The sequence below is a fragment of the Siniperca chuatsi genome, linkage group LG5 (genome assembly GCF_020085105.1).
Source record: "Siniperca chuatsi isolate FFG_IHB_CAS linkage group LG5, ASM2008510v1, whole genome shotgun sequence".
Lineage (NCBI taxonomy): Eukaryota > Metazoa > Chordata > Actinopteri > Centrarchiformes > Sinipercidae > Siniperca > Siniperca chuatsi.
In genome coordinates, this window is record NC_058046.1 from 30392922 (window position 1) to 30537100 (window position 144179).

At 40.3% G+C, this 144179-nt stretch overlaps 4 protein-coding genes and 2 long non-coding RNA genes across 10 annotated transcripts; 4 read left to right on the plus strand and 2 right to left on the minus strand.

The window, feature by feature from the left end:
- Window positions 1–2073: 2073 nt before the first annotated feature.
- LOC122876728 (fucosyltransferase 7) lies at window positions 2074–8239 on the plus strand. Of its 2 annotated transcripts, XM_044197375.1 has the most exons (3): window positions 2074–2207; window positions 2506–2642; window positions 3502–8239. In XM_044197375.1, exon 3 carries the CDS (start codon window positions 3555–3557, stop codon window positions 4593–4595), a length of 1041 nt encoding a protein of 346 aa, XP_044053310.1. In that variant the 5' UTR covers window positions 2074–2207; window positions 2506–2642; window positions 3502–3554; the 3' UTR covers window positions 4596–8239. The 2 variants fall into 2 exon arrangements, with proteins under 2 accessions (XP_044053310.1, XP_044053312.1); XM_044197377.1 differs by lacking the exon at window positions 2506–2642.
- Window positions 8240–9744: 1505 nt separating this feature from the next.
- Window positions 9745–19930, plus strand: LOC122876745. 4 transcript variants are annotated; one of them, XM_044197403.1, is made up of 6 exons: window positions 9745–9958; window positions 10070–10138; window positions 10801–10910; window positions 15674–16039; window positions 17754–17960; window positions 19337–19930. In XM_044197403.1, the coding sequence occupies exons 3-6, from the start codon at window positions 10847–10849 to the stop codon at window positions 19747–19749; spliced, it is 1050 nt and encodes a 349-aa protein (XP_044053338.1). In that variant the 5' UTR covers window positions 9745–9958; window positions 10070–10138; window positions 10801–10846; the 3' UTR covers window positions 19750–19930. The 4 variants fall into 4 exon arrangements, with proteins under 4 accessions (XP_044053338.1, XP_044053339.1, XP_044053341.1 ...); XM_044197404.1 differs by lacking the exon at window positions 10070–10138; XM_044197406.1 differs by lacking the exon at window positions 17754–17960 and having other exon boundaries at window positions 9748–9958.
- Window positions 19931–37891: 17961 nt separating this feature from the next.
- LOC122876222 lies at window positions 37892–41869 on the minus strand. The gene is made up of 3 exons (XR_006378036.1): window positions 40220–41869; window positions 39675–40119; window positions 37892–39101 (listed from the first exon to the last, which is right to left on the minus strand). It is a non-coding gene; the product is annotated as an uncharacterized LOC122876222 (long non-coding RNA).
- Window positions 41870–46233: 4364 nt separating this feature from the next.
- Window positions 46234–52312, plus strand: LOC122876217. The gene is made up of 2 exons (XM_044196252.1): window positions 46234–46628; window positions 46785–52312. The coding sequence occupies exons 1-2, from the start codon at window positions 46234–46236 to the stop codon at window positions 47605–47607; spliced, it is 1218 nt and encodes a 405-aa protein (XP_044052187.1). The 3' UTR covers window positions 47608–52312.
- Window positions 52313–52807: 495 nt separating this feature from the next.
- On the minus strand, window positions 52808–83893 carry LOC122876223. Its single transcript, XR_006378037.1, has 3 exons — window positions 81989–83893; window positions 58954–59139; window positions 52808–55077 (listed from the first exon to the last, which is right to left on the minus strand). It is a non-coding gene; the product is annotated as an uncharacterized LOC122876223 (long non-coding RNA).
- sdf2l1 (stromal cell-derived factor 2-like 1) lies at window positions 64092–67712 on the plus strand. Its single transcript, XM_044196262.1, has 3 exons — window positions 64092–64614; window positions 65711–65907; window positions 66211–67712. The coding sequence occupies exons 1-3, from the start codon at window positions 64437–64439 to the stop codon at window positions 66487–66489; spliced, it is 654 nt and encodes a 217-aa protein (XP_044052197.1). The 5' UTR covers window positions 64092–64436; the 3' UTR covers window positions 66490–67712.
- Window positions 83894–144179: the final 60286 nt, after the last annotated feature.

Consider the following 144179-nt stretch of genomic DNA (forward strand, 5'->3'; position numbering starts at 1 on the left):
TGTTTCTCCAGGATCCTCTGTGAAGAAATACGAGATTAATCCCTATAGACTGAAAATACAATAATCTCATCGAATAAAGTTGAACATCTGCTGTCAGAAGACCAATTCATGTTGTCCATCATACAAATCTAGTATTTAAAGTTTCTAAGAGGCCCTGTGAACCAAAAACAGCTTCATTTTGAAAGAAAACTTACATCATGGAAAAAAGTTCTAACTGAACAACTACTGTGTGGAGACAAAGTCCAAACTCATATTAAACCATTTTCTCATGTTATTCATATATTTGTTAATATATCCAATGTAGAAATATAATTCCAAGAGGCTTCGGGGTGGAATGACATCTTTGACCCAGTCGAATTGAGACAATAAACATATCGCATAGAAAAAAGTTGAACATCTGCTGTCAGGAGACAAACTCAAATCAAACCATTTTGTCTGTCATATAAATCTAGTTTTGAATGTTTGTAAGAGGCCCTGGGAAGCAATAACAGCTTCATTTTGAATGTCAACTTATATCATTGTATGAAGCTCTATCTAACTGTCCTGTATGAAATAGGAAGTTGTTGTTACTTGAGTGTAAATTGTCTAATCTACCCCAAACTTCACATGTTTAATAACTCCCTGGCCTGAGAACATCTACTTGCCATTTAAGTGTTGTAGTCATTGCACCACCTACTTGCAACAGTAAGTAAGCGTTACGTGCCAGTCATTTAATTTACATGAAATTTTCAGGGTAGCATTCTAGTGGGGTTATAAGGTCCTATTAGTTCTTTAAGTGCCTGACTATTCACCTTTATAGGTGAGGAGAATTCTATTCAATTCAATTTTATTTATATAGTGCCAATTCATAACAGAAGGATTTTAAATTCTATTTTGGATTTTACAGAGAGCCAGTGCAGAGAATCTCATATTGGAGAAATATGATCTCTTTTCCTAGTTTTTGTCAGTACACGTGCCGCAGCATTCTGGATCAACTGGAGAGTCTTAAGGGATTTATTCGGGCAGCCTAATAAAAAGGATTTGCTATGATCCATTGCTGGAGGCCAGGGCAATGCCATCTAGAGTAACTAAAGCTTTAGATATCGTGTCTCGGAGGTATTTGGTAATAATAAAAAATGGTGGTAAATGGTGTTGAATCTAACAAGTACATTGCCTGATGCAATTAGAAGAATTAGGGAAAATAGGGATTCTGGGACACTGGAATACACTGTTGAGCCTTCTCTGAGATCAGGGTGCCCACCTGATGACCTTGTAGACGTGCCTGCACTCTAAGGGTTCTATTTTGGTGTCGGCGCACAGTGAGGAACATTGCATTAGTGAACTGGCATTTAGCTCATTTCCTCGACTGTGCTGGTTTGGTATGTTGGTTACCCCATGTGTGCCGCAGTGGGATGAGAGGTATGGTAGAAGTTGTGGTGATGCCATTCCAGCAGCATACTGCAATCTTGGTGTCAAGAATGAATGCATCTTGCGTGGTTCGATGCCCACCTGCTCAGAGCAGGGTCTCTAGTTTTGTGAACCCAGCGGCACGGTGCAGATTGTGGTCAAGGTAATTATGGCTTGACAGTGTGCAACATAACTCCGGTTAGAGACTGCAGATGGAACAGATATCTGCTGCCTTCAGATGGCTATATACAGAGTCATCCGAGTAAAGGAAAGGCCTTCAGTGTAGGCTTGTGGATTGCACAACAGCCTCTCCTTCCACTGGGGCACATGGCAAGTCACCAAGATACCAAACCAGCACAGTCGAGGAAATAACCTTAGTGAGAAAATATCAGTTCACACAGCGTTCTGGGCTCTGCGCCAGAACAAAAATAGAGCTTCAAGTCACATCTCAGCTTGGTTGTGTTCCATAATATTTTAGTGGTTGCATAACTCAGTTAAAATTGAGTTAATGCATTGCAGAAAGCAACCGGAAAAGTGTGAGTATGGAGAGGGAGCAGGTTTTGCATAAGTCTATGCATTAAAAGCCAAATGTGAACTGGGAGGGCTGAGGGCTCTGCTCGTTGAAACGGTTATGATGTGGTCTGTGCCTACAGAAGCTGTGTAACCCTGTGCCCCTTTCCTCTGCAGAGCTGCAAGAACAGGAAGGGGAAGACCAGCTTGTGGTTTACAAAACTAAAATCAGCAATGTTAATGTTTTTGATTGCCACCAGCTGCTGGCTGTGCTAATTCTGCAAACAACAGATGCATGAGCAGTTTAACAGGTAAGTAAATGAGTATGAAACAGAGTGGCACGGTGACAGGTGTCTGTGGTGATGGGTGAGGGTTTTAACGCATCTAACCCTTACCTTAACCCAACTAAACATGAGCGTAAACACACCCAAACTTAATCTTAATAATATTAATTCATAGTTCAGTTTGTATGAAAAAAAATTTAAGAACTTATTAATTTGAAATTTCTGCATGATAAATAACAAATTTTCCTTTTTGTTGCTGCTCATTTCTTTCTCCTGATGACTGATTGATATCGTACATCAACTATCACACCCTACCACCGAGAAGCTGGGTGTGTGTGTATGAAGTGTCAATCAAGAGATGAGTCAAAAATTTGAGGGGGTAGGATTTCCTTTATATTCTTGGATGTGTTGAGTAGAACAAAGCTCTACGGGCAGCAGACAGCCTGGTATCGTGTCACGTAGGTAAGTGCCAACATCTCTGCCAGCCTAATTTTTTTATCAATCAAATCCACCCACTAAGCTGATATCAAAGTTTTTTACTACAGATTCATAGTGTACAGAATGCTTTTAATTTATTTTTTTTAATGTTCTGTTCTTAAAATGATGTTGAGTTTGTGGTGTACCCAGCTATCAGGGTGCGCCATCTTTAGAAAACCTCTTTCTGCCAGTTTCATTTCACAAGATGTCTCATCAACCCACACAAAAACGTTAGTAGAATATGCTTATCAGAAAGTTATCAAATGTATGTTTTATAAAAAAACATACAGATAAATATTTGTGATTTGCTATAGTCATAAATGACTTTGATAAGTCACCTGTTTTAATTATTTTGATAATTTGCAAACTGTTCAATTCTTAGTTTTTTTTTTATAGTATAAACCTTTAACATAATTTTTTGAGCAGTTACGAGTGTGCAATACTGATGATGTAATCCTAAATAGAAGAAGAAGCAGAACCTACTTTTCTTACTGAAAACTCTGAACATAGAGGAAGACACAAGACAGCAGTGCAGATTTCATCAAATGGCAAAGCTTTACTCCTTTGTAAAAAAACAAAACAAAAACTGATTACTGCACCTTTCTTAAAGTATTTTATTTGTGTCTGTTACATCTCTGATGCAAGCTCACTTATAATTAAACTGTAACTGTTATCTGAAGAAAATAATGATTAATAATAATTTGTGGGAGTTAAAACAGAATTAAATGTCTTCTGCATTATGAGATGTTTTTGTTTTTAACACCTTGCTCTCTGCAGTTCCTGCACTGATGAGAACATATGAAAGCAAAATAACATCTCTGATCTATCCTCCCTTTCTTTCTAGAAGTTCCATACCAGTGATCTGTGCCCTTTTGGCCTGGAAAACGCCAGGCAGCCATGACAACATCTGGATCCCGAGCCCTCATCTTCCTCCTCCTCATCCTCAGCTCTCTCTCATCCCTGCTTTATTACAGCTTCTTGGACGAGAAGCTCTATCTGCAGAAATATCATCCAGATGTTCCTCAGAGAAACATCAGCATCCTGCTGTGGCACTGGCCGTTCGGCCGCTCATACAGGCTCAACGGGAACAAATGCCTCGAGATGTACAACATCAGCCGATGTTTCCTCACTGATAACACCTCCGCCTTCTCCGCTGCTGATGTGGTTGTCTTCCACCACCAGGAACTGAGCAAAGGTCTGTCCTCGCTGCCCCTGCACCAGGATCGCCCGGCTTCCCAGCATTGGGTGTGGCTGTCAATGGAGCCTCCTGTCAACAATGCAAACCTCACACAGCTTAATGGCCTCTTCAACTGGACGATGAGCTACAGACGTGATGCAGACATATCTATCCCTTATGGAAAGACCATACTAGGAGGTGATGAGCAAGGCTTCCAGGGTGCTCCAAATCGCTCCTGCCTTGTCAGCTGGGTGGTCAGTAGATACCGGCCTCACCAGGCTCGGGCTGGTGTTTACCAAAGTCTAAAGAAGTATATCCCCATAGAGATGTACGGCAAGTGGAACAAGAAACCCCTGTCAGACAAGAAGCTGTTGCCCACCATTGCAAACTGTCTTTTTTACCTGTCTTTTGAGAACTCTGAGACGAAAGACTACATCAGTGAGAAGCTCTGGAGGAACGCTTTCCAAGCAGGCGCCGTACCGGTGGTTCTTGGCCCCAGCAGGGCCACATACGAGGCCCTGGCTCCCCCTGGTTCCTTTATCCATGTCGCTGATTTCAAGAGCACAGCAGATCTGGCTGCCTATCTGAAGCATGTGGCAGCAGACCGGCAGGCCTATGAGAAGTACTTCCAGTGGCACCGCACTCACAGAATAAAAACCTACACTGACTGGAGAGAACGGCTGTGTCAAATCTGTGTTAAGTACCCCAGTTTACCAGGAAATAGAGTCTATCAGGACCTGGAGAGCTGGGTTAACAGCTAAGAGTTTATCTCTCCATGCTTTCAGGTCACTGAGGTGTTTTGTTTGGGACTGCTGAAACTGCTGGATTACCACATACAAATGTAAAATACCATACAGTGACAGTTTGAAGTAGGATTTAATGTGTCTCAGTCAGCCATGCAGTGAGGAACTGCAAAACACAGAAACAAATCTCAAGTGGTTATTTGGGTTGGCAGTGCGCTGTACGAAAAAGCGGAAGTGGGAGCTTGTGTGTAACCATAAATAAGCATGTTCCATTTGTTCTAACCACGGAGGAAAGTTTCTCTTTGCAACAAGCTACTGATTACTATAAACAATGAGGGATATTTCATTATTCTTCACTTGAAATGTCTGCTCATCAAAAAACAACAAGAAAGACATTTTGTTTTCTTTATTTGAATTATGTTTGTCTGCTCAGGGCCCCGATAAGTACTTCAAACTAAGTACTTGTGAGATCATCTCCTATTCTTTTGACCAATTGCAGATGATTTAGTGCTTTAAAAACAAACTAAAATCTATGGTGTTAAAGACAGGCATTGTATACACTTAACCATCTTCCTTATAGGCCTCAGCATGCTTCAAACAAAGTGTTTGAGATTGTCTAACAGTGTCTGAAACCTCCCTTTCTAATGTTTGAATAAGCGGAGCTGCATCTGACAATTTTTGTAACTTTGAAACCTACCTGGAGTTTTTGATTAACACCCACGTTATGCAACAATTGTCGAGGTGTGTGAAAGTGGGAATATAGACAGGGTTTGAACTTCTCTCTCATACAGTCTTTTTTCTTTCTTCACACAACTACTCCTGTCACTTTTTGTGTGAACAACTGAGTGTAACACTATGAATGCTTTCTAGGAGAGACTGAAGGTGTGTGCTGTTATCCCCATTTGTATGATTCATCACATTAAGACTACGAAGACAAGCAAAACACCCCACAAAAGGGCCCTGTTCTTCTTATGTGGATAACTGAGTTATCCAGATGTTGATGTGAGTCTGGAGTTTTTGGTTCTTGAAAGCTGGTCTAAAATTAATCTGTAACTGTTAGAGCAACTAGTCCTTAAGCCCAAACCTGCAAAAGTACAAGCTTATTGACAGTTAGTAGGATCATGACGAAGACATTTTAGGGTTCAGATAGAAATGGAATTTGTTTGAAAGTTATTGAGAAATTGTTGGTGTAATTATCACATTTTAATTATCATAATGAAGAATACTTATACACAATAAAATATACAAAAAATTGTACACTAAAAAAGAATCAAACCAAGTGTAGATTGAGATACTCAAAAAGACATTTACTCAGTTAAATGAACAATGGAGCCAGAACATATGGCATTTAATTTGACATTAAAATGTGAATTTGTCATGTAAATTAAATTATTAACTGCTCTAACTAAGAACTCACTTTGCTGAAAATTGTTCATGCAATTAAAGCTGCTTTTTACGAGATTTTAGTGAGGTTTAATTTTCAAAGCAGGCTTATGATTATCACTGAAACATATATTGCACGTCTAGTGGGAAACCACACCAATCACACACCTAATATCACTAGTAGCCTAACCACATTCACTGGTAATATCCAATGTTTAACAGTGATCAAGTATGGAAACAGTGGAAACATTGTGAAGCACAATGTAGAACAAATGATACCAGTAACAATGCAGTTGTTAAAATGAGACTTGTCATGAAGGGTTCCCAACACACCTACCTCATGTAACTACGATCACATGATCAGCACTCAGCCAGTCATATGAATGCTGATCATGGTTTCAACTCTCTACTCATTTTGCCTTTATTTCAAAATAAGAGTGCAGTGTTAACCAAAATAACTTCATCCATGATTAACAAATCAGTCCTCAAACTGCTTTAAGAAAACCAAATTAGCTGGATGAGAATTATTTTAGCCTGATAACAGCTTGCTAGTCTGAATTAGTTAAGAACAGGGCAATGGAGTTCTTGGGGAGAGACTGGGAAGACAGTGGGATTTGAAAGTTTAAAACCATTATCATCACGTTTGCCGTTAGACGAGGTTGGTAGATAAGCTGTGCGAACTAGTTGGTTTGAAGCTTACTTAACTGTAGACATGCTAAAACCTTTCCAGTTGCACCTCAAAAAGGAAGAAAAACAGGTTTGTGCCACAAATCATATAAAAATACTGGATTGGTTGCTGCAGTATATCTTTTATTTTATTCATTTTGTAAGGGACCATGTACAATATCAAACATAAATGTTGCCAATTTGCTTAAAGCAAATTTACAGTTTTTATGTAGGTGTACAGAAAAGTAAAAACAGGTGTGGTTTATGATATTGTATTAGTATGGAGTTTAGTCCACAATGACAGTGCTCATAAACACTGACAACATGTATTGACACTGGCAATAGTGCAGTATACTATGACTGGAAAGATTTCAAGTTAAGCCTGACTTTGACAGAGTCATAACTTTAACTTCATACTCATGTCACACACATGGGGATTACCTGAAAAGTCAATGTTCTTCCATTCAGTGGTGGAAGAAGTATACAGATTTTTTTTTTTGAGTAAAATACGTAATACTACTTTGTAAAAATACTCCCAAATGTCCCCAGAAAAGCACCCCTCAACACTACCACCAGGTCTATCAAATGTTTAAATCACCTGCATATTTTTATGATGTTTCAAAGATTTGCCCACACTGCCAGGAACAAAATTTGGGGGGAGAAATGCTGAAACCTACTTTTTAGGACATAACTTCAATGTTAGCCATGGCCCTGGTTATAAGTAATGTCCTTATCCAATGGATCATAAAAATATGATGATGATATCAGCTAGACAGCTACCATATTAAAATGCTGCTTACATACTAATGCATTAATAATAACAATCCAATAGTATATTTAGTCAAGTACTGTACTTTACTAGTTCCTTTTTCTGCTACTTTATACTTTATACTCCACTACATTTCAGAGGGAAATATTGTACTTTTTACTACACTACATTTATCTGGCAGTTATAGTTAATAGTTACTTTGCACAACAAAACATATGCACTTACACAAATGATAAAATATGAGGCATTGTTACAAATTAAACTACCCAAAAGCAGATATAGTAAGTATCTTAACTATTTATAGAAATTAAATAAAAATGTGTCTTACACATTTACTCACTATCTTAGGTGGTCAGTTGACCAGATTTTATGAATCTTTTATTTCTGTCAGTATTATTGACACCATGTAATATGAGCCCTCTAAAACAATCATATTGGTTTCTTTCTTGTGACAACCTTGCCCTTTCACTTAACATAGAGGCTCTAAATTAGGGGCCCTCTGTCCCCTGTAGGCCTGTGTCCAGTGTCATGTATCTAATAGTATACAACACTGAAAGGGGCCATTCTGCATAATAAGTACTTTTGATTCTTTTACATTTTGCTTTAGTAAAATTTGGACTGCAAGACCTTAACTTGTAACAGTGTTTTTCCATTGTATTGCAACTTTAAAGTATCTGAATACTTCCTCAACGACTGATAAAGATGCCATGAATTAATTACTGTAAATTTACTGTGCATTTACAACAGTATCTTTCTAAAATAATAATATTCATCCAACAACTATTTATCATGCTAAGGATCATCTTATTTCTTTGTCTTTTTCTTCCTTTTTTGTGTAACCTATAAAAATAAAACACTTGCATTGCAGTGTTATGACTTAAATGATTTTCATCAAGATAAAATTGCCTCGTTTTGCCTTTTTTGGTACACAAACACATTAGTCGACATTCTAGCTTTAACATCATCAAACTTCAGTTTTCTATCATTAAAAACTAACAGTTGTGTGGGGTTAAAGTTACAGCAGTGGTACTCGCTCAATGCTGGTTTAGGATACAGATCATTGTAATGAATGTCTTTGGAAAACAAGATGAACTTTTTTTGAGAATTTAATTTTTATTTTGGGCTATGACCAGCAGGGGGCACATTAACACTAATAATGGCGCTTTTTGTTCAGAGATTAGGCAATCAGACATAATTAGGTACACAGGTGATATTACCCATTTTGATGGAATTTACAGCCTTCCAATGAGTTTCAGGATTAGAATGAGATCTTGTAATTAGGTTAACAAGTAATCTGATTTGGCTTTCCTTTCCAGGTCCTAGGCCACCTTGAAAATTCTTATTTGGAGTTTAGCCAATTAGTTAAAACACTTTTAACATTTAAGTGAACACAAAGATACAAAGAAATGTAGTGTTTCTTTCTAGAACCACATACTGAAAGTATGAAAAGGCTAGGGCTGAAGACGGGACTGATGTGATTCCAGTGCAAACTGTGCAAGACTCAACGACTATAAACAAATCACAGACAGTTGAATATTATAAATGAATGAATATTATGAATCAAGGAATGAATATTATTGTATGTTACAATAATAATAATAATAATAATAATAATAATAATAATATATCTGGTTGAGGTTGAGGTACTGGTGCTGGATAATTATAGACTTGAAAAAGGCTATGCAGATTATGCGGGACATTCATTAGGCCTATTTTGTATTTTATGCACATATAGGCTACAGCACGTTGTATTAAAATGTATTAATATTGTTCACCAGTTGTAATTGCACCCTGGCCCAAGATCATGCAAACGGTCTGATGGCTCCTTGTTAATAGCAGCAGACTTCTCTCATTATTTGACAATAAAATCATGGGTCAATCTGTTAACTTCAAGTTAACTTAAACGAACTTAAGTTAATACTTAAGTTTGTGAACTTGCTGTAAATGACCGATGCGAAGAACTACAAAGCCTATTATGAGTGTAGAGATGACATGTAAACGACTTTGCTTATGGGATTAATTTCCTATCTTGCCTGTTCTTTTAATTTGAGAGCATGATTTTCCGATTTTGTAATGCTTTCTCACAAAACCTCAATATTTTATATCTATTGTTGCTTGCACAGATTTCCTGCACTCCAGCTTCAGCCCTACTCCTTGCGCTCAGACTACTTCTGTGCGCTCGCAAAACTTCTGCTCTTAGATTTCTCCTCTGCTCTTGGATTTTTTGTGCAATAACCCTGTCAAAATCCCCCAACCAATAGAATGCCAGGTGTCGTGTTGAGCAATGACATGTCCCCGCCTCGTTGCGGGTGCATTCGCTTTACTTCTGATAGCGTCCCGTACGGGCGGTTACTCTTTAACCGGGTTCATCCACTCTCGCCCTCCACATCTTTATTATATCCCCTTGCTTTCTTTACAACTTTTGGGATAAAATGACAGTTATTAAATATACCAGTGCCCATACTTTTTATTATAATCGCTAAATACTATATAGGGAATGTTAAGATGACATCACGCCGTGTTAAATTTTGGGTGACATTTACGCAGCTGGCGTTTTTCTCAGGTAAATACTGCTGACATTATTTACTGTATGTCTCTTACATAATGTTTAGTTAGTTAGTATTTATGCCTAAACTCCAAAAACATATGCACTGTTTTACGTTTGTCTTTACAGGTGCATTTTTAAGAAGTGACGTACAGAGCCCAGTAAAGTAGAAAGTATTTGTTGTGAGGAGATACAGAGGTAACGTGTAAACACTTAAAGTAATTACCGGGTTGTGGAGGTGGAAAGTACGATATGAAACAATAGATTATACATTAGTGTTACCACTCGGGGCAGTGGCTACAGTAGTGGCTACTTTAGTGGGTTTATTTGTTGTCTTTAACCAGAAATAATTGCGTTAACCTGACTACACATTAGTTTAATCACACCAGTGACACCATAATGAGGCAGCAACCTGCCTGGATTAAACTTTATCCTGTGTCAACATTACTCAAAGAATTACTGATCTTATAAAGTAACTTGCTTATTTAGTTGAAAAACTGCTAAGTAACCAAAGTGGTAAAGGATTACTAGAAAAACTCTTTCACATCATCATAGTCAGGATGTTGAATGAACCAGGTTTTTTTATATCACCTATTTAAACAGTGAAATTACATAAAACCTTTGTGAAAACTCTCCTTAAAAATAAAGCACTTTATTCATAGTCAAGCAATTAATGCACAAAGTAGCAAAGCCATAACTTTTATTTAAACTATCCAGGTCATGTCTCAATTGAGGTAAAGGGTTACTGGTATACAGAAGTGTCAGCTGGTATTGGAGCTCTCAGGTCACAGTGTTCATCTTGATGCGTCTTCCTGTGGATAAGACTTTCCTGATGTCGCTGGCCGCTGTGTTGTCTTCAGGTCGTCACTTGACTGAGGCATGATACCTGCCAAACAATAACTTCTGATGGGTCCAGGAACACCTAAGCTTCATCAGGATCTATATCCTACATTAGACCCTCCATCACACAGTGAGTATCAGTATCAGTATAAGAGCAAGGAATTATTCAAAATGATCAAATAATAAAAGTATTTACACAATTGTAATGAACTAAATTATACATAGCAACAAATATATAACCTGGTTATAATAGAAAATGTAAACATTAAATTATTTACAAATCAAATAATATTAGTCAGGTTTTAATAAACCAGATAGGCCTACCAACCATAATAATAATAATAATAATAATAATAATAATAATAATAATAATAAACAATTAACAATTATTAAATATAAGCCTTGCGTGACAATCATCATTTGATTTACATGAAAATTTCAGGGTTTGGTTTACACTTGATATACTGGAAAATTACATGTAATTTGTGGGTGTTCTCTAGGGAGTGGACAGGAGGTGACATTTAACTCTTTCGTGCAACGTCCAGAACACGTGAAAATTTAGAGCCATCGTCCAACGTCTGGCAGCATCGCAACCTGCCGTGTGGTCAGGTGTAATACTGTTCATCGCTGCTTGCAGCTGTAATTATTCTTTTTCTTTGCCATTTACAGGGTCCGTACTTTAACAAACTCCTCCTAAAGAATTAATCGGATCGACTTCAAGTTTTCGCAGTGCAATCTAAAGACCTTCGCGATGAAAATTTGTGCTAAATGTGAGTTTTTGTTGAAGGGTGTGTCTGTGGCGTGGTGGCGAATTTTGATGTTTCGCAAAGAAACAGGAAGTTGTTGTAGTGTACATGGTCAAATCTGCTCCAAATGTCACATGTTTGATAAGAGTCCCGCTCTGAAGACATCCACATGCCAATATTCTGTCATAGTGCCACCTACTGGCAACAGGAAATGACAAGTTTTATACTTTGACCTACCCCTCCGTTATGGGACTGCGAATTTTGATATTTTGCCATGAAACAGGAAGTGGTTTGTAACATAACGGTACACGGTCCAATCTCAACCAAACTTCACATGAATGATAAGGATCCCACCCTGAACACATTCAGTCATAGTCATAGCGCTACCTACTGGCAACAGGAAATAACACATTTTATACTTTGATGTACTCCTCCTAGCAATTTGACCAGATCAACCTCAAATTTGGCCAGAAAAGTCTTAAGACATTGATTGCTATATTGTGAGTTGTTGCTGTGGTGATGCATTGTTTACCATGAAGCTGTACAAATTTCATATGTTTAATAAGAGACCCGGTCTGAGGACATCTAAATGCCAATTAGGAGTTAAAGTCATTGCACCACCTACTGGCAACCTGTATGCCAAATCCTAGCATGAGCACCAAACCATCTTCATATATGGACAATTTTGTCTTTTATGCCAAATTATTATTCTTACATTGTAAAACTTTTTCACGTACAAACTGCTTTGACAATAGTGCACTTAATTATGGTCATGCCAGTAAAGTGAATTTTAATTTAAAATTTGTGGTGCTAGTCTTCTTTCAGAAAGTCACTCTATTTTTGTCATATTGCATAATGGTGAGAGTGTAGCAGCAGTTTGTGCTTCAGTAAGTGTTTTATGGGAGGGTTTTTATCAAACTGATATGAGCGCTGCTGGCCTTTAAAAGCATGGAACAGCAGATGGTGAGAAGCAAGGTACCAAGACTACAGGTAAGACTTTCACATCTAATCTTCTAGTTCTGGCCAGTCAAGTTTTTTCATTTTTCCTATTCTTCAAACTTATCCATGCTCTTAGGCCATTGCTGCTCTGAATGTTCCCATTCATTAGTTATGCCAGTTAATATTTATGTCAGTCAATATTCAACTAATACTTCAACCTGTCCAAACAGTGCTGCATGGCTGATAATGGAGCTTTGATAGACTTGAATATGTAAGTGAACCAAATGACCAAATCAAACAGAAATAGTCTGAAAACAATTCCCTTTTTAAAGCAACATTCTGCAGAATTAATCCATGAATTTAGCTTAAATACTACTGTATATTGCTAATCTTATTTGCACATTCTAATACTGCTGTTATTTTCAAAACAACAAACTCCATATTGTTACTACATTATATCTCCAGTAGGAACCAATCGACTGAGTGCACTCAGGCTGAGTGCTACAGAAGTCAGAAAGTATTGAGAGATGGACTAGCACATCATAGGTTTAGGTATTTTCATGGGATTTGCTGACAATAACAAAAATATAGAATAACACCAGCCTTATCCTTTAATGAATATACTGGTATTAGCACTGTGTGCAAACACAAATTCAATCGTGTTGCCGTTCCTACTTTGGTCACTCAATGGCAGTGAAAGCTCGTGATTCTACATACAAACGGCATGATTCTACATACAAACAGCAACTGTCAACTCCACCTGCAGTTAAGGCAGACACAATGCTGAACTGAGACTTCTGGTGAAATCTTTCAAAATAAAATAATCAAAACAGACAACTATGGTTCTATTAGTTCATTTCTAACTTCTTCATTTTGGTCACTTTATTTTGAAAGTAGACACCGGAAATGAGGAAGAGAAATGTAGTGTAATGGTATCCTTTAAGCTATTTTTTTTTTATTCACTTCTCTGTATTTAAGTTATCAACCAATAACATCTCTTTATTAAGTTAAGTTAACAGAAATTTAATCAGGATGAGCTGCAGGTGGGTTCACCAGGCTAGTAAATGTCCATATTGTTGCTACATTATATCTACATTTTCTGTTTAGATCATTAGCTTCACTTTCATACAGAGTAACCAACTGTATACTAAGTGCTACAGCAAAGTAAACTTAAATTCTTACATTTGCAGAAACTAACAGTAAAGAAATCGAAGGTTGAAGGACAGGCACCCAGACTATACTTGTCTCAAATATCTGTGACATATTGTGAATGTAGGTAGAACGGTGAAAGGAGAACAGTCCAAAGAAATCCAGCTGTTATGGAGTCAAATTTTCACACTCGCCTTCAGTGAGGATGGTGCAACATCTTGTCAATGTCTAACTCAACAAGTTGTGTGTGAAAAGATGACAACCACATAGGTTTTTATTTTCTTTAAGGGGAGGAGCTGTTATTTTAAGGTAACATCAGCAAGTGTAAACATGGCCTTTCTGCAGGTGCGGGCACTGTTTATAGTGTCTATAAATACACTTATTTCCTTTTCCTATTTAAACTACATGATCTCAATATCAGCAAACCTTATCAGCAATTCTTTTTTATAAGGTTTTAGTTACAGTTAGTTATATTAAATAATGGCCTTTAATTAAAATAGTACTCCAGAGATCTAATGTTACACTTCCAAAAGGTTCACAAGAGACCAATTAAAAAAGAATGGTCAAAATGGAAGCAGTAGATGCCAAGATATCCTGACTTTTAGTCCCTAGTATAAATCAAGCTCCAAAACACCGGATCCTACAATTCCCATAATGCAACTTGGTGGCGTCTTTCATTAGATGATGATGCCCACGTCTTTCAAACACCCCCACCCACAGTTTGTAATACAGGCTTTATTTTATAAATTGGTAGTTTCCCAAGCTGACATAACCCTGATGACATCACATTATTTTCTCTTACTTGACAAAGCTCCCCAAAGCCACAAAAGACATTATACAACTGTTTTCAGAGGCTATATAGTACTCTTCGTGACTAGAAAATAGACTGTTACAAGTAAAAAAAAAAAAGCAAATTGTCATTGTGTGTTTTCAGTGCTCATGGCTTGATCTGAAAGACTTGATCTGTACATTAAAGTGATACTTTCATACTTTCAACACAATCCCACATCATCGTCCTGCTGCCTGAAATACTCACTAGAACAAATGCATATTAATCCACAGCTGAAGATAGTCCCCAACAAATGCACTATTTCCTCCTATTTGAATAATAATTGAATTAAATAATTTGATAAAAACTACAGTGACCAGCTGTTTTAGGAAATTACTGAACTTAAAAAAAAAAAACTATAACCGCCTTTTAACATTTGAATCTCCAGTAGGAACCAATCGGCTTCAGGCTGAGTGCTACAGACAGGCTAGAGAAGTCAGAAAGTATTGAGAGACGGACTAGCACATCATAGGTTTAGGTATTTTCATGGCATTTGTTGACAATAACAAAAATATAGAATAACACCAGCCTTATCCTTTAATGAATATACTGGTATTAGCAACGTGTGCAACCACAAATTCAATCGTGTTGCCGTTCCTACTGTGGTCACTCAATGGCAGTAAAAGCTCATACAAACGGCAACTGTCAACTCCACCTCCACGGCAACTGTCAACTCCACCTAGCGTTAAGGGAGACAGAACTGAGACTTCTGGTGAAATCAGAATTATTTTTTTATTCACTTCTCTGTATTTAAGATATCAACCAATAACATCTCTTTATTAAGTTAAAGAGAAGTTAACAGAAATTTGTTCAGGATGAGCTGCAGGTTGGTTCATCAGGCTAGTCAGGCTAGTAAATGAGCAAGTATAGAACTGTTCTGTCTGGTGGAAAAGCAGGAGGAGGGCACTCAAAAGTGCACAAGTGTAGTGGTGTGGAGATGTGGTCATGTAAGACTAGATGTGTGACAACTGAGTGGTGACTATTGTCTAAAAAGGAATGACACCTCCTGCCACTTCGTCGTCCACCAATCGGAAGGTTGGTTCGATCCTGGCTTCACCCAGCCCACATGTCGAAGTGTCCTTAGGCAAGACACCGAACCCCAAGCTCCTGAGACTGTGCAACTCTAATGTGACACTAACGTGACACTAAGTTTAAATAGGCAAAAATTAGATATGAGAAAACATTTTGGAATGCTAGCTACAATCTAAATTTGTTGTTCCCCCTCCATAGCATCCTGTGAAGCCATGGCCTCCAGTCTTCCTCTTTTCCTGTTAGTCCTGTGCAGTCTGAGTGTGGCTCAGTCCCAGCTGAAGCTGTTTAACCTGCGGGCCAGCAATCTTCCCTCTGACTTGTTGGGAACCACAGACGGCTATGTCAAGGTGTTCTGTGGCTCAGCCACTCTGGGTACAACATCCATCCGTAACAACAATGTGAACCCCTGGTGGGAGGAGGAGTTCGCCTACTTCAAGGCCCAGCAGAACGATGTACTGAGGCTTGAGGTTTACGACAGTGATGTCATCTTTGATGACCTGCTGGGAGTCTGCCAGCGTCAGATCAAGCTGGGAACCCATGAGCATGACTGCTTCCTGGAGAAAGGTGGCACCCTCCATTATACCTTCACCCTCAGCTGAGACAGTCATTAGGCATGTATAGATGTATCTGACCTTTAATCTTTACATGCAGCCTGCACAGCTCTCAGACTGGCTCATTCTGACATCCTAATGTATGATGATGAACAGACAAGCTGTGAGTGCATAGGTTCTCTGTCCCAAATCTATGATTACCATTTAGGATTAGACCAGAAAAATAGTCATTCAAACTCATTAACTTAATCAATAAATATTATTCTGGTGCCGTTGTCACTAGTGTGGCTATTTTACCATGTTTCCAAGGTTGTCAATAAGAAATAAACTGGTTGCTGCAACAACCAAATTGTGTGCTCATTTAGCATAATATTGTGGGAGTGAAACACAGAAATAATCAGTTTACCTATTCTATTTGACAAGAGTTTACTACCTTCTAAGGCTGACACAGAGATGTGTCAGATTTGTCAGAGATAATAAATTCCTTGTGAACATCACGCAAGTTCTTTGAAACCAAAAGACATTCATGAGAATAGGGTAACCTACATCTATGAGAGAGCTGCAGCTAAAATTTTATTTATTCATGCACACACAGTCAGTCCTCTCAGGCTTTCTTTTACCCATAAAACTCCAAAAGGCAGAGGAAGCCTTACACATCAACAGATAAAACAGTATCCTTTGGAATTATGTCCATATTGGACTTTTCCCCACCTCATGATTTATGTCCAACACCAACATGCAGGTTGCATGTTAATGCAGAAAGTAATGTTTTTCAGTACACTGACAATGTAATTATCACTTATTGTACCATTGGTTTTGGCCTTGGTGCCCCACATTTTGGCTGTGAAGCCCCAATAAATTTGTATTTATCCAAGGCCAAAGTGGCCTTGCCCTAAAAATGACTTCATCCCAGGCCTCCCAGAATCTAGAAATTAATTTGGATAGTGTGAGTGGATATTCTTATTCAGGATAAAATCTGATGACTTATATACACATAATATACATATAAGCACAAATCTTTTGAGCAAATATACCCACTCAAATGATCCGAACTGAAGGCACTGTTGATCTGGGAGCCCAATATGATTCATTGTTACAGTAGGCCTACTTAACATCTGTGTACAATAGAATGTTCTTTCATGTTGTTGATGTATATACTCATTCACACTTCAAATCAACAGTATTCATTTTTCTATGAGATGACGCAGCAATGCCGTAGGCCAAGCAATCGTCCCATTTCAAACAGGCACGTTTTGAATGGACAATGCAGTAGTCTAACTATAAAAGAAGGAATCTTTGTCTCTCTTTTTGTCTGTCTGTATGTCTGTCCTTCGATTTTCTTTTGAACCATTCATCTGATCAACTTCACACTTGGCGGGTGTATTCCTGAGGACCCAAGGGAGGCAGAGTTGAATTTGGTGTAATTTGGCTAGATGGTGGCGCTATAACAACAATTCGTTTGTAAATTTTGAACCAAGTCTCAGAAACAAAGTTTGCTCAAATGCTGTGGGTTTGGGCTTCTATTACAAAAAAAAAGTCATATCTCCAGAACGCTTTGTGCTATTGCAACCACATTTGGTGTATGTGTAGATATAATGTCTGAGTGACCATGACAAATTTGGTGCCATTTGGCCAGTAGGTGGCTCTGTAGCAGCATCATATAACTATAAAGGAAGAAATCTCTGTCTGTATGTATGTGTGTATGACTATCCTTCTTATATCTCGAGAACCATTCATCCGATTGATATTGCTGAGGATTCAATGGAGTGCGGTTCTCGAGGACACTGCAAGCAGCCATACCGCTGTTCTCGACAACACTGAAAGCATCAATACTGGGAACCAAGCAATCGGCCCATTCCGAACAGCCACGTCCCAATTGGGCAATGCACTAGTACAGCTAAAAACATGGACAACAAAGCTGAACAAAGATAAAAGTAAACATTGAACTATTATGTACATGCATGTATTATGTCTGCCACTAATCCTGCATGCACAATATCAGAGCCTTGGTTCCTGAAACACCTAAATGAATTAAGCCATACTGTGACACCTTGTGTTTGACAAGTGAACATGTCTGCTGTGACAAGAATTTACTACCTATGCAGAAACAAAAGGTTTTTACAAAGGATTCATAGGGTAGAGAAGCCACTCAGCAGGCTTGTAAGATCATCAGGCAAAACGCACTGCATTTTGGTGAGAAATATGAAACGTAAACAAAACGTAAACTGCTGCTTTTTGTTCATCTAAAGTGAACAGAAAAAAACAATGCTGGCTGTTTTGCTTACCTCACAGAAGCCCTGAGAAAGTGAAATCTGCCATCCCTATTAGGTTAACAAGATTAATATGCTCTCAGTAGTAGCCTTTTTAATTGAAAAATATCATAATGTAAAAAGTAAAAAAGAAAATATCTTCAGGAAAATTGTGAAATATTTAGTCTGGAATACAGTATTTGTGTCTTTGCTCTTTGAGACTGTAAGAATTTGATCTGATTTGATGATTGTGGTGCTATAGTCCCCTCATCAGATATTGGATAAGGTGAGTTTTTATTAGACTTTTATTATTTGTAACCCACAGAAGACAATCCACAAATGTGTAGCATAATACAAAAATATTTCACTATCCACAAACATGCATTTTTTAATTTGTGTTGTGTAAAGTTATATCCACAAAAATACGGATTGATTTGCAAATATGCATAACTTACTCTGTAAAAACGTATTTTAATTTCACATAAAAATGTTATAGATTTTACAAATGTAAATAGTTTCACCACAACAAATAAAGTGATATATACGCATTTGTGGATCCATTTTTACACACAAAATGGGTATGTTGTGTACAAGCTAGTTCATGTTCGATCATTTAGTTCAGGGCCCTGGGGGGGCGCTGGCCTTTAAAAACATATGAAACAACAGACAGAGTGGTTAGAGACAAGGCATCAAGACTACAGGTAAGACTACATCTGTGACTGTAATTTTGCTCAGTATAGGGTTTGTGTTTTCCCTTTTAATTTCTTGAAACTAATCTGTGCCCCTAGGCCAGATCTGCCTTGCCTTTTTGGCAAGTGGCATGTACACTCCTCATCCCCTTTCATAAACTGGCATATGTACTCAATGTGTTGCTAATGTTCTGATGTTTTGTTGCTGTATTGTGATAGCATGTTGCACATGACAGGCACAAAGCTTCATTAATTGCATTGCAAAGATTTGTAATTATATATATACAGTAGGTACTCCCTGTACACTAATCAGGGAATTGAATTGAATGTAACTAGATTAAAATGCAAACATCTATTGTTCCCTTTCCACAGCCTCCTGTGACGCCATGGTCTCCAGTCTTCTGCTCTTCCTGTTGGTCCTATGCAGTCTGACTGTGGCTCAAGCCCAGCTGAAGCTGTTTAACCTGCAGGCCAGCAATCTCCCCTCCAGCATCCTGGGAACCACAGACGGTTATGTCAAGGTGTTCTGTGGCTCCGTCCCTCTGGGTGAAACGTCTGTTCGCAACAACAACCCAAACCCATGGTGGGAGGAGGAGTTTACCCACTTCAAGGCCCAGAAGAATGACATACTGCAGCTTGAGGTTCATGACAGTGACTTCATCATCGATGACCTGCTGGGAGTCTGCCAGAGACAGATCAAGCTGGGAACCCATGAGCATGACTGCTTCCTGGAGAAAGGCGGAATCCTCCATTACTCCTATACCCTTGGTAGAAAAAGTCATTAGGCTTGTATAAATGTATCTGACCTTTGGCCTTTGCAGGCAGCCTGTATTTACTACAGCATCACTACACCTTGATGTATGGTTTTAAGAGACTAGTGTGTAGGTTCTCCTAGTCCTCATTCCATTATTCAGGTCTTTGATCTGACATTACTCAGAAAGATGGAAATTGCTTTATTCAATAAACCCTGTGAACATTTATTCCAATCGTATTTATCATTGACTTTTTCCCCTGCTGCCCTGTTTGTCAATTGTTTGTCATTGAATATAATAATAATGGACAATAATTTTGTGGATGTTAAAGAGCAACCTGCAAGTTGCTCTTTAACATCCACAAAATTATTGTCCATAACGAAATGATGTAGAAATTTTCAAAACAATATACACTACAGTAACTTCAGGAATCATTTTTGTAAGAGAGCTTTACTTCAAAAAACAAATTGGATATGATGTAACAAAAGGGTGAGAGGCCAAGGTAGTTCCAGTTTATCATTAAGAAGAATGGATCCCAACGATGGTTTTGACACTGAAGAAGTTGAAAATATATAATATATAGTATATTCATACGCATATGACGGAACACAGCCTCATAATTTTGAGCCCGAGGCACTTGAAGACCATCAAGTGCCTTGATTTGTTTTTGCGTCACCTCATTTCATTTTTAATCCTGGACAGGAGAGAGAATGACTGCTGCTCATCCTCACCCACCAATAGTAGGACAGGTGTCCAGCAGACTGTTTATGTTATCACTACAGCTAGCAGGATTTTGCGTGCCACTGTCGGTACCACTTCCTGCACCTGCCTTATAGTATAGGTAGCCTATTGACAGTTTTGGGACCATGTTCCAATAACCAGTGGGCCGCGGCTGGCAGGTCAAATTTTGTTCACATACCACATTGCCGGTGGTAGGCTTGGTTCGATTGTCAGTTTAATTGAGAATTGACGATGGATTGAATCAATTGGTAATGCCTATCTAGCTGCAAATGCTTGACGATTTTTTATATATATTTTATTTTGGGCCAGAAAAACAGTTTTCTAAGGTCTGTGTTCATGTATATTATTAAATAAACCATTATTTGTCTCTTGCATGCTGTGCTTTATTTTAATTCATTATCTCTGTAGCCTACATGCATTTACAGTTTGATGCACCTTCTACCTAGCAGTACTACGGCTGCACAATTTACCGGGCTCATGCAGAACAGATCATGTTAAGACAGAGCTCAGAAGTGCAGTAAAAGCTTGTCTCTTTGTTGTAGACTAATAAACAACGACATATGTGCGTAGCGAGAGTGTGATTGAGAACAAGTGAGAGAGAGCGAGGAGTGAGTGAGAGAGAGAGAGAGCGAGCAACAGAAAAGTGACAGTGAATGGAGCAACGCAGAGGAAAAGGTTAGCAGTAAGTTGTCAATGTGGCTGTAAATGTACAGTTTAGGTTACAGTGTGTCAGTTAAAAAATGCTGCAACTTCTCAAAACCAAGAAAAGTCTCGTCTGTTGTTTCCCAACTGCTGGAAAAGTAAAGAGGTTTAGCTCTGAAGCCCTGATAATAACCCCGCCTACATTGTAAGAGTTAGTGGTGCAAGGTAGTTACGACGGACACCAGTGCATGCTATTATGATGGGCCCTAGTGCACGCTTGTTACTAGTTATGAAGCGTGCACACACACACACCATGAGGCGTCAATATATTTTACTAACGATGTGTTGGATTTTACAGTTGAATAAATTACTTAGGCTATTGTATTGGGAAAGTAGAGAGGTCAAAGAGAAAGCTATCAGAACCATGGATAGCGCCTAAACTAGCTACTGTATATCGTATCGTCTAGTCACATGATCAAAAAGAGACTTGGACATTGGACAACATCGACAAACATATTACACAGCAAACATCATTGCATATTTGTATATGACAAAAATACCGAAGAAAAGAAATTATTCATAGTTTTTTATAGTTTATTTAAAGTTTTTATAGTTTATGTAGAATAAGCATATTGTTATAGATTGCTACTGACTATTTTACCAAAAAATTAAAATGAAAACCATGACAGAAATGGGTTTGCCTTTCGAGGGGATATAGAGTGGTGTGCAAAAGTGTTTGCCCCCTTCCTGATTCCTTATGTTTTTGCATGTAGTGAGGTTGACAGACGAAGAAGAAGAACAAAATGAAGACTTTGGAGTGGCCTAGTCAAAGTCCTGACCTGAATCCTATTGAGATGCTGTGGCATGATCTTAAAAAGGCAGTTCATGCCTGAAAACCCTCCAATGTGGCTGAATTACAACAATTCTGCAAAGATGAGTGGCAAGGCAAACCCATTTCATGCTCGAAAACCCTCCAATGTGGCTGAATTACAACAATTCTGCAAAGATAAGTGGGCCAAAATTCCTCCACAGAGCTGTAAAAGACTCATTGCAAGTTATCGCAAACACTTGATTGCAGTTGTTGCTGCTAAGGGTTGCCCAACCAGTTATTAGGTTTAGGGGGCAATCACTTTTTCACATAGGGCCATGTAGGTTTGGATCCCCCCCCCCCCCTTAAAAATAACAACCTTCATTTAAAAACTGCATTTTGTGTTTACTTGTGTTATCTTTGACTAATATTTAAATTTGTTTGATGATCTGAAACATTTAAGTGTGACAAACATGCATAAAAATAAGAAATCAGGAAGGGAGCAAACACTTTTGCACACCACTGTATAGCAAATGGCCCCATTTTTTTTTCTGTCTACAAACCATGATGGGTGACATCATGGTGGCTATGTCAACTTATTCCATAAAGTCTATAGATACTTTGTTGCTCAAGGACATCAAAGTTGGATGGCTTGTACTCCAGTTAAACAAGGATCAGTTTGAGATTTCTCTCAGATAAAACCTGATCATATTTCTGAGGTGGCAATCTGAATCACTCCTAAGGGCCATTCTCAACACATTGTTGGAGGGCCTGCTCCCTCTATAGTTCTTTCATGGTCACAGATCGGACCTTTTAGTTTTGGTAGTGGAATGTTATCGCATTTTAATTCGGCCATATTGAGTATTCAGCCAAGGCCAAGCCGTTGTATAATCCCATTATAACACACATATCCCCTGCAGCCCCCACCGCCACAGCCTAAACTGACTACCCCCACTCAAATGAATGGGGGGGACTGGTATTTTCGCCACAGTGCCTGATTTGGTCTGGGAGGAAAGCCTACCTGATGCTGGCCTGGCCATGATTTTTTTATATGTATTTTTAATTCTTATGAATGTGTTTGCAAATGAATAGTTTAAATAATTTATCAAGATATAATTACCATATTTAATGTTTATTATAATATAATGATTGTCGAGAATTTTGAGGGGGGGCACAAAAGCTCATTTGGACAGGCATTGCCCCCCCGTGCCACCAGCACCAGGAATAGACCAGGATTAGAAGAAATAACACGGTCCTGCCTTAGACATTCCATCCTGAACTCTGTCATATCACTGGGACTATAATCCTCTGTGTGTGAACAGTGATGATCCGTAACATTTTTTTTTTTTTAAAAGGGTATCGGAATCCAACTAAGGCTCAGTTCAGACAGATGTCCAGGGGAAGGGTACAATAGGTAGGCACCACAGAGTAGTGCACAAGGGGTTAAGGTCATGCCTCTCCATCCGCTTCCACACAGTTCACATTGGCCTCAGTTCAAAATCAGAGGGAGTAGTTCATTGTACTGCACGCAACAGATCATAAAACATATTCTTCTTCTCTGTTATATCTTGACAGTTCTTCCCATAATTCATCATTTACATTTATGGTGTTGCACATTTATTTGTTACAAATTGATCCATATAAAGTTTCAAGGAGAAAGTCAAACTTTCAATATTGTAAATTTCCTTTACAATGCCTATCCGCTCTAATTTTGTTGGTGGTTCTTTAATCATTTATTTCTTTGAAAAAGAAAAAAACTTGTTTTCTGAGATCTCAGGTTCTTTTTATCAGTTTTTTGGTGATCCTACAATTACCTGGGTTTAAAAGGAAAAGACATTTAGTGTGTGGAAGGACATTTGTAAGTTCAGTTGGTCACTAGTCATACATTTATAATTTTTTTTATTGATTTTAACATAAGCATAGTGACTTTCGTACTGACTTCGTATTGTGACTTTGTATTTTATTGATTGTAATACATTATCTCTATCCATTGCCAGTCTGTTGTCAGGTGCGTTATTTGGGGTGGATGCTTTATGTCTACACGAGCAGTCAGACATGTAATTTACAACCAATGCCCTCATCGAATCTAGATTAGAGACCACACCAATGGGGTTACACAAGCTTTTGCCCTTCTGCTCCACGGGGAGGTTTCTGTCCTCCCTGAGCTCGCCTAAATTACCTGAATTACCATTTGACAGGTGTACTGCCCCAGTCAAACTCCCCACCTGCCACTGTCCCTTGACCCCAGAAGTGAGAGCCCACTTGGGGCTTGCCTCCCTGCCAGCAAACTCTCTTGAGTGTCACAGCTGAAGACTGATCTTTTTTCTAAATGTGTTTGTGCTTGACTCGTATAATATTTTGATGTGTTTTTTCATTTTAACCTTTTATCCTGTTGTAAAGCACTTTGTAACCTAGGTTTTGAAAGTTGCTATATAAATACCTTACTTTTTACTTACTTACTCACTGGATGAAAATGATAAGAGTAATGGTATTTCATCAGCGGCTGAAGCCTCCTACTTTTTCTACACCAATCATGTCTCTTCACAGTACCACACTAAGTCTGATTCTGCCAAGCCCGTTCCTCTGGCTGTGGTTTCGCTAGAGAGTAGGAAGGGACAGTGGGAATCTCGTTCATTCATTCATGGGCATCACTAATTAGATGATGAGGCATTTGGCTACTTTTGGTGATTATGCGTTTCTGGATTTACCTACCCATCAGGCGCCATCATAGTGCTGCACCATGAATCGGACTGCACAGGCTTAGCTTGCACCTCTGCCATTGGGCAGCCAGCCCGCCATCAGTAATCATTATGCAACTCCCACCACCCCCTGTTTAACGGTTGATCGCCAACCAGAGGGTGGAGGAACCTTATGCGACCGGCTAGCACAGAAAGTCCCTTAACAGGAAGTTGTTGTAACTTGAGTGTACATTGTCCAGTCTTCCCCAAATTTCACGTTTGATGAGAATCCTGGCCTAAGCACATCTTCTTGCCAATTAGGAGTTGTAGTCATTGCACCACCAACTAGCAACAGGAGAATACACTGGAACTTAACGTGTAATTAGTGGGTGTTCTTGAGCACCACATAGCGGACACAGGAAGTGACATTTATCTCCACAGTGCAACATCCAAAACACATGAAAATTCAGAGCCACATCCACCGGACCTCTGGCAATCATGATGCGACTGCGGCACCCCCCCCCACGTGCGGTCAGGTGTGAGGCCCAGTTTATCGCTGCTTGCAATTTTATTTATTATCTCTCTTCTTTTTTTCCGCTAAACATGTTCATGCAGCAAAAACAGTAAGTCAAAAAGTCACCAGAAATGGCAGGTGGATTGCAAATTCCACCAACTACTCGGGCAAAAAAAACGACGCGCTGTAACAATCAAGTTTTTGCAATTATCTCAAACAGCTTAGAGTCAAAATTCTTTCACCATTGTAATCTCTCAATTGATCTGTGTCTTTGATCCAATGGTCTTCTGCTCTAAAAATCAATTCTCAATTTTCTCAAAATCCTATTTTTGCAACCTATTCAGAAACCTTTGGTCCAATCGTCCCGAAACATTGGCAGGATCGACTATGGACTTTGTTGATCTAAAGTTATCAAGGAAATTTCTATACGTCATTCCATGTTGATTTTACAATCCAATCTATTTTTTTATTAAAATTTTCAAACATTTGCAATAACTCATGAACGCGTTGAGATATCAACCTGAAATTTGACACACATGTTCAGGACTTTTTACTTAGCTTACTTTTTAAAGCACGTTGTGCTGCACATCTAGGGGGCACCATTAATGCAAAAAGTTTATATCTCGTAATCGGCTACATCAATTCGTACAAAATTCGGTTGCACATACAAGGTTCATGACTCAGTTAACGCTTAAAATTTGGTAATGATTGCTTAAAGTGGGCGTGACAGCCATAAATACCCCTTTCTGGCACATGTGATGTTATTGCCTCAAGTTGTGAGAAGGTGTGTAGAAACCACATCTCCCCACCGTCTCTTCTCTGGGGATCCAAAGGGTTCGAATCCCTGGGCGGTCTAGTCCTACTTACCAACAATGTGGCAGTACATGCATGTGGAGTGTTTTCAAGTGCTCGCTGACGTCATATGAATTCCATATATGAAGCCCATTGTAAAACTTCTTCTAATTATTTTCCTTTGCTAAAAAGTGTTTGCGCAGCAAAAAACGTAAGACCTAGAAACACAAAAATTGGATGTATTGCAAATTCCACCGACTAATCAGGCACATATAATGACACTCAAGGTGACGCTGTAATAATCAAGTTTACATTTTCACAATTATCTCAAATGGCTTGGCCTACAGTCAAAATTCAAAAAGTCATCTGCAGCTGGTCTTCTGCTCTGAAAATGTCAAATTTTGCAATTTTTCGCAATCTGCTTGGACCCCGATCATTGCCGCTTAAGGCTATATTTAGAAAGATTTTTCTTTTCATGACCTGTTATTTCCCCCATTAATTTTTATTATGGATACAATTAAAGTCAGTGAGAGTAGGAGAGTCTGTCAGCAAGAAACACTTTTTACATAATTTATCGTTTTCCATTCAGTCACGTAAGGCTGATAATTCCTGAGCGTCAGGTTTGATATGAGTTACTTCATCTCAATTTTCCCTGAAACATTTAGCCTAAAAACACATTCTGCCAGTAGAAATGATTCCTGTGCCTCTGAGCAGGACACAGTACACAGTATAAATACAGAATGCAGGTTGTTATTCACGTTCAGGTTTTTGTTAAACAGACAACAGGCTACAGAGAGAAAACACTGCTGCTCTGGCAGCGATAACTGTGCCAGAGCCAGAACTGTGCCTGTCACAATAACTACTTTGGTTGGATGATATATTGTCACAGCAATAATTGCGATAAACAACATTATTGTCATTTAAAGGGCATTCATTTGCATAAAGCATTGGTGTTGTCGGTTGCAGCAAGGGAGAGATAAGGTAGATAGAGAAATTATTAGCGAACAATCACAAAATCAATACAGGGCCATTGTATATTTGAAGTAAACATGTTTTTAAAAATCTATAAAGGGAGGGAGAAGATCAGACTAACTATTTAAATATTTACAAGATCAAAATAACTATTTCCATACTTACAAGCTATAGGAACATTAATCCAGAGATCTGGAGAGAAAGAGTGAGAGAGAAGTTCAAACCTGGATGCCCCACACGCCACACCTACTGTCTAAGAGGAGAGGGAGAGATGAGACCCTGGTGCTGTTGGCAGAAGAGCCAAGGACTGCAATTACTCGAGCAGCATGCATGGGAATGAATTACAATATATTTGAATATATTTCTCGCCTTTATGATGGTCTGAATAGGTTGCTAAATTAGCTACCTAGTCGCTTTATAGAAATAAAGTCTGAAAAGTTATCAAGCTCCTCTCCTGTGGAATCACATCCCAATGTGGGTTCAGGAGACAGACACCATCTCCACATTTAAGAGTAGGCTTAAGACTTTCCTCTTTGATAAAGCTTATAGTTAGGGTTGGCTTGGGTGAGCCCTGAACCATCCCTTAGTTATGCTGCTATAGGCCTAGACTGCCGGGAGACTTCCCATGATGCACCTCTTTCCTCTCCCCTTCTCTCCCTCTCCATCTGTATGCATTTTTATCCCATTATTGCATGTTACTAACTCGACATCTTCTCTCTCCCGTAGTTCTGTGCTTTCTCGTTTTTCTCCTCTCTCCTTCTGTCGCTTTCAGCAGGTATTTCTGCCTTTGGAGCTGCAGAGACTGGATCTGTGGTTGTGGGCCACCTGCTGCCCCTGTGTTCCTGCTCGACAACTGCTACTACGGTTGTTGTTAATGGCTCTGTTACTAATACTGACATTATTTTTCCTATAGCTGTCATTCCTGTTATTATTGATTTATTAATATTAACATTACAATTACAATTCTATTTAAAAACATTTTTTTGGTGTTATTTACATTGTGCCTCCCTCTCCACTACCCTCACCCCCCTCCACCAAAACCTCTCTCTCTCTCTCTAAACCTCTCTCTCTCTCTCTATCTAAACCTCTCTCAAAACCTAACATGGCAGCATCGGATGGCCACTCACCACTGACTCTGGTTCTGTCCAAGGTTTCTGCCTCTTAAAGGAAGTTTTTTCTTGCCACTGTCGCCAAATGCTTGCTCATGGTGGGAGGTGTTGAGTCTCTGTAAATAATATTATAAAGAGTACAGTCTAGACCTGCGCTATAGGAAAAGTGCAATGAGATAACTTCTGTTATGAATTGAATTGAAAAGTCGCTAAATCTAGCGAGAAAGTCGGCAAGTTGGCAAGACTGTGTGTGTGTGTGTGTGTGTGTGTGTGTTTGCCACATGTGAGCTGGCTGCCTATCTCAATTCTGACTCAAAAACAAATGTGTACAAAAATTATATACAGTAGATTAGTGAATATATAATAATTCATAGAAATAAAAGTTATTTTACATGGTGGAGTGCTGAGGATGAATTAAGTAGTCTCAACCTGAGGGACTGCTCTGTAGTCTGGTGGTACGACAGTGTATACTTCTGTATCTCTTTCCAGATGGCAGCAGGGTGAACAGGCTGTGGCTGGGGTGGGTACTGTCTTTCAGTATCCTTGCACCTCACCGATATCACTGATGCTTGGTAGGTTGATACCAATGATCTTCTAAGCGGTTTTAATCACCCGACCCACTCGCCCTTTGGTCCTGGGCTGCGCACATCCCATACCAGTTTGTGATGTTTCCAGTCAGGATGTTTTCTATTGCTCCTCTGTAAACATTAATAAGAACTTGGCACGGGAAATTTGCCTTCTTAAGAAATACAGACGTTTCTGGCAGTGGAGATGGCATCCTCTATGGATCTGTTGGTTCTAAATGCAAACTGGTGAGGGTCCAGGCTGGCTGGGATGTTGTTCTTTATGTGCTGTAAACCCAGTTTCTCAAAGCACTTCATCAGAATGGGGGTGACAGCCACAGTGCGGTAGTCATTTAGACTAGACACTGCAGACTTTTTAGGTACAGGCGACGATGGTGGCTGTCTTGATGCAGGTGGGAATAATCTCCTGTGACAGTGATGTGTTACAAATGTCAGTAATGACATCCACTAGCTGATTGGCACATGTCCTTAGTACATGGCCAGGGATGTTATCAGGCCCAGCAGCTTTACTCATATTCACTCTCAGCAGTATTCCTCTCACATCCACTGTGAATACTGACAGTGGCCGGTCCTCCGGAGGCAGAGTAGACGACTTGTGAATGAGAACGGGTAAGGCTTTTCAGCCCTAACCCAAGCCCTTCAGGCCTTCCCCATGCCTGCAAATGCTCTAGATTGTCTGCAGTAGCCTGTAATCTTTGTGCTTGTATAGCACCTTTCTAATCTTCGGACCACTCAAAGCGTCTTAAACAGAAGTTGCTACAGAGTTCTTGTCTTGGGACAGTGATTGGAATATTTCATACACACAAAAACACAATAACTAATGTTTTATAAATGTTTATTTAACTACTAACTACACACACAGGAAATTAACTACTAGACGACACAAACAACTATACTACTAGACACACAAATGAACGGATAAATGAAACCATGAATGAATGATATGAACACAACAATGAATAATAAAAAAGTGAATGAATGACCATTTGACACAGAGGATGCAGTGAATGATTGTTTGGTTAGCGGTATTAACTTATTAACCTGTGTAAACACAGGAAACCACTATGTGGGCAACTTTAATAGTTACCAATTAAATAAACAATACCACTGCTTAGCAATTGAGAAGTAATTGAGAAATTATTATTAGGGATTATTAATCACCTGAAGTAATTTAGCTATCAGCAGGGCAACGCTTGTCTGAAGGGAAGAGGAGAGGAGAAGCAGTGCCATTTCTCTGGGCACTCGGCGGCAATCGGTTCCGGATTAAACTCCCTTGAGTTCCATGTCTCAGGACGTGCTGTCGGCCCCACGGGGGAACTCTGTCCTGAGTCAGATCTCTTCCTCCATAAGCAGGCTGATGAAGTTCGGTTGTGATGGCAACGCGTTGTGAGCGTCTGCCAGCTGATGGTTGAGTTTAAAGTTTGTTACGGTCCTCGTTAGGACTCCGGTGCTGCAAATGGATGTAGCAACTTCTTTAATCTGGTATCAGCAATTTAAGTTCACTAATAGAGTTTCTTTCTTTAAGAGTTAAGTCTTTGAATCTACTTCACTCCGTCTTGCCATCTCTCTGTATTTCTCCTTCTCTGCACCACTTATACGTGGTGTATAAGACCAGGGTTTCTTCTTTTCTAACCTTGGTTAGATCTCAGAAATGGCACAGTGTCCTTTTAGCTGGCGTTTTTCTTTCAGAGTTGTTGGATATCTGCATCCAACATGTTCGGTGTGCCTTTGGTCACACATACACATACACATATTTCTGTAACAATAAATGAAATAGTAAAATAAAATCACAAATTAGATGTCCACATATTTAAGCAATCTTTATATCTCACGAGAGTCTTTTGTCTGTCTGTCTGTCTCTTATCTCAGACGAGTGAGAGGAGGAGGGGGATCATCAGACACACACAGGTGCTCTCAGAGCCTGTGTAATTCAGCCTTTCACTTACATTTCCTCTTATTACCAGCCATGATAAATTAATTGTTGCATAGATACATATTTACATTTCCTGTTTCATTAGCTATTCAGCACATCATAATAAGCGAATATGTACCACCCAATAACCTAAGGCATGTTCATTTGATTAATATCAAGGTTAAGACAACAGGAGATCAGTTGAAAATATTCTTGTCAATATGTCATTAGAGAGGTAAGCACGGACTTACACTACTGAAACTTTATCCCAAATTGTCACACATGCTGTCCCAAATTATTATGGATGTCCTGAAAGAATAGTTTAATGCAGAAGATGGTGATCCATACTTTGTATGACATCATATTAATTTCTTTACATATGGAACAGTTCTTGTTGACAGGGTCTAGTGGCATCAGCATGCCTACATCAAGTTCCACACTCTTCTTATATTGTTACTCAATGTAGCACATTGATTAATACATTTCATTCTGCATTGCAAAGTCACTTTCTCTATTCCTTCAGTCTCAAGGTTTGACAAGTCCTGGTTTTCACTTGATGAAGACCAGAGATCACGAGATGTTCCTGGGGTGGTGTCGGGTTGTGTTATGCACGATCAGGGAGCGTAAGTTTTAATTTACTAAACTGGCTTAGGTTGTTCACGCTTTGTGAGTTTTTGCAGGCCAGAGTAGGTTGCTGGGAAAGGCTTATCAGTCTCTGGACAGGCCTGGTTTATGACGTAGTGGCCAGCTTTCAGAAAAGTCTAACTCTTTTCATTAACAAAGATCCAAATCAGTATCAGGGTTGATCATGCTACATAATATTAGTGAAGATTATAGAATGGTGGTAAACTTAACATTCATATATTTATATATATATTGGAATCTCACATACAGATTCTATAAGGGTCATATTTGGCGATTGAAAATGTATGGCTTATGTTAGGGTCATGCTAATCTAAGCATTTTATGAATAGGGACAATCAAATAGGAGAATTATCATTCTGAAAAACTGGGCCAAAATCATATATGTCACTCCTGTCACTTTCCATTCTCTTTGGCTCCTGTTGACAAACATCAGGGGCATTTCATGACGACAAGAGGCTCCAAACACTCCTGTAACATCAAGCTTCTTTTCTTGCTTTTGTGACCTCAGCACGTTGTCAGCTTTGAAGTTACTACTTAGTTAATACTAGTCCTAAAGATTTAAGAAACATTTAGATAATTATGGGAGTAATAATGGTCTTTTTTATGTAACAGCTCAACCATACTTCTTGTCACTGAGCTTTGCTTCCTAAGGCCAAAGTTGGCATCCCATGTCACTATCATATCTCCATCCGCCTGGGAAACAAGCAGAGTAATCCTGGTTTTGCATCTGGTGCTACAAAAAAAGAGTTTAGGTCAGCAACAACCAGGGAATACATAATTTACTTTCAAACTTAAAACAAATGTTGAAAGATACACGTCCCACATTCATACTTATACAGCCTTGATTTTGCAGATATCAATTCAGTTCCATCATTTCATGGAAACTGCAATTATGAGTAATCAAATAAGAACCAGGCTGGAACTAGAACCAACTTTTGGACATGCTGGATATATGGTCCTATCATCTAACTGTGGGCAAACATCTTCTAAACTTCTTTGTCAGAAGTGGTGAGGCTAAAACTTTATTTATAGAGCACTTATCAAAACAAAGTACAAAGTGCTTCACAGAGAGAGAAATAAAATACCACAGTTAATGATAAAATACATTACTTTTTTTAAAACAAAAAAACAATAAAATAAACAGACAGCTCAGGTAAAATCAGGATGTGCTTTCCGAAAAAAAAAGAAGCGTTTTGAGAGACTTAAAAGAAGAAACTGACTCAGACAACCTAATTTCCTGGACTCCTGGACCCCTGCCCGAAGATCTCAAACTGTGTAAAGGTTCATAAGGGATTAAAAGATCTAAAATATAATCTGGAGGCAAGCCATGAAGAGCCTTAAAAGTAATCAATAAGATCTTAAAATCAATCCTAAAACAAATGGGGAGCCAATGTAAAGAGGCTAAAACAGGTGTGATGTGATCATACCTCTTATTCCTGGTTAAAAGTCTACCAGATGAGTTCTGTACAGTCTGCAGTCGTTTCAAAGTTTTTTGATTAAGACAAGTGTACAGACTGTTACAATAATCAAGGGGGGAGGAGATAAAAGCTGTTTCTGCATCACTAAAATTTAAAATAGATCGTATTTTTGCAATATTTCTGAGGTGAAAAAAACCTAAATGATAGGACAAGCTTAGTGATATGTAGCTCAATCATAAATTGCTATCAAAAAGGACACCAAGATTTCTTGTAACAGGTTTGATATGTTGTGACAGGTAGCCAGTAGATGGCAGTATTTGTTTAGTGATGTGTTGGGGCCAACAACAAGGATTTCAGTTTTATTAGAGTTGAGCTGAAGAAAATGTATCGACATCCCAATTTTTTATGTCAGACGGGCAGTCCTGCAGAGAACTCAGCGTACTAAGGTCAGTGGGCTTGACAGGTAGGTACAACTGTGAAACAAAAGAAATGCCATGTCTGCGGATGACATCACCCAAGGGGAGCATATATAAGGAGAACAGTATTGGTCCCAGAATTTTCTACACCGCAGTTGATATAGGAAATGGATGACATGAAGTTATTAATGGCGACACAGAATTTCCTATTGGACAAATAAGATGAGAAACAGTCTAATGCAGCGCCAGATATGCCCACCCAGTGCCTCAATCTATCTAATAGAATGCAATGATCAATTGTGTCAAAGGCAGCACTTAAGTCCAGCAGCCCAACAATTGAACACATGCCTGTGTCTGAAATCATTAAAAGGTCATTAGTGACTTTGAGAAGGGCTGTCTCAGTGCTTTGGTGCCAGATTGGAACTTTTCAAAGGTATTATTGTTTTCCACAGCAGCAAGAAGCTGCTTAGAAACAATTTTCTCAAGAACGTTGGAAATAAAAGGCAGTTTGGAGATTGGACGATAGTTATCCAGGAGGGTGGGATCAAGCCCAGTTTTTAATGACTGACTGGACACAAACTGTTTTAAAGTAGTCTGGGACACAGCCAGTAGATATCGAGCTGTTAAATTAAAAATAATTAGCAAATGGGGCGCAATACAATCCATAACTTCCAATAAAAACCTAGTTGGGATTTTGTCCTGAGGGCTGGAGGATACTCTCATAGGAGACATGATGTTTGTTAGTTTAGGCAGAGTAACTCAAAGAATCCCTGAGTTGGTGATCCACATCTAAAAAGGCAGGGTTGGGGGTGATACCAGATCTTAATAACTCCACCTTTCCAGCAAAGTGCAAAAAAAACTTTTCACAATCAGCATCACAATCACCATGGGCACAAGGAGAGGCTAGGTTAACTAACTGATCCACAGTCTTAAATAGGAATCTGGGGAAAGAAAGTGGACCTGAAGACCTGAATTTCTTCCGTCTGCGTTCTGCTCTTCTGCATTTCATTTTACAGCTTTTGGCTTTTACAGCTGTTTTCTAGTCTTTGAGTTTGGTCTATTTTTCAGAGGAGCTGTGAGATCTAAGGTTGAAGAACAGAGGTAGTTAAAAGAATCAACCAAATCGTTGATGTTGGAGGAGTCAGGAAACACATTGCCAGGAGAATTGAACAGTGTACAGTGGGATATAGATTCTCCCACCAGGGCACTGTAGAATGTGTACTACAAAAAGCAGTCACTGAAAACACTACTGCTTCATATACTTAGATCTCCCACATGCAGGGTTTTCCACAAGGATATGGAGTAGCCAGCCAGTGGGAAAATGTAGCCAGCTAAGGGGGTCCAAAGAAAGACTTTGGCCGTAAAAGCCCAAATTTAGTGGCCTCTGGCACATTTTCATGCCACTATTTCATCATATACACTGATCTTAATTATTACATATTTTAATGAGTTTGCCTACCCGATTGTAAACATGTAGTGAATTATTATAAAGGAGAATTAGGCTTCTTGTGCGTTTTAGCCCACACAGTCTAATAGCTATTAATATTTAAAATCACACTTATTCTGACTGATCAGAACTTTTGTAATTAGACCTTATTTAATATTTTTTTCTATTTATTGACACATTCACTGTAAGGTTTAAGACATGCCACAATGATGGTTACTGTATTGTTTTATGTTCTAGGACATGTTAAACTGTAAAATTACAATATGAGCCTGGGGCCTATATTTTCCTCTTATTATGCCTATTACTTTGACAACATTGCCTGTTTTAGTGTGTGTTTGCAATGAGTCTTAGAGATGTCTCTGCTGTAAAAAGCACAATGTAAATAAAGATAATTCCTTCAATCGTTTTTAATGCTTACTGCGCAATCGTCAAGTCACTGCCACCAGTGTTTTCAGGTGTTTTTCAAAGTAGCCAGTCTAATGAGGATGTCCCCTGTCTTTCCCCAGTCTTTGCATTTACATTTACATGTCACCATACTCTTTTGGGATCAACATGAAAATGAAAATTAAATCTGTCAGTGCTCTCATGAAGGCGGGTCTTCAGTTAGGATGCCACTTCCTTGAATATCTGCTGCTTCGCTCGTGTGTATTTCACTTGTGGCAGAAAGGCGAGAAGGCAGCCAGGCCTCACTGACTACTAGATTACTGTACAAAAACACAACTTTATAACTGTTTTCACTGATTTTGGTGAAACAAGTGATATGGGGCACTAAATTTGATGAATTTACTGGTTATCAGACCACAAATGAGACAAGACTAAGGTTTGAAAAACGATAGACATTGCAGCGTTTATGGGGGCTGAGCCTCACAGATTACTGTACAAAAACACACAACTTTTACAACTTTATTCACTGATTTTGGTGAAACTACATGATGATGATGATGATAATGACTTTTAGTTGTGATAATTAATGATGTGGCACAATCAAGGAAGGAGTATACTCATATGCACTTATTAAATAACTGAAATGTTTGCTTCACAGACAGGACTTCAAACTGACCTCTGCAGCGCAGATTGTGGCAAAAACCCTCAACAGAAACCTGACAGACAAACAAAAACCTCTAGCAGAGGGATGGAAAAGGCTGTCTAAAAAAATCAGCAGCAAGGGGATTAGAGGAGTTATCAACATGAATATTAAAATCACCACAAAGAAGAATTCTATCATAATTTAACACAAGACTGGATAAAAACTCAGTGAGTTCCAACAAGAAGGAGCCAGCTGGTTTAGGGGGGCGATAAATAATAGCAAATATGACCGGGAGGGGGCCACCAAGTTTAAACATGAGCACTTCAAAAGAGGAAAAATCATTGCGAGCTATGAGGTCACACTTAAAATGCTTCCTATAGACAGTAACAAGGCCCCCACCTCGACCACAGACCCTAGGGCGGATAAAGCAGTCATAATCAGGAGGGCACAATTCAGCCAGCTGACTGTGATCACCAAGATGTAACCAGGATTCAGTTAAAAACAGAAAATCTAACTCAGTAGAAGAAATAAAATCATTTAAAATAAACGTTTTGTTAGAGAGGGATCTTACATGCCGAAGAGCCATCTTAAAAAGTCTGTGCTGCTTCAGATTTGAGGCTGAGACTGGAGGTAGGGTTCTGGCCCGGATCTTTATTAAGTTATTATTATTGCTGTGTCGGCTGTGTCTGTTTCGCATTAACGACCTATCCGAAATTACCACAGAAATGTTAAAAGTGGCACTAGAGGGATCCGGGCTCCAGATAGCAGCACTATGATCAGTTCACACAGTTTTTGGTGGGCAGAGAAGAGGAAGAAGAGGGAGGGGAGACAGGTGATGTAAATTGTCAACTACGTGAGGAGGACAGCACAGCGTGCTGCAAGTTAGCCGCCAGCATGCGACTACCTGACTTGTTTGGGTGAAGACCATCTCGTGCAAACAAGGAAGAACGATCCCAGAATAAGTTAAAATTGTGAATAAAACCAACGGCATGGGTGCTGCAGACAGACTGGAGCCAGGTGTGAAGGCTGAAACTGCTAAAACGGCCAATTCCCCGACCCAGTGTAGGAATTGGACCCGAAATGAAAGCACGCTTTCCGGTGCTGTAGAGCAGGTCAAAGAGGCGGATGAAGTCTGCTTTCGTCAGCTCCGATTGCTGACGGGCGGTGTCGTTGGTGCCGACATGGACCATGATTTTCGTGATAGTCGTCGGGAGTGCAGCCAGAAGTCCGGGGAGCTTTTCGAGGATGTCAGGGGTCGTAGCTCCGGGAAAGCAGCGTGTGACCGCATTAGCGAAGCGGATATTCCTCACTATGGAGTCTCCAACAATCAGCGTAGTTGGGGGGATGAGAGGAGGCAGAGTTGGTGATTGTGGAGACCGCCAAGTTCCATCAGCCATCCCTGGGATAGCTGTGGCCCGGGACTGCTGCGGCGAGGGGGCGGCGTCCTCCTTAGCAGAGGGGTTCTCTGCCGTCTCAGGACGAATGAGACCCCCAGAGCTTCTCCTAATCACGGCCTCTTTCAGTAACTTGCGGCGAGAGGACGAGGAAGACTTGACCGCTGGAAAAAGGGAGCGTCCCTCCAGTGGAGGAAAGTCCTGCATATCCAGGATGTCAAACCTGTTGGCCAGCGGGAGGTCCCGATGTGAAGGAGGAGGCAGCGGGCGAAGCTCAAAGTCCACAGTTAAGTCCATAAAAGTGCTACAAGCTTAAAATCCTTGGTAATAGCGACCGGCTAGCCAAGCCACCGGGCTAAAAACAAACCTAGCTAAGCTAGCAGCAGTGGAGGCACTCTGGTAAACCACGTCGAGTTGCAGCCAGCTTAAAATCACTTAAGATCCACACGTCCAATGACTGAAAACTTTTTCCAAGTTAAAACATATAGGTAAAGCAGTGGCCAGGAAAGCAGTGTAGCATAGAAAATTTGGCTAATAGGAGTTAAAGTTATTAAATAATGGTCTGATAATGAAGGATTCTGTGGAAAGACTATTAAATGTTCATTTTCAATGGCATATACCAGAACAAGGTCGAGGGTGTGGTTAAAACAGTGATTGGGTTTATGCACACTCTGACAAAAGCCAATCAAATCTAATGAGATAAACGCAGTACTAAAAACTAATCATTTTCAACATCCACATGAATATTTAAATCACCTACAATAAGAACTTCATCTGTGTGAAGGATTAAACTTGATAAAAACTCTGAGGATTCAGGTAGAAATTCAGAATAAGGACCAGGAGTTATACCCTGGAGTTATAGGTACACTATAACAAATATATAATAATAATATAGTCAGGTAGACTCCTTCCTGAGGGCAGGGCTTATGTAACACAGAGTAGCTTAAATTTCTGAGTTCCCGGTCCATTTTTCACAATTGAGAATGACTTCCGGATGGGAGCCGAAACGTCTTGATTCTGAAAACAGTGTCCAGATGACTACGACTGAAACCTTTTCTACAATAGAACACTCCTGGACGAATGAGGGACTACACCGTCGTACTATAACAAATAGAATTGGCTGTCGTGTTTTCCAGGTTGGGTGTGAAAGACTAAGAACAAGGCTTTTAAGTGAGCTATAATTTAGATTAGGTTTGATTGGGTTGATTAATAGGCTAGAGTAATGTCCTTATGGCCTCTCCCTTTATGTGGTGTGTGGTTGGGGTCAGGAGGCTTGGGCTTCCAACTGGCTACTGGGGATGCTGCAACAGTCTCAGCTTCCTTCTCCTCGGTTCCCTCCCTGTTCACAGCAGCACGGGGCCTACGTTCAGTTATGCTGCATGCCCCTGAGTGCATGAGGCTGGTGACATATGACACCGTCCGCTTGGTGATTTCTTGGCGGCGGGTGATGTCATAAGCTTGGGCTAGTGTGCAGTGTGGCTGTTCTAACATTTTCTGTATAATTTCTGCATCCCAACAACATTAGTGAAAACTTCAACGCCTATGGCATCCTGCTCAGTCTCAGTCCAGTCACTGTAAGCTACTGACAGTTTCCCATATATGTCGTCTCTTAAAACATGAAGAGCCTCACCCAGTTTGCGGACGTGCTGTCTCAGTTCAATAGGCACCACAGTTGCATGCTCTGAAGAAGGGCTGTGTGCAGTTTCCATCTCCTCCATCACGCGGCTGTAATCCCACTGTGAAGACTGAGGGTTTCGGTGAATGATCGCCCCTGCAGCACCCACCAGGCAGAACTTTAACTGGACAGTCATAGTCTTTTCTGACCAGTAATTAGCTCTAGCACCCACCATCCTGCTTTCTTTTTTCACTCCCTCACTCTCACTCATCCACACACCCACTATACTCACACATCATGCAATGCCCTATTCGTTAAAGAAGCTGCACCACTCGTACAACAATTTATTTAATTACATTTGGGTGTTGTGTACCAAAACAGTTGTAGTTTTGTCCTTTCAAAGTTCAAACAGCCATTATGAAATTAGCTGTCAGTGACTTTAAGCCAGACCAAAAATGGTAGCTTGAATAATGCCCTCACACATAAACTTGGTGAATTGTACATAAGTGTCATGGATAGGAAGTTTCTAATTTACTTGGCTTCAGGGTACTTCCGCCCTATCTCATGAATGAAATTCAGTGTTGGATGAGGGTAAAAACCAAGTGCTGGTACTCGGTCAGCTCCAGAAGCAAACACCAAAAAGTGTTCCAGTGTGATCTCAAACACACCATCTGTAAAATAGTAAAATAATAAAATCATTAACATCTATGATGATATGCAGGATTGTGTCAGCAAAAGTCAGAGTAGCTCAAATGAAATCTAAAAATACTCTGCACAACTGTCACATAGTGAATCATTCATTTAAGGAAGTCTCTCCAGTACCCTTCCACTCTCTTTTTTGTCTTGAAATGTATTCAAGACAAAAAACATGAATTTATTTGGTCCTTATTACTTTTGGAGGCATGCCATCTACAACATGGTTTCTCATTGTAATCCACAATTTTCATTTGTTGTAACTAAACATGCTAAAATAAAGGCTTCTTAACTAAAACCTAGTTTCTTTTTCTGCTCCATGCAAGAGTGCCTGAAGTTTGTCTCCGTTCATGTGATTATCTCAAATTATTTTTCTTCAAGAGCATCTGCGTTTTGCTCCTTGATCCTCAATGGTCAAGATCAGTCCTCAAGCACACCACTACTACTTCTTACAGTGTACATTGACAATGTTGACATATAATTGCATTTTTTGTAAATTAGCAATAATGCACCATGAGGTGTTGTGATATCTGAACCCAATTTCCGAGTACCTGAATTGGCTGCATGAGGTGAAATCTCCTTACAACATGGCCATTTGGATATTACACTTTCAGTGGGACGCCATTCTGTGGCTCACCCTGGCTGCTCAAATTAAGCCGTCTTATTTCCAAAGCCTGTCAAAAGAGCACAAGAAATAAAATAAATCAGACTATGCTTGGTTCAATTAAAAACAGCAAATGAGTCACACCATGCCCCTTTGCGTCTGTTGTGAACGTCTACTTCTCTGCACCGTGCCTGGTCCTGTGGGGGAAGTAAGAAAAACGAAAAAGAAATGCCTAAATTCTCATGTAAATACCTGAATTCACATATAAACAGACAGAAAAATAAATAAACATATAAACATGCTGCGTGTGCTTACTTTTTCCTAGTCAGTTTGCAGACTTTCAATGTATCATCATCTTGTCTTGCACAAAGTGCATGCCACTCATGTAAATCCTATAGGCAACATTAAGAATGAACATTCAATCTATTCATGATTAACATTAATCTTTTTGAAAGTCCCTAGTATAAAGCTCGTAAAAAGAAAAAAGCTTACATCAGCAACATCATCTGCTACTTCCACTATCTCCGTGTCATGAGATTAATGTATGACCTGAAAAAAATCCTTAATAAATGTTATATTGCAATGCCAACAATTAATCGTCTTTAGGAAACTTTGATCTTTTTTTTCTGAGAGGCTCTACCAAAACCTGTGCTCTACACCTACATCACCACCCACTCTCGAAGAAATAGCAGATCCAGATTTGCAGTGTAAACTCAAAAAGGTATGTAAATTTTGTCAACGAGTTCCTTATTGGCTTTCTGTCATTTTTTTAAAAGCCAATGTCTCAAAAGTATCACAAAGGCCTGCTTCTACTAATAAAACTGTACATGATGTCATAAAGATCAGTGAGGCGGGTGATATTACAGCATCTAGCATTCATTAAATAATGATAGAGTGCTGATAACTATACTTACATCCCTCTCCATTGTTTGAGGCCTCTCCAGGGTGTTATGCGAGGTATGGACCACCTATACCAAAATACCTGTTCAATACACCATTTGTTGGCAAATGATGCAATATGCTATTATGTATGAGGTATAAAATAAACCTAGAAACAGCTTCAAAAGGAGCAGTGTGTAGGATTTAGTGGCATCTAGCGATGAAATTGCAGATTGCAACCAAGTGACTACCACTCACCTCACCCTCAGGAGAAACTACCCTGGCCACGAAACTTGCTAAAAACATGAAAGGCCCTATTTAGAGCCAGTTTGTTCGTTCTGGACTACTGTAGATATAAAGGGCACATTCTAAAGTAATGAAAACACAACAATTCTTATTTTCAGGTAATTATACACAAATGAAAACATACTTATGAATATTATCACGATTTGGGAGTACTGTATATATAGAGCTGATCGATTAAGCTCTCTGCTAGCTTTCAGCACAAATGTTTGTATGAGACGCACAGGGCTGCCAGGAAGCCTTAAGGAAGTCAGGTGAAATAGTATAACGAGCAACATAAACAGTGAGAAAGTCTGGATGGGTCAAACAAACACAGGACTTTCACCCAGGAGACCTGGGTTTGTGTCCCATGTGAAACCACAAGTTAACGTTGAGTTATTTAAAGTTTTACGTTACTTACATCACATGACTTCTTACTACCTAACCAAGTAGTTTTGTTGTCTAAACCTAACCAACACGTGACTTACCTCACTGTTACGGTACAGACAGGCAGGGGACACAGAGATGAACAAGAGTGCACTTTATTGGGATACAGCCGGAGAGAGTGGGTATGGAAAGAGAGAAGCGTTGAGGAAGGGAACCGCTGGAGAATGAAGATCGCTTGCTTATACTGGCTGTGATTGGGGCTAATGGAGAGCAGGAGTGTAACTGGGAGCAGGTGTGGGTGATTACAGGCTGGTGAGGCCGTGACAGGCTGTGACACTCACCAGTGTTGGGACTCCACAGATTAATTCATTAATTTGTGTGATTTTTAACTGAACTTTATTAGGAGACTACATTCTCTTTTGTCCCACAATCCTGGAAGACATTGAACGCAGCATCCCAGCCACTACTGGCCAGCCTGACCTGTGACCCGTGATGTCACCAGGTCAATAAAATGGGCTCAGCTGTGTCAAATATGAAAACTTGGGCTGTGTTATTAGGATTGATAGCTTGTGCTACGTACACCCTGTATGTAAGATGTTTGCCTCTGTACAAGTCTAACTAATGTAACGTCTCAGGTCAGCAGCTGTTCTGCACCATAGACTGCAATCTAATTAACAGTTAGATACGAGAAAGTGGGGGAAGGTACAGTGGATATGATAATCCCATTGTGACATACAGAGGTGATTTGGGTTGACAAAGAGTGGGAAGAAATGTATGCACATGTGTTGGCAGGCCAGAGCCAGCACCCTGTTGAGATGGGTTGCTTGATCAATGCATGGGGGTGACTCGCATTTCCTTACTGACCAGCCGCTCTGATCACACCTGAGAATGGAATGCAGCGGCCGGTGAAGATCAAGAGGAATGGGAAGTGTGAACTTAGGCATTTACATAGCATTGTGTACCAAGAGGAGCTCAGGACATATAACCAACCACTTTTGTATTGCTGCTTCAGACATAGCGGGGAGATCGCCTGGAGAGGTCTCTGTGCTGTGTCTCCAGATATATCTGTATTTATCTGTATTTGTCTGTATTTGTCTGTATTTGTTTTTATTGTTAGATTGTTTGTAATGTTTGTAATAATTGTGAGGATATAAATACTAGTTAAAAGACAATTGTAGGTCTCGTGTGGATCCCTCCTCATCAACCAACTCGGAGAGAGGCTTTTCTGACCTCGACAGTGGTCATTTGTTATCTCTCTTTCCTCCTGGCTTTGCCTCCAGCACGCAGCAGACAGCTGTCTGCTACCACCACCGTGTAATCTGCTCGGAAGAGAAACACACAGCAGCACCAAACTCTTTGATCATGCAGTAGCGATGCAAGGGCCTACTAGATCTCTGCAACGGGGTTTAGCATCAATGGCTATTTCACAAAGCCTGTCAGCTGAACTTTAAAAGCAACTACGGAAGTTAGCGCCAAGATAACTGTAAGGAGGACAACAGACAACAGACCAGGTTCCACCCATCTGCATAAATGGACACTGCACAGAAAAGGACTGCATCGGACCGCAATTCTTCCCCACCTGGCCCGTACACAACAGACGGACCGCCGGCTAACAGAGCAGCATGTCCAAAGCAACCTCTTTTTCCCTTCATTATTATTGTTGTGATCTTCTCCATGGTTAACATGAGGTTATTGCAACCGAAGTTCTCAGCCACTGCCAAGTTGATGTTATGCTCCACACAGACAGAGTCTTGACATTCTAACTAACTCCTTTTAACCTGGCACTGTTATCCTAAACAGATCATACGCATACACCTTTAGTTTGGCCCTTAAAGACAACAACACCCGGCAGAGTGAAACTTTAAAGCTCCCGCTGCATATGCTTTCTTGTTCTGACCACGTGCGCTCGGACATGCAAGACACACGGAGGCAGAACAAAAGGGGAAACGCTGGAGACAGGGAGATATAGGCGTTATGCAGAGTGGCAAGGCCACAGGTGACGCCGGATTTAGCATTCATCCTTGTTTATAATAATCTGCACAATAAAAACCGTCACATTCATCTAGCCGTTTCTGAGAGTTCCTGCATTTGGGTTCTGGTAAATAGCCCGCTTACGACGTTCTCATTCTGGATGTACTGTGTCAAACTTCACTTCTTCATCACTGTGTATTACAACCAAACTGAAAGGAACCAGTTTCTGGTGAATACAAAAGCATTTTAATTACATGTAAAGCATCTCCAATAAATCTGATTCATATTTGGAGAGTCCATCTCCTTTCCACACATATGTCTGCCTGACAAAAGGCAACTAAACCTGACACAACTCCTGATTTGGTCTGAATTCAGCCGAAGTCTGACAATTGACATCTAAACTTGATACAACTCCACCTAAATTTGACAGAGTAGATCTACAAATGAGGGGTGACAAAGGACTGGGCCCACCCTTACATAGATTCCAAGTCCTATTCCTGCATTACAAAGTAGATACTGCCAGACTGTAATTTCACTGCTGTCAATAAACATTTTAAAGTGAGGCGCTATTGCTTAAACATTCGGTGCTAGCACAGGACTCTTTTTATAAAACTTTTAATGGCAGAATTTTTCCTAGCCAATGTGTCATCTCCAAGCATGGCAGTTTTGAGTTAACTTGCTAAATAATGTTAATGTTAGCCAACACTACAGCACACACTTCAACCTGTCTCCCCAGTGAAATGTGCAATTTCACTGAGACATTTTATTAACATTACTTAAAAATCAAAATTACAAAAAAACTCAGAAATGTAAGCTACTCTGTGTTACTTAAGCCCTGCCCTCAGGAAGGAGTCTTCCTGAGTATCGATACTCTTCAAATTTCTGAGTTCCTGGGCCATTTTTCACAATTGAGAATGACTTCCGGATGGGAGCCAAAACGTTTTGATTGTGTTCCATCGTGGAAAAGGTTTCAGTCATAGTCATCTGGACACTGTTTTCAGAATCAAGATGTTTCGGCTCCCATCTGGAAGTCATTCTCCCATCCGGAAGTCATTCTCAACTGACTACGACTGAAACCTTTTCTACGATGGAACATTCCTGGACGAATGAGGGACTACACCGTCTTGTTTTGTAGAATTTTGGGCAGAAAACCTTGGGTCTGGTTCGGGAACTCGAAAACAGAAATGGTGGTCTGAGATTCAACTTGCCAACCGTTTACCACAGTGTATTAACACCATGGTCAAGCCAAGCATATGCTAATCAGGTACTTAACAGTGATGAGGGAGGTGCAGCCAGAAAATAATAGGCCTGATTACTGGGCTATCATGGAAACAAAAGAAGCTCATTTTCAGGTGAAACTAGGCAGGGTAAACAGCAGAATAGGGGGTCGATCGGACAACAGGGCTCAAGAAGGATCCGGAGGTATGATGGTTTTAGCCAGAAGACTGAGGAAGAGACCTCCCGGGCTGCGAGTAAAAGAGCGTAGGTCAAAAAAGAGAAAATCAGTAGGGAGAAGTATGTCCAAAGGAAAGCACGCTGTTGCGAGCTCCGGAGATATATTTTAGAAAACAAATATGCCGCTTTTGCATCACAAACCGACCAAATGCACTACGAGTGACTTGGATTTATTTTCAGCACCCATGATGGTACTGTCTATCAATGAAAAGCTCTACACAGAAGTCCTGCCTTTGTCAGCCATTACTGACGGAGGTCCTATTGAATTTTTTATCCAGTTTAAGACTGGAAATGAGATTCAGAGATTCAACTGTTGCCCCATACTACCAATCTCATCGTTTATGCTTGTTACGAGTCTATTTTGGAGATTAATTCCAAATGACAGGTGCTTGTGGACTATTACTGAGACAATATGAACAATCATTAATTGGACTGATTACTATGTCATTTACTAGGAGATGCTTTTTGCGGAGTGTGTGCTGCGGATCAGTTACCTTTACTGCGTCAGTCCTTTAGACTTCCAGCCTTTTTTATTGTCAACGCACACCCTGCACACGAACCAGGAGAGCACTGGTTGGCCCTCACTCTCGATGAAGGCAAAAAAGGCAGCTTTTTTGATTCTTTCGGATTCTCCCCGGATTTTTCACATTACTCTAAAAGCATCTTGCAATTTTTAGAAAAACGTTGTGAATCTATTTTATACAACAACCGTCAGCTTCAACACGTGTTATCTACGGTGTGCGGTCAGCATTGTGTTTATTGTTTATGCCACAGAGCCTGCGGTCTATCTTTTGAAAATGTGCTGTCTTTGTATCAAGATGATGTGTTGGAAAATTATGCTATGGTATCAAAATTTGTGAAAAAATATGAAAGTTGTATGAGGTTGCAAAGAGCCGGATCTTTTCACCACACGTCTGTTCTTTACAAATGTTTAAAGATTGTTACAACTTATAAATAAAGATGGATCTGGGGACGGTTAAATTCGTTTGATTCATTTTTTATTCAAATAAAGCCAGCTAGGGGAATAAGGTATATGTTTCTTTCGTTTTCCTGATCTTAATGGCGGGTGTGATGTTTCCATCTCATCGTCCCAAAGCGATGCTAAGGGTGTCTGTTTTTTCCCCTTCTTGGAAATCTATATAGATTTTTTCAGGGTGTCCGAGAGGATAGGGGAAGTTAGTGTTACAGTAAGGATAGAGAGATGTCATATCTACATAAGAGATTGTCTCGTTCGACGCAGCGGTGTGTCTCAACTTTATAGCAGAGGTATGCCCTCCGTACAAAGCTTTGCGGGGTGACAACGGCTGTGGAGCATTATATTGTTTGAGAAACTCCTTCAACCCTGATGAGATTTCTTCACGTATGCTCACGCATGATGATGAGTTTTACCTTGCACGGCTTCTAACTCACATAATTTCTCCTCACAGATTGCCTGCAACTCACCACTCACCAGATCCCTGGTGAGTGCCATCATTCCTACCATTAAGAATTTGAAACCACTTTCCACCTTGATAACCTTGATTACTCCCGACATGTCCCTACCAGTACAAGCCCTCATCGACTCCAGGTCAACCGGCAACTTTATCTCCGATGCCCTCTGCCGCCAGCTCAACCTCAAGACCACATCCACGCCCTCAATTTACCAAATCCACGCAGTAAACGGAACACCCCTCAGCCACACCCATGTCCATAGGGCCGCTGGTCCTGTCACCATCCGAGTGGGAGTGCTACATGAGGAGCAACAATATCTGCTGGTTCTGGAGGGCTCGACCGCGGAGGTAATCTTAGGGCGCCCCTGGCTTGAACAACACAACCCCATCATTCCGTGGACCACCGGCGAAGTGTTGCAGTGGGGTCGTTTCTGCTACCCAGACTGTTTCCCTCGCCTGCCTTCACCATCCCACCCGTCCGAAGGAACTTCCGGTCTGTACCACCTCCATTGAGAGCCCACGAGAGAAACAGTCTGTGGACATCCCAGCCTGCTACGCCGCCTGCAGGGATGTCTTCTGCCCTAGGAGAGCCTCCAGATTACCACCACACCGACCATGGGACTGTGCCATCGACCTCATACCGGGTGAACCAGTGCCCCGTGGAAAAATCTACCCTCTGTCTATTTCCGAGCAAAGAGCCATGGAGGAGTACATAGAGGAGGCCTTAGCCCAGGGATACATCCGACCTTCTACCTCCCCTGCGGCATTCAGTTTCTTTTTTGTGGCCAAAAAGGATGGAGACTTGCGGCCTTGTGTGGATTACCGGTGACTCAACCACATTACCGTCAAATTCTGGTATCCTCTTCCCCTTGTCCTGGCAGCTCTGGAACAGCTTCGCGGGGCCACTGTCTTTACCTCCGCAGCGCGTATAACCTCATCCGGATACGCGAGGGGGACGAGTGGAAGACCGCCTTGGTGACACCCACTGGCCACTACGAATACCTAGTCATGCTATATGGCTTGGCCAACGCCCCCTCCATATTCCAGGACTTCATCCACGAGGTGCTCCGGGAGTTTCTCCACAAGTCGGTCCTAGTCTACATCAATGACATCTTGATCTACTCCCGGAGTCTGGCCAAACATCGCCACCACGTTGCGGAGGTCCTGGAATGCCTGAGGGAATTCCAACTCTTCCTCAAAACAGAGAAGTGCACGTTTCATCAAACCTCAGTGCAGTTCCTAGGCTATAACTTCAGTAGCAGTGGCATCCAGATGGAGGAAAGTTGGGGGAAAGTCAAAGCCATTCGGACCTGGCCAACACCTACCACCATTAAAGAACTACAGAGATTCCTGGGTTTTGCCAACTTTTACTGTCGCTTCATACAGGGTTACAGTATCATAGTCCAACCTCTGACCGATCTCCTCCACAACAAGCCCAAGTCTCTGTCCTGGCTACCCGGGAAGCCAAACGATTGAACACCCGTCAAGCTCGTTGGGCCCTCTTCTTCACTCATTTCAACTTTAACATCTCCTATCACCCCGGCTCCCGTAACGGGAAAGCAGATGCCCTATACCGGTTATATGCCCCAGACAAACTCACTGAAGAACCCGAAACCATTCTTCCCAAACAGATCATCGTGAACCCCATCCAGTGGTCCGAGACTTCCATGCCTTCCTCCTATGCCTCTGCCTGGCTGCCCCCCAAATCTACAGTATATCCCTAGAACTCAATGCATCACCCTGGTCCATTCTTCCCACACATCTCTGGGCAGTGGTCACCCAGGGGCCAATGAAATCCTCTCTCTGGTATGAGAACGCTTCTGGCCAAATATGGCCAGGGATGTGAGAATTGCAAAAAGCCCACGCCATCTTCCATCCAGTAAACTCTGTCCACTGCCCACTCCCAACTGACCATGGTCACACCTAGGAGTAGACTTCATCACCGACCTACCCGCCTCCGACAACAAGGGAGGGGAGGGGTATGGTCCCGAGGAAAGATCATGGGTCTCCAGACACGACATCCTCGACCCCTCTCTACTTGACGCCTTCCACACGAACCATCCAAACCGACCTGCCCCTCGTGGAAGAGGATGGCCACCACAACGTCGGGGTCCTCGGCCCTCAGGTGCGGGCCATGGAGGGGGGGGATACTGTCACGGACACGCCAGGCTCCACAATCACACAAACACAACGCACTCCCTCACCAAAATTCTAATTACACACCTGTTTTATATCACACACCTGACCTTCATCTGCACCACATCAACTCTTTGGAGGAGATCCACACATCTGTCGGATGCCATGACTGCTAGGTGTCCTTTGCTGCTCAGAAAAAAGGTGTAGAAATGCACATGTGACCATTACTTATATATACACACTGATAAATCCGCTCCCCAGGAGGGGCATAAGCAAGCCCTACAGACATACACAAACATATTCTAGGGTTAGGGAGTGCACATAGGCGTGGAGCTCGTATGCTACTGGTGTGGCCTCAGGGGAACAACATTCTGCCTTCTGATGATAACCATCGTGGTTGTTGTCCCCATCATATGGTTTTTTGAATCCCCAAAAGGTGACAATGCTGTCACTGCCTGAGCTCTTTCTCTGATACCGTGGAATACGTTTTCTGTATTATTCATTTAAGTCAAGCATGAAATGCTGAAAGGGGGGTAGTGTGGTGGAAAAATACAGAAAGCAGACTGACACGGTCACAACATACTGACATTGTACAAAGGTACATGACTTATGTGTTAGACTTCCATGAGGGTGATTATTCTGACAGTAATAAAGCAAAAAACAGATGTTTCTTAAGTTTTAAAACATGTCCTAACACGTTAGTGAGTGATAGTGACATATCCAACTGTAATTAATATTATAAAGAGTACGGTCTAGACCTGCTATAGGAAAAGTGCAATGAGATAACTTCTGTTATGAATTGGCGCTATTTAAATAAAATTGAATTGAATTATTTGAAAGATCTTGCTTGCAATTCATGTATTTAAACATAAACAAGCATGGTTGAAAAACATTTACCTTATATAGCAGTGAATATTTTCTTAAAAAGAGGTGCAGACGGATCTTATCTGATAGAATTCTTTTGAATCACAAGTAATTTGGCAAGATATGATGGATATGCAGCAGCCAAAACAATATTGCAGTAGCCTAGTTGATATAGGGAAAATTAGACTATAATAAAGAGTTAAATGAGAATGCACTGGACCAAAGAACAAACTCAATACACATCAAGCATCTTCATGGACCTTTTGCATACGTGCTCAATATGGCTTTTCCAATTTAATCTTTCATCTACAATAAATCCTAAGAATTTGTATATGGCACTTGAAGAAGTCCTGTTTCATTTATATATATTTTAGATTCATTTTTGGAGCAGGATTTGTTTTTGTTACAAAAGATCATGAAGCTACATTTAATAATATTGAGAGTCAACTTGTTCATCTGAAACCATTTATATAAAATAAATTAAATTAAAATGAGTATTTTCTACAAAATCCAGTATAGGAGGTAGATGTCACATTTAATTAGACATGAACTTGTTTTTGGGTGCTGTCTGTGTTTTCGTCTAAGAACTTTGACCCTTTCACAGTGTGTTTTCAGTTCATGAAAGTTAATTTAACATTTTGGTCACCTAAAAATGTCTTCTTTGGTGTTCGGTTGTACTAAAAGACACTCTAAGGAGTCAGCTGTTCATTTTTTTCTGGTAAAGAAAGCCAGAAAGCCAAACTGCCTATGATGAAAAGGTGGTGCAGGACAGTTCATGACGTTAGATAATAAACAGGAAAAACCGGGGAATAGGCTGTGCTTGTCTGCTATCCTCTGCAGTTGTCCACTATTTTCAGGCAGGACAAAAGTAACGAGTAACAAGCCCATTTAAATATAAACAATATCTATACACACAAAACACACAAGCAAAAATAGACAGTAGTAAAAGAAAAGAAAAGAAAGTAAAAAAGAGACGTAGAAGTAGATATGTACAACAACAGAAGCATCTTACCATAAGGGTCAAGATGAAATAAGACATTTTTTTTACTGTGTCCTAAAAGATGGCAAGGAAGGTAATGGTTTCAGCGTCATATTCAATGAATTCCATAAATGTGGACTTCTAAATTTGATAAAATTGATGTCTTGATGTATCACAATAAGGTAAATGGAAATTATTTTTCACCTAGTTGAATATGAGTGAATGTCAGATGATAAATGTCGATGATGCCACTTTCTACTTCACTACATCTCAGAGGGAAATATTGTACTTATTACTTTACTACATTTATCTGATAGCTGTAGTTACTAGTTACTTTACAAATTAAGATTTTTACACACAAAACATATGAAGAGTTTATAAAATATTGGGTAGTTTAATTTTGTTATAAATTAATTAATGCAGCAGCCAAAACAATATTGCAGTAGCCTAGTTGATATAGGGAAAATTAGACTATAATAAAGAGTTAAATGAGAATACACTGTATGTTAATTTTGTTTAATTTTGTTATAAATTAAACTACCCAACAGTTTCTACAAGTAGAGCTGAAACAATTAGTCGATTAATGAATTAGTTGATTGACATTAAATGAATTATAAACTATTTTGATAATTGTTTAACTCATGTGCTTCCCTGCCTCCAAAAGTTACACTGCGTTAGAGGACAAAAATGTCCATGTCAAATAATAAAAATATTGCTAAATATTATTATTATTTTCCACTTTGAGTTAGTTAATTTTTTAACCAACATCGATCCTGATCATAACTACCAAATATTCATTCATTTTCAGGATTTTAACCCTTTAAATGCCAGGTTGTTTACATAATGCTTTTTAATGAAAAAAAAACAAAAAAAAGAATAATTTTCTATATACTAAATACAAACTGGATTTTTTTCTGTGTGTGTACACAAATATATCATTCATTCTTTATAAATAAATGCAAGATATGCTGAATAATAAAAGCAATAAATATATCTCAGACAAGCACACACATTCAGTAAGAATAAGTTAGTGTATGAGTAACTGAACTATAATGGTACATACTGTTCTCCTCTCCTCTGTGTCTTGTTGTCTTTGTTTTCTTTTCCCTCCACTTGTGATTGTTTGCCTTGACTTAATGAGTTGCACCTGTGTCTCATTGTCTCCCCTACCTAGTGTATATAGTCTGAGTTTTTCCTTTGTTCAGTGTCAGTTCGTCAGTTGTACATTGTATCCATGTCGAGTGTCTTGATCTTCGTTGCCTGTGTTCCCGCCTATGTGTTTGGATTACTTCTCTGTTTCGTTTGGAGATTGCCTTTATTATTGCACTCTTTTGTTTACTCCAATCGGACTGGTTTGCCTTTGTTGGACTGTGTTCCCGTTTTTTTGACTACTGCCTGCCTCTCCTTACTGTAAGCCTTTTGTCTCTGTTAAATGGTTTAAACTGCACCTGTTCTGCTTGTACGTCTGCATTTGGGTCCTACTCCTGCCTTCCTGGTTCTCCAAGTTTACATTAAATACAACAGTCATGGAAGTATTAATAAAGCATTTCATTAATTAATAACTAATTGTATGATAAAAATAGGCATTAATGTCTATAAATTAATGTATTAATCTATGAATAAATTACAAAGTAATTCCTTATTTGATATTTTAATGGGCAATAAGGGGAATTATAAATTGAATTTACAAATGAAATATTAATCCAACAATAAATAGTTCAAATTAAAAGGGATTTATAACAACATTAAAACAGTCAATAAGTACATCATTTTAAGATACATAATTGAATTCACAAATAAATAATAGAATTTCAAAATCTTTAAAAATGCAGTTTAAAAAGAGAAATAACTGGAATCAAATTGAATTAAGAATACAGATTTTAATAAGGCCCTTAAAAGGGCCATTTCCTTACCCATTTGCATTTCCATTTCCCCGCTGCTTTTCCTTATTAAATTTTTATTTATATAGCGCCAATTCATAACAGAAGTTATCTCATTGCACTTTTCCTATAGAGCAGGCCTAGACCGTACTCTTTATAATATTAATTACAGAGACCCAACAAATCCCACCATGAGCAAGCTTATCCTCTTTGATATGCTTAGTTCAATTCAGTTCAATTTTATTTATTTAGCACCAATTCCTAACAGAAGTTATGTCATTGCACCTTTCCTATAGAGCAGGTCTAGACTGCATTCTTAATAATATTATTTACAGAGACCCTAATAATAATAATACTAATAATTGTAGTAGCAGTTGTTGAGCAGGAACAGAAGGTGCCTTGCATTCATAGATCCAGACTCTGCAGCTCTGGAGGAAGAAATACCTGCTGAAAGTGACAGAAGGAGAGAGGACAGAGACGAGAAAGCACAAATCTACTGGAGAGAGAAGATGTCGAGTTAGTTACATGCATTCATGGGATAAGAATGCATACAGATGGAGAGGGAGAGGAGGAGAGAGGTGCATCATGGGAAGTCTCCTATCTATCAAAGAGGAAAGACTTAAGCCTGCTCTTAAATGTGGAGATGCTGTCTGCCTCCCGAACCCAAACTGGGATCTGATTCCACAGGAGAGGAGCTTGATAGCTGAAGGCTCCGGCTCCCATTCTACTTTTGGAGACTCTAGGAACCACAAGTAACCCTGCATCCTGGGAGTGCTAATAGGGTACTGTGAGCTCTTTAAGATAAGATGGTTATTTTGTCATTTTGACCAAAATAACACTAAAAGTTTAATTATACATTTATCAATATGAATTTGATTAGGAAAAATGTTGTTTTAACATCTATAACACATTTAGAACACAGAAAATAATTGAAGAAGCTGGAAACGAGCTGATCTTAAATAAAAAAATAAAAAAGCCAAGAACGAAGTTTAGGCTATAGAACCATAAAATAATTAGGCTACTAATTTTATATTAACTAATTAATAGCGTGCTTGGCTATTTAAGCTTTACAGTAAATGCAAGTTACATGTCACTTGGTGTCATGGGTTTTATTTTGTTTGCAGCTTCTCCGAACCTCGCACTGCCTCCGTTTTGGTGTCTGCTACGGTGTTTGCTTCTGCTGCTGACTGGGACCCTGTGGCAACTGCCATGCTGCCCTTTTCTCCTCCACGAACTCCCTCTGGGATATCTTTCTGCTGGTGCAATCCTTGAAGAGGATGTGGGCACTGATTCCAGCCAGGTCGAGGATGTTGTAGAATACAGAGTATACCCTTGCCATCTGATCTAGGACGTCCACACCATACTTGGTGTTGTTGTAGTATGTCACCAACTCTGACTTTGCCCTCAGCCCATCGGTGATGCCCACGCTTGTGTGCACAGAGCTCAGAATGCACACATTCTTTCTTGGCTTTCCCTGGTAGATGGTGAGCATTGCATCAGCACATTTTAGCACCTTTGTGCTGGACAGCTCCACTTGCTCTTTTGCGGAGGGGGGCAACTCACGCTTAGTTTTCGTCATGGTGCCAACAAGGCTTGTCTTCTTGGCCTGTAAGGTGGTGGCCAGTTTGAGAGACATGAAGAAATGATCTGTAGTAATATTTCTTCACTTCCCCAGGAATGGCTCTCCCAGTTTCAGCCCCACACTCTCTCCCACAAGCTGACCTCTGCTCTGTGTCTCCTCATTTCCCAGAAACCGAGCTCCATTCAGAAGCCAGCCAAAATTTTATTTCAAATTTATCAGGCTTATTTCCGATGTACTGAATAAATCTGCACCGGGCCTTGGTGGGGAACAGCTGCTCCTCTATTGTTATGTTGGCACTGGGCTTGCAGCAGGCTATGCTGTTCTGAACAAACTTGTTCCAAGTGGCCGATACCAGGGCAAACTTGTCATACTGCAGACGCACACGTTGGGTCTCTTTTTTTAATCGAACCACAGGAATCTCATTGTCTTCCTGAAGTGATGTCTGGCCATGGTTTCCTTGAAAAACGGAAAAGGCCATTTTTCCAACCAAAGGCTGTCCAACTCCATGTTTTTTGCACCCTGTGCTCCACTTTCAGGGCTTTCAGTTCAGCCACTGTCAGGTCCCATGTGCTGTCACCACGGTGCTGATGTGCCTCAGCCACAAATTTTCTGTTTCCCTATTACAAGTATCCATATTTACATCATCACTACTTATATCATACTGTTTGATAATGTTATAAATAAGATTGTCAGGTTTAACTGTAGAAATTGTGTCTCTATCCCCAGGTAGTATGGCAATACAGCTTACATACAGTTTGTCCGCTGGGCTAAAGGCATTGTGAATAGGCACATTAGGAAGCTCTTACCCTCATGTGAGGTGTCCAGAAGAACGGGTATTTACGAAGCTTTAAATCAATCACAATCACCAATAGTCATACTATATAACATTTTATACAGTTAAGATCATATATATATTGAACAGATACTGCATGCTGCAGGCCTGCATGCTGCAGCAGCAAAACTAATAAACATGTCCTATATAAATAATAAACTATTAATGTACTCTTATATTTAGTGATTGCAGTTAAGACAATAAGGCACATTCAATACAAACGTAAACTGAGGGTTAGAACTAAGATCCCACCACCAAACACAGTCACTCAATCCTTGGCCAGTGGCCTAATTGTTCACCAGATTTCATCAAAATCTCTCTTACCAGGTTTTTGAGATATCTCACAAATAAGCAAATGTGACTGAGTATGTCTCTGGCCGAGGATAATATGATTATGAATTGTGGGACTGATCTGACTTTGCCTTGATTTATAGTAATGTCAACCTGTAAACTGGGAACCAACACATCTGTGCTGGTTTCACATTAATGTCCTGTGTCAAACCGTGAATGCCGTGCGAGATACAGGCCAACTGCCTCATCCTTGGTTATCTTCTGGCAGGATCTGGAAAGGGGTCAGGTGCAGTGGAGAACAAGACGGCACTTCTCTCTCGTAGAGCCTTTTGTGACCTGAAGCAGCCATCAGTCAGAGACTCCATGAGAGCCGATGCATATGCTGGGGAAGGAAAAAAAAATTTCTATAATATAACACATCTCACCATCACAGCAACCTCTCAGCTGCCACTATGGTTGAAATGCAGAGCTGCTGATGTGTTGTATAATGCCTTGTTCATGTGTTCATGCATTTTCTTTCTTGAAAATGGCTGTTGGGCTGAAGCAGTAGATTAAAAACATTTTACTTTTTACTACAGAATTACCTGTGATTTACTTCAATACAATGTCATAGTTAGCCACATCTCTCTCCCTATCCTTGTGTGTTCTAGTGTGATCTCTCCCTGTGTTCCTTGTCTGTCCTCTGTTCGTCGTGACGTTCATCATCCAATCAGTCTCCACAGTATACCTACCTGGATCTACCGCACAACCAGCGCCAGATCGTCTCCATACTCCCATATGACACCTTCGCCACGGCTCTCTTCTCGACTCACTTAAGTTTATTGTTACTTGTTGTTGTCGTGAAAACTGATTGGATCGTGCTCATGTTCTGCTGCGGACTCAATGGCGGGATGTACCTTGAGTGGACTTAACGGCAGGTTCCTGACTTCCATATTATAGAGAAAAGGTCTGTGTTACTTTTGTTCTGGCCCTCCCCTACTCTGCTCATGAGTTATTAGCCAAAAATAGTAAAAACTTTATAACTTGCCACACAGTTTTTGTACAGCGCCATTGTGTTTTTTGTATTTTATGTCGTTCAGCAAAATGTGAAAATCTCTTAATGTTTTTAACCACAGACCTTATTTCAGGCATAAAACCAAAAACCTATTTAAAACCGGAAGTCCTCAAATGCTAACTCATTTCCGGGTTTTAGGACTCATTCCTGCAGGCATACTAGAGGGTTATGGAGATGATGGAAGGAGCATTTTTTTCTCCTTTGATAGAGATCAAGTTGCAGTTTAATTTATAATACTGATAGTGTTCTCATCTGACTGGGTTCAATGGTAAATAAGCAACTTACTAAAATTCTGGACACTTTCTTTTCCTGTATATACAGACCCAATTTATGTGGCAACTACAGTACATTTTGTTCTCTACCTGTTTTGCCTCTTTGCATTTGAACCCCTGCAATCATGGTCTGATGCTATAGTTATTCATGTGAATATACAAAAAACTATTAAGTACTTTCACATTGTTTCCAGCTTTCTCTCTGAACACAGTTCATTGTGGAGGGCCAGAACTGCCCAAATCAAAAATAAATAAAGGACTCAATAAATAAATTAATATGCCATTAAATGCACCAAAAATACAATTAATGTAGGCATTAAATAATTCATAAAATGTGACACAAATTGATATTTCTGTTTTAATTTGCTTCTGTATTTATTTACATTTGTATTTGATATATTCATTCATATATTTTATAATGATTTTTTATAATACTTTTTTGTGTTATTATTATTGTCTTATTTCTGTATTTTCTTCTTACATTTCTTCATGCATTTCTGCTTCATTATTCAACTGTCAACTTTTCACCTATTGGTTGATCTACATCAGAGTGTATAGATCAACGCTACACCAGTGACCACTGGCAACTGAGGGACAGTCGGCAGATAACCTGTGGTTATATACCTTGTTGTCCTGTGGGGTGTTTTGGTGTATTGTTATTGTGACTGGCCAGTTTGTGGAGCTTCTCTTTGCTGCTTCAGTGCTGCAGGAACAAAAACTTGAGCTGCTGTGGCTGAGTCGAAGGAATACTGAGTAGGCTCGCCCAGTGAGCCCCGGGCTAACATGGGTCTTCAGCTAAGAAACTAGTTTGCTAATCTCAGTACGCATCTATCATGTTTCCAACTCACTCTGTGCTCACGTGGGTCCCACAAAATATGACAACTACAGTAGCTTGGAAAATAGTGATTTGGGGCACTGAAAATGATGAATGTACTGTTTATCAGACCACAAATGAGACAAGAATTAGGTTGGAGCTCACAACTTTTATAATTTTATTCACTGATTTTGGTGAAACTGGATCATATTTTATGGAGGAAATATTTTCTGGTTTCCCCTCTGATGTACTCGGCTGCTCTGCTTAAACTTTCGGTGATTTACAGAGTCTGCTGATGGAGAGATATATTTAACTACTTGTTGTTAGCGGTTAGCTACATTCATTTTGCTGCTAGCTGTCCCATTAGCTGACTGCCCGGACTGGGAGCTCGAAGCACCGGGGGAGTGTCATTGTTTACTCCTGTAGTACAGGTGCTTTGGACCGCCATTGCTCTGAGCTCCCACTCCGGGCAGAGTCAGTTAATCGGACCTCAGCTGCATGGCTAGAGGGCAGCTAACATTACAGTTAGCAGCAGTTAGCGGTTAGCTACTTTAGCATCAAGTGAAGCTATCTGTTCATCAGTAAACAAAGCATGTATAATCAATCTATACACTCTGATTTCGATCACCCAATAGGTGAAAAGTTGACCCCATGACACACAGCCCCCCCTCATTTGCATAATGAAGCAGAAATTGTTGTATGATGTGTGTAGTGGTATATGGACCCAAAGGGTTCCCAAACTTTTGAGACCGCGACCCCCAATATTGGACTGCTGACGACCCACGACGATGCGCACCTCATCCCGCAGCTCGTACAGGCGTCTCAGCACATTTCCTCGAGACAGCCACCTGACTTCTGTATGCAGGAGCAGGCCTTTGTGCTCTGATCCCATTTCATTACAGAGAGTGGAAAACAGTCGTGTGTTCAGTGGATGTGATTTTCTGCAATTAACAATCTTCACAGCAGTGTCAAGAACATGTTTAAACCCTGCATTCAGGGTTTTGCACGGAAGGGCTTCTCTGTGTATGATGCAGTGCGTGAAACTGAGGTGAGGTGCAACTTGGAGGACTTGTGCCTTTAGTCCTTTCTTTTTTCCCAGCATTGCCCCAGCTCTGTCTGTCCACACTGATATGCACTCGCCCCAAGATAGTCCTTCATCTTTAAGTTTGCTGTCCAGTTTATTGAAAATGTCCTCACCTGTGCATGATCCCTCCAGTTACGTACAAAATAACATTTCCACATTTAGTTTCCCCTCAAAAATATATCTCACAAATACAAGGAGTTGAGCGGTGCTGGACACGTCTGTGGATTCATCCAGTTATAAGGCGTACCTCCCACTCTTCTTCACTCTGTCAATCAGTTGACACTTGATATCCTGAGTCGTTTCTGTAATGCAGCGGGATACAGTCCCATCAGAGAGCGGCACTTGTTCCAGCTCAGCGGCCAGTTTATCTCCATGCATGATGCAACTCATAACTATTGCTGCTGGTTTGATTAAAGTTTCTCCAATGGTGTGTGGCTTTTTGGTCTGTGCAATTAAATATGCCACCTCATATGAAGCCCTCTGAGCTTTAGTGGGTATAGTTTGTTTAATAAGGACTTTCTTTTGTCCCTGTAACTCTTTCTCCTTTCTGCGGAAAAAGTCAGTGGGTTTATCTGTGAGGCTGGGGTGTTTGGTGTTCAGGTGTCTTTGCATTTTCACGGGCTTCAGACTCTCATGTGCGAGGACTTCGGAGCACACAACGCATTGAGGGTGTTGTACCTGATTTATAACAATGCACGTGAAACCATAGTTCATGTATTCCTCTCTGTATTTTCTGGCTTTCGAGGAGGGATGGTCCGTTTGCGGGGCATGAGTTTGCCAGGCTGCCCTTCCAGAGGTGGAGGGTAGTCCTGGCAGCTCATCCTCTTCTCTGCCCTCTGCATTTTTCGCTGATCTCGCTATCTCATCAGCAGGCATCTTTGCTCCCTTCTCTTTTTCGTTTGATGTTAATAACCACCGTTTCATATTTGTTCAAGTTTAGATTTCAAAATAGACGATATCTGTTTAGCAAAACACTAAATGTGCATCTAGCTAGCGCATGTTGTTGTAAATTGTGATTGATGCCGTCACTTAACTGTCGTAATGATGGCTGCTGTGATGTGATGGGACAGGGAGCTGCTGCGATCCAGCAGAGACAGGAGGCTGTGGAGTAGGCGGGCAGCTGGGCAGCGGAGCAGGCGAGCAGCTGGGCAGCGGAGCCGCTGTGGGAGCCACGCTTTCTCCTGGAGGGTTTCCCAGAAGGCGCCAAGACCGCAAACAGCCTGACCGGTAGGCAGACAGGTGAACAAACAGGCAAATTACAGATAGGTTACCGGCTTGCAGTGGTGGACGAAGATTAGTGAGTCCGAGGTGGCAAAACAGTTCAATCGGGAGCATGCAAATTACAAAATCCAGGATCCAGCCAAGGTCCAGGGGAGACAAAGAATCCAGAACAGAACTCACGGTAAAAATGCCAGGGAACTGGGCACTGGAACCAGGTACAACAAAAAGTGCACCAAATGGCTACACACACAAAGGTCAGGAACACTCACAAGACAGGAACAAAACTCAAGGCAGGAAATCACATCATGCAGGAATAACACCATACATAACAACAATGGACCAACACTGAACAAAGACTAAATACCCTAGGGGAGGTGAAACAACGAGACACAGGTGCAAACAATCAAGGAAGGGCCAACAATCAAAACTGGAGGGAAAACAAAGACAGGAAGTAAAACCACAAGACACACAAGGGAAGGAACACACTACAAAATAAAACAGGAAATGAAAAACCTTAAACTACCACAGAAATGAATAAAACGGAAAATTAATGGGAAAGTAAATAAATTGGGGAATTAATACGAATGTAAATAAATACAGAAGCAAAATAAACAGAAATATCCATTTGTGTCACATTTTATAAATTATTTAATGCCTCCATTCATTTTAAAATTATTTTTGGTGCATTTAATGGCATACTAATATTTTTGAGTCATTTATTTATTTTTGATTTTGGCAGTCCCTGTGTCATTTAATATTCTTATACATAACTTAATTTATGGACATCTATGGTTAGATTTCTTTGCATGTGTGGATTGCATGTTTGCATGATTGCACATCTGGTGAAAATTTCATGTCAGTTGCACTTTTAGAAATATATTTACTAAGAAAAATGGTTCAATACTTATTTTACCTGCTATAAACAAAAGCCTATCTGGGTAGGGTCTCACCCACATGGTACCACCTAAATGTTACAACTATAATAGTCTGATCAGTGTTACTGAGCACTGGTGGCTTGTCATGATGTGTTAGAAACTTTCTAATAACATTATTTTGTTGTTGGTTTTTCACTACTGCAATGTCCCAAGGATATAGTGCTCCCCGAACTACAGGACAGGCTGGACAGCCACTTTGTTTCATAACAAAGAGAAACTCCAGTTTTTGTCTTTTTAATTTCACTGAACAGCAAATTGCAGACATACTGAGTGTCTCAAGACGCACTGTAACACAATGTCTCAGGTAATTAGTGACACATGGTAGCCAAATTGTCTTTGCCCTTCACAGTTCAGTACTTAGGTGGAGAGTTAATTCATACATGGTCTCTGTGGTTGGTTCTATCTTATGCATGCTGCCTGTTGCCGTATTACTTACTACTTGTATTATTTACTTACTACTTGTATTATTACATTGTATTATTATACCGTACATACTTATCATCAACCAGTAAATCCACTTTGTACTTTACACTTGTTTTATTTTTATACTTATACTTATACCCACTTGGTACTTAATTTATCTGACCTGTATTATAGTGTATTATATTTTTTGCTTAGTACTTCTATTCCTGTGTGCACTGATGTGATAGTGAGCTGCTGTAACAAAAGAGTTTCCCCTCGGGGATCAATAAAGTATTTCTGATTCTGATTCTGAATTGCCATTCAAAAACTTGAGAGACTGATGACCATTAGAACACAAATTGTATAATGTCATAAAATTTACAGGGAATTGAAGACAGCTGTAGTGTACAGATGCATGTCGCATGAATGAAAGAGGAGTGCAAAACGGTCCATCCAAACATAGACATGAAGGAGAAAATGAAGAGTGACATTCTTCAGGAGTTTCCAGCTTTCCAGCATATTAGCATTGTGAGTTCAAACCCTGCATGGAGTTAATGAACAAAAGTTTCACTTTTAATAGATTACTCTTCCAGACAAGTGGTAGGGCTCTTGTATGCCTTGCCATATTTTGTTTTAATGGAACTCTGGAGTATATTACTCCTTTTGGTGTGGTTCATTTGGATAGGTGAGTACAGAAATACATTAGTCCCACTCCCATCATGCCTACTGGAAATAGTGGGATTTTCTTTTGATTATGAACGTATTCCTCCTTCTCCTTTTATTGCATATAATTGTGAGAATAATATATTTTACTGCCAGAAAAGCAGCTCAAGTGGTAAACATGATCAGGTAACTTCCGAATCAGATGTGCTGATTCTTATGAGCTGAGATTTGAGCTTTTGATAGTCAGTGCACATCTAGGATAGATAGGGCATGCTCACCTATCAGAATGAACCACATCAAAGAAGTAATACACTCCAGAGTTCCATTAAACTAAACAAAACACAGCAGGAATGCAAGAGCTCAGAATATGCAAAACTGTTGTAAGCAAAAGAGAATCAATTTCCAATAGCTACAATGGTACTAATGTATTTCTGTTGACCCTCCAAATGCTTGATCAATGAATGAAATACATCCACAAGCATTTGGCATTAGGTATACAATGTATAGTCTGTTTTGTTTTTAAGGAACGAGCAAATCAAAACAAGTTTAAAAAAAAGTAATGTATCAAATCTTGTGGTGGGTTGAAGTGCCCAAATTTCCCTGTATTAAAAGGGAAAATGAACAAAGGGTAGACATATCTAATAGCATTATGTGAAAAATGGTGAGTGGCACACAAAAGATTTCCGCGTCTGCAACAACCCTCAAACCTTACGCTTACCAACGCTTTACAACTTAACTGCAAAATGTCATTGTTTAGAACTTGGTATCTAATTAATGCCTACTTAACCTACACAAGATTAATATACGATAGAAACAGCATTTAAGCTGCCACTGCAGACAGTTAAAGCACAGTGAGAGTGCTTGAACATCACATTGTAAATATCATAGATTTATGTCAGATACTGTATATGTGCTTTTCATAGGTGGTGAAGGCTCCAACACCTGTGCTGCTGGTGAGCAGGAAGCCCTTGAGTGCCAGAGGTAAAATCTCTCTTCACATAGATGGAGTTGACATTGCGTAGCCAGATGACATCTTAGTGGGAGTTGGTGCCCTACTGGGGATCTATTTCATCTTTGGAGTTATGCAGAGAATACAATACAAGGAAGACTCTAATTTTTAACATTGAATGGTTGGTATGAAGTCAAATGATAGTTCCAATAGGTATAAGTAAGTTAAAAAAAAAGTGAGCCTCATACACACACACACACACACACACACACACACACACATACTAGTTCTGAGTCAAGTCTGTTGTACTGAATTGCTGAATTAATGGATTTATTGACATTAAAGGAACTCAGCCTATTACTTAGCTACTGAGATGTCTAACCCAGGAGTGACCTGGTTGATGAGCTTAACTTTAGCTTGATGTTACTGTACGTTGTGTGTTGCGTTCAGTACAGAATCCACAGGGCGTTGTTTGGTTGCAGAATAATCTCTTTATTTCCTCAGTCCATTTTCCAGTTTCCATCGAAAAAAGAACCTTTTCCGGAAGGTTCCTCAAAACACCTTAGGAGGTTCCTCCACAGTTTCCAACTGAAGAACCTCAAAGCTCTCAAGGATCTAGGTTTTAACAGTATACATGCAGTGGCCATACAGCAGTTTTTCAAGACATATAGATCAAAATGTCTTCGCTATATGTGGTGGGTGCCACTAATAGCAGAATAAAATGAGCAAAACTATACATGTCCCAAAACTTATTTGGTGCAACCTTTCTAAAAGAAATATTTGATTGTAAACATAGTGTGTGTGTGTGTGTGTGTGTGTGTGTGTGTGTGAGAAGCTATCCCAATTCATCACAATGGCCATTTCACCTGATGACACATTTGAAGAATTCTGAATTAAATGTTCAGAATCCCTGATAAAGTAAGAGCCTAAATATTGGGTCAGAGTCATTACTTCTGCTTCTAATGTTTATATTCCAATGTGCCATAAATGTTGTCTTTCAATGTGTGATCCTCCCCTCTACTAGCCACTGACAGATTTCACCCCTCCATATCAGTCGCTGGATTGAAACTTGTGCGTATCTCGGAGAAAGTAAGTGAAAGAAGTGAGCCACCTTAACAACCTCCATGTCCACTCCTCAAGACTCACGATTGCCATCTATAGCCCACTACTAGCCACTACTTCTATATACATTGAGAGTATTTCAGACAAAATCCCTGCATAACATTGTTCACTACAGCAGTGCTCTGCCTGTCATGTACAGTATACTCATACTGTAAGCTTTTGCACATTCCCATGTAAATATTTTGCACATTGCACAAACTGTAATTTAAATAAGTCATATTGTACATATTCTTTATTATTTTCCTATTATATATTTTTTAATATTCTTTAATATCTTAGTGGATTTTGTATTTAATATTTATGATTCTTAACTTGCAGTACTTGCTTTATATTTCTACTATGTTTATTGTTTTGAACCAAAATACCAAATTCCTTGTATGTGTAAACCTACTTGGTAATAAAGCTAAGTCTGATTCTGGTCATTTATTTAATCTATAAACCCCAGGAAATAGGGGATTGTATAATCCCAAAAAAATCTAAGTTTCTTTTCCTTTGAAGAAATATTGTGATACATATGTAGCCCACTGATGAGTACATACCAAAACATTACAGGGTCGTTAATATAAAGCGGAATTCCATGTTAAAGATAAGGTATACAGCATTATACCTGGTTGCTCATACTTGGCTGGTAACTCATCTTTCTTCATTAATGGCACAAACATGTGAATGTGCATAGTGACGCCTAGTGGTAGGACTCGTAACATTACAAGCAGATAGATTTAGGGATGATTGTAACATAGTTGAAACGAATGGGACAAATAATGGATCATCATGATAAAGTTAACTGCAGGCACACAATGTGAGCCATAGCGTAGCCTAATATTTGGTTTGTGCTCCACGAACTACTCAGACTTCCTTTCTAACACCCCTATTAGACAAGAATGGAATAACCCGTTGGCTGTGACAGGTATTTGCTGTTAAGACGACAAACCATGAAGTTTTAAGGCATAGAAAATCTACCCGACGTGTTAAAGCGCCAAATGTTTAACATGCATTTTAATTAAGTCTAAACAAGAAATATCTAAGACGTTACTTGCGCAAATAGCCTTCCATAAGAAGGAACCGCGCAAACACGTAATTTGACCAATCGCATGTCGACATTTAGTTCCGTATTTTGGGACTTGTCAAGCTGTGATTGGTTGAAACCAGCAGCAACCATTGAAGGTGACTGAATTTGTTGTTCATCCTCTTAGTGTTCGCCGTTTATGAAAACAGAGCCACAAAGATGGAGTTAATTCACGCTCTCCGCTTTTTTGTCAAATCACTGCTGTTTCTGCTGCTGTGGTCAAACTGTGAAGGAAGAGAGTCGGAGCTCAACTATGTGACCTGCGGCTCACTTGTCAAACTGCTCAACACTAGACACAACGTCCGCTTGCATTCCCATGATGTCAAATATGGCTCAGGTAACTTCACTCAAATAGCCCGTGTATCTTTACTTACAATCTAACACATTTAACTTTTAAACCCGCGACAACAAGTAAGATTAAATGGGTTTGGTGTTTGGCTCTCCAGCTGCAGCATATGTTGTTTTATAATGTTAAATTTCGTTGTTTTTACCAGTCAATTTCAAATCAGACAATTTAAAGTTATCTTGCTCATCTGCAGACATACATAAACCACAATACATACCAAACGCAAGGCCTCTTGTGTTTTGACTCTGTGGTAGATTCGGTATGTCGAAGATTTAGCAAGTAGCCCTTTTCTGTAAAACGTCAACCTGTATATATGACACCCACTCACGCCATCCAGCATCATCTGCTGAGATGGAATAGCACTGTGTGAATAACAGGTGAACAAATACTTTAAATTGAATCGAAACAAATATTCTTGTCCTACGCCGAAATTAAGAAGAGTTGCTATTCATTTGTTAAGTAATCTCTTAGGGGGGGTTATTTAAATGTTAAATTGTCATTTCTGTCAATGTAATTTTGCGTTATGTTTTCCCCATACGTGATAGCAGCATGCAGGATGTCAGTTAATATTTGAGTACAGAGGATCAAATGTGTCAACTACATGCCTGTTTAAATTGTGCTCACATGATGTGTAAATAAAATTGAATTCAATCAAATAGCCTCAAACTAATTGACACACAAAATCTGAGGCTAGGTAGTTTTATTCCAGCATAGGGACCATGAAGCCAGCTATCACTCAGCACAGTTTGTGCTTTATTAATGGTCTACTTGTTAATGGAGTGTGTGTGTGTGTGTGTGTGTGTGTGTGGACATGCATTACTCATGCTGTGGGGACATAAATCTATTTACACAGTCACGTTGTGGGGACTCGCCTTCCTTTTGGGGATAAAACGCAAGTCCCCATAATGTAAATCGTTAACTTTTATAATGAAGACTTGGTTTGCGGTTTGATGAAGGGTAAGGGTTAGGCAAGTAGTGGTTATGGTTAGGGTAAGTCTCCAGGAAATTAATGTAAGTCAATGTAATGTCCTCTAAAATGTTGGAAACACGACTGTGAGTGTGTGTGTGTGTGTGTGTGTGTGTGTAGGCAGTGGACAGCAGTCTGTCACTGGAGTGGAGAACGCAGATGATGCCAACAGTTATTGGCAGATTCGTGGGAAACCCAACCGTCCGTGTCAGCGCGGGGCGGCCATCAGGTGTGGTCAGGCCATCCGCATCACACACATGAAGACTGGCCGAAACCTCCATACACACCACTTCAGCTCCCCCCTGTCTAATAACCAGGTCAGACACACACTCCCTGTTCTACTTGTATGTGTGTTTATAACAGTTTTTAGACATCAATGGAGCTCTATGGCACAGAGGAATAAGATATCAGGCTTTGGATATGTACATAATACTTGTTAGGAGGATACATTAATTGTTGGTTTGGGTCTGCATGTGAGATTTGTTGACAAATCATTGCAGCAAAGGGGGCAGCAGAGTATATTTTTAGCCCAGGGACCCCTAGCAGATCTATCTGTTTGCCACTACTGTCACCACTGTACAAATCTTTTTCTTTTCTTCTACCTATCATGTCGTCTGCAGGAGGTCAGCGCCTTTGGAGAGAATGGCGAGGGTGATGATCTGGACTTGTGGACGGTGCAGTGTGACGGTGTCTACTGGGAGCGTGATGAGGCCGTGCGCTTCAAACACATGGGCACTGACGTCTTCCTGAGCGTGACAGGCGAGCAGTACGGCCACCCTATCCGCAGCCAGCGTGAGGTGCACGGCATGAGTTCTCCCAACCAGCACAACTGGTGGCGCTCCATGGAGGGTGTCTTCATCCAGCCCAGCCAGGAGCCGCTGCGCCACGATGAGCTCTGACATCATCACTAGGAGACACAAAGCATGTGGATTCCTGTTCCTGTGGTGGTTTTATAGTTTGCCTGGACCAAATGATGTCATGTGTGAATGATGTAGAATATTTGACTGAGGACTCTGTAGATGTGAAGAACTCCTGAAGACCTTGTTACTAAGTAGACTGTATTTAACCAACAAATGTCAAGTTGTGCCATATAAGTTGTTAGGTGAGAGAGTAAGGTATGACACATGAACAGCAGGACAGACAGACAAAACAGGAAATGGAGTAAGAGTGAAAATATCAGTTTAGACACATGCAGACCTGACTATTTAGAACTGGGTATAATATTTACATACTAACGTCATCATATTAAAAGTTAACTTGCAGATTTTTTCAATATGGGGAATACAAGATTTTTCTAAAAGTACTCAGTAGTGTCCACATACCTTTGGTCATATAGTGTAACATGAGCACCTGTAATGCAATCCAATAGAACAGCCCAGTAATAAAATCTGTCTTTGTGAAGCTGCTAACATTCTTTAAAAGCTTTACACATTTAAGATTAATTATAGCACTAGATTGCATTATACTTTAAAATGTTTTTTTAGCTTTTATTATTATTATCATTATTATGGAAGTTATTCCATGTCATGTTGCATTGTGGCATCACTGTATTCATTTTTGCATACACTGCCATCTACCAGTATAATTATGGCCAGATAATGTTGATGGGAACATATAATAATGCTCATAAGTCAGTTTTGTAGTTCCTCCATATGGAGCTTTTGATAAAATCAACAAATAGCATTGTACTTAGTATAGTACTTTTTCATCTACATCCATCTACATCATCTCTATTTTTTTCCAATAAACATTTTCTCATGTAGACACCTACAGTAGCTATACATTAGTGTTACTTAAAGTTTGTGCATGATGGGTGCAGACAAAACTCTTTTAGAGGATATGCAATATTTTATTAGCATAGTTCTATTTTTAAAGATTTTAAAGAGTTTAATAGATTTTCCAGTCGCTGTTTGCAGTCTTCTGGATTTTGCATCAGTAAAAAAATGTTTTGAGTTTAAATTAGCTGATTTAAAGCACGAGATAGAAAACAGTAAAAACTTCCCGCAGTAGTAACCCTTTCAGCTGCCAGCTGCGCACTTTTTTGGTCCAGCAGTTGGTGACATATCACCAAGATACAAATAAATTTTTGGCGCAATCCCCTTGTTATTTGGGGGTTACAAAAGCTTGTGTCATACAATTGTCTTATTGTTTTATTGTCTGTTTTCATGTACTTAGGACTCCACGGAAAGCAGTATTGATACTGAATGGATTATCCTGGTGAAATAAAGTAAACTAATCAACAGATATCAATAAACTACACATAGATGTAGGTGGAAAATGTAGTTATACTAATTTAGTTTAGTGAACTCTGAATATAAGACTTGAATGATCTTCAGAGTGGAAATTCACATGTTGCACCAGCACAACAGACGGGCTAAAGAAGTAGGAACCTGATAAAGATCCAATAAAACAAATCAAGACAAGAAATTTAAAAAATCATTATTATCATTACATTATTATTGTAATCAAAACGATTACAATACCTTAGACCATCTGTGCAAATATAAATGTGTAGAAATATTGAGTCTAGTAGTGCAGCTCTGAAAGCCTTGTAGAGGTGGAATTGTTACTAAGCTAAGAGTCATACTGAAGAAGAGATAGGTATCAGTATCTTTACTTTGTTAAATACATAATATAAATAGTTAATTTATAGTATGTGATAGAATATATTGTAATATAGTAAAGTGTTATGAAATATGGAACTACTACTAATCATAATAAATAATGAACACAATACAGTACAATACACCTGCTTTAGCAGAAGGTATGAAGTTTTGTTGTTTTTTTACAAAACCTCATACCTTCTGCTGTTCATTTAATACAATGCAATACTAACCTAAATATTGTGTTTGAGATGTCTATTATAATTTCCCCAAAGCTTCAAACATTAGACCACAACCTCTTTAATTTGTCTTTGTATCAGTCATCTCTCTGGGATTAATACCCTGAGTTTTTGTATTAGGACTGTCCTTATCGCTGCCTGTGAAGTTTACATTCTTGATTAATGTGCGCTGAAAACCTAAATTTGAACTGAATTAAACCACACGATAAATTTAGTGTGATTACTAAAAACAGGATAAAAACGTCTCTCCTCTGCCTCCTGCTGCTCACTTTTTCGTTCAGCAGGTGGAGACAAATTGCCACAAAAAACACAGCGTAGAAGGGAGGACGATTATTACCATATTCATCATCATCATCGTTATCATCATCAGCATTATTTTCTTCAGCATCCTGCATCTCTTGCATCCCTGCTGGCTGCCACTTGTATATGAATTCCGTTGATATTAAAGCTCAAACAGCTGATGGGAAGAAGGATTGGATCTGGATACTGTGGTTATGTATTTGAATTAAACTATACTTTACAGGAGCTGTGAGATGGTAAGAAACCTGCAGGGCTGCGTACCATGGTTTTATACCATCGTGTAGGCTAATACTGTATATGAGGCTGCCTGCTGCTGTTCTATTCTGCATCAGCTCAGACAAGGAAAGTTGACAAATAACTACTACCTACCATTAAAACCTATATTATCTATTTAATAGCAATGTCATAAGCAGCTGAAGGACTTTGAGTTTTTAGTCTTTTTCCGATAAGAAACTTTTAACGAGAAAATATAATAATATTGTGCCAACTTAAACAAAAAAACAGTAGATTAATCTTCCATCCTATTAAATAACGAGCTCAACAATATTTTTTTTTTATTGTTTTATCTATTCATGTATAGGCTATCGTATTATTTATCCAGAAGCCTTTTACCTTAGTGTAGGTAAACCTGACAAATATTCTGTCATGTGGAAAGCTAGTATAATTTAATTACAAGGAGAGACACAATTGTCGAAACAAGTCTTACATTTTCCTTAGTTCTAGCCATTAATTTTAACCATCTCTTGAATTTAAGTTTAAATTTAAGAGATTAAACTTTTCATACAAGGTGAAAAGTGCCAACAATAAGTAGAGCATTAAGTTCTAAAACAATTGAGTTTGAATCTTAATTCTTAAATGCTGATTATGCTTCACAGTCTGCCTTTAAATTAATTATTAAAGCTTGAAAGGTAAAGATATTCAGAGGCCAGTCCTCTGAGTCCAGAAAGACTAAACTGAGGTATTAAATTCAGCACTTTAATTGATATTAGTTTATCTCAAGAGATGTGTGTAGATTGAGAAATAAGCATGAGCATTTTTTGACTTTTTAAGGGATGTTATTCACATACAAACACACCTAAAATCATTCTATTTTAATTTACAAATTTAATATGTTACCTCTCTATATGATTTTTCTTACAAGCAAATTCATAAAGTATATCATAAAATAGTACAAGTAACCTAGAGGAAAATATGGTCTGTTTAGAAGCAGAGAAAAAATGTCTCTGAGAACATATGTTTTTGAATTATTGCTGGTGTCTCTCCTAAAGGACGTTTTCCCTCCTTTTTACTCTAGTGAAAGGTGCACTGGCAGTGACCTTTAACAGGGCTTTAGTAGTGTGGGGATGGGGGTGGAGTCCAGGGGGGTGGGGGTGCAGAGGGAGGTTCCCAGGCTCTCCTAGCATGAGTCCCAGCAGGCAGAGAGGAAATGTAAATGTGACCACCCACCTCTGAGGAGGAAATGCTGTGTTGTTCTATTACCTTGTCTATGTTTCTACTGTTTCTAAAGAACTGGGTCTATTTCTACACAGCCTCACTGTTTCACTGGAGACTAAAAGCAACTCCTAATGTTTGACAAAAACTGTTTAAATGGTACTAAAAAAAATACTAGACCATGGAAACAAAAGTAATTATAATGTAATCCACATAAGGTTTAAGCTACTTTCTATGATGAAGATTTAGAATGTATTTATGTAGTGCTACATTAAGTTTTAGGTGGTTATAATCTCTATTATTTATGAATGAATCATGTTTTTCAGCAGCATATTTAAGATCATGTCAGTCAGATATTAAAAGCCCATGTATAACCACAGACAGTGAACAGAAATATAAACACATTTTTCTTCCAAAACAATTTTTTTTCATTTAACAAAAGAAGTCAAAGCTGTCAAATGTTACATGTTGTCTAACAAGCAGCTGAACAAGAACTTAACAGAACCTAAATAAAACGGGCAAAATGAGGATTTAAATCAGGATCTATCTAATAAAAGAATAAGACATTTGATGCCAGGTACTTGACAGTTTTTAATTCTCTACCGCTACGGACATATTGTTGTTGGTAATGTACCAAGAAATGATTGCAGTTCAAACCCAGCCCTGCTTGGGATGCATGCTCTAATATCATCAGGAAGACGGACATAACTCTCAGAAGATGGTAAACAGAAATGTTATTTGTAGGTGTGTTATCAGTGGCCCCACACCACTAATGGCCTCACAAATTCAATGAATTATTTTTGCTGTAAATTTGCACCCTCTTGCACTACATTTCAGTGTGCCTAGGCAAACCTATATGAAGAGTCAAAATACAAATGTACAGGCTAGATCGTGTACTTAATGTCTGTGTCTGCTCATAGGTGGATGATGTTTGAAACAAACATTTGACATCTTGTTGATGTAGCAAAAGAAGACAGCTCTGCAGCTTCTTTGTAGATAATATTTTTTATATTATAATATTTAATAACACACCTTTTCTATGAAAACAGGGACACTGTTTCTGGAAAGACAAGTTGCTGTTGAATTTTTAAATCCACACACTAAATTCCATTCACCTCCATTGTATTAGATGCAGGCAGAATTCTCAAGAGACAGACAACTAAAACAAAAACTACACATCTACATGGCTAAATACCAATAGAGGTAAGGGAGAAAAAGGTCCTACTGCTGTACTTCACATTAACACTTTGTTCTTTTCTTTTCATCCATATGTTTTAGGATTGTCACTGTAACTTCATTTTCTCCACAGGGATCAAAAGAATGTCACTTTATCTAATCAGGGACTTTTATTGCAGTAGTATAACCAGAGGAATCCAACACATCCATGGTGTCAACTTTTTCCACTGCACATAATGCAAAGAGGCTTAACATTCTTCTTGTCACCACCCTAAAATCTCATCATCATCATCACCACAGCCAAGCTCAGAATAAAACACCAATACCACTTCTTCATTTAACATTTCCTTTATTGAAGTAATCATTCTGATGACAAGATGAAGGTAGGTAAGGGGTAGTGAAACATGTGAGTAACTGTTGGATTGTGGTGCCTTGCTCAGAGGCATGGTAGGGCAGGATGAAGGGTGTGGGGAGGAGGCTTGGCCCAGCTGACCGATGCCCTTTCATTATTGCACTGCTTGCTGCAGCTCCCACAGTAGTGCAACAGGGAAAGAGTGTCAAGCAGAGAGCGTCCTGTAGCTGTCGTCGCTGCTGACAAAGTGCAACCTGAACAGCAGGATTCACTCTTCAACCTACTAAATCCTTTCTACTCAATCCCCAGAGTTTTTCACTATTTCTGCTCAATTCAGTATTTGGTGAATCTGAGAATACTGCAATTGTACAAATCATGGGGCCACATTTGGACTAATTTTAGGTTTAAGAGACAACAACTTATAAATTAGACAAAATTGTGACATGAACAGAGTATAACAAGGTTTCATGATTTTGTTCTGTGGCTACTGCATTTTATGCATATGTTTAATTCAAACATTCAGTTTTTCAACACTTTGTTGAGTAATGACTGCGCTATAGGAGCAGACTGAGTTGATCTGTATTACACAAATAGCTGGGTGACGACAGGCATTAGAGGAGAAAACAACTTTTAGATGGTATTGAAGGTCAAAAAGGTTTATAACTGTATACTTAATTAATAGTATAATTAATAGTATAACGATTAACACCACTGCTTCCAAATCCAGAAAGTAACACCTATCAAGAGGCAGTTTAGAGGCAGCCTTTATAATCTGTTTATAAAGGCCTTGTGTTGGTGACGTCAGTGCAGGAAAACAAAATCCTAAATAAACAGCAGCTCTTTGCCATGCATAGAGTGTATCAGCAAGCCTTAGAATTTGAAATAAGCCTCCCACCGTTGGTCAGGGCAGACTTTAAAAGTGCTATAGACATGTACAGGTTCATGGTTTCATTTTTAGGCAGTTTTAAATGAAACAGTGAACAGTAGTCTCAACTCCAATGAACAGTAAAGCATTTTAAATCCTATAAAAGTAAAGCTACAGCTATATATTTCATTCATAACATTAGGACTTTTATTGCCCTAGTATTTAAAGGGTCACTTCACCCAAACGACAAAAGAAATAATAATAATAATTCACCTAACTGTAGTGGCCATGCAGATACTGTAGCTTTGTTTTATTTGTCCAGGTTTTCAAATATCTGCCTCTGAGGTTTCTGCTTCTACGCCAACTAAATGGAGGTGAATGGAATTTCGCTTGTGGTGCTACAGGCATTGAAAAATGACATTTAAAAAAATCGAAAGTAAGACCTCTTTCCAAACCTTGTTACTCTGGATAATCAACAGTCCTCATTGTGAACATTTTTCATTGGAGCTATTGAAGAAATAGTAACTATTAGAACTTCATTAAAAATGAAATTATCCAGTTATACGGACACTGTTTCTGGAAAGAGATGTTGCTATTGAATTGTTTAAACGTATTTTCTCTGTGAGCACCAAAAACTTAATTCCATTCAACTCCATTGTATTGGGGTGAAGGCAGAAATCTAACAGACAGATACCTCAAACCTTCACCCATGGATATCCAAACCCATGGATAGATACTACTTGAGTTAAGGGAGAAAATATGTTTTATAATTTCGGTGAACCAACCCTTTAAGTATTTTTATTGTGTCAGCACTGTTTTCTTAATTGTGTAAACGCAAATTCACTCAGTTTATTTGAACTATTTTTCTTCATGCAGTCATGAATGTTTTCAGAAAGAAAACTAATAAAGTCATTAAGGTACCATTAACCTCCTGAAAATGCAGTTTTCAAACTCCTGACATATTTTTAGAGATAATATTAGATAGATAGAGATAATTATTATTTTTCGTACAGAATCAGAAACAGGCTCACTTTGATCATAACTATGTTAAAATTATTGTAGGTGTATTCAGGCCTACACTAACAAACTTTTGAAATTACTTCATGAAGATACAATTAGCTGAGGGTTTACTGAACAAGAGAATGACGATGATGATGTTAAACAAGCAGTTATTTCATTATACAGCAGGCAAACAGCTCTTTAACCTAAGAGGGTTTAAACAACTTCATTAACAATAATTTATCTTTATTGAATGAACAATAAAGACTCAGCATTTCACTCACAACAAGGCTACAATGTTCTCCCACAGCTTGTATCACACTGTATATTTAACATCAGTGAGATCTGCAGCCAGCAGTTGAGGTTCATACCTCAACATAATATAATGGTATGAGCAGGAGCACCAGCTGGGCAGAATAATGTCTGTGACATCAGCTGCATAACACACCAGAGGAGGAAGATCATCCCTCAGAGTCAAGACCCTATAAGCAATATTGCACTACTCTGTTAACTCTAGTGAAAGCAGAGGCAATATTGATAGGGTCTCATCTGCAAGGTGACGTAGATGAGACAGACTTCTTCTCAGAGAGGGAGAGTCTCAGTCTGAGGGCACAGGTGACCAGAGGAGACAGATGAGGGAGGGGGTAAACAACTACAAACCCATAAACACAAGGAGAGGACTGAAACATCAGCATCTGTAAGTCAAGTTTCCCTTCATTCTTCAGACTTACCATAGTCATCATCAATCTAATGGTGATGTTATTAAGAAACTTCTTTAATGCAAATTTGTTCCAGTAGCTTTTCCACTGAACAGAGATGCTGCTATTACCATAGAAACATTAACGTTTCCAAATTTGCACATTTGGTAGCCACACCAAAACCATGTAGCCAAAGGTACTAGAGCATTAACTGAAGAAATAAATAAAACATCATTAGAAACCACTCATGTTTTATTTATACTACTTAAATTATATTAGCTAAAAATGAGACACCATGTAAAATATGTCATTTTAACTTCCATTTAATTGGGATTTTTTTTAAACAGTCAATAAAGAGAAACAAATGGGAAATTTGTGATATTAAATTTTATATTTTCAGACTTTGGTTGGAACTTAACAAGTGATCTGAAGGCATCACCTTGCGCTTTAGGAAATTGCGATAGGTATTTTAGACTGGCCATATCTGACTCTAATTAAGACACAATTTGATATTTTCAATTTGAGAGTAGATAAACAGGCTGTATTTTATTTTGACACAATACCTGAGTCTAGCTGATAGTTTGGTCTACTTTTGACTTTAAATGTTGGACTTCAGTGAAAGAAAAAAAGTAAAAATCCTTCAGACTCAAACATAATTAAAGTTATCTATCACATTTTTTATGACTAAAAATGCTCTCAAGTTATTCACTATTCACTCACTTATTCTTGTTTGCATATATCAACACTAACAACTGGTTTTGATTTTGTTTGCAACCACTTTTCATATATTTTCATTGTCTGTACTTGTTATTAAATTATCCTTATTATATAATTTCTCCGATGTACTTCGTCTACCAGCTGCAGAATTTCTTTCCTGCTTCAGTTTAGTTTTCTTTTTCTTTCCATTTCAGACAATTTCTCAATATTTCATCCCTATATATATTTTCATGTTATATTTGTAAAAATATGTTAAATAAAAATATGCTATAAAGACTTGTTAAATTTACATGTAAATTGTTATTGGGGATATTAAAGATTTCACACAAATACAATTAACTTTTATAAAAAATTAAATCATGTGTTTTTGCAGAATAATCACTGAGAAAAATGAAAGGATTTTTTAATGATCAATATGGCAGATGTATGGTAAATCCTTGTTGCTGATTGGATATTACTGCTCTGAGCATACATGTGAAACAGTTGGGTCATATTAAACAGAAAGAGCTTCTGAGGAGCCTCTATTATGTTCAGTGGAAATGCTGCACTCTGACCCTCATTAAAACCAAAGACTTTGGAGACAACAGATGTGATAAATTTCACTTACCACCCCCCCGTTCTTTTAGAAATGGTCAGGGGCCTCAGCATATGTCTTTGATGTCGTAACTACACAAACAGATCACTTTAGAGGTGAAAAATTATTATTTATGGCTTATGCTGTGAGTCAGAATTTTTTATTTTTTTATTTTAGAAATCTACATCTAATTTGTCATACACATTCATTCAACAATAAATTCAGCTTTCATGCAATGTTATATCAAACCTGTATCCTCACAACTTTCAAACTGACAAAGCACATTACAGTGGAGAAAGCTTTATTTTCTTTTTCTAAGTCACCATGATAGACTCTTACTTAATGGAATTCATTCAATTAGAAGAATCATGTGCAAAGCTCTGAATTATGAGCTACGCATTTTGAAATTTAGTTCAGTTGTGACCTTACAATATACCCACCTCAACATTTTGTACCAAGAGTGTGACTTTACAATGTTCTATATGTTAGTGTTACAGCTATTAGCTCATGTAAGGTCTATAGAAGCCTCAGGATAGTTCATGGAGGATGCTTTACCCTGTTTATATTTGGCATTATCATGCCACTTGTATCCAGATAGTATACAGATTAAGGCTGCAACTAACTATTGTTTTCATTATTGATTAATCCACCAATTATTTTCTCAATTAATCAATTAATTGTTTAGTCAATAGAATCTCAGAAAAATTGCAATAACTGTCCACTAAAAGTTCCCAGAGCCCATGGTGATGTCTTCAAATGTCTTGTTTTGTCTATCAACAGTCCAAAACCCAAAGATATTCCATTTACTACCCAGAAAATATTCAGATTTGAGAACCTGGAACAAGTGAATTTTTGCCATTTTTGCAATTAACAATGAATTGATTATGAAAATACTTGCTGATTAATTTTCTGTCGATCAGCTAATCAAGTGATCAACTAATTGTTCCAGCTCTAATACATGTAATCACACTGCATTTACACTACGAATTCCTTAGCAATAACATGACCAGATTGTCTTCTTTCTCTGAAAATGCAAACTGACCCTATCAAACTCTTTCTGCTTCATTTGTTCATCATGGTAAGTGCTTCATTACTTGTGATTTATATTGGCAACTAATAAAAGTTGGAGGAAGACAAGGTGTACAGCACTATGTATGTAAGAGATAGCAACATAAACAGAGGATGTTGTGTACAGCTAGTTATTGTGGCCATCACTAAAGCAGCAAATATGACAAGGTCTATGAATGATGTTCTGAGAGCTGACATACTGGTCAATAAAGATGCATTTACACTTGACAGACCTCTGAACGTGATGTGTCTCACACAGCTTCTGAAGGTAGTTCGAGCAAGAGGATCACAGTTTTAACGTGGTTCAGCTGCGTTTACGCTTGGATCTACATACTTCTAAGCATGATGGGTTCGCTATAGCTGATCACTAAGGAGACACGTTAATGGCAGCTGTAATTGCAGTTTTAGTCACTCTCCATGGACCTTCCTTATTAGCTACACTTCATATAGACCCAGTCTGCTCTGGTATTTGCCTGCCAGCACAATGAGAAAGACAAGCTTCTATATGCTGCTAATCCAAACTCTACCATCCGGTCCATACTTTAGCATTTTTTAGTCATTCTCATTTGATAACATGCCACTATCACCTGATTTGATTGTTTATATGTGGAGCAGTGGTTAAAATAACAGGGCCTGCTATTCACAGTATGGCTACACTGCAAATGTAAGGTTCAATAAAAAGGGAGGGAAACTTTGACATCCTACATATAAAAAATACTGGATTCAAAAAAGCATGAATTCATGTATTGTTTGGACTTAAATTACCTAGTCTCATGTACAAGTTTAATACTGTTTGTTACAGGTTGTGGATTAATCTTCATTATTAAACTTTTTACTAATATGGAAAGGTGGCTGAATCTAATATTTCAAATAAAAAATGTAAGTGATCATCATGAGACAAACCAGTAGTACAATAAAAGCTAAATCAATTTAACAATTTTTTGACAAAAGAATTTCCTCAAATAGCACAATCTTCACATTATGTGATTAAAGACATTACTGAAAAAAAGAAGATCCTCTCACTTTCGGGTGGTTTTACCCTCCACTCCATCTCACTACAACACTTTTCATCCTAAAGACACACAACAGCAAATTCCACAGTCGCTTGCAAAACAGTGGCTAAATATGACGCTACAGGCTCCAATGCTCCCAAACGTGCACACACACAGAGCAAAGGCAGTAACCGAGGACGACCCCCCCGCCCCCCCAAGCGGGGCTGCCTTCCACATTCCTCACACAGAGCCCCATCCCCCCTACGACCTGCCCCACAACTTACCCCATTTTTCCCACCCACACCGTGACTTCTTCAAGCCTGCACACTCAAATTATGCTTTCAAAAGCCGACTCAAAGACAGAAAAAAAGAGCTCTGTGCTCCACACGCATACTGCACGGCCATAACAAAATGACTGCAGTGTTACCCTATAGGCTCACGCATGTTCTTTCCAGAAGGTTTTATACAAACGCAACCAAATTGTATTCCTAAGTGGATATTTTCAATAGATGGTTGTGTTTTTTAGTTTTTAGTTTTCACACATTAAAACACATAAAAAAATTATTTTGACCAAGGCTAATTTATGTTTTAAAAGACCTGGTTTGTATGTTCTGATACGGTTAGTGATTAATAGTAGTAAAAATCTTTTTAGAGATTAATTATTTTTTGTCCTTTTATTATTTCCTGTACCTAAAATACAAACTATTTCCATGTAACTTAAATGAATCTGACTGGCTTCCACACACTGATTTTACACTATAAATTATGTCATTAAGATTTATTTAAAATTAAAATAAATCACTTTGCAAATTTAAAAAAAGATATTACAGTCAAGTTGTGGCTCCACTTATTCCCTGATTCGAATCAGTATCATGGTAAAATCAGACAACTTAAAAGCCTTGTCCAGTAGGAGAATTTAAGATAAACATGATCCAGCATTTACTATAAATGATTTCACATTGTGGGCACATTACACTATCTAACAAAATGTGTAACGAGTTTGGAAAGTTGATCTCAAAGCATGTTACTTAATCTGACACGTGGTCTGCAATGCAAACCAAGACAGCCTCTGAAGTTCTGTGAACAAAATGTTCTTTTTTTTTTTTAGGAGGCGTGGTCCAGGAGGCCTATATCTCCCAGGGTAAAATACAGCCTAATAATGCAGCATGGTTGAATAGAAAAGCCACAAACTCGTCCTGTCATAAGGACCTCTGGGTTTAGCCACAGGTTCCCAACCTGCGGACTGGGGACCTCCAGCGGTCCTTGAGGGAGTTTCCAAAATAAAGGATACGTTTTGATTCCACTAAATAAAATTGCAAATTTAAATAAATTGTTTAAGCCAGAGGTTTAACTGAGCTTTATAGACAATTATTGAGATATCAGAACAACACTTAAAAACTAAAATGGGCTACCTTTGGATTGTCTTCAAAATTAATGTCACGTTAAATTGTGTCTATGTGGATCTTTGAAATGAAGTTCAAGAACTTATTATTTAAGAACAGCCTCCCAATATAAGCCCCAAATGGGTGTCAATGTCTATGTCCAACCTGAATACAATTTCCTCATTAGGATATAAAGCAAAAATCACGGCAGAGATTTTAGAGAAACAAAAATTTGAAAGTCATATTACAAAAATCAGCAAAGCTCTCAGGGTCAATTCTCCCTCTGAAATGGTTAGTGTACCAATTAGCCTATTGGACTATTAGACTGACAAAATAAAATATAACATAATATCTTGTGTCAACAGTTATTGCTTACACTTGTCCCTAGAAATTCACTCTATTCATAAGGTAGGTTTTGATGTTAACTGACAATTGGAATTGGATTAAGGGATTTTCCCCATGTAGGCCTATTACCGTGAACTTACACTTGGCCAGCTGTGGTAAAAATGGCTCCAATCTACTTTAAACCTAGGGCCTGTGTCATATGATTGGTGTTGGAAGTGTGTGTCTGTGTAAATTTGGAGGATGGGGTAGGGGCTGCCTTCCAATAAGAACCTACAGAGGCTCCTCCATGGTTTCTATTTTCTCGTCCATTTTTCTCTATTTAGCAGCATCCATCCTTCCGCTGTACTGCTGCTGTAGTATAGGGCGAAGGCCGGATGCTATGACAATACTATTGCACTGCTTTAGCGGATGGTACAGTAGTGCAACATCGTCAAAGCAGCTGACCTCTGCACACTGGGACACACACACACACACACAAACACTCAATATGAACAGCACTTCCATGGCAGCGATACCACACACATACACCACACTAGACATGTACCACAACTAAACTGACATGTCGAAATATATTAAAGCTATGACACAGCCGTAGCTTTACATACTGTGGCTAGCTAGGCATCCAGTCCATTTAAGGCTAACAGAGACCCAATTCTATATTTTAATGTCATGTTTAAATAAGATGTGTAAGTAGAGGCAGTGGGAGGTGAGGAGGGAGGCTTGGTGTGTGTGTGGGGGGGTTGTCAGCCAATGCCCTTTTAATATTGCACTGCTCATCTGATTTCACAGTAGTACAACAGAAAAAGGGCTTTGGACAACAAAGTCGCTCCTCAAATCCGTTTCTTTTCTATTCAAAAACCAGCATGCAAGCCGTCAGCTCCAACGTTACTAAACTATGTAGACAGTAGGCTACGGGGCCTATATATGTGAGCCTAACGCCAAACAACCATTAACATGTTGGAAGCCATATGCAAACCAGCAGCCGTGAAACAACCGAATAGGCTTATTATGTTTACAATACAATGTAGCCTATACTGCGTAAAATGCATAACTAGGAAAGCCTATAATCTATGCAAATTGGAAAGGAATTGATAAGCTATGCAACCATAAACATGTGAAAACAAAACTCGAATGTTTGTCGATAGTGGTTTCATATGGTGGTATGGTGACTCCCCTCTTTAGGTCTGTCGCTTTCCTGTAATTTGTTCCGGTCAGCATTAGGCTGACCTTGGGAGGAAACATATTTACTAAAATCAAAACCAAAGCTATTCCAATAGGCTACTGCCTCACTGAAAACAGGCAGTGAACAGGACTTCGCCTGGAGGAAACGAGGGTGGAGAAAACATATATAGGGCAAAGAGCACATTCCGCGATACAATACCAGAAACCTTCATTTAATACCTAGCCTACTATTCCTGTCCCTTTAGCCAAACTGGCAATTTGAAACCCTCCTCATTTAGGAAACCGAGGGGTGGGGGCGTATGAGGGGCTTTGTTATTTCCAGGGTTCAGAGAAGTTTACAATCAGCCAAAGTGCTCATTTTCCTTGCCAAAACTCTGATAAATCACACATGCACGCGGATCAAAAACAAACCGCCATGCCGTCTCAAACTCCATCACATTTAAACCAAACAAATGCCACAAGAACACCAGCTAATTAAAACAACTTTTTTCGTTTTACTATGCTGGTTTAAATTTTAAAAAAGGCTTAAGTAACCCTAAAGAAATCGCGCAATGTGTGAAATGTGCTGTCTAACAGAATAATGAGGTTACACATTTGTTTGAACATCGAAACGCTTTTTTTCCTCTTATTTTCTCCATATGTTCCTTTTAAAGCACAGTGCAAAATATTAGGATATTTTGAAAACACTGCAGCCATACCAAGCACACATTCCTACGTTAAGGAGAACAGCTTCAGCCGCAACTCTTTCAAAGATAAGGACATGTGGCTTTGTGCAGAAAGTGCCATATAGCTACCTAATTCTTTGTGAAGCCCTGTAAAATTGTACATTTTGAAAGGAGGCTTTTTCCAGATAAAAGCACATATTTCACACACTATAGTTAAGACTGATGTATGGCTATATTATAACTCACAGTGATTTAGCTCTGGGCCTACATGTTTCTTAAATATTTTATGCAAAATAAAACCACAAATCAATAATCCACGCTCCTTTGAGTTTCGGGAAATTATAGTTGATTATAAAACTGTCTTCTGTAGCCTATGGAGGGGTTCCAGAATAGTAACCTATTGAAAAAAACCTGCGACTGTAGGTCTATAACATTAACTAATAGGCTTAATAACTGGTATTGTATCGTAATTACATATCATAACTCATATCTCGTTTTGCTGGGACCCACTGGCAGCCCTGGCGTACCCATGGGTGTCCCTGAACCCCACTTTAAAGCCTACAAATTAGCTCATATGATAGTAGCCTACTTAGTTTTGATGGGCTATCTCAGTTTGCGGCCAGGAATAATCACTTGCATGGGCACACACCTGTCAATCACTCCCTTTATCACGCGTGCCCTCTCGTGTACGCGTGCTCGCCTTGCCTCCACTTCTGTCTCTCTCTCACACACACACTCACACACACTAGGTGTTATACAGTTTTAAGCTACGAGAGCTCGCGGAACCTCTCCACGGCCAATTAGACCCACCGACATCCACGTCTGTCTGCGAACTCCAAGCCATCTCCGACCCGCAACAGCAGCGCACTCCTCCCGCAGCCAGAGTTTCTGGTGAACGGTAGGCTACTTGGCCGAGGCAGGGCCGGTCCGTACAGCTCAACACAGAAAAGGAACAACGGAGCCAAGTTGTCCACTTTAGCGGGGGGAAACGTCCTCGCCGATACCATCTATCTTCCACACATAGGTCTACGTCCGTTTCAACCACAGTAATGGTTCACGAGGCGTAACGGCTCCTCGGTTAGAAAAACGGTATTTCGTCCATTGGCAACCTCACGGCCTCCCAGCTCTGGACTCCATCTTTGACTAGTTGACATTCAGCTCTTGCCGAGACAAATTCCTTATTTGCATGCCAGCCTGCCATTGGTCCGTTTCTGCTCTTGTCCCTTCCCTCATTGGTGGAAAATTTATCTCATCACATTCGGGATTGGTCATATACCAAGGGGACGTCATTGTATAGTTTAATTTTAACAATGAACACAAATTCTCTCTTCCATTCACAAATTTCTCATTACCCGCCTTTGACTGGTGCGACATCGTGTTATTGTGCTTCAAAGGAACGAGAAAAAACTCCACAAGCACTTTATCACCTGCAGGAGTCCTTTCAGAAAAACAGAAAATGGCAACTGATGATGGACTAGTCTATCCTGTCTACACTGAAGACCACCCAGATTTTAAACAGGCTGGATACAATACTGTTGCTTTTTGTAGGCGAAGTATAGGCCTATGTGTAGCCTACATCTTGCACAGGACACGTTTTTTCACAGTTATCCTACTTCATGGACACAAATACTTTCCAAAATGCAGGAAAGAATAATTATTATATTTTATACATTTTATAATTATTATTGAAAAGCCACTCCTGAGAAAAAAGGTGGTCCTTAGGTTGCAGTAGCAGTGTTGGGGTGGTGTAGTGCGGGCAACGAACGCCGGGGTGGGAAAAGTTTAAAGGCGACAGGGCTCACTGGAAGTTCTGCAGTCGACGCATGGAGGAGGACAGCGGCCTGTGAAATCTGGCATTCCTGATCAATGGAGCTGAAATAATTGCATTGTCCAGGAGAAAAGACCCGCCTCTACACAAGCCACTCTCTTCCTCTCCTCTCCGGTGCGGGGACCGATGGTATGATGCGCGTTTGGTGTTGGTTAGAAAGAATGTGTCCAAGATGATTTCTCGTGTTCTAAGAATAGATAAGTAATAAAACTCTATGTTAACCTAGTTTCAATAATTTTGTTTCTTCCAATTTAAGCCCATAGCCTGTGGTTTAGGGTATCTATTTTTCTAATGTGCTAAAAGGTCAAAAATACTAGACAAATTCATTGCCAGTGGAGTCCAATGAGATGCATATGAAACACTGGCTTTTTTCTAATTCATGTCAACAAAGCCTGCTAGATTTTTGTTGAGGAGAGCAACTCAAATCTCCACCCCACCTCTCTGCCCCCTCCCCCAGCTCAATCCAGTGCAGTACATTTTATTGTCAAGCAGGGGCGGATTTAGAGAATTATTCATGGGGTGCCACTCCTTAAAGAGACTTTAAGGAGTGGCAGAAATATACATGCTGATTTAATCGCAAACAATCATATCAATATTTTCTTGGAAAAGCCCCCAAATGAAGATATTTTTAACTCAAAAACATTACATTATTGTGGCACATGAGTAAAGCATTGAATAGAAATATGTGGTGGCATTAGAAATCAATGAATTATTTTATTTCCAAATCATTTTTCCAAATACATATCTTTTTTCATTAAACATAAGCCCATAACTTAGCATAAAATGTGCCCAGAACAGATCATTAAATTATATGAATATAATATATATATACAGTATATACATACAATTACAATATACAGTTTCAACCTCCTACATGCCCCTCAATGTTTCCCAACAGATTAGAATTAAGATTCAAAGTGATCAGTAATTATGTTCAAGCAAGCTTTCTTTAAGAGTTTAAATGAACTCCTAGGTAGAGCCCTACATATAAACACGATATTCACCAATTGTCTCAGTTGTACTGTTAAGCCACAGATTTAGTGTTGCCAACGATCCAAGATATCCAGTGTTTATATAGTAATTCTGATTAAAAGGCAATTTGAGCTTCAATTTGAAAATCTGGTGAAAGTGCAAACTCACAGGTAGGCTACTAAGCTTTGAATGAACTCTCACTGCATTGCTGTCTAATGTGGCTTTTTGTTTGGGGCTTGGAGCGAGTGATTTTAATGCTTTTTAAACTGGGTGCTTTTGTATGTTGCACTTGCATGACCGATCTGAAATTTGGACGTTTGTCTGCAGAATGAGCAGTTTCAGAGATGTTAGTAGCTGCAGACACTCGTAAGCACCGGTGAATATTTGGGTTTAGTCAGGTTTAATGTGTCCCTCACACAATCAAACACAAGTTACTATTACTAAACAAAATATGCTTCAACAAAACAACCCCACCACCATCCATCTACAGCCGTTCTGTATTTCTACTAGTGGAAGTTGGCAATCCTACACACACATTTAGCAGGAAATATAGCCATCAGCAGTTGTTGTGTGAGGTCGAGCGGGACCGAGAGAGGCTGCACAGAAAGCTGTCGTGGCCGGGAGAAAACAGAGCTGCTGCCTGCTGCAGGGACGGCTGGCAGCAGCTGGGTGAAATCGGTCTGCAGGCACTGCAGATGATCTGCGAAAAGGGCGGCCCGGGTCATAAAAATGAACATTCTGATTAATAGCGGATAGGTTGCGAGAGACGCTGTTGCACATTTACGCACGAGGCACAGCAGTGTAACTTCAATGATTATTTAAGTCTATTATTATTCTTCTGTGTTGCATTTTTGGGGAGCAAATGCGAAGACACATGCTTTGTATGCTTGCATTGGCTAATAAAACAGATTCTGATTGAATGGGTTATGGCATGCTGACATAAAAGGAATTGGTCTTTTCAGCCATAACCCAAGCACTTCAGGCCTTCCTCCAAGCCTGTAGTAATGCCCTAGATTGTCAGCAATATTGTACAATAATCTCTGACGGTGACTCATTTTGGTCACAAGTTCCACTAAAAAAGAAAGAAACAAACAAACAAAAAGCTTCATTTTATATATTGGGTCTTCTGAAACTACGCCTGCGATGACTTGTGTCCATGAAATTAGAAAATTAAAACTTTTGGCGTAGAGCTTGGAAAGGTCACGACCTGGAGAGTAAGAGATGTCCTTATGGAGATTCTTCATGGCTCCTGTTTTGAGATATTGACCTTTGAACCTTGACCTTGGTGCATGTTTGAAGGCTTATAATCCAGCAACAAAAGTGGCTACAGACATGTGACCAACTGTCAGTGGTGGGCTAGCTACTTGGAAGTTGTAGTTCAATTCAATTCAGTTTTATTTATATAGCGCCAATTCAGAACAGAAGTTATCTCATTGCACTTTTTCTATAGAGCAGGTCTAGGCCGTACTCTTTATAATATTAATTACAGGGACCCAACAAATCCCACCATGAGTAAGTATTTAGTTACCAGTTACTCTACATTAAATTAAGCTTTACTACACTGAAGCTACCCCCAGCGAAATGTAGCAAGCTAAGCTACAGGAACATGGCAAAAGTAGCTTACTACATAGAAGCTCTTTTTTCCACATATATCAGAAAAAGTTTACTTGAAATGCTTGAGGAGATGTAACGTTTAGCTTGTGTGGTCGCTACCACACTACTTGATCAATAAAAGAGCTAAGTTACTGAAAAGCTATTTGATTCAGAAAACAGTGACGCTACCACCATGCTACTGAGAAATGTAGTTAAACTAGTAACGCCACTAATTGTAGCTCCACTACTGCCCAACCCAGCCAATTATTATAGAAAGTTCTTGACTTCAGCTAGTATGTGAGAATAGGGGGTGGGGTGCCTGGGGGTGCCGTCAAATAAGATAAATTTCATTGATCCCACACCAGGGAAATTTGCTTGTTACAGCAGCTCAAGATTCAACACGTACAGGAAAAAGGTTGATAGATTAAAAAAATACACATAAAATAAAAATAAAATAGAAATAGAGAATAATAGCTCTTAGAAAATAAGAGCTATAAAAACTATATACACCTGTCATTTATACAGCTATATGTGATAATTGCACAGAATATAGCAGCTGCCACCCCATGCCACCTGGGTAGATCTGCCCATTGTCAAGTATCTTAACCTTTACTCACATAGGTACTAAACATTTTTAAAATATCGAACAAGAAGAAGCAAACTCTTTACATTATTGATTAATAATGAACATCTCTGTGACTATTTATTACTACTACATCACTATGAGAACACACATTGGTTGGTTTAGTGTGAGCTCTCTCTCGGTCATTGCAGCTAGTCTTCTCCTTTACTTTCTTTACTTTGCCCCTGAGTTTTGAGAAGAAACCTGTCTGCCATGACGTGCTTTAGATGCTATGTAAGGAATGCGCCTCTGCTTATGTGTGTAGTACTGCGCACATGCGTGCTTGTGCGTGAAGTAGAGGTGCTGAGCGAAGTATGTGGGGCCACAGGAAGCACTATGCCCATATTTAGCCGTGACGGCTGACTGATCAGGTTGATATGCTGCCCACACTACCGATCTGTGTTCTACATTTCAGGCTTGTTATTCTTAAAGTGAATTGAGTTTGTAGCTTTTTTTGGCATACAGGGCATGCAGATGATGCAAAATATTAAAAACCCGAGACATCTGAAAAATATACAGAAACTAATTGACAACATGTTTTTTAGACACTGAAAGACATGATCACACATCTCTTGACGGTATGTTTTTTCAGTTTTTCAGTGTTTTAAATAACACTTTCTTGTATTGTCCTCTGGAGTAAAATATATAGTATATGAAACATTAAAATAATAAGGATAACAATAATAAAGATGCAGGTTCTTTTTATAAAGGCCACAGATGCATTTAGGCAGCTTTACTGGCAGGAACTCATATGGAAGGATTTAATTGGTTGATTCTGTAAAATAATAATTCTTTACACATTTTAAGTGGGAGAATTTCTACTGAATACATCTTTATATCAGTTAAATTCCTCAATATGAACGTGCAATGTGGCCAAGCAACATTCACACCCACAGAATTTTATTTTAGATTCTAATACATGGGTGTGTGGCGGTGGCTTAGAGGTAGAGCGGGTCTTTCATTAATTGGAAGATCGGTGGTTCGATCCCGGCTTCCCCCAGCACACATGTCAAAGTGTCCTTGGGCACCCAAATTGAGTGTGCATGTGTGTGATTAGTTTCTTTGTTCTGATGAGCAGTTGGCACATTCCATCAGTGTGTCAATGGGGTGAATAACATGTAGTGTAAAGCACTTTGAGTGGTCAGATATGGTGGCCCTGAGGGTCAAAACACAGTGACATTTCACTGAACACAACAACATTTCACAACATAACAATGATTGTTAATTGATCTGTGTCTTCATACAGATTTGTTTTATTTAAACAGTGATAGAGTAATGTATGGTAAATGTTTCGGTGCAGGGGAACTGTTGACAACCTGACAGCTGCCTTAATGTAATGTCCACACAGTCACAGTGTTATAAAGGACAGTGTCTAGATTTTATTCAGAGCTGAGGATGAATCCACAATGTCCAGAGATCGCTGTCTCTGTCCTTGATCATGATTGATCATGAAAGCGGCTATGTTGTTGAAGTAAACCTGCCAGTGAACAGGTTCACAGAGTCAGTTAAGTTACCTCTCTTTCTCATCTCAGGGTTAACAAACTCAGAGTTTTCACTAAACCCGCTTTCTAAAACAGGGATGTTTGGATTTAGAAGTTGTTTTTTATTACTTCGGGGTTGTTGTTTGTTGGTTCACATTTGACCAGCATGATTCTGTGGGAGAACCCATCCAAACGGTTTTAATTTGTCATTTGTCATTGCCCACCTATACGCCTAACTCAAAGTTCTGCGTGGTTTCCGTTCATGAAGCATTCGCATTACCGTCTCCCTTTTAACACAGAGGCCATGTTTCTGCTTTAAAGTCAGCCAGTTCTGTAGCCAAACATCTGTCTCTGATGTTAAAGAGTAGGCTAGCCACCCCATCTCCTTAGTCCTAATTCTTTCAAGCATGCTTCCAGGTCCCAAGGGACATTTTAATGTCATGATATGTTGAAAGCATATCAAGAATTAGGCTAGATCATGTCCTTTGTTAAAATATTCTCTTATGATTTCAATCTTCTCTTCCATCCTTTCAAACTCAGTTTAAGATTTGTGCAAGGACACTGCTGAGAGTAGTAGGCTAGGCTAGGCTACACAAACAGGAAATGACATTGTCACCAGGGACGTAGGTTCTGTCCAATCACAAACAAGAAGCGTTGTCCCTCCTTTTCTGTAATCTATGTAATGTCGCTGTGTTTTGTGAAATGTGTTTTTTCAAAATGTTGTGTTTTGTGAAATGGTGTGTTTTGTGAAATGTTGTGCCTTGTGTAATGTTGTGTTTTGTGAAATATCCTTGTGAAATGTTTTTTTAAATGCTGTGTTTTGTGAAATGTTGTTTTGTTTTGTGAAATGTTTTGTTTTGTGAAACTTTTTTTAAATGCTGTGTTTTGTGAAATGTTGTTTTGTTTTGTGAAATGTTGTGTTTTGTGAAATGTTTTGTTTTCTGAAATGTTGTGTTTTGTGAAATGTCGTTGTGTTTTGACCCTCAGGGCCACTATAGTTGGAAAATTGAAAGGCGCTATACAGTCCATTTACCATTACCATTACATATCCCAAAGTTTTTAAAAAAAAAGAGTTTCCATTTGATGGAATGGTGCATCCATTAAGAATATGTTGTTTTAGGTTTCAATGTGTCACTTGATCTAAGCATAGTTTCTTCAGTGAAGTTACAGATAGAGAATACACTGTCTATGAAATTTTTCACAGTGTGGATTGGGTTAAAGGTTAAGTCTCATCAAACAGACCTGGAAATACTTCAAGCAGCTCTGGGCACAAGCAGGGAGGCAGACAAATAGTTAAGAGGGATTTAGAGCCTGCAGGCCTTGCATAATCAATATCAGATAGCTAGGTCATATACTGTGTTAAGAAAAGAAAAATAATTAAGATGTGGCCTGATGACAACCACTATTTGTCAGTTTGTTGTGTTTTCCTACCAGAAAAATTTGAAAATTAAGTATATTAAAAATGGCAGCATGCATAAGACAATTACTTGAATTTTAGGTCTGTTATCAATGGATGTTATTGATCCACAATGTAAATAAGTGGGGGGAAAAACATGGCAATTGCTTTAATGACAGCTATAAACTGTAGTTTATTAGTTTAAACTTTAGAAAAGTATTTTGCAAGCTTTTAGTGGAGTTCACTTTTGCCTTTTGTGCATTGGAAATTGGCTAAGGCTCCCCTATCTGCTTCAAAATTTTAGATAAGTTTTAAAATATAAAAGGTCCAGCAATCAGATATCATCACTGTCCTGTGTCCTGTATCTCCAAATTTGGTTGATTTTTGTTTTTCATGTTTATGAAAATTTAAATGATTGCATGCTGTCTGTAGTTAGAAAAATCCCCACTCAACTAGTCTCATAAAATTGAAAAACAAGGCTGTTTGTTCTAGTCTCTGAAAAGTTAATATTTTGGAGATACAGGGTTTTCTCTCAAAAACATCAACATGCTTTGTTGGATCATTTGAACTGTATCCCTTAAGTTTACCCTTAAATAGCTAGTTCTTAGGCCTTTTTCTGCATTGTGTGACACTATCACACATTGTTGTAAAGCCTGTTGTAACCTTCGTCATCAAAAACAATATGATTTTGGCTGCATCATTACATCAAATTAAATATGGTCTGACATATTAGGTAATTTAAGCTTAAAAGAAAACTCAGTGTAGATACTGCATTTTGCTGTGAGTTCAGGCTGTGTCATGCATGGCCAGGGTCCAAACTTGTTTGTCAGTGCAGGCTGCAATAGGTTAATTTTTACTGGAAATTGTGCAACAGATTGCACAGAGCAGAAGTCAACATGGGTATCAGCCAGTGTTGGGCCAGCTACTTGGAAATTGTAGTAAGCTAAGCTACAGCAACATGGCAAAAGTAGCTTATAAGCATTTTTTTTTTTTTTACATTGAACGAACTTCATTCCAAATCAATGCTAGCTCAGTGATCAATAAAACTGTCAATAAGCTGTGCTCTATGCTCTCAATTTGTTCACTTTCTGCCAACAAAAAATTGTAGCTATCTAGTGGTTAGCTGTTGACAAGTTGCTGTCTGGCTGAATTGTGATGGTTAGCTTGGTTGGTGATGGGAGTGTTTGCTTATTCGGGAGTCACCTAAATGTGTAAACTCAAGCTCACGTGTCTGTATTCCACTACTGCAGAGATGTCGTAGGCATCAGCCCAAGGTTTGGTACGTGATGTCACTGTCATACGGAAGTGCTTCTGTCGGCTACACATACATGTCTGTGTATGATGGTGGCATCACTTACTGATCCTTAGCAGTTTTATTTCAGACCGCAGCAGAAAGCTCCGCTGCTTGAGCTTCAGAAATGCTTTACTCAAAATGCTTGGGGGGATTCAACATTAGCTTGTGTCGACACTACTGCACTACTTAATCAATAAAATAGCTAAGCTACTGAAAAGCTATTTTATTTAGAAAACAGCGACGCTGCTACCACGCTACTGAGAAATGTAATTAAACTTGTAGCGCTGCTACTGCCCAACACTGGTATCAGCATTGTCACTGCTGATTTTTTACACATGTAACTGCACAACAACATGTTCTGTGTTCATCAGCCAGACTTCATTTAATTTACAACATTTTTAGACATTTATTTAGACAAAACATTTCAGCGACTTATTGACATATTGGCCAGAATATGATTGTTACACTCAGCACTTAACATTGCAAAATGAAAATAGTTGTCACTGAAAGTAATTGGAGAGTTTGCAATGTGAGATGATCAGAGTGTTCAGGAGTAGTTGGAATATTTGCGAACAGCATGGCAGAAGGTTTTTGCTTCACCCCAGGAGAGTGACCCTTCACATGACCAAACAGGCCTCTGCATGTCTGTTGAGATAAGGTCCTGCAGCTCCTGGACGATAGAGCACATGCTTGAAATAACCATGATGATGTTCGAGACTTGTGTTAGTTTTTATTTGTTGAAAATATCTGTAGTAGGACAAAAAGTATTTTACAAAGAGCATTAGCCAATCACAAAAATATGCTAGATTTGTCTATGGAGTTAGGCCAGTCTTAGTCTAATGACTGTTAGGCTGTTGCACACAAATACAGACCAGATTCATTAGGCCTCACAATTTAAGGTAACAAAGGCACCTGCTGACAACTGACGAAACAAAGGAAAGTGTGGTGTAGCTCATTGTATAGTTTGCTAACCAGTGATGGAATGTAACTAAGTACAATTACTGAAGTACTGTACTTAAGTAAAAATGTGAGGTACTTGTACTTTACATGAATATTTTCTTCTCATGCCACTTTCTGTTTCCACTCCACTACAATTCAGATAGAAATATTGTACTTTTCACTTCACAACAATTATATGACAGCTTTAGTTACTAGTTACTTTACAAATTAAGATTTTTTGCATACAAAACATGAAAATGTACAAGTACGGATGAAACGATTAGTCGAAGAAAATTGTTTAAATCATGCAAAAACATTTCATGGTTCCAGCTTCACAACTGTGAGGATTTGTTGCTTTTCCTTTTAAGTATTTTAATAAATAATGGATTGTTGGTTGGACAAAACAAGCATTGTGAAAGTGTAACTTTGGGCTCTGGGTAATTGTGACGGCATTTCACACTATTTTCAGATTTTTTACAAACCAAACAATTGATTGAGAAAATAATCAACAGATTAATCCATAATGAAAATAATCATTAGTTTCAGTTCTATACAAAACAGTTAAAAATTAGCTCCATCTTAACCAATTTACAGAAGTAAAATCCTGCTTTAATATTAATGCATGAGTAATAATAATCTAATGATATAATATATAATAGTATAACAGTCACAGGGACTATTTTTCTGCGTTGAGTACTTTTACTTTTAATACTTCCTGACTATACTTACATACTTTGACTTAAGTAACGGTTTCAATGAAGGACTTTTACTTGTAACAGAGTATTTTTAAAGTGTATTTTTACTTAAGTAAAGGATGTAAATACTTCCACCACCACTGTTGCTAACAATATTGTACACCGAGAAATGAGAAGGAACACCACAGAGACCACAGTAACACCTTGGAGATATCAGCCAGAACATCCTAACAGGAAATTGTATTTATTTGAATAAAAGAGATGAAAGGAGCGGCCCATGTGGACTCAACCAGATCATTTAATTTTATATAGTAAGGTAAAATATGATGAAAACTAGAGTCTAACATTAAAGATATAGTAATTTGCAATCAGCTTGCTGTTGATGGTGGATCGTTAAGTAAAATGATTTAACCTTCTGTTTGTCCCGAAAAAGGAATCAAATCAAAAAAAAAAATGTCATAGATTAAGCATTTAGCATTTAGATTAAGAAACAAATTATGGTAATCTCACAAACAATTGGGATTAACAGTTAAAAGGAAAATTCGGCACCTTTTAGGTGGATGTCCAGTCACTGTTGATGGTAAATGTAGTCAACTGAAGCAATAAATTCCTCAGTGTGTGCTATATTGACCGAGAAAGCGGAGTTCGCTAGGAAGTAGTTCTTCCTACATCCAGCGCCGTCATTTGACGTGACAGTGACGTAGCTGGAGGCATGGAAGAAATATGAGTATGTGCAGAGCCCCCTAACAGGCTTTGCTATTGGTTTACCCTCCGAGGCACCACCTCAGCACCCAGTCCCCTCCCCCTATATATCCCCTGCGCCTGCGCAGCTATCTCCCTTTGGAAACACAGCCACCAGGAAATGGGGCCAGTTGGGCTTGTAGTTAGAGGGCTCACATACTCATAGAACTGGAGTTACATCCAGGTAACTATCGTAGAAAAGGTTTCAATCGTACAAAAGGTTTCAAAGGTTTCCTCTTTCAAACCAACTCTTCTCTCTACATTTGAAGACAGTGAGGTGAAGATTCTAAGTAGAGAGAAGATGAGTCAAAGAAGCCATTTTTGTGAAAGAAGAAAACCCCTCTTTGAACAGAAATGGTGGTCTGAGATTCAACCTGCCAACGATCTACCACAGTGTATTATCACCATGGTCAAGCCAATCATATGTTAATCAAGTACCTAACAGTGATGAGGGAGGTGCAGCCAGAAAACAATAGGCCTGATTACTGATTACTGGGCCATCATGGAAACAAAAGAAGGTCAGTTTCAGGTGAAACTAGGCAGGGTAAACAGCAGGAACTCTGGAAGACGCCTTCCTGAGGGCAGGGCTTAAGTAACACAGAGTAGCTTAAATTTCTGAGTTCTCAGACCATTTTTCACAATTGAGAATGACTTCGGGTGGGAGCCGAAACGTCTTGATTCTGAAAACAGTGTCCAGATGACTATGATTGAAACCTTTTCTATGATGGAACATTCCTGGACGAATGAGGGACTACACCGTCTCATCCAGGTAACTACTACTTCTATTTTATACGTACTTCACCCTCTAATGGGCTATTGGTTAACACCTGAGGCGAAGGCCGTGGGGATAAGATGTACCCCCCAGATGATGCAGCAAGGACCGAATGAGCCACTGACCCTAACCCTAACCCAGGGAGAGGTGTCGGATCACAGAAGCCCAGACCTGGGCCAAAGAATGAGTCTGGCTTCCTTTTCCAACACTTTCCCAATAACTCAGATAAACAAAAACTGGAGAAACTCAAAATAAGTCACTAGAGAAGACAGAGTTCATTGCAATTCTTTCATAAGCGATAAACCCGAATTTGGTACTGGTAGCTAACTAATTACCAAGCTCTGCTCATTGTCTTTTGTAGCCCAAAACATCCCTTCTGCTCTGGTGGATTCTCCACTAATTTTTCTAAGAATAATCCAACCTTATAATCCAACCTGATGAAGTTTTCTGATGACTAGTCTAAGGAGCTGGTTGTAGATCTACAAAGGGCCAAGGCACCAGTGACCCCGGTTTCCATTCAGGGGGTTAGTGTGGACATTGTAGAGGATTACAAGTACCTGGGAGTACACATGGACAATAAACTGGACTGGGCTAAGAACACAGATCTTTACAGGAAGGGCCAGAGCCGCCTCTATTTTCTGAGGAGGCTGAGGTCCTTCAACATCTGCCAGAAAATGCTGAGGATGTTTTATGAGTCTGTGGTGGCCAGTGCTATCCTGTATGCTGTTGCATGCAGGGGCAGCAGGCTGAGGGTAGCGGACGCTAACAGGCTCAACAAACTGATCTGTAAGGCCAGTGACATTGTGGGGGTGGAGCTGGACTCTCTGTCAGTGGTGTCAGAGAGGAGGATGCTGGCCAAACTACATGCCATCTTGGACAGTGTCCACTGTCCCACCCACTCCATGACGTGCTGGTCAAACAAAGGAGTACCTTCAGCGGAAGACTCATCCCCCCAAAATGCACCACAGAGCGCCACAGGAAGTCATTCCTGCCTGTGGTCATCAGACTCTTAAACTCCTCCCTCTAACATCACTGCAATACTTTAAATATTGTGCAATATTCTCTGTTTAATACTCCTGTGCTATATACTCAGTTTTCAGTTTAATATTCCCTATTTATTGATATTTATTCATACTTACAGTATATTACTACTGTGCAATATCCACCATCTAATAATCTGGTTAATCTGCTAAACTTAACTTGACAGTACTCATTATTGCACTACTTGTATTAATACATTGTATTATACCGTACTATACTTATCAACCTGTAAATCCACTTTTGTACTTACACTTATTTTAGCTTTTATACTTTATATCCACTTTGTACTTAATTTATCTTAGCTATATTATAGTGTATTATATTTTGAGTTGCTTAGTACTTCTATTCTTGTGTGCATTGACGTGATAGTGAGCAGCTGTAACGCAAGAGTTTCCCCTTGGGGATCAATGAAGTATTTCTGATTCTGATTCCCAAGAAACAATGGTGTCATGCATCTGGAAAGTACCGAAAATCTCATCTTAACAGAGGAGCCAGGAGAGAACCTGATTTCTCCTGTCTCAGCCAGTTCAGTCCAGTTTTCTGACACTAACCGGGCTCTGGAAAGTACTGAAATATTTCCATAAGCTCATTCTAACGGAGACGGGGAAAAACCTGATCTCTTTTATCTCAGGGTGTTTCGACTGTATTTTTTAACTTTAATATCTTCACACCTTATATCTTCCACTACATGCCATTTCTTCAGTAGTGTTATACATCACAACAAAATTGGTGTTAATCGCTATACTAAGTGCACAGGCTGGTTTTATGATAAATCATAACACATAGTTTGAAATGAAATCATCCATGACATTCCCTCCTTTGGGACTTGCCAGTCCCACCCTCCATTATCCTTTCAGGTCATTGCCAAGGGACACCCTGAGTCTGCAACAGGCCGTCCCATGACCACAACACCGCCAGGAAAATGTGCTGCATAATCAAGATCAAACATGTGCATCTATATTCTCTTTGTTAACATGGATCATGTATTTAAAGCCTTAAGCATAAAACCAAACCAAACACTTATGATAACAAGGCACACATTGTGAGTTTAATTAAGTATGCAGTGGGCTGTTTTTTTGCTAATCTTAGCTGATCAAGCTAGGGTCTGGTCCATGTCACTACTAATCGGGCTAGTCCCACATCACAACACACCATAAATGCTTTTTAAATATAAGGTGAATTCACAACAACATCCGGTGTACTCTAGTGTGTCTGATTGCTTTGTATTTAATGTCTAGTGTTGGTCTTAACAGTGTGTCCATGGTGCTTCTTAGAACAACCATAATGTCCAGTGTGTACAGTGTTGTCCAGCATATTCAGTATATCCAGTGTGAGACGTCTTATGCACCTCAGATTGTGAATGTTCATTGTATTGTCCCATTCACTACTCACTGTGGCAGCAGAATGGTTCTGCACAGTTGTCGATATGCGTCAAGCAGGCGTTGGTCAAGCAGTGCATTGTCTAGCTTCAGTTGGTCTACCTTAACTTGGAGCTGACGGTAGTGTCTCCATCCCCTAATCTTCCATTGCTTTTTGTTGCGTCGCTTCATCTAATTGATTCTGGCTTGGCGCACCTCTGACTTTTTCTTCTGGTAGACTAAACATCCTGAGTCAAATCTCCTGTGGTGTTAGTCCCTCCCATGCTTCCCTAGTGTGGTATGTGTACTGAACAGTAAGTTCTGTCTTATTCTTAGTGTAATGGCTTCTATCTTAGTTTTGGTATACAGTGGCATGCAGTATGCATATTCTGGCTGCACTAAAATCGTAGGTATAGCTAAGTGACACAATGCTAGATTCTAAAGTTACTCCTGGCACGGTGTAAATTTTTTGTTTGCCACTTCCTGCACTGAACTTGCATACGAATGCTGGTGGGTGGTGGTAATAATGGATATCCCTCTGATTGTAATGAATGACCATAAAACCGCAAAATGGCTTTAGATTTATACAACGGAATAGGACCATATAATAAAAGATCCAGAATGGATTGGAGCTCTTGGTTGCATTGCTTTGTTGTTTTCTTTTTACCTCTTTTTTCTTACGTTTGTCTGCTGTGTTAGTTCTGCCATTTTAGTAGTTTTATACATCAATTAGCCAACTTTGAGAGCTCATAATCTCATATTCATGTCCACATGACTGGTCAAGCTCAGTCTGCTCTTCCCTGAACATCATCATTCTCTTAATCATGACTTAGATCAATGGGAAGACACACCACATGACGACCATGACAATCAACAACAATGTCCCAATGACCAAGTTATTAAGCCAATCCCACATTGCCAGTATTTTGGTGTTCCAATTAGAATTCACCACATGTTCATCCCTCAATTTCTTCAATTTCTCTATGGCTTTTGTGAGGTTCCCTTCTTCCCCCGTGTGCATTGTAATTACAGTACAACACTCATCTCCTATGTAGCTGCACACTCCACCACTAATGTGTCTATAACAAACCTATTTCGTGGAGCCACCAAAGAGGTTGAGTGCAACTGCTCATATGGCTCCCACTACTGATATTGTCCAAATTTATAAATCTTTGCTGATGATCATAGATGATTTATCCACCTGCTGTTGCGTGTTGTATACTGTGTATTAGCCATTGCCCCCCAAATTGGTATCAGTCCCACTGTCTGTCCAGAAATAATCCAATCTTCCCCTATAGCCTCATAGTCTGTTGGCACACTGTGTGGTTCCTGGTACCAAGCAGTATATACTCTTTCATCTGCTGTCCAACTCTTACCTAAGTTTCTTCTCACTCTGTTTTTAGCTTTGTTTTCACTTTGTGATGTCAGCCTATTTACACCGCGTAATGTGTTTCTAATCTGTCGTCGCATGTGTCTGCATTAAAGCCTGAAATGGGTATCATTTGAAGAATTGTTATAACAGTTATAGGAGTAAGAGTTGTAACATGTTACACAAGGTTGTGTGCTTACTTGCTGAGCTGAATAGCACATCCATTGATAGAACATGTTGCTTTCCCAACTTGATATTTTTAGTTTGTTAATTGTTTCATGAAGCCCTTATAGCGGACTTCTATATGTACGCAGTTTATGGTACGGTCTCACCAATTTGGTGGCTACTTTTATGGTCATAGATTTGCTGGAATTAATGTTTATACATTAATCTTTTGAGCAGTTTACTGTTACACTCACCACCCCCTCATAGTTGCATCTACGGGAACAGTGTCCAATTTAGGGCCTATGGTCAATGTTTGGTTATGTGTGACTTATCTGACATATGTAAGTCTAATTAACTTATGCAGTGGCAGTTTACCTTGTTTTGCTGCTACAACTCCTACTGCTAAGGCACAGTCAACTGCTGTTCTGGGACTGGTTTTGTCTGTGGAAAATGTTATATTAAAATTCATCAAATTGATAAGACAGGTATTATTCCTATTTTCTATAATCTCCTTTTCCTAGTTTTTCTACCCTCATGACCCTGATGGCACCTCCCCTGGGCCAGCTTCATGCTTCCCTTGACCTCCTGCTGGGCTTGTAGGTTCATCATCTGAGTCTGATCCACTCTCCTGCCTTGCCGCTAATGATCTACTACTTGTTGTACTGCTACTGGTTCATTTGGCAGCCAGTCTCTGAGATCTCTCCTCTCCCTGTGGGCACTGAGGCCATCTGGGTTCCTGCGGGTAGGCGTTGCCATCCCCTGCCTGCCCAAGGGATACCCTTCTTCTGTATGCTTCAACTGTTCTTTTTGGGTCATCTGCTCTGCAGCAGTGGTTAAGATGGAACCAAACTTTCTTACCGTTGTGCTTTAGGGCTGTAGGGGTTGTTGGGGTGACTTTAAAAGGGACCTTCACGCCTGGGTTGGTCCCACTTTCTCTTGAACACTGAAATATACCCACTCTCCTTGCACGAATCATGCGCATTCCTATTAGCAAACTGCGTCAGTGAAATAACCCACCTTTCCTGTGCTTGTATGAGAGAAGACAATGTTGTTAGAGGTTCACAGTCCTCTGCTAGCAACAGAGGGCCCATATTATTGCTTACTGCTGTTCATTTTGCAGCCTCATCTGCTAAATTATTCCCTTTAGCTATTAAAGTGGTGTATTGCATCTAACAGCATGGAGACTGCTTCTCCGTGTGTAACTGGCGTGCCGTCAGCCCTTAGGAAGCCTCTCTGCTTCCAGAGTCTGTATAAACCTTAAGACGCTTTCCCTGTGCCAATTTTCATGCAGCTGTCAAAGCTTTAATTTCTGCAAGCTGTGTAGAACATGGTTGAGCAACTTTGGTTGTCTAAATTTATGTATAGGTGTTATCTTTATTTCATTTATTACATCTATAAACAGCGTGAGATCTGCTGTCATTGGCTGATTAAGCATAACCTCACATGCTCGCATAAAGTTTTTTTTTTTAACACAGTCATGTAGAGTTCCATCTACAGGCAGCACCGTCCGGATTGCTGGATTCACTGCGCTACAACGTTGGATATTAAGTTCAGATGCTGAAAGGATAACCTCATAACCTGTCTTTTTAGCTTGGGTTAGAACAAATTGAGGGCTTGTGAGCAAGGCATGCAATTGACAAGATTACTGGGTGTCCCATAGTTAATGAGGAGGCTTTTTGAAAAGCAAAAACTGCTGTTGCCAATCTGTGATAACAAGGTGGCAGACATTATTCAGTATTGTCTGACTTAGTACTGTAGTAAGCCAATGGCTGTTTACCTGCTGGTGTGTAGTCTGGGTTACCAAGTGCTGGAGCAGTTTGCAAGTCGCCTTTCAGTGCCTCAAAAGTTCCTTCCACCTCCTCTGTCCACTGCAATTGAGCTGTATCAGGGCTCCCAAAGGTGCTGCCTTAAGGACATAGTCAGAAACCCATGGACGTCTGAATCCCACTACCCCAGAAACATAAGCACTGTTTGCGGCTTTGGAGCCTTATCCATAGCCTCTACTTGTGTGGATGCTATTAACTTTTTGTCTCCACACAGTTTTCTCCCCAGATACTCTACTTCTGCTTGACAGAACTGTAACTTGTCCCTACTGACTTTGTGGTTTCCTTCTGCTAGCACTTTTAGTACTGTAAGAATCTTTTTCACATTGCAAATCAATAGGTTGTCCATGTATTGAATTACCGTACTTGGGATGTCTAGGTGTTGTAGATCTTGTGCCAACACCCTGTTAAAAATTGTTGGGCTGTCAACGAAGTCCTGTGGTAATCATCGGCAAGTGTACTGACATCCTTGATATGTAAAAGCAAATAGGTGTTGTGAGTCTGGATGTACTGGTACACTAAAGAAAGCTCAACATAAGTCAGTCACTGTGTACCATCGTATGTCGGGTGGAATATTGGGGAGCAAAGTGTGTGGGTCTGGGACGATGGGAGTCTCAGCATCAACAATGGCATTAACAGCCCTCAGATCACGCGCCAATCGCTAATCAGTAGGGTGCGGCTTCTTAATTGTAAAGATAGGGGTGTTGCAAGGACTCTTTGTTTTTATCAGGACCCCTGCCTTTTTCAGGCTCTCTATTGTGGGTCTGATTCCTTCCAGAGCGTGCTGATTAGTTTACTATTGCTTTTGGTATGGTATCCTAGTTCCTGGTTTTAGCTTACGGGTTGTGCTGATTTACCTTGTCCTACATCTGTCTTATGTCTTGACCACACCTGTTGTGGTACTTGATTTAGCAGAGTTTCATTTTCTGACGTTAATGGCATCTGTGTGGGTGCTCTTGTGTTTACTAAAACTTTTTCTGCCTTTCCCTTATCACATGCCCTTAATGATATTCTAAGGTACTTGTTGGACCTCACCACATGTGGAGAACAAAGACAGTGGCCTACATGGAAAAGGTAAAGCCTTGACTAAGAGCCTTCTGTGGAAAACAAAGTGTGGGGAAAAAAACAGTAAAGTAGCACCAAAGCCACTCAGGTCTGTTAAGACCTGACACCTGGGTGCAAGGTTTAAAACTTGAAACCCTGGATTCAGGCAGAAAAAGTTTTAGTTTAGTTTTAGTTTTGCCCACTTTTCTCCTTTGACTTGTAGTTCATTCTGTCTTCGCTGCCTGGTGAATAGTTTCTTCCTGCTATTTGCTGGTACTTTTTCCTGTAATTTCCAGTGGGTGTGTCTTCACCCGAAGTCACTTGTGACTTTGCAATGCTGGTTAAGCGAAGTCTGCCTGTTGATGGGGTGTACTCTCCCTCTTCCTCCATGTTGGATGTGCCTCCCATTTTGTGTACATTTAACCATAGTTCGCACCTCAGTCCACTGCATTTAGACACACAGAATATGCACAAAGAAAAAAGGCTCTGCTCACCTCTTAATTTATTGCGGCCGCACATCTGATATGCAAGCGGTCTACCCAGTGGAGATTCCTCAGGTCCTTATCTCTCCTGCGCTGGCTTCACCAATTACTGTCGGATCACAGAAGCCCAGACCTGGGCCGAAGAATGAGTCTGGCTTCCTTTCCCAACACATCCCTCCTTCTCTGGTGGATTCTCCACCTATTTTTCTAAGAATAATCGAACTTTTCCAAGAAACAATGGTGTCATGCTTCCGAAAATCTTGATCTTGATCCATGATCTCATCTTCACGGAGGTGCCAGGAGAGAACCTGATTTCTCCTGTCTCAGCCGGTTCAGACTAGTTCTCTGACACTGTAACTGGACTCTGGAAACTGGGCTTTCCATGATCTCATTCGAACGGAGACAGGGAAAAACCTGATCTCTTCTATCTCAAGCTGTATCGACTGTATTTTTTAACTTTAATATCTTCACACCTTATATGTTCCACTACATGTAATTTCTTCAGTAGTGTTATACATCACAACAAAATTGGTTTTAATCACTATAGTAAGTGCACAGGTTGGTTCCGCAGAACTGCACCCACATCAGGTAACAGTTCGTTAGTGGGAGGGTGACAAGTTTAACTGGGAGAGGAAGAACGGGCCCACCCATCAACCGCGGGGGGGACCTGCGGGGCTGAGAATACGCTGTTAAAGACACAGCTGCATCTCTAGCATCGTCCTCTAGCGAGGTGAGCGTGGAGGATGGCAGGTAAAAGCTCCTGCAATGGCTAGATGAGGAAAATATCACTCACTCGGACCCACTGGGCAGATACACAAATGAAGAAACACTCACTAGTGGGGCATTCCTGATGGAGAAATCATTAATTTACTGTCGGCACCGCAAGATTAACCGTGATACCTGGTCCTCAGACCTCACTACCACTGTCGTCACCTGTGTGCACTGGTGTGGAAGGGCTAAGATGGCGGTGGCTACTCCCTGTCCCCAGCCATGGGGAATGTTTTTCCAGTAAGACGGGCAAAGAATGCCCCAGTTTCCCTGTAAACAACAGAAGATGTGAAAACCTAAGTTCGATCACGGGTGGGCCAGCTTAGAGGCCATCCCAGCCACTTGGTGGAGAGGCAGGTGTTGAGTAGGGGAGCTCTGCTCTCGGTCCTTGAGAGAGGAGAGGCACACATGGTCACAGCGAGTGCCTGGGCCATCCATAGGAAAGCAGCGGCCAAGGTCTGGACTTCTGCAATCTCCGCTTCTGACAGTTCGGCCCTCTCCTGGGTGAGCTTGTTGAGGGAGCCCACCAGGAAAGCCATATTACTAGCTAGACCCTGAGCAGCACCACCATAACACCTATCATGCAGGCTAGGTGTTAGCTTGTCTCTCTCAGACAATAGTGACGGCTTCGCTCCCAACCAGGGGGAGCATGGTGGGAGGAGACAGACCCTGAGTGACTTCTACAGCACCAGCACACCCCTGTCCCATTCCCAGTCAGTCAATGATAGTGGTGTAGGCAGTGCAAGAAGGCAGTGCAAGCCGTTGCTGGAGGTTTGGCTGCTAGCAGCACAATCCACTCATATTGGGCAAAAGCAAAAATTGGCGACATTTTGGGGCACACAACGTGTGAGCGCGTGAGAAGGTGGAAGGTTGGGGTGGCAAGGGGATGCCCATCCTCCCAGCAGCTGAGGCAAACAGGCCGGGCATATCATCCTGCGGGTAGCGGTGGGCTGCCTGCAACTCCTCCTCCCTGAAGAGACTCGCTGGGTCCTCAGAGTGATTGACCCTGCGTTCATCCTCCTCGTTGTAGTCCACCCAGGACTTCGGTGGGACCTTCTCCACCTCTGCCATTGGTGCTGGGCCAGTGGCAGGGTGGGAGGGCCCGATGAAGTGCAGCCACCGCTTGCACTTCTCCCTGGGGAGCAAGAGACAGGAGTCGACCTCCTCCAGGTGACAACGACCCAGGCAGAGGAAGTATGACTCGTGTGCGTCTGAGAGAGGCATGCATGCGGCACAGATTAGGCACAGCTTGGCGTCGGCTGTGGCGCTGAAGAAACGGGGTGACAAAAATTTGCGGAAGACATACACAAGGTGGGTGAATGAAAAAGGGAGACGAGCTTCATGAGCACAGGGGTTATGTAGGTGGAGAGCACTGGGTGCCTACTACCCCCCAGTTGGGCAGTGAGTGGAAAGATCGTTTTTCAGGGTGCTGAGACGGTGCCTTGGATGGTACACCAATAGCGAAGCCCGTTAGAAGGCCAAGCACATAAGAAATAAAACTATATGCGATTTCAGCTTGGATTTCTAGCTTCCGCCTCTGGGTAGCCAGGGGGCATGCTCTAGATGCCGTTCAAACAAAGAACTTCCTTGTTGTCTTCGCTTGTATTACAAACCAGCAAAAATGGCATTCCAAAATATGTATGCAGAGGATATTATGGACGAGGATGCATTTTAAAGTGCTTTGGCTGACTCGGATATTCAGCTGTATTTATTCGAGCCAGATGGCCGAAGAAATGCAGTAGAGTGAAGCGTCATCATTTTCTTTTCTTTTTTCTGGGGAAAGACCCCCATGCCCCCTGCTCTAATGGTGCCCCTGAATTTTTTTGGTTGCAAGACCCCCCTGATTAGGAGCTATATTATTAAATGTATATAGCCCTTGTAAACATGTATTAAAAGTTGGTACAGTCAGAAAAAAAGAAGAATAGAGCATCATATAGAGTAAATGTAGTTATCATTATCAACAGTATCACCTTCATTCAAAGAATATTAGCATCTGTAATCTCTCACTGGCACCGACAAGGAAAGTAAAGCCATTACCTCCCCCCCAACCCCCTGCCACTCCCACGCCATCTGATCTATGACCTCCAGGGGTCTGCAGCCATAGAGAAGCCAGATGTCAGGATGGGGGAGTGAGTGCTTGGCAACTCGAGTTACTCTGGGCAGCATGGTGCCAGAGCCAGAGAGGGATGGGGTGATGCAATGGATGTTTTGTGCAAGGCAGGAAGCAAAAGAGAAGGGCATGGTGAGCACATTGCAGAAGGATGTGGACCCAACATCCAACCCCCTTTTTCCCCTGTTCTAAGACTAAGAACTGTCTGTTTTGTTTTGAAGTAGCATGATTTCTATCAGAGAAGGGTTAATTAAAAGATAAAAGGAAAGATGGGTGAGTGTAACTGACACCTGGCACAAAATTTGCGATTAATCAAATTACCTTCACACAATTGGCAATAAACCTATATTTTTTGGGGCCTCTGGGGGTATGGGTCACCAGAGGTGCCCCACTTTGCTTGGATGATAACCCAGCCTTGCCCTTCTCCTATTCAGCATTGGGGTTTTTTAACCATGCCATTTTTCATAACCTAAACCAAGTCTTTTAGCCATGACCACCATAAACAAACCTGAAGAGGTGGCAGATCAGAAAATATAATTTAATTCAATTCAGTTTTATTTATATAACGCCAATTCATAACAGAAGTTATCTCATTGCACTTTTCCTATAAAGCAGGTCTAGACCGTACTCTTTATAATATTATTTACAGAGACCCAACAAATCCAACCATGAGCAAGCATTTGGCAACAGTGGCAAAAAAAACTTCTTTAAGAGGCAGAAACCAGACAAACCCAGACTAACCAATGGTGGGCAGTCATCCGCCGCTACTGTTTTAGGTTTTGAGAGGTTTAGAGAGAGAGAGAGGTTTTGGGAAAGGGGGGTGGGAGAGAGGGAGGCACAATGCAAATACCACCTAGAATTTTTAAAATAGTAGAAATGTAATTGTAGTCTCATCATAGAAAAGGTTTCAGTCGTAGTCATCTGGACACTTCAAGATGTTTTGGCTCCCATCCAGAAGTCATTCTCAATTGTGAAAATGGACTCAGAAACTTAAGCTACTCTGTGTTGCTTAAGCCCTGCCCTCAGGGAGAAATCTTCCTGAGTGCTGTTACCCTGCCTAGTTTCACTGGAAACAAAGAAGAACATTTTCACAATTGAGAATGACTTCCGGATGGGAGCCGAAACGTCTTGAATTTGAAAACGGTGTCCAGATGACTACGACTGAAACCTTTTCTACGATGGAACACTCCTGGACGAATGAGGGACTACACTGTCTTGTAATTGTAGTGTTAATATTAATAAATTAATGATAATAGGAATGACAGCTATAGGAAAAATGATGCCAGTATTAGTAACAGAGCCAATAACAACTGCAGTAGCAGTTGTCGAGCAGGAACACAGGGGCAGCAGGTGGCCCACAACCACAGATCCAGTCTCTGCAGCTCTGGAGCCAGAAATATCTGCTGAAAGTGGCAGAAGGAGAGAGGAGAGAAATGAGAAGGCACAGAACTACGGGAGAGAGAAGTTGTTGAGTTAGTAACATGCAGTAATGGGATAAAAGTGCATACAGATGGAGAGGGAGAGAAGGAGAGAGGAAAGAGGTGCATCATGGGAAGTCTCCCGGCAGTCTAGGCCTATAGCAGCATAACTAAGGGATGGTTCAGGGCTCACCTGAGCCAGCCCTAACTATAAGCTTTATCAAAGAGGAAAGTCTTAAGCATACTCTTAAATGTGGAGATGGTGTCTGCTTCCCAAACCCAAATTGGGACCTGATTCCACAGGAGAGGAGCTTGATAACTGAAGGCTCTGGCTCCCATTCTAATTTTAGAGACTCTAGGAACCACAAGTAACCCTGCATCCTGGGAGCACAGTGTTGTAGTTGGGTAATAAGGTATTATGAGATCTTTAAGATACAATGGTGCCTGACCATTAAGAACTTTGTAGGTGAGGAGAAGGATTTTAAATTCTATTCTGGATTTTACAGGGAGACAGTGCAGAGAAGCTAATATTGGAGAAATATAATCTCTTTTCCTAGTTCTTGTCAGTATACGTGCTGCAGCATTGTGGATCAATTGGAGAGTCTTAAGGGACTTATTCGGGCAGCCTGATAATAAGGTATTGCAATAATCCAGCCTAGAAGTAACAAATGCATGCACTAGATTATTTTAAGATAATGTGTCTCGGAGGTGTTTGGGGCCAAGTACAATAACTTCAGTTTTGTCTGAGTTTGACATTAGAAAATTGCAGGTCATCCAGGTCTTTATGTCCTTAAGGCATGCTTGACGTTTAGTTAACTGGTTAGTTTCATCTGGCTTGATCGATAGATATAATTGGGTATCATCCGCATAACAATGAAAGTTTATGGAGTGTTTCTTAATAATATTGCCTAGAGGAAGCATATATAGGGTGAATGGAATTGGTACAGAACCTTGTGGAACTCTGTGACTAACTTGCGTGCACGGAGGACTCACCGTTAACATGTACAAACTGAGATCGATCTGAAAGATAGGATTTAAACCAGCTTAGTGGGGCTCGTTTAATGCCAATTACATGTTCCAGTCTCTGTAATAGGATATGATGATCAATGGTGTCGAACGCAGCACTAAGATCTAACAAGACAAGTACAGAGACAAGTCCAGTGTCTGATGCAATTAAAAGGCCATTTGTAATTTTCACCAGTGCTGTCTCTGTGCTATGATGCACTCTAAATCCTGACTGAAAATCCTCAAAAAAACTATTGTTATTTAGAAAGTCACACAACTGACTGAACTGATTTCTCAAGGATCTTAGAGAGAAAGGGAAGGTTAGATATAGGTCTATAGTTGGCTGAAACCCATGGATCAAGAGTGGGCTTTTTAAGAAGAGGTTTAATTACAGCTACTTTAAAGGAATGTGGTACATAGCCTGTTAATAAAGACAGATTGATCATATCCAGTAAAGAAGTGCTAACAAAGGGTAAAACATCTTGAAGCAGCCTAGTTGGAATGGGATCTAAGAGACAGGTTGATGGCTTAGATGAATTAATCGTCGAAGTTAGTTGAAGAAGGTTGATAGGAGCAAAGCAGTCAAAGTATATATCAGGTTTTACAGTTGTTTCTAAGGTTCCTGTGTTTGAAGATGTTGAAGAAGAAGAAGAAGAAGAAGTTGGTACTGGTTGAGGGCAGAACTTGATGAATTTTTTCTCTAATAATTAAAATTTTATTATTAAAGAAGCTCATGATGTCGTTACTACTGAGGGATATAGGAATACATGGTTCAATAGAGCTGTGATTCTCTGTCAGCCTGGCTACAGTGCTGAAAAGAAGGCGTTTTTATTTTCTTCTATTAATGATGAGTAGTAGGCTGCTCTGGCATTCCAGAAGGCTTTCCTATATGTTTTAAGACTATCTTGCCAGACTAAATAACATTCTTCCCGGTTGTTGGAACGCCGTTTCCTTTCAAGTTTTCGTGATGTTAGCTTTAATTTGCAGGTTTGGGGGTTATACCATGGAGCTAACCTTCTTTGTTTTATTATCTTCTTTTTTAGAGGAGCGATAGAATCGAGTGTCGTTCGCAGTGAGCCTGCAGCACTATCAACTAGATGGTCAAGTAGGGAGGGGCTGCGATTTGAATAGGAGTCCTCTGTTATGTTGAGACATAACATTGAATTAAATACAGATGGGTTCGCTTCCTTGAATCTAGCCACAGCAATATCAGATAAACCTCTAGAGTAAGAGTTTTTACCTAATGGCGTGTAGTCCGGGGTGCACGGTGGCAGAGCGGCTACAGCTCCTGCCTCCCAATAAGGAGATCGTGGGTTCGTGGGTTCGATTCCCGGACCGGACCAACATCACACAATCTCTCTGGGTGGAGTCTGCATGTCCTCCCCGTGTTACCGTGGGTTCTCTCCGGGTTCTCCGGCTTCCTCCCACCGTCCAAAGACATGCATGTGTAGGTTAATTGATAACTCTAAATTGCCCGTATTGAATGAATGTGTGAGTGAATGGTTGTCTGTCCTTGTCTGTGTCTGTGTTCGCCCTGCGACGAGTTGGCCACTGTCCAGGGTGTGCCCTGCCTAAGGCCCGAAGTCACTGGGATAGGCTCCAGTCACCCGCGACCCCCTAACGGGGACCAAGCGGTAGAAAATGGATGGATGGATGGCGTGTAGTCCAGTAATAGCAGTTCAAAAGTTATTAAATAATAGTCCGATAAAAAAGGATTCTGTGGAAAGACTATTAAATCTTCAATTTCAATGCCATATACCAGAACAAGATTGAGGGTGTGGTTAAAACAGTGAGTGGCTTCATGTACACAAGCCAATCGAATCTAATAATGAGATAAATGCAGTACTAAGGCTATAATTTTCAACATCCACATGAATATTGAAATTACGAACAGAATAATTACGAATAATTACTTGATCTGTTTTAAGGACTAAACTTGATAAAAACTCTGAGAAAATTTAGAATAAGGACCAGGATTGCAGTACACTATGACAAATAGAATTGGCTGTCGTGTTTTCCATGTCGGGTGTGAAAGACTAAGAACAAGGCTTTTGAATGAGTTATAATTTAGTTTAGGGTTGATTAATAGGCTTGAGTCAAAGATGGCTGCAACTCCACCTCCTCGGCCGGTGCCTCGAGGAATATGAGTATTAATATGACTGGGTGGAGTGGATTCATTTAGGCTAATATATTCTTCATGACCCAGCCAGGTTTCAGTAAGACAAAATAAGTCAATGTTACGGACAGAATAGCCGGAGACACCGATGGTTTTATTGCACACGAGGTAAAACAAGCAGTGAATAGAATGGGATGATACCGTCCTTTGCTTAGCGGGGTAGGGAGCTGGAAACACACACACTGGAGACAGGAGAACACGGAGCTAGAGACAGGAACTCAGGAGAGGAGAAACACACTTTCAAAGCTGGAGTTCGAAACATTGTCTTGCAGGGCAGAGAGTAGTGTCCTTGTTGAAACAAGACCGGACAGTGACTGAGGTGAGTGGGGTGTTCTTGTACTGGAGCTGAAGTGATGCAGATGAGGATCAGGTGTGTGATTGACAACAGGTGTCTGATTAGAATTCTGGTGAGGGAGTACGCTGTGGTTGTGAGGTGGTGGAGCCTGGCGTGTCTGTGACAGTCAATATGATACTCTGATATTAAATCATTCAGTGGTACAGCTTTAGATGACAGAGATCTGATTTTTAAGAGTCCACATTTAATTCTCCTATTTTGTTGCGCTATATCAGTGTTTTTGTTTAGGTTTTTTATGTATAACTCCTCTTCTGTTAACTTTTGGTTTTATTAATTTAAGTAGACAGGGGGCAGACAGCGTCACTGAGTTTTGGGTGGGTAACTGCTCTGGAAGTGCAGAGAAGCGTGTAGGACTGCTGTTACAGACTGACAGGCAGGGTACACCGAGAGTGACCAGAACGTTCTTTACTGAACTAGGGTATGGGGAGAGGGAAGTCTGTAGGAGGGAGATCACTGGAGGCACGCAGGGAGATCACTGGAGGCAGGCATGGAGATCACTGGAGGCAGGCAGGGAGATCGCTGGAGACAGGAGAAATGCTGGAGACAGGAGAAATGAAGTGTTATGCCAAGTGGCATGGAGAGTCCTAAATTTGAATGAGGTCGGACACACACTGAGGTGAGTGCAGGGCTTATGTACTGGTTGTAAATGGGAACTGATGGGGAGCAGGAGTGTAATTGGGAGCAGGTGTGGGTGATTAGTGGGTAGTGGAGCCTGGAGTATCCCTGACAGTACCCCCCCTCCACAGCCAGCTCCCAAGGGCCGAAAAACCCTGCCGACGTGGTGGTCATCCTCCACCACGGGGAGCGGGTTGATACGGGCGACCGGCCGGAGCCTGGGCAGGTGTGGAGTTGGGAGGTTTCGGATGGACGACCAGGAGCTTGGACTGGTGTGGAGCAGGGAGTCTCGGGCTGATGACCATGAACCTGGTCCTGGGTGGGAGGTCACCGGAGGCCGGCGGCGAAGACCGCCAGCCTCCAGTCCTAAATTTGAACGAGGACACATACTGAGGTGAGTGCAGGGCTTATATACTGGTCTGTGATTGGGAACTAATGGGGAGCAGGAGTGTAATTGGGAGCAGTCGTGGGTGATTAGTGGGTAGTGGAGCCTGGAGTATCCCTGACAACTGCAACTCTGCCTCCTGGTCTCAACTCTGAGTTTTCATGGTTTAGGTCCACTAATAAACTCGGCCAGATTTCTGGATATGAGAGCTGCTCCATCCAACGTGGGATGAATGCCATCTCTCCTAATCAGACCAGGTCTCCCAAAAAGTCTGCCAATTAACTACAAAGCCCACTTCGTTTGCATCGTAAAATACTCATATGAATAATTTTTTGTAATAGTTATGGGTCATTTTGGAAGCCATTGACTAAAAACCTATTTTGTCAGTTAGGTATAAGACTTGTAAAGATCACTATAGTTTAGAACTTGTCTTCATTATTTTGGTGGATTTTGCTAGTTTAACAGGTTTGACCAGATGAGGTCCACTAATGACCAGCAAGTATCATAAGATGTGTCACAGACACGTCAGGCCAGTCTCAGCGCACTCCCTCACCAGAATACTAATCACACATACCTGCTCCCCATCAGCACCTCATCACAACTGGGATAAAGCACACCACTCACCTCAGTCAGTTGTCCGGTCTCGTTAATGGCAAAAGGACTCACTTACATGGGAATCACCACGACTTCTCTACTCTACTCCAGCGTGTTTCTTCTCCATTCTACTCCAGTGTGTATGCCCCGTCTCTGTGCATCATCGCCTGTGTGGGAGTTACCAACCTTCCCCGTGTGTTCACTTGGTCACTGAACATGTACCCATCCACTATCTACTGACCAGTAGGACAGGATTGGTGGACATTATTCATCTGATTAAGAATCCATAACCTCTTACCTGCATACTGTGTTTGCTGTGCTGTAATCCAATAAACCACCATCTGTTTCCATATCGGTGTCTCCTGTCTCTCCATCTGTAACAAGATGCTCTTAGCTGGATTTTTTTTGTGCAGCTCTCTCTTATTTTCTAACTGACCGTTCTCTGTAAATGGTGCCATTTGTTGTTTATGAAGAGCCAACAAAATGGACATGACTTTAGATGTGGTAAACTACACTAAATCAGTATGGACTTGCATAAAATTAAAACAAAAAACATGATCTGATTATCATTTTAAATGGAAATGGTCTGTGCATTATGTAGTGAAATATGCTCCTCAAAGTTTTCATCCAAACTGCCTCCTTTTTAAACGTTTCTAACCATAAACTCCAGATTTTGCACATAATTCTCAGCCTCATTTTATAACCCCAACTGGGTAAACAGCTCTAGGATGTGCACAGTTTAATGTGAACGTCCATGTCAGGCAGTCAGCACTGACCTGAGGCCAGTTCAGCCTCTCTTTGACCAAACTCTGAACCAGTCCTGTGCTTTAATTTCTTCCTCTCACACCCCACCCCTTGCTGGCTGAGTCAAACTGATCTCATCCTCTGTGACTCTTTAATCTGAGGGTTCGTGAGATGATTAATTGGATAGGAAAGAAGAAAAATCAATGTTATACAAATTTGTATTGATTCTTTGGACTTTTCTCTAATCTTTGATTTTTGCAAAATAAAAATAATAATAATCTTTATTTATAGAGCATTTTTCAAAATCCATGTTACAAAGTGCTACACAAAGGTAGCAAAATAAAACACACAAGTCATAAAACCATCTGGTTTTAAAAGAAAGCAGATAAAAAACAAAACAACATTTTTAGGTAAGTAAAAGACAAGTAAAATCAGACATGGCTCTCCGATAAAAGCATGTTTTATGAAGGGACTTTAAAAAGGATTCACTGATTTCCTTGGGCAGGCTGTTCCGAAGCCTCAGGGGCCCTGACTGCGAACATTCTGTCCCTTTAGTTTTCAGCCAGGTCTCTGGAACAGACAAAAGACCTCTGCCCGAGGATCTCAAAGTACGTGCCGGCGTGTATGGTACTAAGAGGTCAGAGATAAAATCTTAAAATCTATTCTTAAACATACTGGGAGCCAGTGTAAAGAGGCTAAACCAGGAGTTATTGGCACTATATAATTAAATTGAAAGTTATGTGATCACGTTTCTTGGTTCTGGTTAAAAGCCTGGCAGCTGAGTTCTGTACAGTCTGGAGTCGATGAATAGACTTTTGGTTCAGCCAAATAAAACGGCTGTTGAAGAAATCCAGGCGTTGAGATGGAGTGTAAAATGGTCTCAGTGTCTTTAAAAGTTAAGATTGATTGTATTTTTGATATATTTCTAAGATTATAAAAACACGATTGCACAAGCTTTGTGATGTGGTGCTCAAATGTTAAATTATTATCAAACCACACCAAGATTCCTTGCAACAGGCTTAATGCGATCCGATAGGGAACCAGCAGCTGGCAGAATTTGTTTTGCCATGTGCTGGGACCCAATGACAAGGATCTCTGTTTTGTTTGAGTTCCTCTGTTTTTGCTTCAGTTCAGCTGAAGGAAATTTTTTGACATCCAGTTTTTGACATCACAGAGGCAGTCGTTAAATTAACTAAGCATTCCAGGATGTGTGGATCTAACGGGCAGGTACATCTGTGTATCATCAGCATAAAAATGAAAAGAGACACCATGTCTATGAATAATGTCCCCAAGGGGAAGCTAAAGAAAATAAAATTGGTCCAAAAACTGACCCCTGAGGCACACCAAACTTAACAGAGGAAAATGAAGAGACATTTGTTCACAGAGACACAGAACCTCCGATTCGACAGGTATGATGAAAAACATTCTAAGGCTGTACCAGATATCCCCACCCAGTGCCTCAGTATGTCTAACAGGATGCTGTGGTCAATTGTGCCAAAGGCTGCAGTACAAGGACTAAGCACATGCCATCATCAACAGCCATTAAAAGGTTGTTGGTGACCTTGAGTAGGGCAGTCTCAGTGCTGTGATACTTCCGGAAACCAGATTGAACATTTTCGAAAATGTTGTTTTTCAGTGCACACAGACATTATTTTTTCTAAAAAAATTTATATAAAAGGTAACTTGGAAATTGGTCAATAGATTTGAGGGAAGGAGAGATCCAGCCCATGTTTTTTTTAGTAGTGGGTTCACACAAGCAGTTTTCAAATAATCAGGGACACAACAAGTAGACAAGGAACTGTTAAAAACAGAAAGCAAACAGTGACCAACAGATTTCCTTACTTTTAGTAAAAACTGTTGGTATTACATCAAGAGGGCTGGAAGACACTCTCATATGCGATACTTTTTCTAAATGTTCAGACTAGGTAATGGGATATAACTGGTTAAAACTATCTTGTTGCAGGTGAAGAACATCAGAGTAAGTGGCATTTGGGGTAATAGAGGCTCTTATTGACTCCACTTTATCAGTAAAATAAGATAAAAAATGTCTTGGTTTGAGGGTTTATGTATAATAGTTCCTGTTTTGTTTTGAAATGCATGTGTCTGGAAGTTTTACTTCCTGTCTTTGTTTGTTTTTGCCACCATTTTTGATGGTGTCCCCCACCCTGATTAGTTGCACCTGTGTTTTGTTGTCTCTCCTCACCTGAGTGTATTTAGTCTGTGTGCTTCTTCTGTTCTGTGTCAGTACAGCATTTGTTACCTGTATTTTCCGTTGGATTTATACTTTGTTTTCTTCCTTGTCTGCTCTTTGGATTTTGTCTCCTCCCTGTTTGGACAGCTTCCCTGGTTCTGACCACTGCCTGCCTGGTATTCCTTGTAAGCCTTTTTTCATTAAATCACTGAACAGTACCATCCTGCCTTTATTGTCTGCATTTGGGTCCAAACCCTTGTGTTTCCTGCTTGAGACTTGACAGTTCACTATCAGCATTACTTTCAGTTGGGGCACAAGGAGGGGCTGGATTTACCAGCTGTTCAACAGTCTTAAATAAAAATCTAGGGTTATGTTGATGGGTAGAAATAAGTTCTCAAAAATAGTGTTTTCTTGCGTCCTTAACAATATTATTATAGTGTAACAATAACTCCTTCATAATATTGTAGTGTACTTGGAGACCGGATTTTTTTCCATTTGCACCCTGCTTTCCTATATTCCCTTTTACAGCTGTGAATATTGTTGTTTATCCAAGGCTGCTGTCTTGCTGAGGACTTAGACCTAACCTTAAGAGGTGCAATAATATTTAGTGAAGACAAGCAGATGGAATTGAAATGGTCAGCCAGACACTTTGTCCATTAAGATGCAAGTGCACAAGAAGTGGGGTAAGACAGTATGAAAAATTGGTGATTCACACATATCCAGTTATTCCACAGAGGATATTTTTACACCCAGGGTAAATACAATGTCCAATGTATGTCCACGGTTATGTGTTTGTCCGCACACATACTGTTTAAAGTTAAAAGAAGTAGCAATGTTTAAAAAATAAGTTGCATGAACATTAGTTGTCATAATTTTAAACAAGAGTGGATAAAAAATTCAGGGAGTTCTGCTAAAAAATTGCCAGGTGGTTTTTTGTGGGGCGATAAATGATAGCAAATATGGTCGGATGGAGAAAGCTAAGTTTAAAAGGAAGAAAATTCATCACAAGCTACTTGATGACATTTAAAATTTTAAATACTTAATGCATTGTGATTTATCATATGTGTTTAATGTAAAAAATCTTAATCTGAAAAGTGACTAGTAACCACAGCTGTCAAATAAATGTAGTGTTGTAAAAAGTACAATATTTCCCTCTGAAATGTAGTGGAGTTGAAGTAAAAATGTAAATGCTCAAGTAAAGTACAAATATGTCAATAAGTACAGTTCTTTAGTTACTATCCACCACTGACCAGCAGCAAGATTGGACAGAGGGTTTGTAGTTAATGATGGAGCATCATGCAGGTGGAGAAATTTTCCATGGCACCCCTGCATCAGGAGTGTTGGAGATGCTGGTCAGTAACAGTTACTGACATTTTACTGCAGTAACTACTTACTGAGAACTTCCTTTAAACAGGCAAAAAGTATTTCAAAACAGTAAATGTTTTGATTTAAGACTATTCAGAAAGACAAAGGTAAACATACTAAAACAAACATCATAACAATCTAATCCTGCTTAATCGTGATGTCTCCCCAGTATATGTCAACATAAGCAGAGCAGCCGTGTTTTTCTGGTGGAACAAGTTTAGCACCTGACAAAATTGTTTATGATGTAAATCGTCTAGCTTATACAATATAAAGAAGTAAACTAAGCAAACATGGCTGTGAAAAAAGCTTTGCGAAGGAAAACAACAAATTAATACTCAAAATACAATGTTAGTGATTAAGATCATAGTTTATTCAGAGATTATAGTCCACCTCTTTAAACTGATATTACTGTAACTTTTTACCTTAACCTTAGCATAATAACTACGAATTAACTAAGATTCAGATGGACAGAAGGATTTATTCAAAGATCTTTGCACAGGTGAGAATGAAGTGGAAAGTGAGTCCCATTTGCTTTTCTATTGTACATACAATAATTTGCAAAATTGTCCATTAAATGGTTTTTACTAAACCCTGGAATATTCAGGTGTACAAATAATCTAAATGTATAAGGGTTGCATGGGCAGATATTTCAAGTTGTCCCCCTCAATAAACATAACTATATAACACTTGTGCTAATTATAGATGCATAACAATGCGTTTTTAAGTTTCAAAAGATTTTGAAAGTTAAAAGTTAGACCAGGATCATTGATGTGGTCTACAATGCCTCCAACAATGAGCTGGACCCAAGACCCTGGTGAAGAACTGCATCGTCCTTGTCAACAGCCTTCCCTATCAGGATCAGGATCAAGCTGACTCCTGAGGAGAAAGAGGTTCTGAACAAGAAGAGGTCAAAGTGGACCCAGAAGAAGTACAATGGACTGTGTAGTGAGTGAATGATATTTTGTCAGTGATCTTTGAATTTTGTTGTTGACATAAATGTCTGATTGTCAACACTATTCAATTAGGTTTTCTTTGTTTTTGGACTTTGTTAGGCCTATGAGGTGTGTGTATATAAGGCCATTCTGACTGGTACTGGTATAGTTGTGTAAAATAAAACTTAATTCATTATTTCATGTTTATTTATTTTAAGTTTTTTATTGGGTTGTTGATCACCTATTGAGTTTTTACTCATGCCTACCTCCCTCTGTGTTCCCCTCCCAACCGCATGTGTTTTTGAATGGTTTTCCCACAGAGGGGCGGGGTTTGGCCTTCTGGCATTCCAGAGGGCAAGGCCTAATGTTGGAGACCCGTGCTGCATTCATGTGATATCGGAAATATAGGAAATCCAGGAGATTCGAGACAATACCCTTCTGCTCAGTTTCCAACTTGCACTTGCATTCAGTAGAGAGAAACAGTGTAGAGAATGGTAGGCTGGGTCAGAAAAAGGACACATTTCATAACAAATAGGCCTAATAAAAAACTTTCATTGTAAAATACTACGTGATAGGAAACATTAATTCATCCCTTTTGTGGTTGAGCTCAGCTCACTTCTTTTGCTCTAAAACATGACCTAAAATAGGCCTATAGCCTAGGCTATTATCACTGTTAGGTTTATCTATATTTAGTGTAAAAATGCTGAACAACTTACTAAAGTCACAGTAAACTTCTACCATGTTGCTCTTCTTAATTGCAGGTGGTAATTTCAACGTTTCCAAGATTAATCCTGTGTTGAATGCAACATTACTATATTTCTCGGCAGAGAAAGGCTAAGAGAGAGGCTAAAGCAGCGTCGGGATTTGATAGCGTGTGTCATTGCCTGAAGTAGCCTAAACTTCACAGCCAACATTGACACGTTTTGTTACACATCTTGTAGTTTAATTGCTTGATTGCAATTGTTTTTGCCCGTTTCTGTCTGCGAGTGACAAACCAATAGCAACCTTCCTTTCGTAGTCGCAGTAGCCTACAAGCCACCAGTAAAAGGGTTAAACTGGGATGCTACTGGACACAATTGAAAGGAGCTGAGCACTGACCATACCAGTTTAGTTCAATCAGAGCTCCATTTAGCCTGAGACAGGCCAAAACAATAGACTTGACAGGATTAACGCCCTGAATAAAACTATTTTAAAAAAAAATTCCTATACAGCTTCCACAGTGGGGGATTTTAGTGTCAATATGTCCGATTGAATTATTTTTAACGAATTTCATAACGCCAAGAGCCTGGTTGTTTTTGTTTTTTGGTCAGTGAAAGTGAAATAATAATTGTTTTATTGAAATAATCCATTCTGTATGCCTAACACAATTTATTACAGGCCTACCAGGAGTAGGCTTTAATAACACTCAAATCATCTTTTTTAGTGACAGAAATGCTATACTTATACTTAAGAGAATAATAATAAGAGAAACATTTGTACATTTATGAAAAGTTGACCAATAGGCCCATCCTTATCAATACAGTCTGTATCAAACAAATTAATCAAACAAATTAATTAATCAAATGATTGCAAATAAATCTCAAATGAAACTAGCCATTCCATAAATGGTTGTGGTAAAATATATACATAAACAAAAAAGATGTGATGGCAACACATTCCTCTATTTGTGTTAATTATTTAGCAGACATGGGAATGTGGAGCTGTGTCCTGAAGATCTCCTTTATTTGAAAATGTGCTACATTAACATCTCAATACATTACACAAAAAGACTGTTTAAACCAAGTGACCATTTTCCTAAACTCTGTTATGTTTTAGCAGATTTTATCAGAGGAATCATTGTGATATCTGATCATACACTCTGAGCCTCCTACAAATGTCAACATATCTACTAAAACTTAATTTATATTTTTGTGAATGGATAAAAAAAACGACTAGGTCCTTGCTTTTAATAAAAACAGTTACTTCTGTTAAATCACAAACAAAATCTGAATTAAATATGAACTATAGGATATTTCTTATACTTGCAGACTATTGGAATGCTGAATTCTTATTCTTAAAAACATATCAATAACACTGCTAGGAATACAAGAAAATAGTTTATTAAATTAGATACAAGAAAAAGTTTGTCACAGTCTGTTTTGCTCTCTCTCAATCACAATTTATACATTTATTTTACCTTTAATTCTAAGCATTAGCAGTCAGTATCAAAAGTAAAGTACTAGTTCCTTTTCAGAATTTTGGACAAATTTATGTGCTTATGATGTGTTTTGCACGCAAAGTCTCTGAAGTAACAGTAACTAAAGCTCAGGTAAATGTAGTAAAAGTATTATGTTGCACAAAATGGAAAAACCCCAATGCAATACCATAACAATGCAGTTATGTGCAGTTATTTTCCACATCTGCTTCACAGCATAAAGCCAGTGGTGGAAGAAGAATGTTGTAGCTGGTCGAGGTGGCGCTCATTTTAAGTATTTTATGTACTGTTGGGTAGTTTAATCTATAACAATGGATCATATTTTTGTATGTAAAATATTAATATTGATTAGTAACTATGGCTCCCAAATAAATGTAGTGGAGGAAAAAGTATCATATTTCCCTCTGAAATGTAATGTAGAAGAAGTAAAAAGTAGCATAAAAAGGTGTGTGGTTAAGTAAAATACAAGTACCTAACACTAGTTTTTAATAGTGTACTTGATTAAATGTACTTTACATTCCAGCACTGCATAGAGCAGCATATTTGTACATGTGTATGAGAATGCGTGTGAGAGTGTGCAGGGATGTACTGGTGGGCAATCCTACCTATACTCAAATTATGTAGAGGTAAAGTGAAGTCATAGCCATAACATTTTCAGATAAATAATGTCTATCTGTCCATGTCCTTGTATTTTGTGTCTTTTCGTCTGTGTCAAGCGGGTCTTGGTTTCTTAGCAAAGAACAGTTCCAGTGTTCAGCCATCACGCCTGCATACCTCACTCACCCAGGGCCAAAAGGTCAGGGGTAGTCTGTGGCAATAGAGGGAGAACTCTGTTCAAACAACCCTGGAATTCCAGATTGGGAGGAGGAGGAATGCAGGGGAAGAGAGGAACTGGAACAAAGCAATGAATAAAATAAATAAAAATATCAAATGTACAATGTCCAATAACAAACAGCAGATGACTGTGTTACAGGACAAAGGCAGAGAGATTCTTCCCACCTTTCAACAGAGAAAAGATATAGGTTGTCGCACTACCCACACCTTATGAAAAATCATCATTCACTTCATACCACGATTCATCATGAATATAATCGTGCTCACACATGTTAGTTTTATTCTTTCTTAATAATCTACCTATCACCATCTACAACAATTATAAAGTGCATTTATTGTTAAAGTATATTGGCAGAGCAGTGAAATGGATTCTGGTGAGGTTGGAAGACCAACAATAAAGAAGAAAACATAGATATGACAAATTAAAATGATTGTGGTGGTTACTATATCATTCTGATGGTTACTATATCCTTCTTTGACTTCTTTAAGATTTTTAATAATAAATCCAAGTAGCATGTCAGATACTGTCAACATAACTACAGGGGAAGTATCTTCTGTAAGGTTTTTTCTCGCATGCTTCAATATATTCAAGCATAATAATGATGAGTAGCTCAATCATGACAAGGTGGCATGAAGCTGTAAAGACTGATGTGATGTTGCTCTGACACATCACCTTTGGAGTCATTCCCAATTCTGACGTCACCATATCTGGCCAATGATCTTTCTGCCACATTCCCCAAGCCAATCAGTCCGCGAATGCTGTTCCTTAAATGTCACTGCGTTTCTTTAGTCCACCACCACTGGCATCTAGACTCTGGGGGATTACAGCTGTCTCCTATCTTCATGGGCCTATCCTTGCCTAATGAAGATGCATCACGTCGATGGGGTCTAATCTCTGTTGTTAACCTCAATAAACATTGTTATACACTTCCAATTGATCTCTTCTTATTGAACAACACTTAGGAGTCACTTCAGTCAGATACTGTAAGAAGTGTATTCGCTAAAAGATATTTTTCAGCTTCTTCAAAAAAATCTTCTAAGTCTACTTTTCGGATAGATACTGTAGAAGAAATGGAGACAAATACAACCAGTACAATCCCTGAAACAGTCAAGACACAGTGATGAGAGACTGATGGAGAAATGTGTAAGGATGCAAAACAAACACACTTGCACACTAAACCACAAGACAAAATCTGAAGGAGAATTACACATATACAAAAGTGCCAGTCCAAAAGACTAGCGCCTGAATCCAGAAAATGAAATTTACTTCACTCAGAAATTAAACCTGAATGTAGAAAATTTGCAGTAGAAATAGAGATAAAAATCCCAGTACAGAAGAAAAACATGCATGGGACTTGTGCCAAATGAGAAGACAAGTCTGATCTGATAAAGAGGGTAAACACCTAATACTGAAGGTCAAATTTTGCACAAGAATTATAATACAAAACCCACTGCAGAAGACAAAATCAGTTGCTAAAGCAGGAAACAAATGAATTGTGAAATGGATATATGATAGGCAGACAAATTGGTAAAGGGAATACCAAAAAATACATGTTTAAAAGAATTTGTTTAAATACATTCTGAGATTCCATTTTAAAATAAAATTATTAATTCATTATTCAGAAACAGAAATAGAATTATCAATTGGCAAATTCAATTATCTTCTTTTACTTTGAGTTTATTAATACATCATTTAAATGAAGGTTTATTTGAATCAAAATAGCTTTTTAAAACTTAGCAATTTATTAATTGATTAGAATTAAACATTGTAAAGTCTATAATTATTCTGATCTCATCCATACATGAGATGAGGTAGAAATATCCCAAAAAAAGCTAGTAAGTGGACGTTGAGTTAAGATTTGTTTGGTCAAACATTAGTAAGTGATTTATGAACCATTAATAAAGCAATTTGTTGCAACTTGTAAACCATTTATAAAGGGTGCATTATAAAAAAAAAGTGGTACTTACTTACAAGGGTGTCCTGTGAAATCAGCCTCAACAAAAGACTAAGAAAGCATATGATGAGTGAATAATTTCATAGATTTGGGTTTAAACTTTGTTCTGTTAATTTCATTGGAAAACTGAAAAAAAAATCTGTTGCAGGTCAAAAAAGAAAGAAAAAACTCCAGCTGCTGTCAAGCACTGGTTTGAAATGTCAATGTTTTGTCAGGTTTTGTTCCTGCTGGTAGCTTTTAAGTTTCAGTAGCAGATAACCAACTATCATTTGCATGTTTTCTTTTGTTCCACAGACAATTAAATGACAAAATAATCCGGAAGAACTCAGGAAGAACAGGAGGCTGCTGCAGCTCAGAAGGAACAGGAGTCTGCTGCAGCTCAGGAACTGGACGTGGCTGCTGCGCAGGAACTGGTGGCTGCAGCAGCTCAGGGGTTGGTGATTACAGCAGCTCTGGAACAGGCGACTGCTGCAGCTTAGCAAGAACAGGTGATTGCTGTAGCTTAGCTGGAACAGCTGACTGCTGCAGCTTAGTAGTAACAGCTGACTGCTGCAGCTCAGCAGGAACAGGAGTCTGCTGCAGCTCAACAGGAATTGGAGGTGGCTGCAGCCCAGCCGGAACTGGAGGTGGCTGCGGCCCAACCGGAACTGGGGGTGGCTGCGGCCCAACCAGGACAAGACATGACTGCAGCCCAACTGGGACAGGTGGTTGCGGCACTGGGCAGTGGTGAGGACAAAGAGACGACAACGACGTTTGATGGAAACTCAGTCTTCACAATGAAGCATCAACAAGGTCTTAAGACTTTGCTGAACAAATCTGAGGTGGATCTGGTCAACCTCCTAGTAGGAGTTTGTGTATATATAGGGACTGTTACTTCCTGTTGCCAGTAGGTGGCGCAATTACTATGACTTAATATTGATTTGTAGATGTCTTCAGGGCGGGAATCTTATCAATCACGTGACGTTTGGGACAGATTTGACCATGTACACTCATGTTACAACAACTTCCTGTGTCATGGCGAAACATCAACATTCAACGCCACGCCACGCCATTCAACGAAAACTCACAAGCTTCACATTATAGCATCATCAATGTCCTAAGTCTTTTCTGCCAAAATTTGAAGCAGATGTGGTCAACCCGCTAGGTGGAGTATGTCAAAGTATAAAACGTATAATTTCCTGTTGCCAGTAGGTGGCGCTATTATTATGACTGGATATTGGCATGAAGATGTCTTCAGGCTGGGACTTACAACATACACTTAAGTTACATCAACTTCCTCTTTCATGGTGAAACATCGAAATTCGACGCCACGGACACGCCCTGGACTTTGCACAACTTTTCATCTTAAAGGTCTTTAGATTGCACTGCCCAAATTTGAAGTCAGCGAGCCATTTTGCCACACCCATGCACAAAAGCCATAATAGATGTAAATTTTCACCACTTCTGACAAGTGTGCAAAGTTTCGTTAGTTTTCAAGCACCATTAGCCCCTCAAAAATGTGTTTTATTTCGTGAAATAAGAATAATCCAAGCAATTCCAATAGGGTCCTCGCAGCAGTCGCTGCTCTGGCCCTAATAATATGATAACAGAAACAGTGAGAGCAATATCAGTATAAAAACAATGACAAACAACTTTATTATGAAGTAGTCACAGGAAATGCGATGTTTGTTAGTGAGCTTGACACTAACCGCTATCGTTCATCAAAAATTTGTCTACAAAACAAGACAATGGTCATTTTCGACATTTTTTGACAGCAAATCTGTTTGAAATATTGCAGGGAGTAATGGAACAAAAAGGAGCAGCCACAGTAAACTGTTAGATGAAGAGCAGAAGGTGACAGGCCTTCAACTTCTCAACGAGGTAACCAACTCCTTTCACTGTTCCCTGCTGTTCGCAGTCTCTTGCTGTGTGCAGCATAAAATTATTTCACGGTTGCTCACAGAATGATGGAAAAAGGCCAATTATTGAATTAATTAATAAGAATGATTATTAATAATTATTAAAATGACAATAGTGTGTTTTGCTGCGCCCAGAATTCTGTGACCTGTAGTTTTACACCACATTTACTGTTACCACCAGTAACTAGGTGTTGCCAAATCAATCAGGACTGAAATCTTAAGGATTGCCACTTTAAAAACAACGCATTTAGTCTTTGCAAATGCGTTGTTGCAAACAGAAATGATGTACATGTGCATATAGAGTGGGAAAGTGAGATCCGATCACAAGAGGTCACTCGAGATGCATGTGGAGACGCATTCTAATGCCAGGTGTGACTGATGTACTTGGAGCTGTCCACTTGTGATCAGATCACCCAAGATGCATGTATAAACAGGGTCTATGTCTGACGTCACCTTTGAATGTATTCCTCACCATTGTTTCTCTCCTTACCTCCAACCTTTTGCTTGTCCTTTTTTTCCCCTCTGTCCCCCACGAACTGTTTCCGCCTTTTGAAAGCTTGAGGTTTGCCTGCTAGCATCTGGATATTAACATAAAGTGGTCAATTGTAATTGGTTGGATTCTACTGGGACTGATTGGCAGGCAACACATACACACACACACACCCACATACTGAAGGTAGGTGGGTGGTCAGTTGATGACTCACTATTTTGGGTGTCTTGAATATTTTTATTTTTTTTGTCCAGTCAGAGCTTAGCAACTTTAACCAGGCACAAGGGCTGTGTCCAAAATAACTCCCTTGTTCACTCATTATCAGTCATTTTCATTTTGTGTCATCACTGACAGATGTAGTGTGCCCAACTATATAGAAAATACAGTAAAAACCTAACATTAGTTCCAAGACTTAGCCAAACTCATTACACGAAACAGCATTACGTTTGCAAAACACATTGGTTACATTGGTCCTCATCCTCATAGCCCTTTCTCTCATAAAAGTGAAACATACTGTTTTAAGATATAAACAATAAAGTGTAAATGTAACCTTTGTGTTGCTTGTGCAAGTACGTTTTTCTAAAAATAGCTTCCAAACAGGATGCTTACTTTTTGTCTAGGACATGTAGCTTTACCCTGTATGTTTAGCATATTATGTATGTAGCCATGAAATGTATATTAAAGACCTTTTAACAGGCTTCTCATTTTAAAACTAGTCAGCTGAGAGAGTGTTATCAACCAATTAACTGAGCTACTGAGCCTGAAATCAAGAAGCAATTGTTTAAAATATCACAAGATTTTCCAGTGTTAAATTTGCCACAGTTGTCACTGTAAACTGCATATGTGCTGTGACAGAATGGAAGGTGTAACAACAATAACTTAGCCAAGGGCCAGTTCAGTGCCACATGATGGTTTATGCACTTTTGGAGGCTTTCCCAAACATAACAAAGTAGTTCAGTGTACACAGTCATGTAAATATATTCATATAATGCATTCTGAGACCCTGAGGCCAATCTATACCACAAACCACAGCTCAAGTCTCCCCTCCCAGGTTATGCAAAACATCCCCACGGAGTCATAACCATAGGCCTGCAGCTGCTCAGGGAGATCTGCTGACTTAATAGACAGCTGTGGGGGGGGCTGTTTAATTGATTACCCACTTTGAAGTGTGGAGGAGGGGATGGATGAAGCCACACACACAATTCTCTCCTCAAACCATCTGCCTGGGGGTCAACATCCCATCACCATCCCAAAAGACCAGGAAAACACAAGTCTCCCCACCCCCTCAGCCTCACACACAGCTCTGTCCATCTTTTACAGCTCTCACCCTCTTCCCCTCTACCTAACCTAGGCCCAGAGAGGAGTATGGAGTAGATGAACAAATGTTCCCACAGCTGTGATTTCAGTGATTGTAAATGATGAACCACAGAACTCACAGCATGGCATCATTCTTCTGGTCATTTTTCCATCTCTTTGCTGTCAGCCTAACAGAAATTCAAAACCTTGGATCTGCTGAGATGGTTTGTTCTCCGCTGTTGAGGTGGATGAATAAAGGGACTGTCACTGTATTATTTCATGTCCTATATTGCCATCTAGTGGCCAAAATTAAGAACAGTCTTCAGTCACTCCTTAGTCTGACAGGTAGTGTCAGACTGGAGCCATTTTACTATTCAACAGGGACACTCTTATGCAGTTTTGGCACCAAGCAAAAAACACATAACAAACTGATGAACTGATAATAAGGTAAAAGGATAGCCAACAGAGGTTGATTATGCTGGATAGGTTGACATTTCTGGTACAAGTGTGTCTGAAAATAATGGTCAGGTGCCTATTTTACCATAAAAAATAGTTTTTGCTTTCCGGGATCATTCCTTCTGTTCACACTGGCCAATAAGAGAGTCCTTGCTAATGCACTTCCAACATAAATGACGGGGGGACAAAATCCACAGTCTTTGTTGTATGTAAAAATGTATCCAAAAGTGTATCTTAAGGTAATATGAGGCTTCAGTAGTCTGAGTTAGACAAATATAGTGTATCTTCCAAAGTTACATTTTTATTAGTACAAAATTCTCGCAGCACAGCAAGAAACCACTGTCTCCAAACACAGAGGGAATTTCATACTAAAAAGTCTGTAACTTTCGAAGATAAACACTTGATGTAGTGCAATGAGATAACTTCTGTTATGAATTGGTGCTATATAAATAAAATTGAATGTAGCTAACTCAGACTGCTGATGCCTCAAATTAGCTTCAGATAAACTTTGTTATACATTTTCAGGGCTGTGGATTTTGTCCCCCATGACTTACATTGGAAGCATGTTAGGAAGGGATCTCTTGTCTGCTCAGTACAGACAGTAATAATAATTAAAGCAAACTCAATGTACAATGTTTCAATGTTCATATGGGCATGTGAGTATTGTATTGAAGGGCCACAGAACTGTAATTTTAATTGTGTTGCAGTTCCTCACTGTGACCATTGGAGGGCAGTAAAATGCCATGATTCTAAATACACATGTCAACTGACATCTCCATCTACTGTCAAGACAGACACACTACAACAGTAAGACTTCCAGTGAAAACTTCCATTGTAAAATGATGAAAACAGACAGCAGTTTTTATATATCCCTTTACAACAAAGTGTATATCATTAATAGAGATACTATTGACATTAGCAGCAATTTGATTATGAAGTGTTGTATGCTGTCTTGTTTGTCTTGATGCTGGTATGGGCACTTCTAGCAGGTTACACTGGTCTCCACATCAGAAACCACCATTAAAACCAGTCATTAAAATGCAATTATGATCAATACTGATTTTGCAGTTGTTATTTGTGTTCACCACACAAAGAATGAATTGTATATATTGATATTAATAATAAGTATACTGATATTATCACTGTGTGCTACCCAAGAATTTAATAGTGTTGCAGTTCCACACTGTGACCACTGGATGGTCATATTTACAAACTCATGATTCTAAAATACACACAACTGTTGACTCCATTTAGCATCGTTCTGCTCACCGCTAAGTATTTAAATGAAGGTGGACAAAACATTCACAGAGGTGTTTATTACAGGGCTATTTGCTGGAATGCATTAAATGGTGTAGGGGTTCATACTTTGAGTTATTACTGATTTAATTGTGATAATCCCACTAATAAAGAGTTGAAATATTGATATTATTAGCAATTAACCAGATATTAGCACACAAACTTAATTGTATTGCAGTTCCTTACTGTGACCAATGGAAAGCAATGCAATACGACTTTAGGACTAATTAGAGGGCTGCTATTGCAATGCACATACAGTGTAGGGGTTCACAACAAAGTGAATATTATGAACAGATGCTTATATCTATGCTTACTTACTTAATCCTCTTCGTCCTGGGTGGGACGTAAGGCCGCAACAATCTTCTTCGCTTATACCTATGCATATATGTGTGTGTGTGTGTGTGTATATATGTATATATATGTGTATATGTATATATATTTTCTCTTTACAGCTGAAGGTTGATTATAGTATATAAAAGGTTTAAACAACAAAGCACTTTTCTACACTTATTGATTTAAACAATGTAAGTGGTTCTATAGATTAGTTACAATTATATGTGAATCAGGGAGAATTAATATGATGTATGTAGTGGTATTACTTTTACGCTTATTTACATTTGTCAAGTAAATAAAAACTGATTATGTGCAGTTCAAGTCAGGAACAACTACAGTTCTTTTCTAGTATAAATAAGAATTTTCACTCCAATTATTTCTCATGTGCATTGACAAGAATACAATGTTATCTTTAATTATGCACATTGTTACAACAAATTATATATTTGGAAATTTACCAGATCAATTAGTTAGTTTTTACAGTTCAGTGTTTGTGATAAAAGTGTAACTTGTTTTTAATTTAGAACAAAATAATTTGTATGTTATGTATTTTTTTTCAGTCTTTGTAATCAACGTTTTTCAATTAAACCAATTAAAACCAATTTTGTGGAAAATATTTCCAAATAGTATATTTCAAACACTTTGTCCAATTTGTAAAAAACAGTTATATTATTCTAAAAATGTATTAATTGCAAATTGGTGCTCTAAAGATCTGTGAGACAGAGGAGAGGTAGAGCTTGAGAGTATGAGTTGAGAGTGTTGCTCAAACAGACCTTAGGGACCCAAAGCAAGTCAGGTTTAGAAGTCAGGTTTTCAGAACTCCTGTACTCAGGAACATAGGGAATAGGACTCAAGTGCAGACACCAGGAGCAGAGCTGTGCAGTGCAGTGGTATTTATTAAACAAACAAAAGGTACAAAGCTTACGGGATGATGAGGCAGGCAAAAAGTCAAATCCCAAGAAGCAGTCCAAACATGTAAACAAATCCAAGGGCAGGTAGAAAAATCCAAACGTCCAAATCAGCGGGCAAGGTCCAGGAAACACAAAGCAAAGATCAAAAAGCATCAGGAGAACTAAACACCAGAACAAGGCTGGTACGCTTGACACAAGGAACAAAGGACGAACTGACACTGAGGGAGTGAAGACACACAGACTAATGCTGCTTTCCAGACTAATGCAGGACGTCGAAATTGCCCAATTGAAATTTCCGACCTCGGAGTGTTTCAGGTGCACGATGTCAAATGTAAACAAAAAACATGGCTGCCCGTGACAAACTGATGTTTCTTTGGCAAGTGTACACACAATTGAACTCTCAGCAGTGCAGCCTCCTTGTATATATAAACAAAACAGAGGAGGAAACAACAACGGATGAACAGACACCATTAAACATATTTTAAGGCATTTACACTCAGAAATGTATCTTCATATTCCACTCCCTAGCTTAACACACTACTGTAGTCTACAAATACATCCTGATTGAAATGTAGCCTAATGTGAGCTTCCTTGGGTGCTGCTATTTTTATGTGATGTCAGACAACTGCTTCTTCAAGTCAGGGTAGATGAATTTGCCCCGAGTTCACAAGTAGGAACTCCGACTTTAAGTGGCGTTCCATTGTACTTTTTCTAGTAGGACATCAGACATTTCCGAGTTGTCTGGAAGGCAGCCTAAATACACAGGTGAGAAGGATAACTAGACGCAGGTGAAACTAATCAGGGCGGGGCAGACAATCAAAACTGGAGGGAAAAGACACAAAGACAGGAAGTACAGTACAAAACACATGAGCAGAGGTGAGTATTACAAAATAAAGCAGGAAATTACTCAACTCAAGACCCCAAGCCATATCGGTGTTTCAGCACATCAGGGTTTTTAACAAGGTTTGTTCAGCAAGATTTGTTCAGCAAAGTTTTCAAATTTCCAAAAATCAGTTCAGAGTGGGATAGAAAGGTAGAATGTCCAAAATTAAAGACAGAGCTGTAGATGGGACAGGAAAGCCAGAGGAGCCATAATTAAGAGAGTGGATACAAGGAATAGGACAGACAGAGAGCCAATTTGATAGAGGAGAGGAGAGTAGCTGGACAGCAGGACACCTGTAAGACAAGATGGAAATATACATTAGACAGTTGTTTCAATGTAAGAAATCGAATTAAGCAACTTCTACCCAAAGTTAAAATGTCATTAAAAGGTGTCAGCTTTTAATGTCTTAACATAAACAGAGTGTAAAATCTGAATCACCACCAAATACCCCTATTAATACTGCATTTCCTGTTGTTGCTAGATTAATGTCAAGGGCCAAGTGGTAGACTTTGGGCAGACGGCCTGGGGTCTGGGTGTGTGCGGAGCTGAGGACCTTGGGCAGATGGCCCAGGGGCGAAGCTGATCTCATGAGGTCTGCGACGAAGATCAAAACCATCTGGAGGCCTGGCAGAATGCCGGTGGCACAGGAGGAAGGTCACTGGAGGCCGGCGGCGAAGACGGAGAGTCACTGGAGGCCAGTGGTGAAGACGGGGAGTCACTGGAGGCCAGCGGCGGAGACTTTCTGGAGACCGGCGGTGGAGACAGAGAGTCACTGGAGGCCGGAGGCGGAACCCATCTGGAGGGACAGGGAGCCAGCGATGGGACAGCAGGACAGGAAGGAGATGGCGATGGCGAGACTGCTGGCGAGCTAGCAGAACCAGTGATGTCTGGGAACCCGGAGCCTGCCACTCCGGCAGAGAAGGAGGGTACTGCTGTGACCCAGCAGAGAGTTCAGCGGCATGCTGCGACCCAGCAGACGGTCCAGCGGCGTGCTGTGGTCCAACCGGGGCAGGAGGCGGCTGCGATCCAGCGGTGATGAGGGATTGGTGCTGCTGCGATCCAGCAGCGACGAGGGATTGGTGCTGCTGCGATCCAACCGAGAAAGGAGGCGGTACCCAGCAGGAACTAGGGGCAACTGCGATCCAGCGGGGAGTCCTGGGACAGGGAGCTGCTGCGATCCAGCAGGGAGTGATGGCTGCTGCGATCCAGCAGGGACTGTAGGCTGCCGCGGTGCAGAGACTGGAGGCGGCAGCAGAGCAGGATCGCAGTCACCTCCTTTCCCCGCTAGATCGCAGCAGCCCCCTGTCCCAGGATTCTCCGCTGGGTCGCAGTAGTCTCTCTTCCCAGCTAGATCGTAGCAGCACCAATCCCTCGTTGCCGCTGGATCGCAGCAGCACCAACCCCTCATCGCCGCTGGATCACAGTCGCCTCCTTTCCCGTCTGGATCGCAGCAGCACCAATCCCTTACTGCCGCTGGATCGCAACCGCCTCCTTTCTCGGTTGGATCGCAGCAGCACCAATCCCTCGTCGCTGCTGGATTGCAGCAGCACCAATCTCTCATCGCCGCTGGATCGCAGCAGCACCAATCTCTCATCACCGCTGCCCAGCTGCTCGCCTGCCCAGCCGCTCGCCTGCACTGCTGCCCAGCTGCTCGCCTGGGCAGCGGTGATGAGGGATTGGTGCTGCTGCGAGCAGCTGGGCACCCTTCCTCCTAGAGACAGGAAGGAGGAAGGAGTAGAGAGACAAAGACAGACAGAGAGGGAGAGAGAGAGAGACAGAAGAAAACGTTCAATTTCATTGCAGAAAACCAGCACCTCACAGCTCATTTCAATCCTGTTTTCAGGGTGGATCATTTATTTCTTCATTTCTTATCAAAGTCTTAGATGTGTGTCACCTGAATACTAAAAATTAACTGTAATGCCTGTTACTGCAGCTGCTTGTGGTTATACCCAGTAGGCTATTTGAGGGAGAATGCCAACCCCCTTGTTAGCAAAATGACCAAAATCCATCCCTCTTGAATAATTCTCAATAATTTATTGATTGATTGAGAGAAAGTGCGGCAGCAGCATGACAGAGGCCAGGTCAGAAATTAACAGCTTGGAGCAAAAGTGCCTCTTTAATGGTTTTTTTTTTTTTTTGCTGTTCTCAATTGTTATTTTTCAAATAAAACAAATCTTTGTGCCACAAATTGAGTGTTTATTTGACAATATAATGTAATAAGTATACATTATTTCAGAGTTTAAAAATCAGTTCAAGGGGCAAAAAATAGGCTACCTTCTGAAAAAACAGGAACAAGGAAGTCCTCCTCCCCATTGGGCCATCCCCCCTGTAAAAAATTAACAAATTGCCTACTGGTTATACCTCTGGAAACACCCAGTAAGTGATGTCAGAACATACGTTTTGTAAAAGACAACAATACAAGACATAACAATATTTTAAAGACACAATGAAACTGCCTCTTCCTTAATATTATGCAATTCCTGTTAATGGGGTGAGACATGAAGCAGTAAGAGGTCATTCTAAAGTGTAAACTAATGAAATATCAGTTTAGTGATATTAAAATCATAATTCAGGTGTGTGAACCTGACCAGTGATGACATGTTTAGCCGCATGTCTTCATTCCACCACTGGCTGTCGAGGTGGTGTCAAGCAAACAATGAGGGCTTTGTAGATAATTGGGGCTGACTTTCTGGGGAAGACCTGGTCTTATTAGGAGAGATGGCATTCATCCTACTTTGGATGGAGCTGCTCTCATATCCAGAAATCTGATTGAGTTTACTAGTGGACCTAAACCATGACAACCCAGAGTTGAGACCAGGAGGCAGAGTTGCAGTCCTAGACGCCGCACTTCCAGAGCAGTTACCCACCCAAAACTCCTTAGTGACGGTGTCTGCCCCTTGACCACTTAAATTAATAAAATCAAAAGTTAACAGAGGAGGAGTTATACATAAAAACCTAAACAAAAATGCTGAAATAGCACAATAAAATAGGATAATTTAATGTGGACTCTTAAACATCAGATCTCTGTCATCTAAAGCTGTACTAGTGAACGATTTAATATCAGAGTATCATATTGACTTATTCTGTCTTACTGAAACTTAGTTGGGTTATGAAGAATATGCTAGCCTAAATGAATCCACTCTGCCCAGTCATATTAATACTCACCTCTGGTGCCAAGGAGGTGGAGTTGCGGCCATCTTCAACTCAAGGCTATTAATCAACCCTAAACCTAAACTAAATTATAACTAATTTGACAGCCTTGTTCTTAGTCTTTCACACCCAAACTGGAAAACACAACAGCCAATTATATTTGTTATAGTGTACTGCGCTCCTGGTCCTTATTCTAAATTTTTATCTGAATTCTCAAATAAAAATATCAAGTTTAGTCCTTAAAACAGATCATGTAATTATTGTAGGTGATTTCAATATTCATGTGGATGTTGAAAATGATTAGTTTTCAGTACTGCGTTTATCTCATTATTAGATTCGATTGGCTTTTGTCAGAGTATACATAAACCCACTCACTGTTTTACCACACCCTCAACCTTGTTCTGGCATATAGCATTGAAATTGAACATTTAATAGTCTTTCTACAGAATCCTTCATTATCAGACCATTATTTAATAACTTAGCTCCTATTACTATTACTGGACTAGGTAAATTAGGTAAAAACTCCTACTCTAGATGTCTATCTGATAGCTAAATTTAAGGAAGCGATCCAATCTGCATTTGGTTCTGTGCTATGTCTCAATATAACAGAGGACTCCTGTGCTAATTTCAGCCCCTACAAAATTGATCATCTTGTTGATAGTGCTGCAGGCTCACTGCAAACGACACTCGATTATATTGCCCCTCTAAAAAAGAAGATAGTAAACATCGTAAAACTTGAAAGGAAATGTCATTCCAACAATCTGGAAGAATCTCATTTAGTCTGACAAGATAGTTATACAGAAAAGCCCTCTGTAATGCCAGAGCAGCTTACTACTTGTCATTAATAGAGGAAAATAAAAACAACACCAGGTTTCTTTTCAGCACTGTAGCCAGGCTGACAGAGAATCACAGCTCTATTGAGCCATGTATATGACTCAATATAGTTTATAGCCATGTATTGAGCCTATAGCCCTCAGTAGTAACAACTACATGAGCTTCTTTAATAAAACACTTTAAACAGTTTTAACCATTCATCATGTCCTGCCCTCACCGATTTATCTTCAAACACAGGAACCTTAGAAACAACTGTAAAACCTGATATATACTTTGACTGCTTTGCTCCTATCGACCTTCTTCAACTAACTTCACTAACTAACTTCATTCATCTAAGCCATCAACCTGTCTCTTAGACCCCATTTCAACTAGGCTGCTTCAAGACGTTTTACCCTTAGTTAGCACTTCATTACTGGATATGATCAATCTGTCTTTATTAACAGGTTATGTACCACATTCCTTTAAAGTAGCTGTAATTAAACCTTTTCTTAAAAAGCCCACTTTTGATCCATGGGTTTTAGCCAAACATAGACCTATATCTAACCTTCCCTTTCTCTCTAAGATCCTTGAGAAAGCAGTCGCCAATCAGTTGTGTGAAATTCTCAAATAAACTATTGTTATTTAGAGTCAGGACTTAGAGTGCATAGCACAGAGACAGCACTTAAGGACATAAAAACCTGGATGACCTGCAATTTTCTGATGTTAAACGCTGACAAAACTGAAGTTATTGTATTTGGCCCCAAACACCTCCCATGATGCACCTCTTTCCTGTCTCCTCCTCTCCCTCTCCATCTGTATGCATTTTTATCCCATTACTGCATGTTACTAACTCAACATCTTTTTTCTCCCGTAGTTTTGTACTTTTTCTCTCTCTTCTCCTCTCTCCTTCTGTCATTCCTATTATTATTAATTGAAAAATATTAATATTACCACTACCATGGTATTTGCATTGTGCCCCCCCCCCAAAAGCTCTTTCTCTGTCTCTCTCTGTCTCTCTCTCTCTCTCTCTCTCTCTCTCTCTCTCAAAACTAACACGGCAGCAGCAGATGCCTGCCCACCATTGAGTCTGGTTCTGCTCGAGGTTTCTGCCTCTTAAAAGGACACTTTTTCTTGCCACTGTCGCCTAATGCTTGCATGGGTGGGATTTGTTGGGTCTCTGTAAATAATATAAGTATAATAAGAGTACGGTCTAGACCTGCTCTACTTGAGGATATGCAATAGTCTTTACAGCACAGTACATAAAAACATTGCCTAGTGTAAATCATGTGTAAATGGCATTTTGGCAACAACAAAATGAAAAGGTCTAAGGATACTAAACAGTTATCGGCAGTCTAGTTATGTGATCATTTGTCAATTTTAGTTACAATATTTCAGGGCTTGATGTTCTTTGTCTAAGAGAGGAACCAATATGTTAGTGTCGTCTGTGTCAGTATGCGTGTGTGTCTGTGTGCAAACTGACAGTTAGTGGGTTCAAACTAGCAGGCCTACAAACAAAACAAATAAATACAGTAAATGGCAAAATTCTGCCTGTAAATGGCATGTGAAATAGACGTGACCAGCCTTTTTGCTGTATTGTCAACGCTGAAAAAGCTAAACTTATAACATGTCTTCTTTGGAATGTAGCTAAAAAACTATTTACGAAATCAAAACTATAGTGGAAATTTCTCTTCAAAACTTAATTTTTCAATATGTTGTCTGTATCTCTATCCTGTGCTGTGCTGTTGAAATTTGAAATAGGCCAAAATTTCTGGTCCAGCCAGTTGGTTCAAAGTGCAGATGTTTTTATGTTTATATTTCTGAAGCTCGACTGTTTGTTCAATACCAATGTTCTAAGGATAGTAAATTAATCAATTTCAGGATTTACAATTAAACAAAATTTTTATTGATTTTCAAATGTTAATCACATTAAGGCTAGAAGTATGAAAAAATTGTAAAAACACATTTTAAAACTATTCAGTTCATTGTAGAGTAATATTAAAACAGTTCATTATGAGGAGGTGTCAGTCAAAACATCTTGAAAGATGTCAAACAATTCTGCAATTTCTACTTTCTCTTAGGATAAACGTATGCTCTTTGAGGTGACTGTATATAATATATATACAATCACATATATAATATATGCTGTTTAAATATGGGTATTAATTATCTGAATTATGGAGCTGATTCATCAGGCAAGGTCAAAATTAGGAAGGAAAATGGTTCAAAGGTCAAAAGGGAGAAAATACCCATTGAAACACGTGTCAAGTGGGCTTAATGGGAGCAGGTGGGCTTATAGGGAACATCAGTGAATTTATGGTTAAAAGAAGTATAAAAGTAGAAAAGTATAAATTGATCATGCAGAGAAGTAATTAGCCATACTCATTTACATCCACCCCAGACAGTGTGTCATGGTTAGCCACCCTGCCGTGTGTTCTCTGCAGTTTCCTGTGCAGCTTTCCCCTGTCCCTGTGTGTCTTGTGTGTCCTCCGTTTGTCTGTTGTATGTGTTTGTGCTTCGGCTTCCCTGGCTTCCACCTGCTGCTGATCACCGGCGCATCTGTCATCAATCCTCATCAGTCTCCACAGCATAAAAACCAGACTCTTCCTCATCTCCAGCGCCAGGGCTGAAGCTTGTTCTTGTGTTTGTCAGCTGAAGTGGAGGTGCGAAAGATGGCAGCAGCGTCAGCAGGACAAGATCGAAAAAATAGTAGTCTTAAGTTTACGGGAAAAACAAGTCAAGGTGGAAATATCTTTTGTGAGGCGGTTGAGCACGATTGTTCTGTGAATGGATCAGAGGTAGGTAATGCTAGTTGGGCTGATATGGATTGTAATGATGAGAGGGATGAAGAGAATGAGGGGGAAGTAGGGAGATTCATACATATCAATCAAGATAAAGGGAGTAAAAGAGCTAGAAGTGATAATGAAGAGAAATCGGAGAATGAACGTGATGAGATAGAGGGAAATCAAAGAGAAAGACCTGACAAGTACACAATCATAGTAAGATTTAATGAGAAATCGCAAAGTGACATGAAGAAAATCAACCCATTTACTTTGACAACAGCCCTGGCGAATAAAGTGGGAGAAAGAATATAAGCAAAGGTGCTAAATGATGGTAATCTACTGATAAGCTGTGCAAATGAAAATCAACTTGAGAAAGCTCTTAAAATGAAAGAGATAGGGAAAATTAAGGTGGAAAGCACAGGGAAATTGGGGGGGGAAGGAGTCATCACAGGAGTGCCAATGAGTGTAGGAATGGAGGAAATCAAGAAGAATATCAAAGGGGGGAAAGTAATAAAAGCTCAAAGGCTGAACACAACAAGAGAAGGAGTAAAAAAGGAAAGTGAAACAGTATTGATTGAATTTGAAGAAGACAATATGCCAAAGAAGGTGTTCCTGGGTTTTTTGAGTTACGCAGTGAGAGTTTATGTTCCAAAATCATTGAGATGTTTTAACTGTCAAAGATATGGTCATATAGCTAGGAACTGTAAAGAGCAGAGAAGATGTGCAAGATGCGGGGGGGATCATGAATATGGAATGTGTGGAGCAGGAGTACAGCCAAAGTGCTGTAATTGTGGTGGAGCTCATAATGTGGCCTACGGAGGTTGTGAGATTATGAAATGGGAGAATGAAATCCAGAAGACAAAAGTAGAAAGAAAGAAGACCTATGCTGAAACAGCAATTATGGTAAAAGGAAAGAACAAAGGTAGTAACAGTCAAGGGACAATCAGGAGCCAAGAGCAGGAAAAAAGATCAAATGACAGGGTGTATGTGGATAAAAGAGACCTGGTTACATTCATTGCAGGTGTTATTAATAGTACTGCGGATGTTAAATCCAAAAATGATAAAATTCAGCTAGTAGTTAAAGCAGCAGTGAATCACCTTGGATTAATGGGACTGACATGGGAAGAGGTGAGGGAAAACCTTGCCATTCAGTCAAATCAGGATGTACCATGGGTTGGTTAATCTTAATTATGGTAATCCTCCTACAATGGAATGCCAGGAGTTTACTGGCTAATGGTCAGGAATTCAAACACTTCAGTTGTTTGTTCAATTGGAGAAAGAGGGGAAAAAGACCAGGTGATGGAAGTCCAAAATGGATATTTGAGAAGGTGGATTGGGACAAGTTCCAGATATCGAATGAGGAGGCGATAATGAGGATGGAGGTATCTGAAGATGTCGATGAATTGAATAATCAGTTTATATCAGCAATTCTAATAGCAGCAGAGAGTTCTATTCCAAAAAATAAAATAGGAAGAAGAGAAAATTGGTACCATGGTGGACAGAGGAATGTCAGCAGGCAGTAAGGGATAGGAATAAAGCATTCAGACTAGTCAAAAGAACCCATAATATGCAACATTTAATCCAGTACAAGGAGGCACAGGCTACAGTGAGAAGAACAGTACGACAGGCTAAGAGGGCTAGCTGGAGGACTTTTTGTGATGGGATAGGTAGAACAACTCCAGTGGGTGAAGTCTGGGAAATGATAAAGAGGATGGGATGGGAGGCTCAGCAGTGTCAAATAGGGAAAAAGCAGAGAGCATGGTCAAAGCATTTTACAAAGATACATAGTTCAGAAAACCTATCAGACGAAGAAAGAAGAAGAAGAGAGGGGAAAATAAGTCATTATCCAGGGATATTAGAAAGGAAGGAGGAAGTAGATTTATAATAGATGAACCATTTACAATGGAAGAAATGAAGAGAGCAATAAAAATGTCAAGATCGTCGTCACCGGGGAAAGAAAGTATGCTATGTGATGTTAAAAAATTTAGGAGAAAGTGTGCTTTTGAAATTGTTGCATCTGTATAATAGAGTCTGGGAAGAGGGAAGATTGCCAAAAACATGGAAAGAAGCAGTTGTAATTCCGATAAGGAAACCTGGCAAGGATCTATCAAAACCTATCAGCTATAGACCAATAGCATTAACTTCTAAAGATAGCAAATTATCAGAGTGGGTTTAGGAAAGGTAGTAGTACCATGGATGCAGTTGTTAGGCTAGAAAATTAAATAAGGAAAGCCCAGGAAAATAAAGAGGCAGTAATTGCAGTGTTTTTGGATATAGAAAAAGCTTACGATATGATGTGGAAGGAGGAAGTTCTAGTTAAGTTACACAAGTTGGGAATTGGAGGGAGAGTTTTCAATTGGATAAAAGATTTTTTGTGTGAAAGGAATATCCAAGTAAGAATAGGATCAGAACTGTCAAATCAGTATACTGTAGAAAATGGTACACCTCAAGGTAGTGTAGTAAGCCCACTACTATTCATAATAATGATAAATGATATCTTTTTAAAGATTCCAGCTGATATAGGTAGGTCACTTTTTGCAGACGATGGGGCTCTGTGGAAGAGGGGGGAAAATATGGATTATGTAGTTGGGGAAGTGCAAGGAGCTGTAGATAAAGTGGTGGAGTGGGGGAAAGAATGGGGATGTAGATTCTCAGAGGAAAAAACCCAAAGTGTTTTTTTTACTAATAAAAGAATAGATGAAAGATTGAAAATATGGATGTATGGGAAAGAAATAGAGAGAGCAGGAACATTCAAATTCCTGGGGGTGCTTTTTGATTTCCGTTTAACATAGGCAGATCATATTAGAAGAATAGTGGAAAAAAGTAAAAAAGTAATAATCACTGCCCCCCACTCTCACTGCCCCCCACTCTCTACCAGTCAAATGCTTGACTGGTAGAGAGTGTTGCCAAGCACTGAAAAGAATTTATATGTCCCTGATAAGATCTACGGTGGACTATGGCAGTATAGTGTATACATCAGCAGCTAGATCCCATTTAAAACAATTGGGTGTGATTCAGGCTCAAGTGTTGAGTGTGCAGTGGAACTTTTAAGACATCGCCTGTCTCAGCTATCCAGGTAGAGGTAGAAGAGATGCCACTGGAACTAAGGAGATGGTATATAATAGCAAATTACTGGGTTAACTTGCAAGTGCATAATGACTCGCACCTCACAAAAGAAGTGCTGAAGGATTGCTGGAGGAAAGAGAGAAATAAAAAGGACAACTTTGGTCATATAGGGATAACAAAAGAGCTTGGGGCAACTGATCAGAAATCAGCTCTTCAACAGTACATCCACTCATAGCCCCAAGGAAGATGTCTGGAGTAAGATTGGTATCTATTAGAGATTAAAAGAAAGAAAGTGCTGATCTGGTTGGGGTGTTTAATGATTATATTACTGAAGTATATAAAAACTGTACTCAAATATATACAGATGGCACTAAGAACCCTGAAACAGGGGTAACAGGAATGGGAGTGGTGATTCCAGCAAGAGGAATTGAAATCAATAGAAGAACATCTAATAATTTAGCAGTTTGTACAGTGGAGATGTGGAGATGATGACCCTGGGAGCTATGTTGCCTGGGGCTGTATGCCCCTGGTAGGGTCACCCATGGCAAACAGGTCCAGGGTGACGGGTCAGACCAAGAGCGGTTCAGAAGACCCTTATGGAGTATTTAAAATCAAGGCCAGTTACGTCGCCCGGATTGGCGCTACCGGGGCCCCACCCTGGAGCCAGGCCTGGGGTGGGTGCCCGACGGCGAGCGCCTGGTGGCCGGGCCTTTCCCCACGGGGCCCGGCCGGGCACAGCCTGAAGGAGCGACGTGGGGCCGTCCTCCCGTGGACCCACCACCCGCAGGAGGATCCGTAAGGGGCCGGTGCAGAGAGATCTGGGCGGCAGTCGAAGGCAGGGGCTTCGGCGACCAGATCTCCGGACACAGAAACTGGCTCTAGGGACATGGAATGTCACTTCGCTGGGGGGGAAGGAGCCTGAGCTTGTGCGGGAGGTTGAGCGTTACCGGCTAGATATAGTCGGCCTCGCCTCCACGCACAGCCTGGGCTCTGGAACCTGTCTCCTCGAGAGGGGCTGGTCGCTCCATTTCTCTGGCGTTGCCGGCGGGGAGAGGCGGCGGGCTGGTGTGGGCCTGCTCATAGCCCCACAGCTCAGCCGTCACGTGTTGGAGTTTACCCCAGTGAACGAGAGGTCGCGTCCCTCCGCCTCCGGGTGGGGACAGGTCTCTCACCGTTGTGGCGGCCTACGGGCCGAACAGCAGTGCAGAGTACCAGGCCTTCTTGGAGTCCCTGGGAGGGGTACTAGATAGTGCACCACCCGGGACTCCGTTGTTCTACTGGGGGACTTCAACGCCCACGTGGGCAACGACAGTGACACCTGGAGAGGGGTAATCGGAAGGAACGGCCCCCCTGATCTGAACCCGAGCGGTGTTCAGTTGTTGGACTTCTGTGCTAGTTACAGTTTGTCCATAACTAACACCATGTTCAAGCACAAGGGTGTCCATCAGTGCACGTGGCACCAGGACACCCTAGGCGGAGGTCGATGATCGACTTTGTTGTCGTATCATCTGACCTCCGGCCGCGTGTCTTGGACACTCGGGTGAAGAGAGGGGCGGAGCTGTCAACCGATCACCACCTGGTGGTGAGTTGGATCCGCTGGCGGGGGAGGAAGCCGGACAGACTTGGCAGGCCCAAGCGTATCGTGAGGGTCTGCTGGGAACGTCTGGCGGAGCCCTCTGTCAGCAGGGTCTACAACTCACACCTCCGGGAGAGCTTCTCCCAGATCCCGGGAGGTTGGGGACATTGAGTCCGAGTGGACCATGTTTTCCACCTCCATTGTCGATCACGGCAGCTCGTAGCTGTGGTCGCAAGGTTTCTGGTGCCTGTCGCGGCGGCAATCCCCGAACACGGTGGTGGACGCCGGAAGTAAGGGATGCCGTCAGGCTGAAGAAGGAGTCCTATCGGGCCTTGTTGGCTCGTGGGACTCCCGAGGCAGCTGACAGGTACCGGCAGGCTAAGCGTGCTGCAGCCCGTGCGGTCACAGAGGCAAAAACTCAGGACTGGGAGAGGTTCGGAGAGGCCATGGAGGAGGACTATCGGTCGGCCTCAAAGAAATTCTGGCAAACCGTCCGACGGCTCAGGAGGGGGAAGCAGTTCTTCACCAACACCTTGTATGCGGTGCGGGTGGAGAGCTGTTGACCTCGACTGGGGATGTTGTCGGACGGTGGAAGGAATACTTTGAGGATCTCCTCAATCCCGCTGTCACGTCTTCCGAAGAGGAAGCGGAGGCTGGGGACCGGAGGCGGACTCATCCATCACCCTGGCCGAAGTCACTGAGGTTGTTGGCAAGCTCCTTGGTGGCAAGGCTTCGGGGTGGATGAGATCCGTCCTGAGTATCTAAGTCTCTGGATGTTGTGGGACTGTCTTGGCTGACACGTCTCTGCAACATCGCGCGGCGGTCTGGGACAGTGCCTCTGGACTGGCAGACCGGGGTGGTGGTCCCTCTGTATAAGAAGGGGACCGGAGGGTGTGTTCCAATCACAGAGGATCACACTTCTCAGCCTCCCGGTAAGGTCTATTCCAGGGTACTGGAGAGGAGAATTCGTCCCGATAGTCGAACCTCGGATTCAGGAGGAGCAGAGTGGTTTTCGTCCCGGTCGTGGAACACTGGACCAGCTCTATACTCTCCATCGGGTGCTCGAGGGTTCATGGGAGTTTGCCCAACCAGTCCACATGTGCTTTGTGGATCTGGAGAAGGCATTCGACCGTGTGCCCCGGGCGCTTTGTGGGGAGTGCTCTGGGAGTATGGGGTCCGGGGCCCTTTGCTAAGGGCTGTCCGGTCCCTGTATAACCGGAGCAGGAGCTGTGTTCGCATTGCCGGCAGTAAGTCAGACCTGTTCCCGGTGCATGTTGGACTCCGCCAGGGCTGCCCTTTGTCACCGGTTCTGTTCATAATTTATATGGACAGAATTTCTAGGCGCAGTCAGGGGCCGGAGGGTGTCCGGTTTGGGAACCACAGGATCTCATCTCTGCTGTTTGCAGATGATGTCGTTCTGATGGCTTCTTCAAACCAGGACCTGCAGCATGCACTGGGACGGTTTGCAGCCGAGTGTGAAGCAGCTGGGATGAGAATCAGCTCTTCCAAATCTGAGGCCATGGTTCTTGACCGGAAAAAGGTGGTTTGCTCTCTTCGCGTGGGTGGGGAGTCCTTGCCCCAAGTGGAGGAGTTTAAGTATCTCGGGGTCTTGTTTACGAGTGAGGGACGGATGGAGCGTGAGATTGACAGGCGGATCGGTGCAGCGTCTGCAGTGATGCGGGCGCTGTATCGGACCGTTGTGGTAAAGAAGGAGCTGAGTCGAAAGACAAAGCTCTCGATTTACCGGTCAATCTACGCTCCTGCCCTCACCTATGGTCATGAGCTTTGGGTAGTGACCGAAAGGACAAGATCGCGGATACAAGCGGCCGAAATGGGCTTCCTCCGCCGAGTGGCTGGGCGCTCCTTAGAGATAGGGTGAGGAGCTCAGTCACACGGGGAGCTCGAGTAGAGCCGCTGCTCCTCCACGTCGAGAGGAGCCAGCTGAGGTGGCTAGGGCATCTGATCCGGATGCCTCCTGGACGCCTCCCTCGGGAGGTGTTCTGGGCATGTCCCACCGGGGCGGCGGCCCGGGAAGACCCAGGACACGCTGGAGGGACTATGTCTCTCGGCTGGCCTGGGAACGCCTCGGGATCCCCCCGGAGGAGCTGGAGGAAGTGTCTGGGGCGAAGGAAGTCTGGGAGTCCCTGCTTAGACTGCTGCCCCCGCGACCCGGCCCCGGATAAGCGGAAGAAGATGGATGGATGGATGGACAGTGGAGATGGTTGCAATTTTAGTTGCATTACAATGGGTGGCGAAGAAGAAGCGAAAATTGACAAAATCATAATATGTACAGACTCAGCTTCAGCTCTAGTTAGTCTAATATCGTTCCATTCAAGTTGACATATACTATATGAAATTCTCTACTCAGTTACAAGAGTAACACTCCAGGGAGGATTAGTTCAATTATTATGGGTTCCAGCACACATAGGAGCGAAGGGGAATGAAAAAGTGGACAAGGTCGCAAAGAAGGCATTAAAAGAAAGAAAATGTAGAAATGCAAATAAGAATCAGTAAAGGTATAATCTGGGGAAAAATTAACCAAAAATGGCAAGAAATGTGGGATAGTGAGGGGAAAGGGAGACATTTATACCATATCCAAAAGAGTATTAAAGTAAATAAGGTAGGAGGGGGAAACAGAAAAGAGGAAACGGTACTAACAAGACTAAGGCTGGGACACTGTGCTCTAAATAAAACATTAAAAATGGTGGGGAAACATCAGACGGGTATGTGTGAGGAGTGTCAGGAAGAGGAATCGGTGGAACATGTAATTCTACATTGTAGGAAATATCAGAGGGAGAGAGTGATAATGGAAAATAGACTAAAGGAACTAGGGATGCAGAAACTCACTTTAAAAACAATACTAAGTATGAATGATATATTTTTTTTTCTCCTTCCCCCTCAATCCCTGGGAAATTGTAGATTATATTTTACTGACTGATCCACACTCCAGAACAGAAGGTAGCGGTAATGCACCATTAAACTGGATGCCAACCGCCGTTAGAAAAGAAGAGAAGAAGAAGATCTCCAGCGCCAGATCGTCTCCGTATACCTGTACGAGCATACGTAACGGCTCCTCGCGCCACACAGTTAAATACTGTAGTAGCTCTGTTTTATAATCTCGTGTTTTGGTAATCTCTGGTTTGCTTTTGCCGCAGACATCCCTTTCGCCGGTGATCACAGCCACGTCACCTCACAGATTTCTGCAAACCTGTTCGCCCGTCTTGTTCGTACTCTGCCAGCTACCCAGCGGACTCCCTGCTCTACCGGCTACCCAGCGGTCTCCCTGCTCGGCTAGCTAACCAGCGGTCTCCCTGCTCGGCCAGTTTACCAGCAGTCTCCCAGCTGGCCAGCTAACCAACGGTGTCCTCGGCTCCACCTGAGAAACCTCCGGGCCCACGCTACGGATCCGTGGCAGGTCTCTCATCACCACCCACCGTCTTGGTTCGGAGCAGTCCGTCCCGGACTCGATTCACTGCTTCCTCAAGAGCTGTAGTGGACGGCTCTGTTCTCCTCTCCCTTGAGAAGAGACTATATTCTTGTACTTCACCGTTGTCTGAATAAATACTGACTTTTCTGCTCACTCCTTGTGTTCTGCATTTGTGGGTTCTGACTCGTACATTACGACACAGTGTGTTTTTTGTCAGCATATCCTTTAAACCCACCAGGTAAAATTGTTTAAAAAGTAAATACAGATAAACATACACTGTTTAACAGTATAAACTGCATACAAAAATTTAAACTGTACATGCTTATCATGCTATCATTATGTCATTGCAATGAACCATTCTATGTAGCTACTGTAAGATGTTGATTCAGCATGTGATTTGTTTGCTGGCATGCTAAAACTCATTTTGATTTCAAAAGAAACTTTCTAATTCAAGTAATATTCTAACATGTCTTATTCAAAACACTAATCACTTAAATGTGGATTAAAAAATGAGTGCTTATCAAAAACAGGAGTAGATATATGCAAAAAAAATATTTTCTGAGGGTACCAAAAGTTTTTTTTTGCAACTTCTTCTGGGATAAGCAGGCACATGTTATGCGTGCTATCAACAAATCTGATTGGTTTGCAATCAAAAGTGTCATGTCACAAACAGCTTCATTGGAAGAAGTATCACACAGCAAAACTGTTTTGGTTTTTTTGACTCAGAAGTTGTAAGTGGGCTTGTATGGTACGTGGGCTTGATGGGACATTTACCCTATACAGATTAAACTAGCCAAAGATTGAAGAGGACTGATGACCATGTTGAACCCTTGCCTTACCTGACTGAATGCTGGCTAATAGCTAAAACTGTTGGTAAAAACTATGCCAGAGACCAGCATCAACAGTATTATAAATTAGCTTGTTCTTACTGAAGGATTAACTGGTGTCTGGCTAACTGTGTACCACAGCACACAACACCACTAAAGTTAATACTTAATTTTTTACATTTCCCAGCTTTAAGTTATATTGGCGTTGGGATAGTAAGTTGAGTTAATGAAAAAAGACATGGTTTGCTGATTATTGGAAGTAAACTGTCAACTAGCTAGTGGTTCTTTTGTCAGTTAGGCAACCTATCTGGCCTCATGCTAAACGGTTAAGTGATTGCAGCTGGGCAGGGTATTTCCCTTTCCATGCAGGGGTGCTCGGTTTCTTTTCCCTGCCTGAGATGTGATCAGGTGACCTTTTGATGCCGACTTCTGACACACATAGTACATTATGGGGTGAGCTGATCGTTGGTTTTAGGAAAGAGGAGGCAAAGACACACACCTGTCTTCATCAGTGGAGCTGAGGTGGAAAAGATGAACAGTTTT

What these genes read in the sequence shown, in the direction of transcription:
- LOC122876745 (XM_044197403.1), top strand. Translation starts at nt 10,847, where the DNA reads ATGGGTCCAGGAACACCTAAGCTTCATCAGGATCTATATCCTACATTA. An exon ending in TGACTGCTTCCTGGAGAAAG is followed by an intron (nt 16,040 to 17,753) that starts GTGGCACCCTCC and finishes TTATATCTCGAG; the next exon opens with AACCATTCATCCGATTGATA. An exon ending in AAAGCTGAACAAAGATAAAA is followed by an intron (nt 17,961 to 19,336) that starts GTAAACATTGAA and finishes CCCTTTCCACAG; the next exon opens with CCTCCTGTGACGCCATGGTC.
- LOC122876728 (XM_044197375.1), top strand. Translation starts at nt 3,555, where the DNA reads ATGACAACATCTGGATCCCGAGCCCTCATCTTCCTCCTCCTCATCCTC.
- sdf2l1 (XM_044196262.1), top strand. Translation starts at nt 64,437, where the DNA reads ATGGAGTTAATTCACGCTCTCCGCTTTTTTGTCAAATCACTGCTGTTT. An exon ending in TGATGTCAAATATGGCTCAG is followed by an intron (nt 64,615 to 65,710) that starts GTAACTTCACTC and finishes GTGTGTGTGTAG; the next exon opens with GCAGTGGACAGCAGTCTGTC. An exon ending in CCCCCCTGTCTAATAACCAG is followed by an intron (nt 65,908 to 66,210) that starts GTCAGACACACA and finishes TGTCGTCTGCAG; the next exon opens with GAGGTCAGCGCCTTTGGAGA.
- LOC122876217 (XM_044196252.1), top strand. Translation starts at nt 46,234, where the DNA reads ATGTCCCTACCAGTACAAGCCCTCATCGACTCCAGGTCAACCGGCAAC. An exon ending in TCCGAAGGAACTTCCGGTCT is followed by an intron (nt 46,629 to 46,784) that starts GTACCACCTCCA and finishes CGGGTGAACCAG; the next exon opens with TGCCCCGTGGAAAAATCTAC.